Below are 144,179 nucleotides of genomic sequence, written 5' to 3'. Positions count from 1 at the left end.
GTCTGTGCCTGGGATTTGAACTAGCAAACCCCAGGCCACTGAAGTAGAGTGCACGAACTTAACCAATATGCCACCAGGCTGGCCCCAAGCCAAAATGCTTTTTAATATTAACATTTATTTATTTAGCAATTTCTTTTGCCAATTATAAACTGAATTAATAACAGCATTAGACTATGGCAAATTGCATCAGATGGCATTCTAAAAATGTTTTAGCTCTTCTATCATGTTCCTAATGATAAAATAGAAAAGTTCCTAAGAATATTACACTTTATTTTGTTAGAATAGTGTCTCAATTTAAGTATACTGCACATATATATAAATTTATCACTACCTTGTAGATAAAGTACATTTTAATGATATAAAAATCTGATTTTCTTACCTCTTTCCATAAGCTGAGACCTATTATAGTGGGCACAGCCATGCTCAAAATAAGAGCCTAAAATATTAAAACAAAAATGGTTATGGATAAATACATTTCAGAATGTATTTAGAGGTACTAGACACTGACTTTATGCCCAATCACAGATTCTTACAGTTATAAAAATTTCAGTTTCAGAGAAATTGAAGTCACCACAGAACCCAGTTCACAGAGTGAGACAGGTGAAGACTAATGAATTAAAGACACACTATGCTGAAGGCAGAGTGAGACATACATGTTTACTGTATAAATTTAAAGTAGGATATAAAAAAGGTAACACTCAGTAATATTTCAAATAGCAAATTAATATTTGACAATTTTGCCAGGAATTTAAGTTATGAAAGGCTTACAGAGAACACTGAACTGCTACCTAAAAAGCTAATAACAGCAGCAACAAAAAGATAATGAATTAACACAGGAAAAATAGCTAATATATATCAATATACTAGAATGCTAAAATAAGAATGTTTAAATTTCTCTGGAAAAAGATTTGCAAAATACATGACTATTATTAAAGATAATTATTCATTATCTTCCTGCTAATATCTGTTCTTCTTCCTGTTGTCCCATGTCTGTTGGTGACGCCATGATGCATAGTCATACAAACCAGAAACCTAGGAAACATCTATGATTTCTCCCTCTTCCTCACTCTCCCATACTTAATCAAGCACCAAGTCTCATTAATCTTTTCTAATTATTTCTTTTTTAACTCCAGTATAGCATAATATTAGTTGAATGGGCTTCGGAGTCAGAAAAACCTGAGTGAATCATGGTTTCTACTCTTATAATAAGCTACGTGATCTCAGGCAATTTATTTAACCAGTTTTAGCTTTAGTTTCTTTGTCCATAACATACAGATAATAAAATTTAGCCAATAGGGTCTTTGTAAGCGTTAAATAGTATGTGAAATGCTTCAAACAGTACCTGAAGCATGGTGAGCACTCAATAAACAGAAGCTTTTATCACTTCCATCCACCGTGGCTTGTACCTGGGTGACAGCCTCTTTCCTAGCTTGAGTCTTTCACCCTTACACCTGTCCTTCACAGAACTAAAGGTGAGCTGAGAGGAAACGGTAAGTCTGACTCTCTCACACCCCCACAGAAATATCTCAGTGCCTCCCTATGCCTTGGCATGAACTCAGACGCCTTATGACCTTACCCTCCTCAACTTCTCCAGTCTCATTTCTTGACCAAACCTCACCTCACATTTTATATGCCAACAAAACTAAATATATCATGCTTTTTCTTTGCCTCTGTTTTCTTTGTTTGATTACATCATGTTCTTTGCTGACCTGTGTTTATTCCTTCTACCATGAATACCTTTGCTTTCCCCGTCATTTGTCTAATAACTCACCATCTTTCAAATCTCAGTTTAGAGAGTATTCTTTGAATCCCTAAAAAAGCTGAATTAATAGCCCTTCTCTGTGTTCCAATAGCACTCTATCAATACTTTTTTTTTTTGGCACCTGAGCTAACAACTGTTGCCAATCTTCTTTTTTCTTTTCTTTTACTTTTTTCTGCTTTTTCTCCCCAAATCCCCCCAGCACATAGTTGTGTATTTTCAGTTGTGGGTCTTTCTAGTTGTGGCATGTGGGGGACTGCCTCAGCATGGCCTGATGAGTGGTGCCATGTCCGCACCCAGGATCTGAACCGGTGAAACCCTGGGCCACCAAAGTGGAGCCCGCGAACTCAACCACTCAGCCATGGGACAGCGCCATTAATACTTCTTATTGTTTTTATGACCAGGACACTGTAATCTACTTGATGAAATTAATCAAGTTTTACTTATCTTTGTATTTGAAGCACATTGCACATAGCAGGCACAGTGAAAATGTTCTATTCACATTGAAAACATATCATAGTTTTAAATCAAACCAAGAAAGATACCATAAAAATGAATTCTTGACAGCCTCTCACATTACTGATTCCCTTTATTTTTACCTTTTATTTTTTAAGTTGTCAGCATTCAAATGCATTACTTTTATAATCAGAAAAAAAAAAGTTTTTCACAAGATCTCTTTTTCCGCCTCTAAGTCATAATGTGATTTAGTCATGCTATTTCAATTGTATTCAATGTGGTTTCCATTTACATAATTGTAAGAGAAACAAGTACTTAACAGAAAATAACAATGACTCACCAATAACACTGGGTGTACAGTTCGTAATCGAAGCCACTTGAAAAGTGTCATCCAAAGTTCAGGAGAACATACACCAAATGCTGCCAACATGCACACGTACGGAGTCCAGAGGTATTTCAAGCTGGAAAGACAAAAGGAGGCACATAGGAGATATCCTATGACCATCATTACCTGATTTCTCTTTTCTGAGTTCTTTCCTACCACAATGTTAGGGAAGAATGAAAAAGCTCAGCGTCTAATTTTCAGCAGCAGATTGTTATTCATTTCCTAAATAATCAAGAAGACTAAACTGAAGATGAAATAAGAGCTTTAATATAGATGAGAGTGCAGTAAAATTACACTCTTGGAGAGAATGTTAACTGTTATACCTTTTCAGAAGGCAATTTGGCAGAACCTATAAAAATTTTAAATACTCCAAGGCAACCCCATCTCTAGCAATCTAGCCTAAAGATACATTGGCCTAAGTTCATAAAGAAACACATAAACACATACAAGGGTTTTAATTGCAGCATGTTGTTTTAATAGCAAAAAAATTAGAAACTGTCTTTCAATAGGTATCAATTAAATAAATTATGAAAAACAAAAAAGCAAAATGCGAAATTTCATGTATACTGTTACCCTTGTTTTTTTGGTGATTTTAAAAAAAATGTAGATATATACAGTACAGCCAAAAATAATATCTGGAAATATATTGCTAACAGTGGTGACCTCTGAGGAATGGGATGGAAGGATTTTCATTTTTCACTTCATAGTTTGTTATAATCTGCATGATTACTTTTGAGATTAATTTTTAAAAAACAAGGACTAAAAACTCAGGGCTCCTAAAAAGATTATAAATCCAGGTGTACAGAAAAATGAACTTGTGCAAATAGAAGACAGCACATTACTTTATGTTCTAAGTTGTAGAGGAAACAAAAGGAACCCATCATCCTAGGTGATGGTAAAAGAGGAAGAATTTAGAAAAATTTACAGATGTCATTGCTTCTTACAGATTATCAAGGAAAAACATTTCAGGAGATAACTTTTTTGTTTTTTTTTAAAGATTGGCACCTGAGGTAACATCTGTTGCCAATCCTCTCTTTTCTTTTTTTCTTCTTCTTCTCCCCAAAGCCCCCCAGTACATAGTTCTATATTCTGCCTGTAGGTCCTTCTGGTTGTGCTATGTGGGATGCTGCCTCAGCACGGCCTGACGAGCAGTGCCAGGTCTGTGCCCAGGATCCAAACCAGGGTAACCCTGGGCCACCGAAGCAGAGCACGTGAACTTAACCACTTGGCTATAGGGATGGCCCCCAGGAGATAACTTTTGTAATTAACACTAAGGAGAACAAGATCCTTTCATGACATTTCTTGATGTCAAACTCAAAGGAAACTAGAAGAATCTAAGGACAGAGTATAAATGTGAACTATTATGGTTTTATAAAACAGCAAAGCTATGGAATGGGGAAAACAAAGTAATATTCATTCATCTAATAAACATTTATTGATCATACACTGCAGGCTGACCAAAGTACTGGAGTGGAAAAAATAAAAATAAGACATGGCTACAGACCTCAAGGAGATCTTTATCACGATGGAATAAAACTGAACATTTGGAAAACAATTAGAAAATAGGTATAAAAATTTGATTTACGGTCTAGGGTTATGTGAAAGCAAAATGACCAATTTGAGAAGAATGTACTTATTGAAAGTTTTAAAAAAATGCATACTGACTTGGGCCTTGAGAGAAATAGTGGACATATACAGAATACACGTTGCTAAGACAGAGGAACTGCATTAGTTTCCTCTGGTCAACCAGTATTTTCCTCCTAACTTCCCCATTTTTGAAAATATCAACCCATTCTTCCAATCAGCAGAATCAATACTAGAGTCTGGTTTATAGCTAGGAGACACCATTCACATTGAATTATATGTATATAACATCCCCTGGAACACAAACCCCCTGCTCTAGACATTAGACCATTGCACCAAGTCCACTGATTTCTCTCTATCCATCCCTTCCTTACCATTTTACTGCAATAGCTTGCTAATTAACATCTCTTCCTGTAGACTCTCCTCCAATTCCACCAAATGCCAGATGAATCTTCTTCAAACATAACTATGATAAAGACATTTTCTGTTCAAAAATCTTTATTGGCTCCCCAGTGCCTACTGAAATAAATGAAAACTCATCTAAATGTTTTCAGGACCCTCTAAAATATGGCCTCGACTTACCTTTTCAGTTTCTTCTCCTACTACTTCTCTAAATATGACTAATGTTTCAGCCAGAGTTTGCAGAACAATCAGTGTTTCCATCCCATAATGCACATGTTTCTCCCTCCTGGTACAACTGCACCCTTTTCTAGGACTTAAAATTAACTTAAATTTTAAGGAACTTAATAATTCCTCCTTTGGCTTCTGAGTTACAACTCTTCCTAGTGTCCCTCCACCACAGCCCCTACTACTACTTATTCAGTTTCCAGTTCCCCAAAATTTTCGTTTTGGCCCCTTTCCTCCATCTCCACTGTTCCTTGCTTCTAGACTCTATTGTGACACTTTCTTAACTGGTTTATCTTCCTCTAACCTTATTTTTCTCAAACCTTTCTTAATCACTGCTGCCAGAGAGATCTTACTAAAAAGCATATCTGATCATGTCAAATTTCTGCTTAAAAAATCTGATCTGATCCTTGCTTATGTTTCCAGACATATCCCTTGCTACTTCCCTCATACTCATTCCATACTATTAGTTCCAAAAGAACACTTCTTCTACCCAGATTTTTTTTTTTTTTTAAAAGATTGGCATCTGAGCTAACAACTGTTGCCAATCTTTTTTTTTCCTGCTTTTTCTCCCCAAATCCCCCCAGTACATATTTATATATTTTAGTTGTGGGTCCTTCTAGTTGCGGCATGTGGGACGCCACCTCAGCATGGACTGATAAGTGGTGCCATGTCCGTGCCCAGGATCCGAACTGGTGAAACCGTGGGCCGCGGAAGCAGGGCGAGTGAACTTAACCACTCCACCATGGGGCTGGCCCCTACCCAGATTATTACACACACACACACACACACACACACACACAGAGGCACATGAGAAAACCGACAGCCTGGCCAATCTTTATTTATCTCTCAAGACTGTTGCCCCATTTAGGAAATCTTCCTTAAACTGACTTCCCCTACCCACCCTCCATAACTGAGTTAGCACATCTCTTCTAGCTGACCAAAGGACCCTATGTATACCTTTCCCATAGTACTTTATTTTGCTCTAACTCTTGGTTTACTTATCTAGAATAGGAAGCCTTTGAAAAGAAAGAGATTTTATACTCTTTTTTTTTCCTGCTTTTTTCTCCCCAAATCCCCCCAGTACAGAGCTGTGTATTTTCAGTTGTGGGTCTTTCTAGTTGTGGCATGTGGGATGCCGCCTCAATGTGGCCTGACCACTGGTGCCATGTCTGTGCCCAGGACCTGAACCAGCAAAACCCTGGCCCGCCAAAGAGAAGCGCGCAAACTTAACCACTCGGCCCTGGGGTGGGCCCCTAGATTTTATACCCTTTAATCACTACTGCCTACCTAGTCGAGAGCCTGGCATCTACTAGGTGACCATGCATCTTATCTGCATGAACAGGCGATTATGCTTTTATAGGTCTAGAGAGTAAATTAAAGAATTAGGGACAAATGATAGAATAATGCAGATTGGACATTCAAAAAAGGATCTTGAATTTAAAATGGCAGATCCAATAATTAAAAATGATGGGAATGATAAAAGGTTCTTTTGCAGAGAAAAATAAAACTGACAAAGTAAAGGGGGAAAAAAGGTAAACCATGCTTCAAAATTCTACTATTACAAGGCGACGAGACTCAAAACATGAATCACTTATAATATTAATGGTTTAACACATTTCTTCATCCTACTTATTAGGCATTATGGAATGCTAACTGTTAGACTCAACCACTACTCTCGTTTCACGTTTCCATAAAGGGATTCCCACTAGTCATGAGTTTGGCAGTCTGATAAAGTCTATGGACCCCCTATAAGAAAACATTTTTAAAGGCATAAAATAAAATATACGGGCTTACAAAGGAAACCAATTATGTTGAAATATTTATATAAAATAATGAAAATAAATTTGTAATACAGCAATATTTGTACTTTTGAAGTAGTGATGTGTATAAACAGTATTTTCAAGAGATCTGTAAAAAATTAATCTGTCAAAATAGCTATGCTTTCTGTTGGGAAAAGCACCACAGGAACTGCTAAAATTATTGTGATTCAGTATCTATAGTCATAATTAAAGAGAATTTAACTTCAGAAATCTCATACTAGATCAATATTCTTTACCTCTTCCTACTTCCACTCCCATCCCTCTACTTCAGACCCTTAATAGCTCCTGCTCTTGCAGTGATTTATGAGATCTGTGAGTGTGAGAGAAAGAATTGGGCACACACAGCTCAAACACTTCCAGGCTTCTATATTTTGTGTCTTCCTTCTGCTGAGTGAGCGTATATAGGTGCAGCAGGCTTCCCAATGCTCTGCCCATTCAAGAGGCAAAGGCTGAGGTGGGAGCAATAAGCTCATTTGGAGGTGAAAGATATTAAAAGCCCTTTTGGCGCACGTGAAGAAGTGTTCTCCAGTGCAACTTTTATCAGAACCAAAGTTATTTTCCTCTCCAGCTGACTTACTCCTATGTCTTATTCCTCATCTGAGCCCGAACTTCAAAGAAAAGGGTATCATTTATCAAACCCTTACTCTCACAGCACCATTTACCTCTCCTTCACTTATCAAAGTCATAATTTTATTTTTGTGTGGTTAACATGTGTCACCTCCATTAGGTCATAAGTCATAGAAGGTTAGAGACTGTGCCCAATTTTGTTCACTGCGGTACCTCCAGCACCTAGTACAATGCCTGGCCCTTGAAAGACATTCAATAGTTTCTGAACAAATGAATGAAATGAATATGTAAACGTCAATTCGTTGTACTATAAACATCTTTGTAAATTCTAATTAGAGTAAGAAAGTTTGTAGATTTTGAGTTTTTATAAAGCAGATTTGGAGTTTTTACTAAATATATTCTTGAAAGTATCCACTTAATACCAACACAAAGGACAATTCTTTGTAAAAACAAATGGATCAGATAAAGTTCACTCACCCTTCTATAACCATTGCAAGAGAGCCCAATAAAATAGTGTGAATCACGTGATAAATTATTTCTGGCCTTTCTCCAATTCGTCCATCTTCAAGAGTAACAGTTTCTTTCAGGGACTTACCACTACAGAAAGAAAATGTGTTTTTTTTACTACTTCAAAAATATGTATTTGAAAAGCCCAAATTTCTTCCTAAAAAGAAATACAGGTGATTCTTAAAATTTGAAATTATATTTTTCTAGTCAAATACCTAACTTATCCATCCCCAAGTCCTTGAAAAGAGCTTTTAGAATTGAAGACAACTGATCAGAGAAGGCCAAATATGAAAGTTCAGGAAATATAATGAAAAAGATTTTTAGGTTTCTTTTCCAAGATCAATTATCATTCAACTATTGATTGCTAAGTCAATATAGCTAAATCATAATTTGAATAACTAAGTTCTCAAAATTAAGATATTACATACAACCTCCTTTCAAATATGATAAAAATACTTAAAAATAGTCAAATTTTATAATTTACAATCATTTATACTACTAGCTTCATTTAAATTAAATAGAAGCAATTATTCTTACATTAAGTAAAAATTTGTAAAAAGTAAAAAATCAGTCAATATGTCTATAAAAGTTTAACTGATGATTTAAATATTACTCTTAATTAAACCTAGACATTACATAGTTATTTATTTATTTATTTTTTGAGGAAGATTAGCCCTGAGCTAACTGCTACCAATCCTCCTCTTTTTTTGCTGAGGAAGACTGGCCCTGAGCTAACATCCATGCCCATCCTCCTCTACTTTATATGTGGGATGCCTACCATAGCATGGCATGCCAAGCGGGTCCATGTCCACACCCGGGAACCAAACTGGCGAACCCCAGGCCACCGAAGCGGAACATGTGAACTTAACCGCTGCACCACTGGGCCGGCCCCAACATATTTAGATGCATAAGCTTAAATTTGAAATTTATCTGGTTAACTTAATAACGATATTTTACATATTTATGAAGAGAGAATGAGATTAGAAGCCCTAAAACAAATACACAAATATTGGAAGGATAGTAAAATAAGTATTTTATATATTTCCATAATATATCAGTTAGTAATGTGATTGATTCTCATAAGTACTTACTTAATTCTCCTAAAAATAACTTGTAGCATAGAAAAAAAACAAATGATTAACACTAAAGTATAGAAAGGTAGCACAGAGGACTGTGTCAGCCGCAAAAAGAAAGCTCGAGACGGCGCCTGCAGAGATTCTTGACACAGGAGCCAGTTCATCGTAAAGTTCCTGTACGAGACAAGAAGCGTGATATTAAAACCAAAAGTGTTTCAATTACTGAACATAAAAGTGTTTTTTATCTCAGTAAAAACTAAGACAAACAAAACACATTTCCTAAATCCATTTATTTATTACAACAAGGTACTAAAGGTATGAAAATAATAGCATTAGTAACCCTTCTCAACAAACTGCCCCAAAAATGTAAACCTGCTGCTTTTTATTATCAAGTACCACGACCATCTCTAGGACCCAATCAGTTTTAAAGAAGTTTCACTTTCTATTTTTGTCTGGAAGACAACAAAAAATTCAGCTGTCCAACCTCCACATCTACACAGTCCAGTATGGTAGCTCCTAGCTCCATGTGACCACTAGAACCGTGGCCAATGCAAATGGAGATGCACTTTAAGTACAAAACACATCCCAAATTTCAAAGATTAAAAAGAATGGGGAAAAAAGAATATAAAATAACTCATTAATAATTTCCATATTGTTTACACATTAATATAATGTTTGATACATCAGATTAAATAAAATGTATTACTAAAATTAAATTCACTTGTTTCTTTTTAATTTTTTTAATGTGGCTAGAAAATTACATCTTTGGCTCACATTATATTTTTATTGGACAGCCCTGCTTTATATTGATAAATGTAACCCAACTAGGACCCATTTTAAAAAGAGATATCTAGGGGCCAGCCCTTGGCACAGAAGTTAAGTTTACACGTTACGCTTCAGCAGCCCGGAGTTTGCCGGTTCAGATCCCAGGTGCGGACCTATGTACCTCTTGTCAAGCCATGCTGTGGCAGGTGACCCACATATAAAGTAGAGGAAGTTGGGCGTAGATGTTAGCTCAGAGCCAATCTTCCTCAGCAAAAAGAGGAGGATTGGTGGCAGATGTTAGCTCAGGGCTAATCTTCCTCAAAAAAACAAATAAATAAAAAGAGATATCTAGGGGCCAGCCCAGTGGCATAGTGGTTAAGTTCACGTGCTCTGTTTCGGGGCCCTAGGGTTCACCAGTTTGGATCCCAGGTGCAGATCCACACACCAGTCGTCAAGCCATGCTGTGGCAGCATCCCACATACAAAATAGAGGAAGACTGGCACAGACATTAGCTCAGCGACAATCTTCCTCAAGCAGAAAGAGAAGACTGGCAACAGATGTTAGCTCAGGGCCAATCTTCCTCAACAAAACAAAACAAAAACAACAAAAACATTTAAAAAAGAGATATCTAACTGTTAAGACAGAAATCACAAAATATGAGATGTAAACCTTTCAAGCTATAAGAATCAGGATAAACTTTTTTTTGACCCTGAGCTATATATAGTTGGCCCTGCGGGTTCTGCATCCAAAGGTTCACTCAACCTTGGATTCACCCAACCACAGATCGCCTACAATGGGTGCATCTGTACTAAACATGTACCAACTTTTTTTCTTATCATTATTCCCTAATCAATACAGTATAACAACTATTTACATAGCATTTACATTGTATTAAGTATTATAAGTAATCTAGAGATGAGAAAGTATACAGGAGGATGTGCAAAGGTCATATGCAAATACTATGCCATTTTAGAAAAGAGACGAGCATCTGTGGATTTTGGTAACCATGGGGTACTGGAACAATTCCCCTGCAGATACCAAGGGACCACTGCAGGATCAACAAGACTCCCAGTTATGTGTAGTTTTATCTGCATTCTCACTCCCAATCCATCTCCAAACTCCTTTTTAACCTTAATCCCTAGGCCTGGGGCAGAAGGTAAGAGATGGAGTGAGTTCAGGAGTGCTCATGGATGGCTCAAGAACGTCTGCCTCACAAATCACTGGGTTTAGAATAAAAGGTCAGAGTTTCACAATGGGTCAAACAACAATACAGCTTTGTATCAAAAAGGCTGGCATCAAAATATCTTGTACCTAAGATGAATGCAACTCTTTTTTTATCTGCCTATTAAAGTTTCTAATTCTACACTTGATCTTAGCCAAAAGGCCGAGAAGCAATTAAAGTTACTAATTCTATAAGCTCCAATTCAAATCCTAATTAAAGAAGCATTCTTTCCATAATCCCCCAGTCTCAATCTTTCCTTCCTCATATTCCCATGGCACTTTACTTATCCTTCTATTATAGTGCTTAAAGCAATCTGTCTTGTGTTAGACTGGAGTCATTCTGTATTCCCCAGAGTGCCTGGCCTATAACCCTGCATATCCAATAAATATTTATTAATATTTCTTTAGTGGTTCTTGAAGGTCTGTCTCAGACTTCCCTGAAATTCTGGTGAACTACAAATCCTAACATCCAATGGGCACATTTGAGCATAAGGCATTTACTGTTTATACTGCCCATGTCGTGATCTGTATAAACCCTATCTAATGAGATGGCAATATTCTTAAGGACAGGGACCACGTCTTATTTTTAAAACACCTAATGTGTTATACCTTGTGAAGCAAATACCTGACATGCTGAACAAAGGGGTGCTACATTACATGAACTGAAGAAGTACTGGGCAAAAGCCACCCTTAATCATAGGCTCATTCTAGATTCTTTCAAAGTCAAAGGGAAAGTCAGTGGAAAAGCTAGTCAATCTACAACCAACTTTGACTAATTGCCTGCTATGTGTCAGGCCTATCTATAAACCTAAAAACGACATGGTCCCTACCCTTATGGAGCACAAGACCTCCTAAAGGATCCTTTTATCTTAGTAGATATCCATACACGATTTTTACTTCAGAAAATTCCTCCAGTGTTTAAACCATGTGAAACACTTTACTTGCTAACTGTGATATATCACAACATGAAATTCCATGCACAGTATCAACAATCCCATGTAATCAGAGCAAATGACAACAAGGTTCTAAGGTATATTATATGAACTAGAGAAATGTGTAGGAAAATATATATTTTCTGTCATGCAAGTGGATCTATCAGTACATAAAATAATTTCCTTTTAGATTTTAAAAATGGATTTAATAAACAAACCAAAAAAAAGGGCACCAACACTATTTTTGAATTTAAAAAGTCAGCTTCTGGTCCAGTCCACTATTATGACCCCAAGATGAGATTCTTTGCTCTGCAATAAACATCTTATTGCCCACCCCCTTTTTATGCCCGCAAAGTTTTTTTTTTGTGTGAGGAACATTATTGTTGGACTAAATCTGTGCTAGTCTTCCTCTATTTTGTATGTGGGATACTGCCACAGCATGGCTTGACGAGCGGTGCATAGGTCCGCACCCAGGATCCAAACCCATGAACCCCAGGCCGCGAAAGCAGAGTGCATGAACTTAACCACTATGCAACCAGGCCATGCAACCACGCTGGCCCACTTCACCACATCCCCCCTGCCCCCGTCAACTTTTTTTTTTTAAGATTTTATTTTTTTCCTTTTTCTCCCCAAAGCTCCCCAGTACATAGTTGTATATTCTTCGTTGTGGGTCCTTCTAGTTGTGGCATGTGGGACGCTACCTCAGCGTGGTTTGATGAGCAGTGCCATGTCCACGCCCAGGATTCGAACCAACGAAACACTGGGCCGCCTGCAGGGGAGTGTGTGAACTTAACCACTCGGCCACGGGGCCAGCCCCAACTTTTTTAATGTAAGCATTTTGCTGATGTAGTCATTAAAATTACCTTGGTTCTTTAGTCATTTTAAATTTATTGACCTTAGATTGTATCATTATTCCTCATCAAGGGAGAAAGTAGCCTCAAAATATTATGATGCTACTGAGGCATAAGTATATGTACTTTACAAAAGACCTAAATGAGATATTTTTTTTTTAAGATTTTTTCTTTTTAAGATTTTATTTTATTTCCTTTTTCTTCCCAAAGCCCCCAGTACATAGTTGTATATTCTTCGTTGTGGGTCCTTCTAGTTGTGGCATGTGGGACGCTGTCTCAGCGTGGCTTTGATGAGCAGTGCCGTGTCCGCGCCCAGGATTCGAACCAACGAAACACTGGGCCGCCTGCAGCGAAGCGCGGCAACTTAACCACTCGGCCACGGGGCCAGCCCCCGAATGAGATATTTTTAAATGGAAAAAATATTAATGTCGTATTTCTTCTACATATTATAGTACCCCAAATCATTTATTTTCTAAGTGGTATGTAATTAGGTACATACTCTCTCCATTGATTATTTTTGCTCTTTATCTTCTAAGTGGTATAGAGTTAGGTAATCTTACATAATCTAAAACTTACTTAGTCATATTTAGTCCAAATTTTACTTCAAGGAATTTCAGCATATGCCCATGTTCTTTGTGTGGGACAAACATCTAGAGGAGAAGAATGCTAGTTACAAAAAAGAACTATTAGCCATGCTTACAGGAATATGCTTTTGTCCAATACTAGAAACAGAAAATACAGCAAGACTACAGAACAAAAAATATGAAATAAATAATAATACGTGGTGTGACTACAAAACAAAAAGATTTATTGGCATAAGTCAATCATGTTACCTTATAGTTAAGGAAAAACTTATGAGGTAGTAAGAAGATTTCAACCTTTTCCCACCTGGATTAAAGAACTCACCCACTCTTCTGAACACCTTTTATTCATCTTAATTTATCCCTATATCATTTAATGTTAATTGGGTAATGATGACATCTTTAAGTGAAAAAAAGTGTATTTCTTTTTTTAAGTGTATCAAGAAAATAATCAGAATCCTATTTTCTCACCTAATATACTAAGTATGATCATTGTTCAACTCAAAGTTTTACTGTACCAACTCTATTGCCTTGCTATCTCATTACTCTGATGAAAATTTAGTCCAGTATAATTTCATTACTCAATTTGCTCTGCTACATGAACCTCACACAGAGTTACTTACCTTCATTATAATATTCAATGTCACTGTTAAAGTACACACCAAGTAAAAATTAATCACTTTCATTATTTTAGCTATAAAAGTTCCTTTCTTCACCTGTGGGGGGAAAAATCATACGAACAAAAAAGTGAAGTATAAAAGACTAACAATTTAACAATTAATCACAAGAATGACAAAAAGGCAATTCTAATTACCTGAAGGCACTTAGCAAGCATTAAGGCTACCACTAAACTTAACAAAGGGGACACCAACAATGCTGAGTTCTCAAACTGCAGTAAATATCCCAGAAAGAGAGAAAATATATAGATTTTATAAACTTCATGAACCTGTTGGGACAAAAACAAAATGAATGAGAATAAAATGAACTTTATTGTACATATTTTCATTAGTTTTAGAATAGATTTGATTACAATTATAAAGTAAATGTGCTATTATAATTTAGGAAAGTACTGTGCAAATGTTCGATTTGTATTTTTAATGTTTGGTATGTAATGAATTTATCACTTTCTCCTTAAAAAGAACTCTCACAAACAAAGCTAAAAGTTTTAAAACCATGGACGCCTAAGTCAGACTGGAAGAAACTTCTTTAGTCCAAGGCTCTCACTTAATTTCACTTGGCTTACCTCATTATTAAAATCCATCTATGCAACAGCAACCACATAGATCAAAAATCATAATCTTTAGCAGCAGTTCCCAAATCCTATCCAGTGAAAATGTACTGCCATGAAGTGTAGTACCAGAGAAAAGTAACTTTGCATTTGGTCCATTTAACAGTAAGGATAAAAAAGTTAAATTCAATGTCCTAATAGAAGATCTCCCAGAAAATTTATATGTCTTAGTAGATTTCTTTTCTAAAATTCAACAGTATAATAATTTAACCTACCACAAAATTAATCCCTTTTAGAAAGGGAAAACTAAGACAAATATAGGCATTAGTTAGGGGGGAAAAATAAAGGGCAGAGTGTTAAAAGTAAAAAAATAAAAACCAAAAAACAGAAGGAAAAAAATCCCTAAGAGGACAGAGCCATTCAAAAAAGATACCTTACTGTTGGGAGGCTGAAGCAAGGACTGGGAGAGGGCACAAGAGGATCTCCTGGGTGCTGATAATGTGCTATTTCTTGATTTTGGATGCTGGTTCTACAGGTCTTGAGTAACTGTCTCTTAGCTCCAAATTTGTCCCTCTATCCCCTGCTTTGTAATGCTGGGGCTGGGAATCCACAATCTACATTTCTACTCCTCCAGTCGGCTCTCTATTAAGCTCTGTCAATACGAAATGCTAGAGAGAGATTACAAGGTTGGAGGAAAAAGGAGAACTTATCGCTTCCTGTCCGCTTGCAGTTCCTGTGAGCATCACTAAGGTGCTGCTTCACTCCAACAGAGCAATTTCTTCCTGCTGAAGCTGCTGAATGGAGCTGAAGTTTTTCCAACACTTGAAGAACCAGCTTTATCACATCCTCTTACCCCAGAGACCCCAAGAGCAGATGGCCAGAGTCCCATCTGGGACTCTGGACTCTCAGAGGTCTGGATCCCATTTTCACAGGGCCCTTCTTTCTAGTTCAGTCAGAGACACCAGCAAAGCTGAGCAGCAGTCCCTCCTCAAAAGTCTGAGTCTCACCTCCACGGGGTCCCTCCTCTAAGTTTCTAAGTTTTAATAATTCCAAATTCTTCCTTTGTTCCTTCAGCTCTAGGGGTGGTAGCTGCTTCCTACACTTGCTATCTCCATGATACTTTCAGGTTCTTATTACCCTTTCAATGAACAAGTGAATGACTTTATACTTGGTTAATGACTCTATATTAAATTCTCTCTATTCAAATAAGCTAAACGTTGGTACTCATCAGGATTCTGGACCATGTGAGTATATGAGATAAAGAAAAGATAGAGAAGCGCAAGAAGATCCCCAAATTTCTGGGTGAGACAACACAAATACTTAATAAATGTTTATAAATAAAGAAAGATAAGAAAGGGCAAAAAATAAAAAGATAAAGAAACAGAAGGAACCAAACGTCGATGGGAACCTTTAACCACGACCAGCAGGAGTACAAATTGATATAATTTATAACCTCCATTCTGGAGAAAGCCTTGGTATCCAGTTACGCTGAACATGCACATATCTTTTGCCTGGTAATTCCACTAGGAAGCATATCCTCTAGAGAGATCTTGCACTTATGTGCCAGGTGACCGTGTAAGAATTCTTACAGCAGCATACAAACAATAAACTAGAAAAAACTGAAGTGTCCATCAACAATAGAATGCATAAATAAATAAAAATGAATGAAATGTAGCTCTGCACATCACCGTGGATGAATCTCAAAAGCAAATCAGGAAAATTAAACAATACATTATTTACAACATATTTTTTAGGAATACATAGATAGTTAAAAACTACAAAGAAAAGGAAGGAAAGGATTAATGAGATTCAGGACAGTTAGCCTCTGTGGGAGAGAAAGCAGGATTTGACTGGGGAAGAGTTAGAGAGGGGCTTCTGGGGTATTCAAAGCCTCCACTTCATGGCTTGGTGGTCAAATTTTATTCTACACACTGTCTATACAGCATATATTTACTCTTTTGTACATGTTCTATATTTCACTTTTTTTCCTAAAAGGAACAGAAAGGGAAGGAGAAGCGGCTAGAATTGGAGAGGAAGCACAGGGTGACTTTGGTTAAGCAGACCATGTCTAAAGGAATTTCAAACTGCTTCTGAAAGGGCTAGAGGAGAATGAGTTTAGCAATCTTTTGAATAGAGGTATAAATCAGAACTTATTCAAACACTTTCAAATAAAGCTTAAAAGCTAAATGGTTTTAAGATACAATGCTATAAAAACATTTATTCTCCGGCTTTAAATCACAATTTCAAGATGCCATAATACCTTGTCACTTTGCTCTAGTGAAAAACTATCCAGCAGGAATAGAGATATTGCTTGAAGAAACAAGAGATAGTGGCTGTATTCCCACATCATCATAAAGGTGTAAGTTGAGGCACTCATCAATAAGTAGCAAAACCTCTAGGGAAAAGAAAAGAAAGAAACTAAACATCAATAGCTTTATCACTAGAAAAATTCATAAAGCTATTACCTCAAAGTGGCGGCTCTACTATTGCTTCATCTTTAAGCTATATAATTCTTGAAACTTTGTTTTTAAAACACACAATTATTAGTAAATACTTACATGAACAACAGATCTTAAATAAAGCACTCTAGAGAGAAATCAACCACTTGTTCTTCAGAGTTCAACACCATATTGAGAATTTCAAGAAGAGAAAGGGAAAAAGAAATTCAGTGCAATTTTCTTTCATCCCCAAAGAGGTAAAGTAAAAAATATAAGAAAATGATAGCCTTCTTTGGGTGGTAAACATGATGTAATCTACACAGAATTCAAAATATATTATGTTGTACATTTGAAAGTTACATAATGTTATAATCCAATGCTACTGCAATAAAAAAAATAAAAGAAAATGGTAGCCTTTACTAGACTTTGCTGGTGGGCTTTTGTTATTGTAAAAGTAACTCCTTTTGCCCTAGAAAATATGTTCACTTCCAAGTTGCTTCATATTTTTCTAAGAGCTTCTATTTAATTTATCTGTTTACAGCTCAGCCTATTTCATGGCCCATGGAAAAAAGTCCATAACTGTTTTCATTTCCTCTCAGCAAAAGCGTGGCCTTACTTTTCGCGAATGCCTGTACCATCAACCAAATAAAACTCTCAGCTGTATTCCTCTGCTAAAGAACTAAATACAAGGATTTCATTGTCTTACCTGAAATATGCCTGGATAAAATGAGTCCTGTCCTTTTTTTTGGTGAGGAAGATTGCCCTGAGCTAACACCTCTGCCAATCCTCCTCTATTTTGTATATGGGATGCCTGCCACAGCATGGCTTGATGAGTGGTGTATAGGTCTGCGCCCGGGATCCGAACCTTTGAATCCTGGGCCGCCAAAGCAGAGCACACGAACTTAACCACCACACTACTGGGCCAGCCCTGGTAGTGTCCTTCCAAATGTCACCTCCCACATGATCCCTCAGTGAGGAACCAAGTCTGTGACAAAGCCACTGTCCCTTAGCATATTTCTAACAAGTCTCTACTTCCTCCAGGGAGTTACATTTGTATTCCCAATTCCTCCACCAGCCAGGATGGCAAATGATTTTGTGCTAATAAGAACAGTTAAGGACAATGATGATGAGAGTCAAGTCAAGAAACCTAAGAATCGTGTTCTCTAAAACTAAATCTTTCAGACTCAGCTGACTACACTCAATGATAAATTCCAGAGTCAGAAATAACTCAGGCCATCAGCAGATATAAAAATTTTCCAGCATCCTGAATAAGATTAAGACCAAAGAACAAAATTTAAGAGATGGAAAAATTCTACCAGTTGGTCAAAGAATAGCAACTGCAAGGCCCAGAAGGGCTCAGCACCAAAAGAACACATAAGCTTCTGCTCTTCCTAGCACCATAGCTCTAAGAGAACGCATCAGGAAACCTTCCAGCGTGGAGCAACCAGAACTGTAACAACCAGGCCTGAAACCATCATTTCCAGAGAAACCAGTTCCAGAAATCAACGAAGGCTCAGATCTAGATCCAGCCTAATAAACTTACTGGTCATTTGGAGATACTTTGGGGATGCTGGAGAAAAGCTACAATATAATGAAACAAACTGTTAATCCCAAAGGTTTATTCTCAAACTACTCTAAGAACATGGAGTGAAAACAACATAAACATATATGAAACACAATCTGGTCAATTAGCTAAGTGTTTCCTTTCTCTGAACATTCTCAAAATTCTGTGTACTCTTGTCTACCCCTTACCTTGATCACTTCATTTTCAACTATGCCTTTACTGTAGACTCTTTTATACATATTACTTAAGTAATGTACTAAATGGGTTTCAGTAATCAACCACAGATATCTCTGGATGGCTCCAGATAACTGCACAAAAGATTTGAGCTGGGATATCTGAATCCAACTGGGACCAAGAGATCCAGCCCCTAGAATGGGAAGCATAGTACAAAATATGTGGTTAAAATATACACATTGCTGGAATACTACTCAGCAATGAAAAGGAGCAACCTACTGATACATGCAACAACTCCAATGGAGGATGAGGATATTAGGCTGAACGAAAAACCCAATCTTGAAGCATAATCCACTATATAATTCCATTTATATAAGCTTCTAAAGTGATAAAATTACAGTGATAGAGAACAGATCAGTGGTTGCCAGAGGCTAGGGTTGGGGAAAGTTGTGACCATTAAGGGGTAACATATGGGAGTTTCTTTGTAGTAATGGAACAGTTCTATATCTTGATTATAGTGATGGTTATTTGAATCTACATGTGATAAAAATTCATACAAATATATACCACTCCTCCCAAAAAAGGAGTGCACATAAAAAACTTAGAGTGAAAAACACATAAATTAGTTTCAATTACCTTTTTAAATATTTTAAAGATTGGCACCTGAGCTAACACCTGTTGCCAATCTTCTTTTTTGTTTCCTCTGCTTTTTCTCCCCAAATCCCCCCAATACATAGTTGTATATTTTCTTTTTCGTTGTGGGTCCTTCTAGTTGTGACATGTGAGACGCCACCTTGACATGGCCTGATGAGCAGTGCCATGTCTGCTCCCAGGATCCAAACTGGTGAAACCCTGGGCCGCTAAAGCAGAGCGCACAAACTTAACCACTCGGCCACGGGGCCGGCCCCAGTTTCAATTACTTTAAGATTCACAAGAAGTTGTATAGAGAATTCCCACGTAACCCCTCATCCATTTTCTCCCAATGACAATATCTTACATGACCATAATACATTGTCAAAACCAGGAAACTGACCTTGATACAATACTATTAATTCAGGTACAGATCTTCTTTAGATTTCAACACAGAGCACACACATACACAAACGTGAGCATGCAGGATGGGGTCAAGGGAGGTGAATATGATTGAAGAATTGGGCAGTTTTGCTTTTTTAAAAAGTGAGTTGTTAGGCTGAAGGGTTAAGAATACACTATACTTAGCTTTTTTTTTCCTGCTGTATGTTTCATAGAATCTTTAATACTGTCACTCTTTTAATATTTGCATATAGATATTTTGCTCTTTTTGTGTACTCTTGAGTACCAGATGAGTGGCTAGTTATAAATAATCAAGTAACTGATAAATCTAATTTTTCCCCTTTACCTTAATATTAAGAAAGAAAGAAAGAGAAGGAGAGAGGAAGGGAAGGAGGGAGGATGTTATGGAGTACTTTCAAAATAGAGAAAAATAACTGTAGTAAATTTAAAAAATGAGAAACAAAATGTGACCTAAGAGTATAGCTATTCTTGGATCCCTTCAAAAAATACAGTGTCATTGGTAAATAAGAGTGAACTGGAAGGAAATACATTTTCACTATATATCCATTGGCACTGACTGAACTTTTTGTTTTTTACCATATGTGTAATGTGTATGTATTACTTTTTTAACTAAAAAAAATGTTAGAATAAAAAAATTAGACAACTAGGAGGACCCACAACTAAAAATATACAACTATGTACTGGGGGGTTTTGGGGAAAAAAGGGAAAATAAAATCTTTAAAAAAAATTACAAAGAATAAATACATAACATAGCAATGAAAAAAGATACTCACAAAAATATCAAATGTGGTATAGAAGGGAAAAAATAATTTTACACTTGACACTACCTTTTCCAAAATTCCTTCTTTTAAAATAAAAAATAATAATTTTATTAAAAAGATACTTGATTAAACCTTTTTTAGGGAACAAAAATTCCATTTTAGTTCAAAATAATGGTAAATACAAAGAAGCTTAGGCAGTTCATTTTGCTATATTAAATCCTTTATTCAAAAATTGAAGAACTATTCTTCTCTTGAAGAAGGCTGCATAATCTAACAGGAGAACACTCATCATAGACTCCCTGACTATTGCAGAAAATATTCTTGCTCAGAAAGCTCTTTATACAAACACAACAGAAGGAAAACTACAAATCTGGAATGTGTTCATGTTATTTTACATAAAAAAGGAAACCTAGAATTATAAAAAACGAAATAAAAAGTTTGCTATGCTTGGGACAGTTGTCATCACTGAAAGGAGGAGAGAACAGTATATTTTTCAGAGATTTCAAAAAGGAACATAAGTGCATCTTATTTCCTAGCCAACTAGTTTTAATAGAAGTCTTTCCTTGGTCCCTATCGTCTCTTTTTCCAGCCAGGAATTCTTAACCCAAGATAGGCAGACTCTCAAAGGATTTCTACATTTCAGTCAACTTCAATATAATTGGTTGCCTTTATAATTGCATTTATTTTATGTTATGCATTTAAAATAATTATTCTGAGACAGAGTCTGTAAGCTTCATCTGATTGCCAAAAGGGTTTATGGCAACACCAACAACAAAAAAAGTAAGAATCTAAACTATATGGGACAGTCTCCTGAAACTCACTAACCTACCCATACCTCAGTCACAGAAAACATAAGGGTAAACAGAAAATATGCAGTGCTACCAGAAAAGTTAACACTGCTGTTACTGTAGTCACTTCTTACATCTTCATTAATATTTCTTTAACTTATGATGACTAAAGGCCATCAGTGTTTCAGAAGTGATAGAAATGGTAAAATTATGAGAATTTTCAAAATAAGATATTCTTCATATATTTGTCAAGTTACTGCATTAAAACAATGTAACACCTCCTTTCACTTAAAAATAATTAACTGTCAGATTACAGAGTACTAGTGCTGTAACAAGACTACTTAACTATATCCTTTATTATATAGTTACTAGGCTTCCTTGAACATAACTCTTAATATGGTTAGCTTTAAAATTATGTACCACATTTGCAATACATCAGAATTCATTGTGACAAATAAATTTGTATCTTACCTCTCCATAAGTATTTAAGTTGCTTTTTAAATAGCCTGTAAGTGCAGCAACTTGACATGCAAAATATGGTAGTGCCCAGTTTTCTCTTAAAGGAATGGAGTATTCAATTCTTGTTGTATCTACCCTAAAATAAACCACAGATGAACAGCAAAATAGCAAGACATTGTATTTGTAACACTGTACTTTTCAAAGCACTTTCACACATATCTCATTGTTCTCCATAACAATCCTGTGAGACAGGCATAGACAGAGCCACCACTGCATATACAGCGTCTGTGAGCAAATTAATAGTGTCTCACGGGCCCCCTCTTACCTCCCACCCAGGAAGACTCAGAGCTGCTGTGCACTGCTTGATGAATAGATGGGCCTCTGTGAGAATTTGAAAAAGGCATCCCTGTTCTGGGCAGACACAGCCTCAGGCTACAGCACACAGCTTGTTGCAGAGTACACCGAGTTCAACTCGCACTCTCCTTCCCTTAATGAGGTGGCTAACCTTCTCCAGAGGACAATGTACACTACATGATTAGCAGGACTGGCAGATACAAAGTCCTTACCCCCCTCGTATAAGGAATATGAAGCTCAGAGAGGTGATGTGACTTAATCAAGTCATATAGCTAGTAGATGGCATAATCTAGGATTACAATGCATATCTTCTAACACCCAGGTAAGTCTTTTCAATCAGCAGGTTGCCCAGAATTAACATTAGAGTAGTCCTTTCTGTGATATATCTAGAGATCTTTGATAAGTCCCAGAATCACAAATACAGAATGTCTTCCTAGGCTCCTCCTAAGAGTTTCCTCAATCTGCTTTCATGGAGAGCCTGCTGTCTCCAGTGCATATCCTCAAACTACAATGGGACTACCTTTCCAACAACCATTAAATTTGGATCTTGTACACTCAATGGCTATTTTCCACACAAGAAACAAAGGTGCTATTGCTTTAAAAACTTTCTGAAAATTGCTGCATAACTCTTCTAAGTAATGGAGATGGACATGCTTGCATACAATTTAATTCAAATTGTGGTACAGCCATAATATAGGATACTATTTAGCAAAAGAAAGGAATGAACTACTGATATATCCAACATACCTGAATCTCAAAATAATTATGCTGAGTGACAAAAAGCCAGACCAAAAAGTACATGCTACATGACCACATTTTATAGAATTCTAGAAAATGCAAACTCATGTTTAGTGACAGAAAACAGATCATTGGTTTCCTGGGGACAGTGGGACAGAACTAGAAGTGGAGTAAGAAGAGGAAAGAGGGAAGGATTCCCAACGGGCACAAGGAAACTTTTGGGGGTGATAGATGTTTATATTAATTTTGTTGATGGTTTCACGAATGTGTCTAAATGCCTAAATTGATTGAATGGTACACTCTAAATATGTACATCTTATTTTACATCAATTATACCTCAATAAAACTGTTACAAAGTATTAGAAGAAAACCTGTCTTTTATGAATGTATACGTAATTGAATATATATATTAAAAACAGGATCATATGTGAAGATCAAATGAAATAAAAGCTATAAAGAACTTAGCACAGTGTCTAGAACCTACTAAACAGTATCAGAGCTTAGCCCTTTCACAATTTTCTAACAAACTATTTTTTACTTAACAATGTATTATGAGCATCTTTCCATAATATATATGCCAATAAATATACTTCAAGAACATTGAATGGTTATGGCACACCATTGTATAGATCTATCATAATCTAACCAATTTCCTATTGTTATATGTTTAAATTGTTTTCAACTTTATCTATTACAGTTTTAAAATATATGAACCAATGCTTTTGTATAGTAATCTTTGGTTTCACTGTTTACTTTGACTTCTTTAATCCATTTGGAATTTATTTTAGTATGTGCACAATAAGTATTTATTTTCCAGATTTAGTTGTTCTAATACCATTTATTGAACATCATGTACTCTAAAGGCTAGCTATTATCATACAATACTATTTCTGAAAAACTGTTGCAAAAGTTAACTTCCTAAAAGACAAAAAAAGAGATTCACATGTCGTTAAGATAGGCAGTGGGGAGGAAGGAGAGGATGTCTATTCTCAATTCAGAACTGTGCCAACCACTCCATCAGCCCAGAATTGGGAAACTGAACCTGGCAATCCCCATTCTAAAGGTTCACTCACTACCTCTACCCAACTCACTGATTAGTGCAGTGAAATCTTTAAAACTGCACCAGAAACACTGTTTGGAGAAGGGATAAAGGGATCCTCCTCTTCGAGTTACTGCAGCACAAACTGAGCAGGATCTCTGCCAGTTCTTCTCTATACCTGGACAAGCCTCCTCATTGCTACCTTCTGCTACTGAACACCTGTGCTACTCACTCTCTTCCCCTCGCCATCCTTGATGGTAGTGAGAACCAGAAGGCTAACAGAGGGATATGACAAAATCAAATAAGACCCACTTTTTCTCCACAGTGGCAGTCTAGCAGATAGCAGCATAGACCACCAGTTCAAACTAATAATTAGTTAAATCCATTGGGGTTCATAGACCTGCAGATACGTTCACAGAGATCAGCAAGCTCTGAGTTTAATTTTGTGTTTTAATTTTAAACACATCATAATATAAGCATAGTCTGGATCACCTGGATGACTACCTTGTAACTTACTATGGCCAAAAGATTTCAGGACTCACTTTCCATGTTTGTGTTAACAATCTGGTTGGTAACATAGTACTACTTCAATTGGCTTGGGCTAATCAGAAAGTATGAGATGGTCTTAATACTAAATGATGTATTGCCAAACAAAAACAAAATGATGTCCTGATCACTATGGTAAAAAAAGATTTCAGAGTGGACTGAACAGAGCAACACGATGAGAACTGAGTCATCTCATGGGACTCAGCTGTGTAGATTTGTCATACTCAAAAGAATCTGCTGGACTGGCACCATACTTAAGCCGAGAGTAGAACTTTGGCTTCAGGAGAACATAATTTTTCACATTAAATTAATATTTTCAGTTAATATTTTACTGTTTTGTTATTTCATTACTATATTGATTTCAATAGTAACATAAGTGCTTTTAAGCATGAGGAGCTTTACCTATTTTATGTCTTATATTTAAGTAGCAATATAATTCAAATTAAGTCAACACACAGAACCCATGAGAATTAAGTTTTAAGCATATATAGCTGAAGTTTGTGAAACACTGAGTTAGATTACATATGTAAGACAGTTTGGCACATCAATGTACAATGTGTGAAAGTTGAAAAACACCTACACAATACACTACCTAATGGCTGCATGTTCCCTTGTATTGATGTAGTACAACTTACCTAACCGCTCTCTCTTTTTTTTTTTAAAGATTGGCACCTGAGGTAACAACCGTTGCCAATCTTCTTTTTTTTTTTTTCCTGCTTTATCTCCCCAAACCTCCCCCGTACATACTTGTATATATTAGTTGCAGGTCCCTCTAGTTGTGGCATGTGGGACGCAGCCTCAACATGGCCTGATGAGCGGTGCCATGTCTGCGCCCAGGATCCGAACCGGCGAAACCCTGGGCCATGGCAGTGGAGCGCATGAACTTAACCACTCGGGCACGGGGCCGGCCCCCCGTCTAACCACTCTCTATTTAGGTCAATTAATTTTTCATATTATTACAAATACTAATACTATAATAAATAAGTTCAAGTAGTGAACTCTTTCCTTCTTTTCGGGATTACTTCCTTGGAATAAAATGGAATTCCTGGAAAAAACTAGCACCTAAAATTGAAAAAACTCACACTTCCACGAGCATCCTGAGTATACCAATATGATCAGAACAGAACTAGCATCATGGTTACCCTTACTTTCTGTTACTTGTACATCTGGGACATGTGCATTCCTTGCATCTTACCTCTTTATGATTATCAGTGTACACAGTCTCTTTTCTTTTTTGCCAAAGATTAAATTTAATATAGACTTTTAATCAGATATTTTCTTTGCTCTTCAAATACAAAGATGTTTCCAGTGAAAGTGATACTCAGGTATTTATTTGTAGATGAGAAGATCAGTGGGGGCCAAGAGCAATTTCTGTATTGTTTATATGTGAAGCCTAGGCTCAGGTTAGCCCATTTTGCTAATAAGTCTGTTCTAAAGGAATCATTTGCCTCTGATTTTTCCCTCCACTACTGTCTGTACAGTGCTGTTTCCTGAAATTTCCTTGAATTTTCTGTATGCCTACATCCTTCAGTTTGAACAAACAGGAGCTATGTTATAATTCTGCTTTCTCTCTCTGATGTTAAGGAATAAGTAACACAAAATACCATTAAGAACACTACTAATAATCATAATGTAATGGAATGACTAATATATTTTTATACTTTTCTAGGCAATCATATATAAATTCTAAAGCTGATGAATAAAAAGGAGAGCATATTCTTTCACGGCATTAAAATATATTTTGCAGTTTAAGATATATACCAATAAAAACTAATCAAAATGCAAAATACACACATGAAAAAAACTGCTTGCTAAGAATGTTTCAATTGCCAAAAGATGCATTTTAGCAGAATACATCAGGTTAATTTTTCTAACTCTTACTCCAGCTACCTAGGATATACTTTGTCATTAAATAAGGCAATTTACTCACAATTCTCACTAAGATCTCTAAAATATTCTATTTGACAGAAGGTCTTATTATTCTTTAACACTGTTATTTTTACAGGAAAAAGTTGCCTGGGCTTCCTCTTTGAATTTCTGACGAAGAAAAGTCTGGGGATTAAACGGAATGAGTATCAAAAGTTCATTGCATGTGGTAGTCAGCCTCCAAGATGGTCCACAATGATCCCTGCCTCCTGGCATTAACACCCTCTGTAGTCACTTCCTACACTGCACTACAGTTAGTCTGTGACCAACAGAATACGGTGGAGCGATGTAACATCATTTCTGAGATTAGGTCCTAAAATATATCTGGCTTCTACTATGGCACTCACTCTACACTCTCGGATCACTCACTATAAAGGAAGCCAGCAGCCAAGATGCGAGCAGCTCTATGGAGAGTGATAAGAAACTCAGGCCTTCTAGGTCAAAAGCCAGCAAGGAACCAAGGCTTCTTGTAAACAGCCACGTGAGTGAGATTGGAAGTAAATGGTCCAGGGCCATCAAGCTTTTAGATGTCTGTAGCCCCAACCAACTCTTGACTGTAACCTCATGAGAAGCCCTGAACCAGAACCACCCAGCTAAGCCACTCTGGATTCCTGACCTTCAGAAATTGTTTGAGATAACATCTATGGTTTTCAGTTGTTAAGTTTTGGGGTGACTTGTTATGCAGCAATAACTAATACATCACATAATCAAGTGATGCATTATAAAATAATGCTTGTTTTATACTAAATACCATTTCACTCTCAAAAGCAAGACCTAGTCCATAAGTACTAAAATAACATTCTCTGAGTGTCCTATTAAATTTCTAACAATGAATCCCAACAGAATTTTAGAAAAGTATTATGTCAACTTAAAATATTCTCTAACAGGCACTTTCTGACATAATAAGAAATCATCTTAGCCGCCCTCAGCATCCATACCAATTCTTTAATACTATTCTATATTAAAAGGAACCAAAGCTCCATAGAGAAATGGCTAATTCCAAATCTTTCAGAGAATGTACAAGGTGAGCCTGATGAGCCAGAAAACAAGAAAGCTTTCAAAGATGAATGAATTTGTGTCAAAAGAACTCAGAAGCCAGCCTGAAAGGATTCCTATTGACCAAAATTGTGACAATTTGAGCAACAAAAAGAATAATGATGGTAAAGGATTTAGTCCTATTAAATCAATGAAAATCCATTAAGTAGAGAAAGAAATTAAAAAAGAGAACACAAGAAAAAGTTTTCTATCACTATCTGAGACAACTATTAAAACAATCTTACTTGAAAATTGGTAATTAAAGTGAAATTAAGCATTTGTCCTGACTTTCTAATAGTAGGTGAATTGAAAGATAAACAAAGAACCCTGGCTAAAGAAAAATTATACTCTTGAAGAATGAAGAATGTAGCTATTGAAAATAGAAAAATATAATTTTGTAAACCCTAATGAAATTATTAATTTCAGCAAAGATTATCAACTGGAGTTACAACTGTTAGGTAAATGGTTATCAGGGAAAAGGACATTCATTGGGTGCCCCAAAACACCACACAGATTATTTTCTAGTCAAAAGAGGAAAACACAACTATTCAATGGAGAGATCAGACCATCACCCCTCAAACGAGCAGTACGTCTCAGCTTCACTAGGGGTAGGCCAAATAAATACCACGTAACTTCTAATGGCATAGAACATGAAAACATATTATCATTGATGTACTCAAACCAGAGTTGCTTATCTTGAACCCATTAAGCTTTTAGATACAACTTCCAACTTATAGAAACACAAGAAATAGAGGAAAAAGGTAGATGACACCACAAAGAAGCAACAAGAGAAATTCATACAGCGGGACATTCTGTAGGACAACTGACTCAGTCCCTTCAACAAACCGTTGTCATAAAAAAAGGACAACGTTATAGTTAAAGAGAATTAGGGAATATAATAATCAGATGCAATATGTGGTCTTGAATTAAATACTGGTTTGGATAAACCAGCTAAATAGGCTATTTTAGGGTCAACAGAGGAAAATATGGATTGAGTATTAGATAAGATAAAAAGTTGTCAAAATGGAAAGGCAGAGACTGGCAAATAAAGAAAACAGCACAAAAAACAGTATGTGCAAAACACCACATTTTGGCAAAAAAAATACATATATAAATACATACAGGCATACACATACACACAGACATTCACATAGAAAAAGATCCAAAAGAATAGGCACCAAGGTCTAAAAAATGCTGAGTGATCTCTAGGTGGTGGAAATGTGAAGTTATTATTTTATTGTTGCTGGTTTTAATTTTCTACAACATACATACATTGCTTTTGTAATAATAAAGTTTGGTTCATCCCTGTATTTATAAGAAGAAATACACTTAACCCATAAACCTGGATAGCTATATTCGAAAACTTCTAAGGAAAACTTAAAAAATCCTTTATATAAAATTGTTGCCAGCATGTGACTCAATATAAACAAAGCCCAACAAGAGATACAGCCCTTAACGCTGAATCTCAATAACTTAAGGGTATCATATTTTTCATTTGGAAATTGTAGAAAGAAATGTGTAACAGAAGAAAAATTTCATTTTAAAAAATTTAATCATGTTAAGTGTTTTAGGCGAAAAAGTGCTATGGAGAGGAAGGAGAATATTCATCATTCAAAAAATAACTTTTTGAAACCGACCAATGACAAGAAAACTTTTGACATGTCTCAAATTAGCCCTCCATTTCAAAGAAGCCCCACTCCTACTCTCCATTTACTTGCTATTAAAGAACTGAGGCTGCTTTGGTCACCAAAAGGGACGGGTTTATTAATTCAAAGCACACTGTCATAGATTAACACAGAATCCTTATCTGTGGTAGTTAACTTAATGATGTATCTGATGCCTCTTCCTTCTATTCATGAAGCTATGTCATCAATGTTAAATAAAAGAGGAAAGGAGGTTTATTCATATATGATAATGTTGCTACATCTGCAAAAAGAGAGACAAGATGGGTGTAATATTTTTCAATTGTTGCATGACAAATGACCACAAATGTAGTGGCTTAAAACAACACAAATTTATTAGCTCACAAACACAGCACAGCTGGGTGGACTGTCTGCTCAGGGTCTCCCTAAGCTAAAAGCAAAGCATCAGCCAGGGCTGCAGTTCTCATCTGGGGGCCTGCAGTCCTTTTACAAGCTCACTGGCTGTTGGCAGAATTCATTTCCTCCTCATTTCAATCCAGTAACGGCACAGTAAATCCTTCTCATGCTTTGAGTATCTCTGACTTCCCCTCCTGCACCAGTTGGAGAAGCCTCTCCACTTTTAAGGGCTCACACGATTAGATCAGCCCCACCATCTAATCTTTCTACATTAAGGTCAACTGTGCCATATAACATAATCACAGGAATGATACCTCACCATAGTCACAGATGTGGTTTAGGGTGTGGAATACTGGGTGGGGGAAGGGGGGTTATTTTTAGAACTGAATACAAAAGCCACAAAACATTGTAAAACTTAATTAAAAATACTTTCTTACCTGTTAATAATGAACCATGCAACCGTTAGCATTCCTGCTAGCCATGTTCCACTCATAAGCCAACTTGTAACAAATAAAGCAGTAACATATATTCCTTGCAATCCAAAAACAATGCCAATATAGAAATACACTGGCTCAATAATCTCCTAATGGGAAGAAAAAAAGAGAGAGAGGAGATAATAGGATGACATTAAATAATTTTGAGGATTCATAAATATGTGAATAAATAAATATTAAAGTCAAAAGAAAAACACATACATTGCTACCAGTTGCTTGATACAAAACGCTGGCAATAAGTTCTGGATAGAGAGACATTTGCTGCACTGCATTTATAGTCTTCAGAGATACAGTTTTGTTATTGTGTGTCAGTTCATAAACACCTAAAGACAGAAAGATTTTTCTCCATATTATTTATCCTGCTTTTATAATAATTAAACATGTCATTCAGGTCATTAAATATTTTAAATCATTATCAAGAAAGATCTCAAGATATAATATTCTGTGCCTCGTTTTTCCAATTTTTTTATTAAGTACAAGAAAAAACAATACCTATATTCTGAGACAAATCTCCTCAATCATGGGCTCCCAAAAGATCAGTTTTATTTTAGAAAAATATTGTTATTAAAAATACAAATGTGGGGGCCAGCCCTGTGGGCAAGTGGTTAAGTTTGCAAGCTCTGCTTCAGTGGCCCAGGGTTCGCCAGTTCAAATCGTGGCTGTGGACATGGCACTGCTCACCAAGTCATGCTGAGGCGGCGTCCCACAGAGCACAGACAGCAGGACCACAGCTATGATATACAACTAGGTACTGGGGGGCTCTGGGGAGAAAAAGAAGAAAAAATACGAATGTGGCTATCATACCTCTTTCAAACGAAGGTGCCTTTAACATATCTTTATAATAAGAGTAATAAATGGCACTGTCACCTTGAAATGTGATTTCCCGTTCCAGCTCCTAAAAGAAAATGAAATGATTACTTAAATAGCAGTGTGCTAAATTTCAACTGCATTCTTCCTTCTCTCTCCTCATCTTCTAGATTAATACTATTTATTTATCCTTTTATTCAAAGATACGTTTGAACTTTCCTTTAATCACTAGTGCCTAAATTAATGAGGTTAAACTTTTTCAATAATCTGACAATCATTTTAATAAAACACCTAAGGTTTAAAATGGATTGTAGAGCCAGCCTTGATAGTCAACAGTTAAAGTTCAACACACTCTGCTTTGGTGGCCTGGGTTCTGTCCTCGGCGCAGAACCACCCCACTCTTCTGTCAGTAGCCAGGCTATGGTGGAGGCTCACAAAGAAGAACTAGAAGAACTTACAACTATACACAACTATGTACTGGGGATCTGGGGGGAAAAAAGGAAGAAAAAGGAGAAGACTGGTAACATATGTTAGCTTAGGGTGAGTTTTCCCCTGCAAAAAAAACAATAAATAAATAAAATGGATTGTAACTCCTAAGTAATTTACCTATGACTTATAAGGAAACAAGATTTAGGAAACAGGTTTTCCTGTATAAGGAAAATCTAGAAGGAAAAGGAAAAGAAATGCCCTAAGGACAACAAGAACAGTAAGGCAGGTAATAAAAAATGATGGTTGAGGTGTTAGAACTCCATAATAAAAAGTTTAAGAAGAAAGTAGTATTTTTTTTCGAGGAAGATTAGCCCTCAGCTAACATCTGCTGCCAATCCTCCTCTTTTTGCTGAGGAAGACTGGCCCTGAGCGACATCCGTGCCCATCTTCCTCCACTTTATATGTGGGACACCCGCCACAGCATGGCTTGACAAGTGGTGCCATGTCTGCACCTGGGATCTGAACCAGCAAACTTAACTGCTGTGCCACCAGGCCAGCCCCCAAAAGTAGAATTTTCTATTGCAATTCCACTTCCCTATGTATCCAGAAAAGCAAGCCCTTAATTAGTACTTTTCAAGAGCAGCAGATACCTAATCAATGCTTTTCAAATGAACTTCCAGAAATATAAGCAAATCTTAATATTAGGATATACAGAACCAACAATACAGGTAGTCAAGACATTGAAAAACCTTGTGCTTTTCACTGTGAATCAAGCTTTCATAAATCTATATTTTTAAATGAAATTCATTTATTTTCACGCATATTTATCAATTAACACAAAAACAAGGTTATCAGAGCAGTTTCCCCAAAGTTTGATCAACAGAACTTCCTAAGATATAAATGAGTATTACCTAAAAAAAGTTCTATAATTAAATAAGTTATGTAAAAGGCTGGATTGAAGAAAGTTAAAGTATAATTAAATAAGTTATGTAAAAGGCTGGATTGAAGAAGGGTTTCTTTATTGCAAGACTTTTCAGAGTTTCAGTATACATTACGCACTGTGAATCTCCAAGAGGAAGTCATTTCCAGATTTATTTGACCAGTGAACCCTATTTTTCTCATTTAGAGCTTATTAATCTAAATAAATTTTCTTAAAATGATTTTATTAATGGAAACATTTGTTTTTTCCTAAGATTTCAAAGATGTAAATTGTTGGTTTTTTTTTTCAGGAAGATTAGCCCTGAGCTAACATCTGTTGTCAATCCTCCTCTTTTTGCTGAGGAAGACTGGCCCTGAGCTAACATCGTGCCCATCTTCCTCTACTTTATATGTGTAACGCCTGCCACAGCATGGCATGAAAAGCGGTGTGCAGGTTCCCACCCAGGATCCGTACCAGCAAACCCTGGGCCACTGAAGCGGAATGTTCGAACCCACCCATTGTGCCACAAGGCCAGCCCCAAAGACGTAAACTCTTAATCAGCACTTCTCAAAATTTAATGTGCACATGAAACCCCTAGAGATCTTATTAACATGTATATTCTGATTCTAAAATGGGACCTGAGAATCTGCAATTCTGAAAAAGTTCCCAGATGATGCCAATGTTCTTGGCTCATATACAATGCTTTGAAAAACAAGGTTCTTGATGAATGCCTTCTGTATTTTCAAATCTTTGGTTGTTCTCAATTCTGCCTATACAACAGAAGTTGCCTGGAAATATTCTGTGCAATACTGATCCCAGGTACTCCGTCAACCCCCACCTAAGAATCTGTGAGGGACAGATGCAAAACAGAACAAAATCATTCCATTTGCAATAACATGGATGGACCTTGAGGGAATTTTGTTAAGTGAAATAAGCCAGGTAGAGAAGGATAATCTGTGTATGACTCCACTCATATGAAAAACTTAAAAATGTGGACAAAGAGAACAGTTTAGTGGCTACCAGGGGAAAGGTGGGGTGTGGGGGGTGGGCACAAAGGGTGAAGTGGTGCACCTACAACACGAATGACAAAGATTAATGTACAACTGAAATGTCACAAGATTGTAACCTATCATTAACTCAATAAAAAAAAAGAAAAAAACAAAAAGAATCTGTGAGGGAGGTTATTTTTTGAAAGCTCCCCAGATGATTCTATCATACATCCAGTGTTGAGAACTACTAATAGTTAACCTGCATAACATATTCAAGGAAACAGGATATGCTCCAGTAACAGCTTTTGTCAAATCGAAACAGGTAAGTAATTATTCAGTTACACGTTTTGGTGTTGTTAGGTATATTAAGGGCTTAGAAACATTTAGTCAGCTTGACTACCTGCTCAAAAATAAGAACAACAGTAGTTTGGGCTGAGAAAAGAAAACCCTTAGTGGCAAGTGGCAACACTGTGAACTTTACCATTGCCTATTATATCTGATTGTGAAGCTAAGTCTGAAAACAAACTTATTCAAAGGCCAAATGAATTATGAATATAATTATAGTGATTAAAGAGTCTGTGGAATATACATGATTTAAAACCAAACATTAGGGGCCAGCCGAGTGGTTAAGTTCATCTCCATTTTGGCGGCCCAGGGTTTCACTGGTTTGGATCCTGGGCGCACACATGGTGCTGCTCATCAAGCCACACTGAGGTGGTGTCCCACATGCCACAACCAGAAGGACCCACAACTAAAAATACACAACTATGTACCAGGGGGCTTTGGGAAAAAAAGGAAAAATAAAATCTTTAAAACCAAACATTAAACATACTACTATGTGGCAACATCTTAATAAATACTGTTATGCCTGTTAATCATTTTCAAACCCCCAAAACATTCAATTATGTAATCCAAAATCTATTCTCATGCTGAAACTTCCACAGATTGTTTCTGAAATGTAAACTACCAAAACTACTAAAAAGCTGCCTCAATTCCAAAACATTTCACTGTCATCAAAAGTGCCTGATAGGGGCCGGCCGGGTGGCCAAGTGGTTAAGTTTGCACGCTCACTTTGGCCATGCTGAGGTGGTGTCCCACATAGCACAACTATGTACTGGGGGATTTGGGGAGAAAAAGCAGGAAAAAAGAAAAGTCAGGAAAAAAAAAGTCCCTGATAAATTAATTGCACAAAGAAAAGCATCCTCATAGTCTCTATTCTATGGATTTGAAATACATTCTATTAAATTTTTCAAGGTTGATACTGTGACTGTGCTCTCAAAACAACTTCTATACCATTTTGTTTCTAACGGCTGTAAATAAGAGAGCCCTTATACTGATCACACATATATTTTGGCTCATCGGAAAACATATTACTTAAATATATACTAAAACAACTTTCACATGCTCAAAATTCTTTCTCCTTACCTGCCTGTTGGAAAACCAGAATCTCCGTTCATGGTAAGCTGATAAATAGAGAGCATACATCATACCACTAGTAACTGCTGCAAGACAGCCAATGAAAATCTTTGCAAAGCGCTGAAATAATACATCTGAAAAAGCACATTAAAAGTAATCAGATGTAGATGATATTTATGGACTTTTATTAAAAAGGAAAAAGTAACCAAAAAGTAGTATGTACTCTTAACACAATGTGATGAAAATGACTAACTCTGTGGTCTTCCTCTCCAAAACCCATAACCCCAGTCTAATCATGAGAAAAACAGCAGACCAATTCCAATAGAGGGGCATCCCACAATACACCTGACCAGGACTCCTCAAAACTGTCAAGGTCATCAAAAACAAGGAAAGCCTGAGAAACTCCTCACAGCCAAGAGTAGCCTAAGGAGACATGATGACCAACTGTAATGCGGTCTCCTGGATGGGATCCTGGAACAGACAAAGGACATCAGAGAAAAACTAAGGAAGTCTGAATAAAGCATAGACTTTAGTTAAAAATAATGTATCAGTATTGGTTCATTAATTATAACAAATGTACTATACTAACATAAAATGTTAATAATAGGGAAATCTGTAGGGGGGGTGGTAACATAGGAACTCTGTCCTATCTGTTCAGTTCTATAAATCAAAAATCATTTTTAAAATTAAAGTCTATTGATTTAAAAAAAGGAATAAAAGGAACGTACTACCAAATATCTAAAGAAAAAATACAGGTTAATTCAAATTACTGTTGAGATTTTCTCCTTATCAAGGAATTTTTTTCTTTACTGAGGAATAATTTACCTACCATAAATTACAGCCAGTTAAAGTGTACAATTCAATGACTTTTGATGATTATGTATTTAAAACACCATATACAACTGTTACGTATATGTAACTACTTGATGAAATAACATAAAAAACATTTGGATTTTCTACACACAGGACGATTTAGTCCTGCAGAGCTATTAAGATTAAGTACATGAGCAGAGGTCTAAGGGCCAAAAGCCCTGTGTTGTATTACTGAACTACTGACAGATGCATAAAAATCAAATTGTTGATTTACTAGTTTAGCTAACCTAAAATCTTGGCTATTTTCAAAACATTATTTAATAAATATTAGTCTGCATAGCATAGTAGAGATATTAAATAGACTAATTAGTTAGATATCACTAAATTAATAAGAATTATATTCAAAATGCTTGAAAAACACTACCCAATAAAGGAAATATTAGCATGAGTATGATGCAATTGCTTTAAAATTACTGTTTCCAATAGCATGTAGAAAGCATTTGGCCTGGTACATAGCAAGTGATCCTAGCTACCACCATTGAGCTACGGCAGCATACCTGCAAAAATCTATGATAGTTAATTAAAGCAATGTTCACGTGATATGAACTACAAAAAACAAATAAGAAAACTTATCTATGGTGGCAGTTTGACAAAAGTGCTTCAAAGTTTCTAAACGTATCTATTCCTGTTTTTTTTTCATTAAGTCTTAGATAATGGCAAATTAATCCTAATTATCAGAGGCTATTATAAAAAATATATTCAACCAAATCCTATATATAAATGCCTTGCCTTAATACTAAATATTTTGTTTTTGAAAGTTTGTTTGTAAAGAGTCAAAGATGGAATCAAGCTATCAGCGTTTGGTATTAGTGCATATATTTTGGAGAAAATAAACAACTCTAGGCTTTGGAAATTATTGTCTTAAAAAATTATCATTTGAATTGGAAAATTGAAAAATAAAGGACCTGACTTTTAATTAAGTTATATTAGTCATAAACCAGCCTAATCAGATAACTTCTGTGTTATCTGTGTTACCCCTTCACTTGTAAAATGTTAATCATGCACACAAAAAAAAAAAAAAAAGAACCCTACATAAGAGAAAGAAGAAAAAGAAAAATGTAAGTACACTGAAAGTAATACTTGCCAAAATTTTAAGAGTAATATATCTACTGGAATTATTCATACATCTTATTTTTATTATACTTTTCTCTATGTCCTACATTTTCTACCCTGAAATAATTTTTGCAATTAGGGAGAAAATACTATTTTATAGTAATCTCTGGATTGTTTATTATCTTTTTTATATTGTATTTTCCAAAATGTTTTAAATGACCACTCTATTAGTCAGCTTTGCTGTGATAAAAAAGTGGCCTCAAACTATCAGTGGCTTAACAAAACAAGGTTTATTTCTCACTCATGTTACTTGTGGGAAACTCTCCACCCAATTCCAAACTTCAGATTAGCTGTGGCTCTTCTCCATATACCTTCTTCAGAGTTCCAGATTGTGATCAGTCCCTGTTTGGGACATGCTCTTCTCATGAGAGGCAAAGAAAAGGAGAACAGGCAGAAGCATACAACGCCTCTATAAGTTTCTGGTCAGAACTAGTACACTGCTTCTTCCACTCATTCCACTGGCCCAGGTAAGTCACATGGTAAGCCTGACAATAGGCAAGGGAAGAGGCACCCAAATCACACGCCAGTGGGAAGTGATATATAATCCACTTTTAATTGAGAGGGCAAACATTTGGGAACAATAAAAGGGAACAATAAAATCTCTCAAAAGCTCAGCCAACAATTCTCCTAGGTGCTTACCTAAGAGAAATAAAAACAAATGTCCACAAAAAGATGTGTACAAGTATATTCATAGCAGCCTTATTCATAATAACTAAATACTAGAAACTACTCAACAAGAAGAGAAGGGTTAAATACTTATAGCACCATGAATCTCAAATGATCATATTTTCAAAGGACAACATACTGAGCTAAGTGAAAGAATCCAGACACAAAGGCATACATGTTGTATGATTCCATTTATATGAAATTCTAACGCATGTAAAGTTAAACAATCAATATTGAAAAATATCAGAAGAGTAGTTGTCTTGGGGGTACAAGGCAAATCTACTTTCTGGAAACCATACAAAGGAGCTGTCTGGGAAACATTTTGTATCCTATTCCAGCTGTATTCAAGTGTTAAAACTTATTTAAATAAACACAAGATTCTGTGCATTTTATTATATGTTAATTATACATTAATTTTTTAAAATTCAATCACTCAGTTTTGCAAAGGAAAGAACAATTTTGTTGGCTTTTACCTAATTGATTCCAGTCAGCTGCACATTCTAACAACTACACTCACAACTTTTTCTTCTAGATATGCCTCTCTCAAAGATTTAATTACATGTATTTTGAGCTTATCAAGCTTCTGTGGGACTGCACCCTTTGTCTCTTTTCCCTGAGAACTTTGTCCAGCTGAAAGGACTTACCAGCAACTACCTTGATCCATTCACACATTTTTACAAACCATGCTGACAGCCTTGCCCTTTGATTTGGTCATTGCTCTGAGGATTCATCTTAATCAGCCTTTGTTACTCAAAGTATTTATTTTATTTTTTACTGGTTGAAAAAAATAAATAGTTCTAACTTCAACAAGTCTCATAAGTTTAGGATTCTCTATCTCCCTCTTCATTCCTGCTTGCAAATAGGCCAATTCTGTCCTAAATTCAGCTCTTTCCTGTTATCAAATGCAGCTGATAACTAAGTCACTCTAGTGAACATTCTGTTTTGTAATCTTGTTACGTAAAATAATAAAAAATTAGTATTAATGGGGCTGGCCCCGTGGCCGAGTGGTTACCTTCCCATGCTCTGCTTCAGCGGCCCAGGGTTTCACTGGTTCAGATCCTGGGCACGGACACGGCACTGCTCATCAGGCCATGCTGAGGTGGCATCCCACATACCACAACCAGAAGGATCTACAACTAGAATATTCAACTATGTACTGGGGGGCTTTGGGGAAAAGAAAAAAAAAAAAAGATTGGCAATGGTGTTAGCTCAGGTGCCAATCTTAAAAAAAAAAATTAAAATTGCAACTATTCACAGGAAATAGTTTCATAAAATGTTTTGTGACTGTACAATACGGATTATTATTTTTCCAGCTTCCAAAACGTTTTCTTGCTGCTAGCCCCTGAACTAGGTCTGTAGATGACCCCAATGTGTTATCTTATTTGAGCAAACATACATAAATGGGCCCTCATCTCTCTATGGGCAGGAAGCAATTTGAGAAAGCTGTTCAGCTCCTAAAGATGGCATATTCTCCAAAGCCATCTTCAGATATGGTTTAGAAGAATATGGAAAAGGAAGGACCTCCGGAGGGTGGAGCCAAGGACCATGAACAATGAACTAGGAAGCTACTCCAAAGGCAAACAACTGGGGCCTAATCAAGAAACATTCTCTACCCCAGAGTAAGGAGACTGCATATTTATCTAGTCAGATTTCAGAATTGCTATGGACCAGTGGCTAATGTATGTCTCTCACTCTTCCTCTTTCTGAATGGAAGCATTTATTTTGGTTATCCTGTCCCTGTCCAACAATGTACAATGGGAGAGGAGGCATATGCAGAAAAAAGAGTTAGCATAGCAGGCCTGCAACTGCTTTGTTAAGAAAGGCCTGCTTGCCTTTCTGCTCTTTCTTGCTCTTGGCTGGCATCTGGGAACTTGGTTTGCACGAGGGTTCCCACCATTCTCTAACTGATAAGAGTAGCTTACTGTACCTAACTTGTTTGTACAGACAATGTGGTTCATGTTGACTGCTTTCCTTTTGGGAGTCTAGAATTTTGGTATGTGGTAGGCAGAGTGCACATGACCAGCTGCCAATAAAAACCCTAAGCAGAGTCACTATAGCTTCCTTGGTAGACAAAACAACAAATGTCACAATTTGATGCTGAAGGAATAAAGCACGTCCTGTGTGACTCCACTGGGAGAGGAATCTTGGAAGCTTTGCCTAGTCTCTTGTGAACTTCAATCCACAGGCCTTTTCCCTTTGCTGATTTTTACACTGTTCACTGTAATAAATCATAGCTGTGAATACAACTATATTGTGAGACCTGCAAGTCCTTCTAGCTAATCTGAAAAGATGGGGGTGGTCTCGGGCTCCCGTGACACAGAGCAGATAACTTGTCTTTTTAGTTCATAAGTCAGAACTAAAACGATCAGAATGGATCAGAATGAGTCATAGCTATCCCTCATGTAGATAAAAAAACCTTGGGCTTCAAGACTGATGCCATGACTGGATAAAACTGGGCATCTTCCTTGGGGTGGGGGAGGTAGCAAGTATATTTTGTCTGAGGGAGAGAAGTAAATATTTATGACCAAAAGGACAGAATGTGGTAGACTGTTATTATTATTCCCAAGTTTTGTTTCCTTTCCTATAGAAAGATTATTCATCCCTGCCCACTACCATGTGACTTACAATACTTCCCTGTAGGAAGAGTATACTTCTCCATCCCACGTGTAGATTGATTATACGCCTTGCTTTGGTCAACACGATGTGCGTACAAGTGACAGTGTGTCAATTCAGCAGAAACTTTAGGAGGCAATGCCTGATTCTGCCTGCTCTCCTGCTCTTTTCCTCTGCCACAAGAAAGCATGTCCCAAATAGGGGTTGTTGCTTTATGACACATGAAGCTACATCAGCCAACCTGTAGCCACAACATGTAATGTTAATCAGAAATAAATGTTTGTTGTAAGCCAGTGAGATTTAGGGATTTTCCTACAGCAAAACCTAATGAAAGTTGACCAATAGCACCACATACTTAATCACAAAATATGTTTACTCATTTAAAACATTAATATAAAATATATTACCTAGCATAACTATTTTTGTAGTAGCACAAAAACTCCAAATCTATCTAACTTACATTTTGGAGCTCTTTCAGGAATTGGAGTGTCATTGATTTTCTCTTCTTTGGCAGATTCTTTATTTTCTGAAGACTTTGGCTTTTTTCTTTGGCGTAGTTCTATAACTGCTCCTTAAAATATTTGAGAAGTTATTGCAGCGTGTGTACCAAATTATTCTGTCTGTATCCCAAAATGATTAACTTTTATTATACTAACACAAAAGTAACATGGAGACCAATTAGTACCAAAGATAATTTTTTCATAATTATTTTAGCACTTCCTACAAAACTGTCTTTCCTACAGACAAAGACAATATAGGCTAAACCTCCAACCAGTGCTTTCAGAGTCCTATTGATAAACCAACGAGCTCTTCTCCTGAGACAATGTTATTTTCAAACTATCCCAAAATAAGTAAACTCTTTTCCAGAATTATCAGGGGACAAAGTGTTATTTAATAAATTAGCTTATTATCTTCATTACCTGAGAATATCATATGTATCATTCATGGATTAACAATTTTTTAAAAATCACAATATAATAAAATACATTAGTCATAAAACTATACTTCAGTTTTTTAATAATCCTGAAAGTTCTGTAGAATTTCACAATGCCATGGTATCATTACCGTTCAACAATCATAGATTTACATATTAGAAAATAAGCTGAATCTATAAATATCCCTATATTTGGGAAGCTCTCAGAAAATTCCCCAATATTAGATACCCTTTCTATATCCGATTAAAAAAATGTAATACAGAAAGTATCTCAATACAAGTAAACTAAATTCCAAATTAAATAGGAATTTACTATATTCAACTTAACTACTTTTCCTCTCTAGAATTAATTATCTTATGGGGTAGACTATGACTGTCATGCAGGTACACAATGTCCTGTCAAGTTTATAAGGTGGTACAAGAATTTATCTCCTCCTTACAGAAGCAGAGGAGAGACTTTTTCTTTTCTCTTAGTAATGACTTTAGTCTATGAAATATCAGCCTAAAAAGAAGAGTCAAAAGAGGAGAAGGGAATCAGCTACTGTTACTGATGATCAAATGGATGGTTCTCTAACTTTACTGTGCAAAATGAATACAATAAATATTTTTAAATAGCTTGAAAGGAAATTCATGCTTGCAAAAAAATTTTTAAACGCTGGCCTAGTGAGAATAAAACTACTGTACGTTTAGTGGATTCAGTCTGACTAGCCTAATTTTTAACCATTTCTATACTATCATTTATTTCGTAGTCATGTTAACTAGTGAAGCCAAAGAATACATTAGAAAATGACGTTGTTATTAGAAAAGCCATACTGTAGATTTTAAGTATTTTTGCATGCAAATCTGGGTCAACTAATAAATATTATTATATTCTTTCTTCATGATGCTCTTTTAATTTTCCCCTGCTATGGGTTAAAGAAAAAATTAGAAGCTGTCAACAAGAACGAAGATTTATGTAAAGCCAAATAAAGTCTTCAGATACAAGTTATTATTTTTAATTTTATTAAAAAAGAACACAAACAAAAAAATATAACCACAAGAAGAGTACTTAATAGTTACACATGCGGGGCTGGCCCCGTGGCCGAGTGGTTAAGTTTGCACGATCCCCTTCAGTGGCCCAGGGTTTCACCAGTTGGGATCCTGAGCACGGACATGGCACTGCTCATCAGGCCATGCTGAGGAGGCATCCCACACACCACAACTAGAAGGACCCACAACTGAAAATACACAACTATGTACCAGGGGTCTTTGGGGAGACAAAGGAAAAATAAAATCTTAAAAAAAAAAAATAGTTACACATGCATGATTAAACATGAATAGAATTGGATTTTTGAAAAAAATGACTTGGGGGTCCAGCCTGGTGGGCAGCGGTTAAGTGCGCACATTCGGCTTCTCGGTGGCCCGGGGTTCGCCAGTTCGGATCCCAGGTGCGGACATGGCACCGCTTGGCATGCCATGCTGTGGTAGGCGTCCCACGTATAAAGTATAGGAAGATGGGCATGGATGTTAGCTCAGGGCCAGCCTTCCTCAGCAAAAAGAGGAGGACTGGCAGTAGTTAGCTCAGGGCTAATCTCCCTCAAAAAAAAAAAAAGAAAAGAATGACTTGGATAATTTTAGCAATCAAGTTAATAGATTTATTGAGGTAGTTAACAAATGTATGTGACCACTGGGTTAGATAGGTCTCTTTTATTAGAGTCTAAAAGCACACATTTAAGATAAAGATAAATTGGGAAGGGAATATTCACATAAAAAGTGTTCTTTATAAAAAGCTATCATTTTTCTTTTTAAAAAATTTCTTTATAAAATGAATCACTTTACAGGGACTTTAATAAAGTGTTCTCTGTGCATATAAATGGATTTTATTTATAAAAGTACAATTTACACAAAAATTTTGCACAGATCCCCAAATAATTTATGGAGTATACAAATCTTAACAGTCATCTCTCAAGAATTTATATTAGCAATGACAAAGGACCATACAAATAAACAATCTATAAAGGACTTGTAATATTTTCTTGATTTTAAGATGCCACACATTTTAAGATACTATTTAATAACAGTTCTTTAGGGAAAAAAAACACTACTATATTAAATTCATACACTGAATTTAAGACATGCCCATTTCAGTGGCATTAAACTGTGGGAGCAAAAAAGTACACCTTGGGAAATACAGTATTCATTTTGGCCAATCTCTTCAATCTTGTCCCCAAAATTAGTTTTTTGCCTGTCACCAAGAAACAAAACATGGATGCAAATTTCACCTCATTTCCTTTATTGATCTTAAACTTCACAACTGATAAACAAAGTCAGGACTCTGTCTACGTGGATAAGCAGTGAAGGCCAAAGCGGTGGACAAGCTAGATTATTAATTTCGATAGGAAAGCTCTGGAACAGCATTCAAGTTTCTGTTTCACTATCCTATATCTTTAGCATTGTAAAGAAAAAGTCAAACTAAATGAAAATAACATAGCTACAAAAATAACCTGCTATTTCAGTCTCCGGACCAGTGATCATCACATGAGATTGTTAGTCAGGCTACAAACAGGCTTGCAAATGTCCATGCAGACCATACCTAGCAATTTCCAAGTGAAGTTAATACAGCTCTTCTCAAAGTTGTCACTTCTTTCTTTGCTCTAACATTTCTTTCAGGAGGCATAAACACCCTGACCCTCCATAGCATCAAGGAAGACCTTTTTAGAAGATGAGATTCCCAAAGAGTATTTACTTAGAGAAAAAGTGAGACAAAGAGGATCCAAGTGGGAATGTGAATGATAAGCAAAAAGGGATACAGAGAACATCAGGATACAAGTAAAATAAATAGACTATTCAGTCTCATTTTAATACACTGAATACAAGATAGCATGTGTTTTGAAAAAAAGCAGAGTGCCAAGTAAATGTAAAGCACTCAGAATAACGCCTGGCACACAGACATGTTTGCTACAAATATCATTACTAGCATCAGCATCATGATGAGAACTGACTCATTCACTGTTGACTATTATATCCCAGTACCTAACACAGGAAGCTCCCAAATGTTTATGGAATTAAAAAATTTGTTTGGGCCAGCCCTGTGGCCTAATGCTTAAGTATGGCACACTCTGCTTCAGCAGCCCAGCTCAGTTCCCAGATGTGGATCTACACCACCTGTCAACAGCCATGCTGAGGTGGAGACTCACATACAAAATAGAGGAAGACTGGCACAGATGTTAGCTCAGGGAGAATCTTCTTCAAGCAAAAAAGAGGAAGACTGGCAACAGATGTTAGTTCAGGGCCAGTCCTCCTCAGCAAAAAAAAAAAAAAAGCATGAAACTATATTTTAACGAAACTGCAACCCATTAATTGTTCCATATAAGATATATTTCATTGCTTTGGATGATCTATAATTGTACAACCAAAAACCGTTTTTCACTTTATATCACAGAAGCAAATTTCATAAAACTTTATGGTATTTTTAACTGGTTCCACATTACATCTTTTAATTGGGTGTTAACTATAATCTCCTAAAACAATTTCTCATTTTGCACTATGTATAATATTAAAGACTTTTAGTACAGTGGTATTAAATTTTTTCGTGCTTTAACTGAAGCACAAAAGTGCTCATGGAAACATACAAGCTAGCTTATCAACCTAACCCCATAGATTTGCAATTAGTCAGAAAAGGAAAAAACATCAAGCAACGTTTAAAATAATATACTACAACCAAGATAAAACCAAGGCAACAAATGGAATTACATTCTTCCTTACCAACTACAAACAGCTTTGGCTTTGAAGCTGCTTTTAGGTAGAGTGTCTCAAATTTAGATCAGTTTTAACACTGAAAACTCAAGGAAGAGGAAGCAAATATGAAGCAAGCATGAGCGCAGGGGCAGAGCAGTAAGTCACAGAGCAGCCACACTTCTTACCATTAATTTTTTTTAAATCGCTTTCCACTAAATTCTTGAAAGTCTCCCTTGCATTCTTGGTTCAGTAAGGCTTAAATCTAAATAGACCACATTCACAACTCCACTCAATCAAGTAAAAAGTCATGCTTTCCACCAGAATGAAAAAATCTAACTGCCCAACCAAATGGCACCATCCTGTATTCCTGTTCCTGAAACTAGTACGGGTATCATGAAGTTACTATGCCATGAACGTTTCCTATAATACTGTATCTATCAGTAGCTAAGTTCCTCCCAACTCCCCATTTCTCTCTCATATCTACCATTTTCTATGAATAAATACTGCCGAATGAATTAATTTTCTTGGCATTGGCTCTGAAGGAGCATGGACAGGTTTCCCAGCCCACCCACTTTCACCCTCAAACACTCCTGGCCTCCTGATCCTCCAAAACTACTTACACCCCTTCGCCCACGGCCTTCTCCCCCTAACGTTTAAGAGAACTTGGCCGTCATCAGTTTCCGCTTGTTCATCCCCTCCCAATTCACCTTACCATGTCTATCCCAAGCCCCTCTTTACACCCTGGGCGCGCGGCTCCTCTCACCTGGTGACTGTATCTGTCGGAATCCACAGACCTTTAAGGAGCGCGCTCAATGAGGGGCATCTGGTTAAAGACTATCACTTTCTAATATGCACTCAGTCCCTACACCTTCTAACCCAAACCATGTCCCCCACCCGATCAATCATCTGGTCTTAGCCCTCCCTCTCAACCCACAGCTTTTTCTCTTCCTACCCAATTTCGAACTTTAAGCTCCACCTTTGCTTCCCGCTTAGTCAATGAAACTTCGGGCTACCCACTCGGCTCCCTGTGAATTTCGCCGCAAACCTCCCCCCGCCGCCCCGCTCCTTCCCGCCCTCCGCGCGGGGCCGCAGCCACCCGCCCGGGCCTCCGGGCCCCTCGCGCCCCTGCCCCTCTTTCCCGAGACCTCCGGCGACAGTTGGCGCGCGAGACCGCGGGGCAATCACCTTCTTCCTCCGCCATGGTCTCCGCGGAGGCCGGGTCGCCCCTCCCGCTGCCCAGCGGCCCGGAGTCTCCTGCCCTCCGCGTTGCGGAACCCCTCTGCTGCCCCAGGCCCGTTCCTGGCCGCCGCGCCCCCACTTCCTGACCCGCCCCTCTCCGGTGTCGCCGCCAACTGCGTCCCCCTGGGCGGCCGGGGAACCAGAGTGCCGGGAGCAGAGGGCGGCCGGAGCTCTTCGCTGGGGCGCCCGAGCCTGCGCAGGCAGGAGGGCGACTAGGCGTCGGTGGCGCCGCCCACGCCGGAAGTCCCCCACCGGCTCGCCTGGGGAAAGAGAGGCCCGGGGGTCCCGTGGCAGGCCTGCTTCTCGCCGGTCCTTACAAGAAAGGTGGGAGCCCGACAGTGCTTTCCGGGACTTTTGTGATTCGACTCAGGGAGTCGGAGAATATCATCATTTACACCTTCCACCTCCAGCCCCTACACCCGCCCCATTTTACAGAGAGGAAACTGAGGTCCGGCGAGGTGTGAGTCACAACGCTAACCTCCCCTTCCGAACTGGAATCCAGGGCTCCGAACTCCTAGCGGTGCCTGCCGTCACGGGGTGATTTCAGAGCGCGACAGAACACTCTGGGCTGGCACTTTGGTTTAGTGGGCCACGACCATTATAGGAAAGAAACTTGTACTTGGAACTTAGTGTTTTCAACCACCCAAACTGGTTAAACAAACACATTTGCATTTCATGAAATTATTTTAAAAGACAGTAATATTGTGATCCGTGCCGGGGGCGGGATGTATTTACATATTCCACAGCAAGGGAACATAATTTTAACTTGTTACACTGTTTGTGTCTTCACTTTTACTATATCTGGCATTCTCCAACAAACACCAGAACCTTTCCCCCAACAGCACTTAGAAGTACATTTAGGAACTGACAAATGCCCATTTTAGAGTGAGAGAAGAAAGCACAAGAACTCACTGAAGTCATGGCGTAATTACAGATGTCCCATTCTTAGCAGGGAGCAAGATTCTCCTAATAGCACCTTTATCAAGTTAGGATATTTGGGGAGAAGCTACCAATTTTCAACGCTGTGCAAAAACAGTTCCACGAACTGTTTTTAAGCCTTTGATTGCCTGTAAGTTTGTCTTGCTGTCAAACAACACCGGACTAGGAATTAGAAACACCATGGAGGGTACCAGTGAACCACAAAAGACCTGGGCCAAAGCAGAGAGAGAACAGAATGTACTGACCTTGAAAACTGCAAGATACGAGAGGGCCCATGTACATGGACAGCAGATACCAGAGTGACCTGTTTATCATGTGAGGGGCACCTCAAGAGCTCCACCTCATGGGAGAACAACACAGTGGCCACTGAGGACAACTGTTTTTCAAGTTAAGGGTCTGGAGGTGATATCCATTCCTCCTATAGTTCCTTCATGATCACCTCAAGGTGACTGATGAACTTAATTTTATAATTTATATTTGCCTGCTCTATACAGTAGTGGAGAGAAGAAATAGCTTCTTAAAATGAAATGGACATAGAAAAGAGATATTCATTCTTTAGACAGAAATCAGTGGAATCGTGATTTTGTTCCTTAGTAGAAACATTCTTCCCTTGAACCTGTGTAAATTCATAAACAGAAACCTCTTTAAAATGGAGTCTGGAGGCCAAAAGGAGGAGCTCTGATGCCTTACCTCCATAGCAGAGCCTAGCCGGGAAGTAGGAAGATTTCCTCTTTGATGAGCCAAGAAGCTCAGCCAATAAGAGACTGTCACAACTCAGCCAATGGAAAGCCACCACACTTGGAACTCTCAATTCCTCCAATGGACTCTCTGTTTACAACAGTTCTCTCAACTTCTTCTTCCTCTGTAAAAAGAGTTTCTTCTCGCCTTGCTGCTGGGGACCCAGACGTGGCTGCTTATGGTGGCAGGTCCTCAATTGTGGTTCTTTGCTGATCAGGAGGAGTAAACCCATTTCGCTAAAGAAATAACTGGCTGTCTATTTGCTTAAGGAAGACAAACCCTAAAACCTCCACATAAGGATGATAAGAGTGGATCATTCTATCCTTGAACCGGTGTAGTTTTGCATTTTGACAAACTGACCATTTTTGATTCAAAATGTGTGCTACATCCAAAAAAGAATCTAAAGTGCTTCCAGATGGTAATGCACATATCTAGTGGACACGTGGTCCTGAGACAACTTCCAGTGGTAACTCTATTAGCTATTTTGCCATTGCAAACTATGGGCTTCTAGTTTCCAGACCAAAATTTGAAAGGTCATTTCATTACCCTTTGCCACACCTTGACTAATCTTAAACACCTCATTTCTCAAATGGTCTTTTATTTCCAATTTACTCTCAAAGAACAAAGTGATTTTCGGCCACCTCTAAAAATTTGAGGACTGCTTCTGTAGGCAATGGATAGTTTTAGAAAGTGATATGAAATATTCTTTGTTTTAAGAAGTTAAGTCTTTAGGAAATGTAGATTAGGAAGCTATTGTAGTAAAAAATAAAGGCTTGGCTTAACGCGATGGAAAGAAAAATGTTCAAAGAGAATGGATTCAAAAGGTGCTGGAGGTAAATACTACAGAGCCTAAGGACAAATTGGATATGATAAATGATGAAGATGATTCCTGAGATTTCTTTCTTGAAATTACTCTTGTGCTTTCTATGTGCCAGGCGCAACGCACTGCCAGAATATGAGAATATGAAACAAAAGCCCCTGTGGACTTACCTACTTGAAACCAAGAAAAATACAAGCGAAAGCTATGTCAAAAACATTCTTCTGTCAAATGCTTCATCCTATTAGCAGTAACAGAATAATTAGCATGAAATCTTTGTATCAGTTCAGCTTTCTATTAAAGATGTGGAATTTTGTTTCATCTTTATTATGTAATGTAAAAGATGACATGAATGGATCCGTACTAAAATAGAGCTGGAGAAGCGATTTCAGAGGAATTGCCTTGCATGTCTTGTTTTCTTTGTCTCCCAAACTGGACCAAACCACCAACATTCCAAGTCAGTAAAGACAAGAATAGCTTGTTTGTAAGGACTGATAAAACTGGAGTGCTGACAATTGAATTTCTAACCAATCAATGAAGTACAAGTCTAACCTTTTGCCTGATGACCAAATCTCAAGCCAATCTATGAAGTAGAAACCTAGCCTTACCTCATCCAGCACCAATGAAATTTCCCTTAATAAAATTTACCTCATCTTCCTCCCTTTTTTCATAAAAACTCTGAGTCCCTCTCCTTTAATCAGAGCACATTTGAGTTTCTACTCAAATCTGTATCTCCCAAATTGCCGTTCTTGAGACCTCAAACTTTTTGCTTCTCTTGCAGTTTATGCCTCTTATTTGTTGACAGTAATAAAATCTTGACTATCCATTGGTTGACATCTTTATATTATTTTCAAATCTCCTTTGTGAAGTCTGAACCAAATGTGATCAGTTCATCTTCAAAAACACCAAACACCCATACCACCGTTATATCCTGGCTTGTATTTTGGTCTTGTTTTAACTCCATGCTTTCTTCTCTTTGAAAATACATTGTAGGGGCTGGCCCCATGGCCTAGTGGTTAAGTTTGGCGTGCTCCACTTTGGCGGCCCAGGTTCATGGGTTTGGATCCTGGGCACAGACCTACACCACTTGTCAGTGGCTGTGCTGTGGCAGTGACCCACATACAAAATAGAGGAAGATTGGCATAGATGTTAGCTCAGGGAAATTTTCCTCAGGAAACAAAGAAATACATTATAGACAGTTATTTTGGGAATTAGAAATTGTTGATAATAGTATTAGCTGTAGGTGTGGCTTAGAAGACCAACGTAAGTTGTATATTTTGCACTATCCATGAGAACTGTCCTTTGAGTTGAAGCTGTTTTGTCTCAGTTTGTCACTAGTTCTCTTGTGACCATGGATCAATGTTTGGTTTTTTTCCCTATGCCTTTTATGTAACAAGAGGAGATAATGGGGTATATTGTCAGTTCCTCCTGCAGCTGTTTCTCAAGCAGGCCACACTTGTTCCTCATTGTTTGATGCTGTACTTTGGTGCCTCGTGAATACATTTGCCCGTTATCACTCATCATAAGGGTCTGCTGTCTTTCTTTTCCACTGACTGGGAGAGCTACAATCTTACAAACCAGCAGAGTCAAACTGGGACTATATAATTCTCCCAAGTGGGATATATTAAACAATGTGTATTCTATTTAAACATTTTTAAATTGAACATATTAAACATCTTAGGATATTTTCTAAAGTACAGTTTTTTTCTAGAGTTAAAACTCCTCCAGGAAGAGATTTCTGACCAAATGGCATATGAAATAATACTCATCAATTAAGCAAAGAATTATTGTTACCAGGTGGCCTATTGTTGAGATTTTCCCAGGCAAAGCTTCTATTATATTTTATTTATTAATCTTTTTGTTGAGGAAGAGTAGCCCTGTGCTAACATCTGTTGCTAATCTTCCTCTTTTTCTTTTTTTTCCTTGAGAAAGATCAGCCCAGAGCCAACAGCTGTGCCAATCTTCCTCCACTTTATATTTGGGTTGCTGCCACAGCATGGCTAACAAGTGGTGTAGGTCTGCACCAAAGATCCGAACCAGTGAACCTAAGCTGCCAAAGTGGAGCATGCCAAACTTAACCACTATGCCATGGGACTGGCCCCAAAGCTTCTATTTTAGTAGGCAAAGTTTGCCAACTTTGTACCAAGATTTCTTTCTCTCTTCTTCCAGATAGTAAGCCCTCTAAATATTTGTGAAATTGAGTTGAATTGAATTATATTAGAGTTGCCAGATAAAATACAGGACATTTAGCATATGTCCCATTCAATATTTGAGCCATACTTAAACCAAAATTATTTGTAGGGGCTGGCCCCGTGGCTGAGTGGTTAAGTTTGCGTGCTCCACTGCAGGCGGCCCAGTGTTTCGTTGGTTCGAATCCTGGGCGAGGACATGGCACTGCTCATCAAACCACGCTGAGGTGGCGTCCTACATGCCACAACTAGAAGGACCCACAACGAAGAATATACAACTATGTACCTGGGGGCTTTGGGGAGAAAAAGGAAAAAAATAAAATCTTTAAAACAAAAATTATTTGTTGTTTATCTGAAATTCCCATTTGATTGAGTATGCTGTTTTTGGTTTGGTTTGGTTTTTTATTTGTTTTTACTAACTCTGTCAATCCTATTTATGACTTGAGACTGCCCTATTAGAAGCCATCTATCATCGATTACTCTCAAGCTTTCTGGGCACATGTAAATAACAAATTGAATTCTTTCTTATAATAGAGTGAAGGCAGTTAGATAGCACACGGCCTCTGAGTACCTCAGTTGCATTAATTCAGAAAAGCAGCTGCCATTCCTAAAGTCCTGATGCATGAACTTGCTTCTGCTATTTTCCCACCCTGCAAAAGGCTCGGTCAAGACCTTGGCAGGTCTAGTGCAGTCTGGAGCTGCTTCTGAACAGTTTCTCAGTCGACCAGCCAGTGAAGATGACTTACCAGGCATATTTAGACCTGCCATGTTGAGGACTAACCCCACTTCCAAATTCTAGGTATCTTAAAACCAAAAGAGCACAATGATTTTTTGGGAAAAAAATGTTTCCCACCAAAAGTATGACTTACCACTGTAATAATTTAGGTCTAACAGGGAAATTGCCACGACACTTTTTATCTTTTTATACAGTAAAAAAAAAAAATTCACCAATTATGACGTAATTTTAAAATCGTTTTGGAATCCTGGATAACCACTCTGGCTGAGAATAGGACCCTGAATAGCCAGTACTAGTACGTGTCCAGTAGATGGCAGAAGCAGCCGAAATCATCCTATTTAGGTAAATTTCATACCAAACTCTCTTTGGATGAATTGAATTTTTACTTCAATGTAAAAAGCATACCATTAATAACTGGATTAATACTAACATTTTAAACTTTTTTTTTTAAATGGTGCTAAAGAAAAACAGTTTTTGCTGTTTAGCAACATTTGAATTCATAAAAATTCTTAAAAGAAAACTATACAGGGGCTGGCCCCGTGGCCGAGTGGTTAAGTTCTCGCACTCTGCTGCAGGCGGCCCAGTGTTTCATTGGTTCGAATCCTGGGCACGGACTTGGCACCGCTCATCACTCATCAAACCACGCTGAGGCGGTGTCCCACATGCCACAACTAGAAGGACCCACAACGAAGAATATACAAGTATGTACCAGGGGGCTTTGGGGATAAAAAGGAAAAAAGAAAAAGAAAACTATATAGAATCACATTAGTTTTCCCTGCAGGAATGACCATAAATTTATTTGTTCAACAAATATTTATTGTGTATATCCCAAGCACTGGCTAGCTTCTAAGGATCCAGTGGGAAAGAAGACATACACTGCTGTGATGGAAGTTATAGCCAATTACAGGGAGATCTCACTGAGTCTAGTGAGTCAGAAAAGCTCTTCCACAGAAAATAAGATTTCTGAGTAGCAGTTAAGCAGTGAAGAGAGGAATAACAGAAAAAAAGTTATTTCAGGCAGAAGAAACAAAGACTAAAGCCCATCACTCCTGCAAAAAACTAGAAAATGTACAATAAAGAGTAGAACATGAGAGGGAGAGTGCCTTGAAAGAAGCTCAAGAGGTAGGCAGGAGTCAGCTCATGCAATATCATGCAGTCATACAGGTGTTTCCTGTAGCAAATGGGAACCTTTAAGAACCCATAATCACATTGTGTTCTTATCACACATACACAAAGAAGCAAAGAGGGCAGGAGGAAATTTGGGGAGGTGATGGATGTTTGTGGCATTGATGGTGGTGATGGTTTCACTGGTGTAGACTTACCTCCAAACTCATCAAGCTGTGCACATTAAATATGTACACCTTTTTGTATTTCACGCATACCTCAAAAGAGGTTTTAAAAAAAAAACACGTAATCAGATGTGGTTTTTTTTTAAAAGATTTTATTTTTTCCTTTTTCTCCCCAAAGCTCCCCGGTACATAGTTGTATATTCTTCGTTGTGGGTCCTTCTAGTTGTGGCATGCGGGACACTGCCTCAGCATGGCTTGATGAGCAGTGCCATGTCCTCGCCCAGGATTCGAACCAACGAAGCACTGGGCCGCCTGCAGCGAAGCGCGCTAACTTAACCACTCGGCCACGGGGCCAGCCCCATCAGATGTGTTTTTAAAAGGTTTTTTTTTTTTTTAAAAAAAAAGCATTCTGTGCAAATCAAAACTACATTGAGATATTACCTTACACCTGTTAGAATGGCTATAATCGCCAAGACAAAAAATAACAAACATTGGAGAGGATGTGAAGGAAAGGGAACCCTCATACACTGCTGGTGGGAATGCAAACTGGTGCAGCCTCTATGGAAAACAGTATGGAGATTTTTCAAAAATTTAAAAGTAGAAATACCTTATGACCCAGCTATCCCACTACTGGGTATTTATCCAAACAACTAGAAATCAACAATTCAGAGACACATGCACCCCTATGTTCATTGCAGCACTATTCACAACAGCCAAGACATGGAAGCAACCCAGGTGCCCATGGACTGATGAGTGGATAAAGAAGATGTGGTATACAAATACAATGGAATACTACTCAGCCATAAAAAAGACAAAATTGTCCCATTTGCAACAACATGGATGGACCTTAAGGGTATTATATTAAGTGAAATAAGCCAGACAGAGAAAGACAAACACCGTATGATTTCACTCATATGTGGAAGATAAACAAACACATGGACAAAGAGAACAGATTACTGGTTACCAGAGAGGAAAGGGGTTGGGGGGTGGGCATAACAGGTAAAGGGGCACAGATTTGGTGACAAATAATAATGTACAACTGAAATTTCACAATCTTACAAACTATTATGATCTCAATTTAAAAAAACTTTTAAAGACTTTCTTTTAAAGATTTTTCTTTTTCCTTTTTCTCACCAAAGCGCCCTGGCACATAGTTGTGTATTTTTACTTGTGAGTCCTTCTAGCTGTGGCATGTGGGAAGCCACCTCAGCATGGCTTGATGAGCAGTGCCATGTCCGCGCCCAGGATCAGAACCAGCAAAACCCTGGGCCGCCGGAGCGAAGCATGCAGACTTAACCACCCGGCCACAAGCTGGCCCCAAAAAAGGCTTTCTTAACCTTAACACCCAGCAGTATATGCTGCTGCTTCCTGAAGTAAAAAGAACGCAAGGAGCAGCAGGTTTTTGGACACAGAAAGCTAAGTTCTATTTTAAGCGTGCTGAATCTGAAATGTCTAGAGAGAAGTCCTAATGGAAATGTCTGTTATATTGTTGGGTAGAGATGTCTGTAGCTCCACAGAGGGGTGTGGGAGTAAATGACTGAGTTTGCCCGGAGAACGAATAGATGGAGAAGGCACCTGAAGAAGTAACCGTGAGAAACACCATCAGGTAGGTAGGGGAAGATGAATCACAAAGGAGGCTGGGAACCAGGACAAGCTGAGAATTCCACGTTGATTTTTTAAATGTGTTTCTAGTGTTTAACTCTACTATCACACGGGTTTCAGTTATAAAACACAAATTTGAGTCTGTAACCAGCAACTTTGCTACCCATTTATCAACATTCACTTTTATATTTACATTTTTTTTTATTTTTGAGGAAGATTAGCCCTGAGCTAACTACTGCCAGTCTTCCTCTTTTTGCTGAGGAAGCCTGGCCCTGAGCTAGCATCCCTGCCCATCTTCCTCTACTTTATATGTGGGACACCTGCACAGCATGGCATGCCAAGCGATGCCATGTCCGCACCCAGGATCTGAACGGGCAAACCCTGGGCCGCCAAGAAGTGGAATATGGGAACTTAATTGCTGCGCCACTGGGCCAGCCCCTCAACATTCACTTTTAGAACAGCAATAATATGCAGCTGCTGAATAATTCAGCTGCTGAATTAATGGCACGCTGACAATCGGGTAAAAAGGCAGGAACACTATGAAGTCCCACTCTGTGACAATGTAAACAATGAACTACATTTGAGCAATGCAAAGAAAAGAACCAGAGCAGATAAAGCAACTATGAGAACACTAATCACATCAACTGGTCTCTTATTTTATCTTCCAGATCCCTTCCTTTACTTTGTGCAACCATGAGCAGCTTTTACTTAACCTATGTTTCAGTTTCCTACTCTATAGAATAATAGTAGTACCTGCTGTAATAGGTTGTTGTGAAGATTCATTTAACCAATACAATGCTTATTATTGTTGGGCATACATGATCTCAGCGGTTGTTTTGTTGTAGCTAGAGCTCCATTTTTAACTTGACCCAAAGAATTTGATTCAAAATAATTCAACAGGGGGGAAAGTGGGAAGAAACATAAAGCAAAATTGGCCTGGAGTTTATAATTGTTGAAACTGGGTTCATTACTATCTACTTTTTATAAATTCTCCCCAAAGCCCCCCAGTACATAGTTGTTTAGTCTAATTTTAAATGCCCCTCGTTGTCCCATGTGGGATGCCACCCCAGCGTGGCCTGATGAGCGGTGCCATGTCGGCACCTGGGATCTGAACCCACGAAACCCCAGGCCACTGAAGAGGAGTGCACAGGGCCAGCCCCCTCTATAAGTTTTTAAAAGACTTTTTTTCCCCCCAAAGAGCTGGAGAAAGCAGGGAGAACAGAAATTATGTTATTAACTATAAACCTAAGAGATGGGCTTTTTAAGATCTTTTGTGTATTCTGGTCCTCTTTACTCTTTCTCCCTTTTTACCCCCCTCAGCCTTACTCAATTCCACATCCTCCTAACTACCCATTTTCTTTTCTGCCAGGAGGAGAGCAGCTACACGGGATACTATTTCAGGGAGGTAAATAGGGAAACCAGTTCAGCCCAGGCAACTCTGTTTTTGCTGAAGGCAGGGATGAGCCTGGGCAACATCAAATGCCTGCCAGAGACATCAAAGCAAAGAGGACCATGGTCAGAATCTCTGCTTGCTTAGAGAACTCTGCTGCCTCCTTGCAGATAATGGCCAGAGAAACCCAAAGCTGAAGTACAAACCTGAAAGCAGTTGCTCCATTTTTGTAAATGATATTGGTAAGGACTAGGACTGAAAAACCTCCCCAGGTGAACTAAACTTCAATGAATGCTTAACAAGGGCATATTCAGTCGACAGAATTTGCTAGAAATGAGGGAAATAGAGATATACTTCCTGCCCTTGAGGTTATATTCTAAATTTGGAATTGATACACTTGAGCTCTATAACAAGAGTATATAGGTCAAGTGATACTGACAATAAATATAGCTCTGAAATGGTAGAAGTTAAGCAAGACTTAACGATGGCCCTAAGGAATGGATAGAATTTTGATTAGAGAATATTGGAAAACTTGGTATCAGCAAAGACAGAGTAATCAGAATAGAGGAGGAGCGTATGGGATACAGAAACACGCAAGTTGTAGATCTTATTAGATTTACGTGGCTTAAATTTTCCAAACTGTCAAGCAAATAGAACTCCAGTAATAAGATGCAAGGACAAATATTAATATCTATGACTACCATAATTGTTAAGAGTTTCAAAATCAAAGTCAATGATTTATGCTCTAAGGATAGTTGTGTGAACTGGTCTCTGGAGCACGTTTATCATTGATAGCTTTTACAAATACCTATGGAAAGCTTAGGAAAAACCTTACCACCTACGGAAAAGATGGCTTACCACACCCTTCCACCATTACCACAACTTCTCCTACTAACAAAAAAGAACGCAAACATTGAGGTTAAACAGGTGAGTTTTATTATCAAATGTAACAATTCTACAAAAACTCAGTAGTACTGCAGCAAGTCTTACTGCCTATCGTAAAGTCTTTCAGAGCTTTGGGCAGACAGCATTTTAAGGCATCAAGTATAAAGAACTTTTTTCTGATCTTAAGTGCCAGTTATAACCAATTTCCACAAACAATAGTTTTTGTTTTATTTTTATTTTTCCTACTGTAGTTAAAGGGCCATTGCTGGTCAGCTGAAGAGGGAATGTTTGGGTCTCCATTCAAGGTGTTAATGAAAGTAATGTAAAGTAAATAAAAATAGCAGCCACATAAATCTGCATGGCATTGCATCCAAGCAAAGGACAATGAGTAACTTAAAGAAACATGTGCACTTAGTTGATCAAATCCTGTTTTCCTCTTTGGAGTTACATGAGGCAGCAGTACTAGCTAGCTAGTGTCTAATATTGCACTTTCATAGCATAAACACAGCTAAACACATAGTGCTAAACACTGACAGCAACAGTACCTGCTCTAATCACATCAGTGTTTACTTCTCAGTCTAGCATGCTCAGTATAATCCTATGCTTTTAAAAGTTTTAATTATTTGACAGTTAAGGCATTAGAGAAAAAGGTTTAAGGTTATCTTAATATATACAAGCATTTACTTCAGTTCAGTTAGTATATTGCTTTCTAGAGTACACTGTTCAAATAGTCTCATTTTTGTGATATTAAAAACTATGGAATTTCTCTTATTAAAGTCCAAACCATCGATAACAGGAAAAGTACAATATAAAATAATACACATGAAGCCACAATATTCACTTATGTTCAAACTAGAAATTACTAACTACATGTAGCTGCTTCATTTTTGGTTTTGCATTTTGGCCCCTAATTCATTCTTATTTACAAGTGGTACCTGCTGAGAAGAAAGATCCAATTTCTTAACTATGTATGTTTTGTAATGGGTGTGCTATTTCTTCTACTTAATCCCAAGGTGTTTTAAGAAACATTTCTTGATTTTTAACTATAAGACATCATGATGGCCAAGAGACTGGGAAAATATTAGTTTTATTTCTTAAGTTTGTGATTTAAGTTTTCCAAGACCCTATTCTTGAATTATTTAGTAAGAGGGCATGACTGTGCAGAAGATAGGGAGATGGAGAGAGAAGAGTGGGAACACACAAAAGTGAAGTTTCCATTACAGAGTTCCTCGTGGAGACGGCGGACATTGGTGGAGTATTCTTTTTTTTCCAAGACTTAAAACTTAGGAAACACCTATGATGCCATGTTAGCTGGAAGTAATGGAGATATCCGATTTCAAATTCACATTTTAAATGCCTATTTGCAATCAGCAAGGAGCCAGTCATACTGCTTGCTATAAGGATTTGGCTTCACTGGCTCAAATTTTTCACTCCACCAAAAGATAGAGCATAGGCCCACTGTCCAATCATGTTTGCTAAAAATACTGCAGCCTGAGTGTAGACAAACTTCCTCTGAAGTTGCCAGAAGCTGTCTTACATCTGATGGTTTCAGGATCACCACGCATCTTTCAAACACTGAAAAAAATGAATAAAAGGAAATATTATAGTCTCTAAATTTTTCAATTCTTAGCAACCATTAAAAAAATTATTTTGAATTCCGAAAGGTCTAAAAAAGCCTTAAAGTAATCCAAATCTTTATTTTACAGAGATATAGTTTGCATTTACATGCCAAATACTCAGGGAGTACAGTGCTGCTGAGTGAAGTTTATGTGATAATTGGCATTTCCATAACTCCCTACCCTTTGCATTATCATGTGTGGAATAATGTGTATGTTTTCACCTCCCCACTTGACTCCTTTGTGGAGACTATTTTATTCATTCCTTAGTCTGGGCCCCCAACTTATCACAGCATTCTTCTGATATCAGAGGCTCAATATCATTTTAAAAATAAAACCATTAAGACAAACTTTAAAAATTAAATTCTAATACATGAAATTTCAAACAAAAATATTTGAATCAATAAGCAGCACTGGGGAATGACATGACAGCAAACATGACAGTGACTAGTTGATAAGCAACCTTTATGTGGATTATTTCATCCTCCTGACCACCCCATTACTATGTTATCCCCATTTTACAGATGTGGGAACTGAGGCACAGAGCAATTAAGCCAATAATTGGCAGATCCAGAATTTGAATGCAGATTGATTCCACTGTGCTATTTCACTTATATACCAAAATCTTTAAAATGAAAACTTTAACTAGACATTGTGCATACTTTCACATGTAAATGAAAAACAGAAATAAAGATAGAAATGAAAACAGCTTTTGAGATTCAGTCTTGTTCATATGACCAGTTTGAAATTGTGGTAAAGATTAGATTTGCTTTAATGACAGATTCTAAAATTGGTACAAATTTAGAATCAGGTATTTAAAAAAGAGAAATATTTGTTAGAATTCATTTTTGAAATGCAGTTTACAAAGTGACCATAATTTAACACTTAACTTAAAATACTGTGTGCTGAAAGCTTCTCCTTGGATACTAAATACAGATAAGAAAATCTCTATCAATGACCCAACAACACCATTGCCCCAAATGAATTACTGTTATTTTGGCAATAGCACCTGAATTTTCCTTAAATAACTGCCCCCTCACCCAGTCTCAAGGCCATAAAGAGGTAACTTTATCACTGAACCCAATAAGTGACCTAGACATTGCTAATTAGAGCTCTGTATGTCCCTGGCCATAGTGGTTTCAGAGATAGACTTAAGCCAGGCCAGTGAAACTCAATTCCTGCCTTGCTTGTGGACTTAAAATGGAAGGGTATAAGCCAAGAGTTGCTGGGGGCATGTCATGGAGAGAGTCCGGCTGAGAGTGAGCCCTTGGATCCAGCCAAATCAGTCAACCCTGGTCCTGTCTGTTATCAGAGTCAATGAAATGCCACCTTCCCCATTCCCAGCCCATATTATTATTTATTATTCCAGTAGGCAACCACTGTAGATGCTGAAAATTATACCTTCATATTCTGTAAAAATGTGGGAAAGGATGGAAGAAATTAAAAGTTTAACCTGCTTTTCAATTTGAGTGTATCCAACGGAGTCTTAGTGTTTAGCAGTTAAAACTGCAGACTCCTAGCTGCTAGCTAAAAAAACCCAAACAAACCTAGGATAAGGAGAAAATGTTTCCTATTCTTTACCTGCAGAAAAGTAAACACTATTATGCAAAGACAATTTTGAAGTTACGACTGCAATCGTTCATGACTCTTTCCTTTCTAGTAAGATCTGCGTTAAAATATAGTTTTATTTTGCACTAAACTGTCATGAAAAGTAGTACATACACAAAAGTCTTATAAGATGTCTAGATTTCACCAACTGGTGTTATGGCCTATGTGATGAATCTAAACCCTTAAAAAGGCTGCAACTCTGAATGGTTGTAATATTTTATTTCCTTATAGTAATTTTGACATCTCTTTTCTGAAAAGTATAATCATTTGTGAGATTTCTTAAGAAGAGGAACAGTTTCTTCTTCCTTATATAAAAGATAAAATAAAACCCGTAACTCAGATTCTTTAATCAAAGAAAGTTTGACGGCCTTTTGGTTATTTAAATCAATACCATCAGCATTCATTTAGCTGTTCTTGCCCACTATTATAAATATTAGCTGGAAGAGGAAGAGAGAGAAATTTTGTCTAATTTTGAAAGCTGTTTATTCTCCAAAAGATACCTTGAATTACAGGGGCAGTGGTTTTGTAATGATTATTGCAATCACCACAACAAAATAGTTATTTGTGTGTGTGCGTGTGTATATATATCTTTATAGCTCATAAAACTGCTTTATACTCACTAATCCACCTGAATCTCACCCCCTAAAAATGTTAAGTCACATATGTAGAAGTGATTTTATGGCCATTTTATAGAGCAGGAAAATGTCATCTTAAAGACATGCCTTCTCTATACGTCTGAAAATAGTCATATCCAAGCACTTGTGGACAGATTTAAATTTATGAGCTGACCCTGCCCATTTAAGACCCTAGGAGTACAAGACTTTGAGCTTTAAAAAACAGTAACGGCAAATAGCAACAAAAGCTGGGGAAAAACAAACAAACTCTCGCCATCTGAGGAGGCATTTTTTCCAGTCAGCCATCAAACCTCCTTCCCTGGAGGGCCCCTTGGGCACCTTCAATGGCTTGTGAGCTCTCTGTCAGGGGTCTTATATGACAAAAAAGAGGCATGTCTACAGTAGTTCCTGCGGGCAGTCAACAAATGTCAGTGAGGTTGAGAGGACAAGACTACACGAGCAGACAGAATAGTATGCCTTCTTTACCTTATCATGGGCTTTGGCTACCTTTATCTGATTCTATAACCAGCGACAACATCATTCTTTCATTCAGTTTTTAGAGCACTATATTAGTTTCCTATGGCTGCTGTAACAAATTACTACAAATTTGGTGGCTAACAACAACAGAAATTTATTCTCTTATGATTCTGGAGGCCAGAAGTCAAAAATCAAGGTGTCAGCCAGGCTGTACACTCTCTGGTGGCTCTAGGGAACAATCTGTTCTTTGCCTCTTCCAGCTCCTGATGGCTGCAGGTGTTCCTTGGTTTGTGTCCGCATCACGCCAATCTCTGCCTCCATGGTCACACTGCCTCCTCCTCTCCTATACGTGTCTGTCTGATCCCCCTCTGCCTCTCTACAATCGCATTTAGGGTCCACCCAGATAATCCAGGATACACTCCTCCTCTCAAGATCCTTAATTTACATCTTTTGCTAGGTAAGATAATGGTCACAGGTCCCAGGGATTAGGATGTGGACATATATTGGGGGCCACCATTCAGCCCACTACAAGAACTTACTCTGCCATGCTCTTATTTGGTCATCAGAAAAGACCACCAAGACCGAAGCTAGAAGTTACGGTCTTTTGGTCAGCTTGGTCATTAGCTGTATTACTCTGTGAAAGTTGTCTAACCTCTCCAGCTTTCATTTCCTCATCTGTCAAATGAAGCCATGGGTGCCCACCCAGATACCTCACAGGGCTCTGGTGAGACTCAAATGAGACTGTAGATATAAAAGTGCTTTAAGAGCACAAGCTGCTCTATGGGTGTAAAAGATGACTGGTGATGATGAATTTGGTATCAATATGGCTGAGGAGAAAACTGTATCAACATATAGTCACAACATAAGGTTAAGGGGAAAGAAACAAGGTCCAACATTGTATGAGGGCATACAAAAAAAGAAGCTGAAAGGAAATATTCATTGTGGTTATTTCTGGATAGTGGGATTATCAGTGATTTCTTTGTACCTGTCTATATGTTCCAAATTCTTTACAATGAGCACACAATACTTTTATGATCCTTACTTCCTAGGGTTGTTGCGATAATTAAATAACTTATGCCAAATATTTCACACAGTACTCAATGTGAATTTTTAAAAATTCTCAATATAAAGGTAGATTAATCTGATGTTATTAGAATAAGGAAATGCAATCATCAGGATTTTAACAAAGTACCTGATTTGTTATTCTAGCATGACCCCAAATATATAAACATAAGATAGAATTAGAGGTATCGAGTAAAGGTTATATTCAATTTAGGACATTTCTAATGAAATGACAAAAGGGTACATTTCTAGTCATTTCTTATTCAATATACTCATTTTACAATATAGATAGTATGCTTATCAAATTCATAGACATCATTAAGGGGTTGAATAAAGGACATTTGGAAAGACAAAGTGTGGACTATAAAGAACACCAACAGGCTAAAACAATGTGCTCTCACCACTATGAACTAAAGAAGAAAAGACTCGATTCCCACTGCAAAGTGTCTGGACAAGATGCTCTCTGCTAGTACCAAGATATCTTTTTTTTTTTTTTTTTTTGAGGAAGATTAGCCCTGAGCTAACTGCTGCCAATCCTCCTCTTTTTGCTGAGGAAGACTGGCTCTGAGCTAACATCCGTACCCATCTTCCTCTACTTTAAACACAGCATGGTGTGCCAAGCAGTGCCATCTCCTCACCAGGGATCCGAACCAGCAAACCCCGGGCCACCAAAGCGGAACGTGTGTACTTAACCGCTGCGCCACTGGGCCAGCCCCATACCAAGATATCTTGAAACCTCACTGAAAATGGCAGAGAATCATCGCTTCCGATCCAGACCTGGGGTTTCTACATCTTCAGAATGAGAGGCTAAGACACCAATTGCCATTTCTCAAGGACAACACTTTACTTAGCAACCCTGTATCCAATTTAGAAACCCATATGGTTGAAGCCCACAGGCTCCTCAGCCATGAAAACGGTATTTGAAAATGACACGCCAGCATACCAACTTCAGCAAATCTAACAAGAAAAAATGAAGAAATAAGCCACATCAATTCCTGACCATGTCCTTACAACTCCATCTCTTGGGGAGGCTCACACAGAATGCCAATATCCTTTAAGAAAAGGTTATGAAATAGAAAGAAAAAAACCTATTTTCAAAAACTACCAGTTTTCCTTCCCTCTAGATTTAGTTTTAGAAGAGGAGAAAGACATGCAACAAAATCCTCACCATCATTTTGGAATGAAGCACCTTTAAAAGCATACCCAGATGAACCTTAAAAACATTATACTAGGTGAAATGTCAGTCACGAAAGGACAAATATTGTGTTATTCCACTTTTGAGGTACCTAGAATAGTCAAATGCATAGAAACAGAAAGTAGAATGGTGGTTGCTAGGGGCTGGGAGAAGAGGGAAATGGAGATTTATGGTTTAATGTATACAGAGTTTCAATTTAAGAAGATGAAGAAATTCTAGAGCTAGATGGTGGTGACAGGTGTGTAACAATGTGCATGTACTTAATGCCACTAAACTATACACTTAAAAATGGTTAAAATGGCAAATTTTATGTTATGTGTATTTTACCCCAATTTTTTTAGAAAAGAAACTGCGGAAAAAGTATACCCATCTCAGTAGAATTGTCATACGACTCAGTGAGTCTACTCGTAGATATACACCCTAGAGAATTAAAAACAGGTACTCAAGGGCCCAGCCCGGTGGCATAGTGGTTGAATTCTCACACTCTGTTTTGGGGCCCAGGGTTCACAGTTTCAGATCCCAGGCACGGAACTAGCACCGCTTGTCAAGCCACACTGTGGCATCATCCCACATAAAATAGAGAAGATTGGCACATACGTTAGCTCAGGGCCAATCTTTCTTACAAAAAACCCTTAAAAACAAAAAAAAGACAGGTACTCAAATATTTGTACATAAATGTTCATGTCTACACTGTGTGCAATAGCTAGAAGATGGAAACAACCCAAACACCCATCAATGGATAAATGAATAAACAAAATGTTGCATATCCATACAATGGAATATTGAATTATTCAGCCATGAAAAAGAATGAAATACTGATACATGCTACAACATGGATAAACCTCAAAAACATGTGAAGTGAAAGAAGCCAGTCACAAAAGATCATATATGGTATGATTCCATTTATATGAAATATCCAGAATAGGTAAATCCATATAGACAAGATCGGTTGCCAGGGTCTATCAGGAAGGAAAACAGGGAGCTACAGCTTAATGAGCATGGGATTTTCTTTTGGAGTGATGAAAATATTTTGGAACTAGATAGAAATAGTAGTTGCACAATGTTGTAAACATAATACCACCGAATTACATACTTTAAAATGATTACTTTTATGTCACATGATTTTTTTGAACCTCAATTTAAAAAAACAAAACAAAGCATACCCACCCTGTAGTATTCCACATGAGATAGAGCAAGTGAATTTCCAAATGGAAATTTTTCCCTTACCCCAAAATTACATACAACTATCATCCATAAAGATTGCTTAGATACTATCTACTTAGACAACAACCTGAATTCCAGTCTCCATTCCTTCCAGGATTTCTGACACTCTTACATCACACTAAAAGAAAGAGGGAATCTCTCACCTGACTCCTAAAATAAGTCCTAAAAGAACTTTCAGATTCTTTGCCTCTATTTGTTTGGCCCTTCATAATTTAACTTTCACATCATGGAGCCTTACCTTCTTTTCTGAGATGGTCTAACTGCTGGGGCCCTTAAATACAAACCCATTCTTTGGGTAGAGTCCTGGCCTGGTCATTTGTGTGTACAAGTCCATCCTCGGTTGCATACTAAAATGCAAGTTAAAACAAAAAGGATCAAAAGATGGACAAACTGTCACTATGGATGGTTAGTATTTTAACTGAATAGATCTACCCACAGTATTATAGGACATTTAGATGGTAGGAAACAAGTTAACACTGGTAGGAACCATACACATAAATGTTAACCCCAAATCTTCATTTCTTAAAATATCTAAATACCATAAAAAGTCCCCTCTAGGAGGGAAGTTAGATTGAACATATGGATAAAAAAAAGAACACCATACCACAATAAACACCACTAAACACTTCAGATCTTGCTAACAGTACACTTTCCATACCACCCACAGTTGTGACTAGATAGCAAATATTTGAGCACCAACTATTTGCAAGGTATTGTACAGGAAGCCCAATATCTCCAAACAACTCTGTGAACTTTAAATAGTATTAAATGTATCTGTAATATCAATCTAATTCTCTTAGTAGGATGGCAAGTAAAAATCTTAGCAGTGAGAGGCCCCAAGAGATAATGATTAAAGTCCATCCTTTGAGGAGAGACAAAAACTAGCACTACTGAAAATGCAAAGCCACTGACAGTAAAGAGTAATGCAAAGAGCAAATGAAAAAGTTACAGGAAATATATAAGGATATCTGAGAGTTCATTTCAGAATAAGAGGCTCATAAATCAGAGCATAGATACAGGTTTACTTTCATGACCAGAATGACATTCTCATTACCAAATATTTTCATGGTAGTTTGTCCTCATAAATTCCATCCTCATTCTATTAATCTCATTTATCAAAATGGGCCTAACTCAATTACTTTAACTTTATAAGATTGCAGATTTGATAGCAGAGCCCATGTCCTGCATCTTGCTTTGGCCGTCAGAATTCTTTCCCTTTTGAAAATCCTTGCCCTTTCCAGCTTTACCCTTTCCCAACCCCAAATGAAGCATGGAAAAATTAAGTTCGAGTTGTTTTATGGAAGGAATTTTGCTGAGGGTACAGGAAACATACATCCAAAAATTGTATTTAAATATAATGTTTATAGAGCATGATATACACCATTATTACATCAGGATACATATATTCTTAAAAAGACATAATCAGAAACCATCGAGAGACTTAGGTCAATCAATTATTACCAAGAATTTGCTTAATTATGCAAATAAAATATTATTATGTAAAATTAATCATAAATAACTGGATATCAAATGAGATCCTCCCATTAGACCAGTAACAGTGATAAATACACCATAGGTAAAGACAAGCACAGATTACACTCACAAGAACACAGTTTTAAAAAAAGTCATCCACTGATTTTGTCTTATGACAAACCTATATCTGAAGAACCTGGAATCCCATAACTACTGGCTATTATCAAAATAAGTGAGAACAGAAAAAAAAAAATAAGAAAGCATGTGTTCCTAAAGATAGTAGAAAATATGAGCTTTAAACATGAGCTTTAGAGTGATTTGAAATTGGGTTAGATACAAAAGACTTTGAATGTGTACACTGTAACTACCTTAAAGCTCAAATTACTGAAGACAGACATTGGAATAATTTGATATATGGCATTGGGTAATTGAGGTTCTTATGTAATCCTAATTCATTGATCCAGTTCAAAAATTCCAAGCACTTCAGAAATGCAGGCCAAATGCCTTGAGAGTAAATAATTTTGCACAATCTTTGTGCTTCTGATTATACCAGATGACTCTACTCCAACATTGAATTGATTCCCTAGAAATTACTAGAAAGATAAAATAACTTCAGTCTGTAGTGGCTTATCTCAATTTTGAAGCATGTCAATCTTGTAGCCATGAATCTAGAAATAACGGGTATTACTCCTTTGTGGCAGAATAAATACCCACAAAAGCCAGCCATGACACTCTTCATAAGAGTTTTGCTTAATCTCATCATCAACTTATGTGTATAACTGCTTAATTCTATTCAGTGTGAATTTAAAAGTTGATTAAGCAAAACAAATAAAATTAATTCAGCTGACCACTGAAACCTAAAACTTTGTACTTTCTAGAATTGTAAAACAATGGAGAAAATATAAAATTCAAATGTTTTCTCCAGGAGATTAAGCAACATTTCCTTCAGTAACATTCTCTATTCCTTTCATAATCTAACGAATCAGATATGAAGTTTGGAAAGTAACTTTTTTACCCCTGCAAGGGCTTCCAATAGGCAGCATAATTGTTTAAGAAAAGCAAAGTATCTGCTAATGTCTGAAAAAAATCTTACTTCCAGTGAGAATGTGCTAAGCTAGGCAGTAACAAGAGATAACTTTTGCCCACTTTCAGTCAGTTTTTCGCTATCAGTCATAGATTTTCTTCATTTGTCAGAAAATATCCTTTGTACGTTAAAAGCCTGTAAGACCATTTTGGTAACTTGGTAGGTTTGGGGCATCCCTACTGAGATAATTATCGGAGATCCAGAATCCTCCATGATTCACGGATATCAGGCTTGTAAACCCATTCTAATAATGAAACAGCCTCCGTAGGCACAACTCTTAGAAAGCTGCTCAAAGGCGATTTTAGGATTTGATGATTATGTCTATAAACACTTCTCAACTCTAAACTCAAGCAAGGTCCAGCTCCAAGAGGAAAGACAATTTTTGCTGCAAGGTACTGATTTTTAGACATTGCAGAAAAGAAGGCGTTCAGGCTGTAGGTAACTATGTGATTTGAGGAAGCAAAGGCATCTGCTCCGATGAGACGGCAGGGAGGAGATTTTGCTCACAAAGAGCTCTCGCCAAGAAACACCTCATTCTGTAAGCCAGAAAACTTAACTGATGGACACAGGCAGTGGGAAACAACCTGACAAGAATAAATAGGAATTTCATGAAAACTAATAGGAGATCATCATAAAAGGCTGACTACCCTAGGGCTCATTTGAAGGAGTTACCGTCTAGTCTAAAGATTCATTGAGTCTCTTTTGTTTTTTCCAGGTTAGGCAGGGAGGCCTCTGACCACTTTTTAACTACCCAACTTAAGCTCCATGTTTAAGTACTTTTTTTGTTAGTCAAGAATTTGACTTTGAGGAAAACTTCTTAGCCAATTGTATTCCAGATGAAAAGACCCACACTGCTCTATGCCCTAAAGAGCTTTCCCAAAATACTCCAATTTAAAAGAAAAAAAATAAAAGCACCAACAGATTAAGTTGAAACAATTAGAACAGCATGGAAAAGCCCTAATCTTGTCAAAGGGATGAGTTTGAAGTTAGCACTCACACTAGTCCCCCTGACTTTCACTCTGGTTCTTTTTGCCTCCATAAGCAAATCTATTAGCACAGGTACACACATGAGTTTCAGAAGTTCTGCTTCTTTCCTGGCTGCATTCTTCAGGCAAATCAGCTTAAGTGATATGGGCACTGAGTATTTTTCTTCTTCAAGCTACTGACCTGGTAACCTTGGAAGAAGTTAAGAATTTCCTTAACTCCAGTATTGTAGGCCAGGCCCTGCATTCTGACCACCGTGCCAGGCTGTGGAGGGACACCGCTAAGATTAGCAGCTGTAGGGAAGTAGCCAAGACTATTGGGCGAACCTGGGGGGCTAAAGGGAGAAAAAGCACAGTGAACCAATAGAAACAGACAGTGTCGAATATTTACTCTAAAAACATTAGTTACTTAAGGAAATAGACTTTCTCAGGGTGATGGTTCTTAGACTTCTCAGAGTTACTTCTTCCAAGACAGGTAAGAACACCATAGCTGTTCTGTCCCACATTTCCACAAAAGCCAAAGGTTGAAAGGTAGAAGGGTTACTGTAGAGTTAAAAGCAGTGCTTCCCCAAAGATCCAGTTCTGAGATTCTTAAAGGGAAAGGAAGGAAAAAATTAAGACTTCACAGTCATTCAACCACACAGCACCACTTCCGAAGCCCAGCTCATTGATGATTAACTGGCTAGTTATCAGGAATACTAAGGCATAAAAAGGCATGAATACAAAGGACTGATAGGGACCTTAGCCACAGAGACCAAAAGTATCCAAAGTGATAGCTCCAAAAAATAGACTGTTCTACCCATATACAGCAAATGTACAGCACAATACTACAGCAAGGTATAATAGTGCTCAAGAGTTATTTCTTCCAACCTGACTGAAAGAAACAGAAAAAACAGAGGGGAGGTGAAAATCGAAAGGGATGCATAACAAATTAAATCAATCACAAGTAACACGAGGGGAAATTGATGCATGGGTTCTCTTAGTGCATCTGCAGTAATTACCTCCAAGGAGCACAAGCCAAGTGAACACCTAATTATTCTTTACGTGGCAACTCAAGTTGTTAACCATATTGTTCATTTAGTTTCACCCTGTCCTCCACCCAATCTGTTTTCTACCACAATTGGTGGCTAGTTGTGAAAATTGAAAATACATATAGGGAAATTTTTTAAAGAAGTCATTAGCTTAAAGAGTAATAAAAACCCACAGCCTTAAATTATTAATGATTATAAATCTTTCTGAGTAGGTAATTATTGCATTTCAAAGACAAGTAAACACATACTGGAAGGGACTAAAAAATCATTGCGATTGTCTATCTTACATAATCCTAACTAATGGGTTAATAGAAAGAAGGGTACCAGATGTGCATCTAGTCCCAACTTCCATTTTTTATTAGCACAGTAACATTGAGCAAGTCACTTAATTTCTCTTATCTCTATTTCACCATTTGCTAAATGGAGATGATAGCACCTTCCCAGTTTCACAGAATTGTTCTTCGGATTCAATGATTTAACATATCAAATTACTCTATAAACCATAAAATTTATGCTATCTCACTCTTGCTATATCCATAACCATCATTCTATTTCATCATTTTTAAAATATGGGAATCTGAAAATATTACTTGACATCAAGCTGCCCTTAACCTTTTAAGCCTCTAAAGCAGTGATCTTCAACTTATTTGCATATTGAGTCATTTAGCGAGATTTTCAACTCTCTGTAAGGAGAGCCTATTTAGACACTAAATGTCAATCTGTGTGCAACTGTGAGAGCAGAGACAGAGAGAATGCAGAACTTTAGGACTTTAGCCATCATTCAGCCACACCACCTCATTTTTCCCTGAGGTGGAAACAGAAACTAAGAGTTAAATAATTTCACACAACCAGTTAGCTCTTCACCAACCCAGAAGAACCAGCCAGATTTCTCAACTTCTAGTTCAGTGCTTCCCCCTATATAATCATCATTCAAAGACTGTATTTGCTCTGTCAAATGCCTGATGGAACACCACTCATCTGTCAGTGGTCATGCTGTGGTGGTGGCTCACATACAAAAAAGAGGAAGATTGACAGTGGATGTTCCTCTGTCTTCCTCAGCAAAAAAAACCCCCCCCCAAAAAAAACAAAAAAACCTGATAGATAACTAACTCTAATTCTCAAAGACCTTCAAGACATCTTCATGTATTTCATTATGAGTTATTCAGACTTTCCAAACTGGATAAGAAAGATAATTTCCAAAACATACAACTTACTTCCATGACTCTGTCCTGGTGTATTCTATTCCTTTTGATAAAGATCTCCTATAAATCTAGGTGTCTAGTGCCTTCAAAATACAACCAAGATAAAATAATAGCAAGATAAAAGTTATCCAACTAGAAATCTAAGGTTATAAATGACAATTACATTCAGCATCTGTAAGGTAGCACCTATTCTGATGAAGCCTAAACACAACACAACTTGGATTCACATCTTTATTTTTTGCACTATGGTTACTTGTTGTATACAAGGCATCTTAAGGAAAATTAAATAATCTATTATCGGGGCCGGCCCCATGGCCGAGTGGTTAAGTTCGAGTGGTTAAGTTCAAGTGCTCCGCTTCGGTGGCCCAGGGTTTCACTGGTTGGGATCCTGGGTGTGGACAAGGCACCGCTCATTAGACCATGTTGAGGCAGCGTCCCACATACCACAACTAGAAGGACCCACAACTAAAACATACAACTATGTACTGGGGGGGTTTGGGGAGAAAAAGCAGGGGAAAAAAAGATCCGCAACAGTTGTTAGCTCAGGTGCCAATCTTTAGAAAAGAAAATAATAATAATAATCTATTATCTACCTAACAGGGCATGAGAATAAGAATTTTCTATCTACCTAAATTCCACATTCTTTCACAGATTATTGAAAAAAGAATCAGTAAAATAATTTATAGAATAAAAGGATAGGATAAAGACAAGGTACACTTATATGCAGAAAATCAGAATTTACTAAAAAACTACTAGAATAAACTAGGTTAGCAAAGTTACAAGATACAAGATGAATACACAAAAGAAGTCAATTGCATTTCTATACACTACAATGAACAATTAAAAAATGAAATTAAGAAAGCAATTCCAGTCACAATAGCATCAAAAAGATTAGAATACTTAGGAAAAAATTTAACAAAAGAAGAGCAAAACTTGTACACTGAAAACTACTAACCATTGTTTAAAAAAAAAATCATGTAAATAAATGGAAAGATAGCCCATGTTCATAAAGATGACATAATATTGCTAAAATGGCATTTCCAAATTGATCTACAGATTCAGTGCAATAACTATCAAATTTCAACAGGCTTCTTTGAAGAAATTAACAAAGCTGAACCTAAAACATGTATGGAATGCAAAGGACTCAGGCAAACTCTCTTGAAAAAGAACAAAGTAAGAGGACTTTTATACTTCCTAAGTTCAAAACTTACTACAACACTGTAGTAATCAAGATAGTGTGGTACTTACATAAAGGTAGTCATATAGGCATACACATCAATGGAATAGAATTGAAAGGCCAGAAATAAACCCTTACATTTATGGTCAATTCAATTTTTTTTTCCTGGTGAGGAAGACTGGCCCTGAGCTAATATCCATGTCAATCTGCCTCTATTTTGCATGTGGGATGCTGCCACAGCATGACTTGATGAGTGGTGTATAGGTCCACACCCGAGATGCAAACCCATGAATACAAGGCTGCTGAACCATAGTGCGCGAACTTAACCACTATGCCATGGGACCGGCCCCTATGGTCAATTGATTTTTGACAAGAGTTCCGAGACAATTTGATGAAGAAAGAACTGTTTTTTCAATAAATGGTGCTGGAACAACAGAATAGCCACATGCAAAAGGATGAATTTAGACCCCTACCGCACACTATACAAAAACCTCAAATTGAATAATATACCTAAATGTAAAAGCCAAAACTCTCACAAGAATATATAGCAGTAAAGCTTCATGACCTCATGTTATACATGAGACCAAAAGTCTAAGTAAGAAAAAACAAATAAATTGGACTTGATCAAGATGTGAAACTTTTGTGCTTTAAAGGACACCATCAAGAAAATGAAGATATCCCACAGACTGGGAGAAAATATTTGTAAATCATATCCTACATGGTCTCATATCTAGAAAGTATAAAGAAATTTGACAACTGAAAATAAGAAAAATAACCCAATTTAAAAGTGTGCAAAGAACTGGAATAAACATGGCTCCAAAGAAAATATACAAATGGCTAATAAGCACATATAAAGATGCTCAAAATCAATAGTCATTAAGGAAATGCAAATCAAAACCATAATTAAATAGCAAATCCACACCCACAATGATGGTTAAAATAAAAGAGTAAGAGTTGGAAAGAATGTAGAGAAATTGGAACTTTCTCTTATACACTGCTAGTGGGAATGTAAAATGCTGAGGCCCCTTTGGAAAACACTTTGGCTGTTTCTCAAAGGTTAAACAGTTACCACATGATGCAGCAATTTCACTCCTACATACATACCCTACCCAAGAAAAGTGAAAATCTATGTCCGTACAAAGACTTGAAACACAAATGTGCACAGCAGCATTATTCTTAATAGCTAAAATGTATAAACAATTCCAAATGTCAAACAACTGATGAATGGATGATAAACTAAATGTGGTACATCCTTATGATGGAATATTATTTAGCCATAAAAAGGAACGAAGTACTGATACATGCTACAACCTGAATGAACTTCAAAAACATGCTAAATGTAAGAAACCAGTCACAAAAGACCATATACAGGGACTGGCCCCATGGCCGAGTGGTTAAGTTCATGTGCTCCGCTTTGGAGGCCCAGGGTTTCGCTGGTTCAGATCCTGGGCACAGACATGGCACTGCTCGCCAGGCCACACTGAGGTGGCGTCCCACATGCTACAACTAGAAGGACCCACAACCAAAAATATGTACTGGGGGGAGATCTGGGGAGGAAATGCAGGGGAAAAAAAGACCATATACAGTGTGATTTCATTTATATGAAACATCCAGAACAGGCAAATCTATAGAACCAGAAAATAAATTGGTAGTTGTTTAGGGATGGGGGAGGGGAAAATGAAGGGGGTAAAAGTGAGGCAAATAGGAGTTGCTACTAATGGGCACCAGGTTTCTTTTTGGGGTGATGATTATTCTAAAATTAGATTGTTAATTATCTAAAAATTAGACTGTATAATTATTCTAAAATTAGCAACACAGCTCTGTAAATACACTAAGAACCAATGAATTGTATACTTAAATTGGGTTAATGGTATGGTATGTAAATTATCTCAATAAAATTGTTTTAAAAACCTAAAAACCAAATCTCAAAATTAACTTTTGAACTAATTCAATTCAGTTAAACATCAATTTACAGTCAATGTTTGAGAAATGTAATGCTTTTCATGAAAAATACATTACTCAGTTATCAGAAAACCTTAGTCTTTTTCAGATTGCATGTAGTTTAAGGAATGTTAGTGAGTGCCGTATGTTATAGGATGAGGGATACAACTTTAAACACAAGAATAGCTTCAAAGTATGTATGGATTTTTCTGCCACCACAGAATAAGGATAACATAAAAATCATGTGTGTGCTTTATGGCAGTGGTTTAGAGATAGATAAGGAATTCAAACAGGAAATTTTCTATCCTCACTCCAAATAAGAGAATAAAAGAGAGCTGCCCATCAAAACCAGGCCACATCAGTAGCTCGTCCTAATCTTTATGTTCAATTGTTAGTCACTGTTTTGGGTTCTCACTTCCATTTAATATCTTTAGTTAGGTTTCAGATTCTCAAGTACCAGTATTTATCAACGTCTCAGGTGTGCATGATGTCAATAATGTAACTTCTACTCAAAAGCTACAAAAGTTCACAAATTGATAGGACTACAAAGGAACCAAAGGGTTAGGGCCAAATGAACAAGTCAATTTAAGACTGAATCCAAAAGTCCCACAGTGTTGAAGAGATTGTATCACTTCAAGTAAACCAACCAGGGGAGTGTACGTGAGCTGATGAGAAAGCCCGTCGGGGTTGCCTGAACAAAGAACTGAGGGGAGGTGGGAGGAAATGAAGGAAACAGTAAATAGCACGAGAGGGGCTTTTCTAAAGCTTTACACTCAGAAAACCACCAGAGCATCACAGCCATGAAGACATTACTGCTGAGGCTCCTTCAGCAAGTTGCACTGAGATCACGTTAAGAAACTGCTGAACAAAACAAGTGACTGAATGTATTATAAAGTTGATGACGATTTCCTCCACTGCAGCACTCCGTGTCCTCTCTACATATTTAGGTAAAAATTTTCAAACCCAATGTAGAGAAAAACTATTTCGCTGAGAAGTTATGACTTCCTTTCCTTTGAAGTTATGAGTTTTGCAATTTAAGTTTCCTTTTGTCTGACTACCTGGTCAGAGGCCATGACTGTTATGCCAATTATTAATTTAATTGTCTAATTTTCTGTTGCCAGACTATCCAAATGTTTCTTCCTATCCTATATTTTCCCAGATCCTAATTTATCTCATCTAATTTTATAATATTCAACACATCCTAATAAGTGTGACAAAATTCTTTGTAGAACAAGGAAAGGTATATGAAAATACTGGGGGCCATGATACCTACCATATCTAAACACTCATAATACACACTATTGAAAACTAAGTTCATCATACCCTTCTTCATTTACTTAATAATTAGAAATTACTAAACATTGGTATCACAATGTTATCATATTCATAATTTGAGGACTTGTCACATTTCTCTATAGAAGAGAAGATCAAAGTTTATCCTGTTAGAGAATTAGGTTAAGTGAAAGAAGATCAGAGAACTGTATTCTTCCCTCTGGATGAGTCACAACACATTAACATAGGAAGCACTCTGAGAAGTCCTGCAGAAAGAAATCTATTTCCAATGCCTTGTAAAATTGCTGCACAGAGGCTTTGTACTAACATTCACTAAAACTCCTAGCGTTGCAAAGACCATATATTTTGGAAGTAAAAGGAGAAATATTGTTTCATTCCTGGCAAGTGTGAAGGCTGGAGTCAACTTTCACAGTGGAAATTTTTGAACTTTAAGTTTTCATCTGACATCAACAATCTCAAGGTTAACTTAGCATTCTTTGTGAATATTGCAGCTGCCCACAGACTGATTACTACATCTGGATCCTGGATTTCTGTTAGCTTTTTAAAGGCCAGACAAGCTTCTCTACATACGTGCATCTATCTCTTGTAGAAAGTTTAAGTAGCCAACAAATATAAAAACACATAGGAACAAATAAAGAAACCTTTCAAGGATCTATTTCACCTAAACAGTCAGCAAATTTATGTACTTTCAGAACAGTTTGGTAGCTAAACTTAAATTTACTCCGGTTATGTCAAAGATTATAAAAAGTAACCCTCTACTACAGTTATAATATGCTCCAAAAACATAGTAGACTGCTTACTCAAAACAAAGATAGCCCTGATACAGACCAACTTCTAATTTGAAAACTGAATCCTATACTAGAAATTATTTTGAAAGTAATCTTGTTGCTCAAGGTACAAACTAATAGCATAGCTGATCCTCTTACATGTTTAGAAAAAAAACGTAGTGTCTTGATAAAAAAAATCTAGATGAAGAAAGCAAGCAAAACACACTGTGATCCATGGACATCTTTCTCCTTGGGAAAGATACAAAAGAAGACAATTTCCAGAGGGGCTCATTTACAAAAATTACTTTTGAAGGTATTTTTGGGTCACTGTTTTTGAAATGCATTTTTGTCTTATTTTTTAATAAGAATAGAGACAACATGGCAAGGTGCAAATACAGAGCAAGTAGCACGACTCCATTACACCATTTACCTTTACAAATCGGAACCTCTCTCTGGAAGCAACTGTTTTCCCACTTCTTGGTTATTATTGGCTGTCTTTTCAGAGACTGTTTATTAATTATTTCAAACTTCAATGGAAAATGTTTCCTAATCAAGCCATTTTGCTTTTGGTGAAATTAAAAAGACCAAAAAATGAGGTATTTTAAAAGACACAACATACGGTAAAGAAAATCAAAGTCAAAAGTCATTAATTTGCATTGTTGAACAAAATTCACAGACAAATCTCAATTCTTCCTTTAGGCTTCCTTTAGTGTAATCTCGTAAAGACAAACAAAGGACATGTTTAAATGGGGCAATAGAGGCAAAGTAGGGTTATTTTGTTTATCAAGGTTGGACAGATGTTTTATTAAGTTCTCCTGCTTTAACTAAAGTCATTAATGCTTTAAGAATAAGGTGCTTAATTTAAAGATACATTTGGCACATAAATAATAGCAGGTGAAAGAAATGATCTCTAGGTCTTGTGCTTTAAAATGTTCTGGGAGTAGGAGTGTTGTAGGGTAAACAGTGGAAATAAATGAAACAATACTGGCAAAATATTGATATTGTTAATATGATAATATATATTATATATACAAGATAATAATATATATAATGGTAATATATATAACATAATATAAAATGATACATATTATATGTTATATCATAATATCATAATGTTATAAGGTGTTTGAGTGATTATTTTTCCTTGAGGTTTGCTGCGCTTGATAATTTTCTGCAATGCGAAGAAGAATTTTAGGCATTTTTTCATTTTAATTCCTGGAACTGCTCATTATATGAATAAGGTCTTTAGACTAGCAAGTGACTATTTCCTCTATGAAAGCTATACTGATTTCTCACTGACTGACAGGAAAGACTGAATTGCCCATAACAGTTCTTCTTGGTTACATCATTTAGAAATATCATCCCAACTGAAAAAACTGAGTGATAATCATTCCCACCAACAAAACTTATCTGACTCTTCTTCATTACTACAATATTACAATTGTCTTACAATAATATAATGCTTGATATTGCATTATTACAATATTCTAGTATCATTTCATTGTATGCTGAATTCCAGTTTGCATTTGTGGTACTAAGTTGTAAAAAAAATTTTAACCAAGAAAAATATAACCCCATACTAAGGATATATTTTTTCTTAGTCCTATTAGAAAACTTTCAACAGGTAAATTAGAAAGTAAGCTGGTTGCCAAATGTTACTATTGGGAGAAAATAGGTAATTGTATATGGGATCTCTCTGTACTATTTGTTATAACTGCATGTGAACATATACTTATTAAAGATAAGCATACCTATACTTATTAAAAACACAAATAGAAAAAGTAAACTTGAACTAGAAAGCAAAGTGTTCAAAATAAGAAATGATGGCATCTCTCAGAGGCTTGGTATCCTTGTGGTTTAAGTGCAAAGAATTCCAGAATAAAATACAACATTATACAACAAAGCAAACACTGCAGAAGGCCTCAATATTACTAAATACTCATATTCATTGCTTAGGTAGAAATAAGCTGATTTTACAAGAAATGGTTATCCCAAGGCAAAAAGAATTTCCCCCCACCATAAACCTTTCAAATAGGCATGCAAATGACGCATTACTCATGAAGAAAGTCAAATATCCCTCGCCATCTTTTTTGGTTCAATGTCATGTTACTTATTAATGTCTAGTGTCCTACAAAAGGTGAGGTGATGCATACAAGGCATTTACGTTAGTCCCTCTTTCCTTAAATTAGATGACATTTAATTGAAGAATCAGCATGCTTCTCAACTGTGCTACAGCTCTGATGCAAAGGAGAATATTCTTTTCTGAGAAAAATAAGAGATCAGAATAAAAGGGAGGGCTTTATGTAATGGGAGAGAAAGGGTGTGATATAACAGAGTTTTGAGTGATAAGCAGGTGGGCATGAACAGAGAGCCCCTTCTAATTCTTTTGTATCCTAGGCTATGCTCTGGGATACTGGGTAACTGAAATCTTCTCCCAAGAGAGGAAAGGAAAAAAAGGTCCATAAGCAGAAAACAGAACCACTTGAGGAACTTGCTCTTCAACATGCTGTTGTCACACCTACTCCTCTAGAATGCTAAAAACTCATCTAACAACAAATGAAAACCAATTCTTTGGTTCACATTTTCTCCTTAAATGTTCCTCAAGTAACCTAAATCCTTAATGATGAAAGATACTATATTCTCGGAGCAATGCCCACTATAGAATTTATCTCCAAATTTTCAAATATAACAAGTTAGAGGAAATAAATGAGGACAAATGCCACCTAGCTGAAGGAGTCCTTTGAAGTCACTGACTTTGCACAGACAAACTCTGTCAGCTACTTGGGACCAGAAAGTGTCCGGGTCCTATTAATCCTACTATTCCCAATATGTCACACACACAGGTACTAAATAACAGTTTGTTCAGTTAAATTGAAAGTTAAGAACAGTTAGAACCAATCACTTTTTTTGAAGGACATGGTTTCAGAAATCTGCAAAACACATTAACATCTTGATGTTTTAAATTAATGAACACATTGCATTAATATGAAGTCAAACTGACATATTTCATTTAAAAAGTGGAGGGAATTAAAAAATTTTAATTTAAAAAGAGACAAACTCCAAAGCCTCTGATTTAGTATCTTTTTTTAGCCTAAAGTATGGTATCTCAGCCTTTCCTACTTATCAAAGAATAGGCCAAAATATCCTTGAATATTTACATAACAGTTTTCCAATAGCCTCAAAAGACACATAGTCATGTGCGGTTAGAGATTAACGGTGTTCTGCCAAAACCATAAAATCTTTTTATTGTTTTTGGAATTTGCTTTTTAAATTATTCCAGATTTTACACTATAACAGCATGGTGCCATGTTTGAACACTTTTATGCATTTGTGTGGGTAATTTCACTAGAATTAGGGAAATGTACATTAATGAAACAAATCAGAGCTTATTTGGAAGCATCAATTTAAATATAATGCACATGACCTTCGATTTAAAAATTCCACTTCTGTAAAATCATCCTACAGAAACATAAGCATTATTTTTCAGCTTGAAATAGATTATTCATTTTTTTTATTACAGTAACATTGGTTTATAGCATTATATAAATTTCAGGTATACATCATGTATTTTGATTTCTGTGCAGGTGATGTGATGTTCAACATCCATCACCGCACACATGTGCCTAATCACCCCTTTCCCCCGCTCCCTCCGCCCTGCCCCTCTGGTAGCCAACAAACCAATCTCTGTCTCTACGTGTGTGTTTGTTGTTATCTTCTATTTCTGAATGAGATCATATGGTATTTGACCAGAAATATAAGTATTTAAAGATGAATATGAGCTTTACTTAATAGAGAAAAATGAAATGAGTTGTCTAAAAATAAAGGAATTGTTAAGTTATGATGTATTTTCACTGTTGGGACATCATGTGGAAGTTAGAAGAGTAAGGTAAATATATAAATATTCCTTAGGGAAGAAGTCAATGACATGCTGGCAAGTTACAAAAAAAAAATAAAAGAACAAGGGGGCAGTACATGTTAAGTATGCCACATTATTCAGAAGCACACACATATGCGTGTTACTAAACTGCCAACAGCGGTTACTACTGGACTTGGAGGTGTGTAAAATGGGAGCCTAATTTTATCCACTACACTTCTACACTCCTAGACTTAACAAAGGGGACATTACAAACTTTAAAACTACTAGTAGAAAAAAATTAAGTATAGTCAGGAGCCCAAAGTTACAGGAATCATTAAACCACAAATGTCAGGTTCTCCTGCCTTTGGGGCTTCGATTCAAGACATGAGTTCCCATCTCACTGTGATGGGAAACTATTTCTAAGAGATCCCTTCTTTTAACACTGTCCAGATAGCAAGTCAATGGTGAAACCGGATACACTGCAAATGTATTGTAGGCAAGAGAAAGTGCACCAGGCTTCCAGTGGCACAGTGCATTCCATTCCTGACATTCTGATAGTGTAAGAAAGGTAGACAAAGATTGCTCTTATAACCAGAATCCACTACCTGCAAGTGATTGTTTACAGAATCCAGAGAAGGTGACAGATTGGGATTGGGCTAGGTGCCTGATGTGGCACTCAACCATGAACAATTACTCATGCTTCTGAACCTTTTCAAGTCTTCAAAAACATGGCCAGCTGAGGATTATCATGGCTTTCTCCCTATTCTTGTTCCCCAGTAGAATAAAGAATATCTCCAATAGCATTAATCAGTGTTTTAAAAATTCCTAAAAAAATAAACAAATGTAATTAACAGTGGCTACAAACTTCATTGCTGTGATTCCAAAGTTCTTTATCCCTAATGGAAAACTATAGATGGAGAGAGAAGAAAATAACAATGTGGCACAGCAACTGTAGGGATCAGATAGGTTAGTTCCAGGCCACTTATCAAAAACTTCACTTACATATTGGATGTACTCAAAAGATTTAGTCTAAATAAGCTTGAGAAGAAAAAATAAGGCCTGGTATAATTTTTAAAATTTTGAGCAATATTGCTTGTGCCAAAATAAAATCTTATTTTAATAAAGTGAACTGGTTACTTGCTAAAAAGTTTTTTTGCTTTTTTTTTGGATTAGGAAGATTTGCCCTGAGCTAACATACGTTACTAATCCTCTTTTTTTGCTTGAGGAATATTAGCCCTGAGCTAACATCTGTGGCAGTTTTCCTCTACTTTGTAGGTGGGATGCTTCCACAGCATGACTGATGAGTGGAGTAGGTCCGTGCCCGGGATCTGTAAACCCAGGCCACTGAAGGGGAGCATGCCGAACTTTAACCACTCAGGCATGGGGCCAGCCCCTAAATAAAGTTTTTTAAAAATTTTTTGAAAAGAAAATTGAGAACGAGAAGTCATTATATATCCAAGTTAGAATCACAGGCATTCAGACCTGAAAGGACTCCAAAAACTTGACCAATCCCATCATTTTATTAAAGGTTTTGTTTAGATTTAATTTTTCTTTCTTCTCCCCAAAGCCCCCCAGCACATAATTGTATATTGTAGTTGTGGCATATGGGATGCCACCTCCGTATGGCTTGACGAGTGGTGCTAGATCCGCACCCAGGATCTGAACTGATGAAACCTCGGGCTGCTGAAGCAGAGCGCAAGAACTTAACCATTTGAACATGGGGCTGGCCCCCCACTCCCATTATTTTATAAGAGCCAGAAAGGTTAAGTGACTTGTCCCAGTTAGAAGAAGAGATGAAACTAAAACTCAGGTCTCCTAAGTCCACACTGATAACTTTCTCTCCATTATACCCTGCTGCCTCCCAGAAATTGAGCACAACTGAAAAGAATCAGATTAAAAATATATTGAATAATCTCATTCTGGACTTGTTTGTTAAGATTTAGAGGGGAAAGAATACAAGCCCTGTAAAATTTAAAACAACAATTTGCATTTATTGTGGCTTGACATATGAATTCATGCTACTTAAAAATATAATTATTCTCGTTACGTATTTTCCTATTTTATAATTCATTCACATGATACTGCCATCCTATTACAGTGATTACTGTGCTACTCACTAATGGCCCTAAGATAGGAAAAGGAAAAAAGGAAAGTTGTATACATAGGTAACCTAAAAGATCATGCTGTCAATACTACATGGTTAAAAAATAAACTTATTTCAGTTTGTCTTGAAAGAACTTTCTTGGTCACAGATACGACCAGAGGCTGTTGCCTGCCATGCTAACCTTCAATGTGGCCGACAATATTCTTTTGTGAACTCAGGCACTGGCTATCAAAGGAGTCTTTTGTTTCTGTCCCTCATTTCCACTTCCATCAGAGCCTTACCTAGGATAGTATGCTGTGTAGTTCATGAAGAGCTGAGTACCCGCTGGGTAGTACGCTGTGGAGGGCTGCAGTGCTCGTGGATTCAAAAGCACAGAGGGCTGATAAATGGCAGCTTCGGTAGGAATAACTGCTGCAGGAGCTGGAAATGTGTAGGAAGGAGGAGACAGGCCTAAATAAGCAAAGAGAGAGACTTTGAGACACATTTGTAACAGCTGACACATGTGCTGGCACTAAAGCTGTAAGGTCACCATTCCATATGCACATTTTGAAGAAAGAAATCAGTTCCTTATATCATCCCAAGCAACCTCCTTTTGATTAGATATCACTTAGAAGTAATCTCATCTCTCACACTCCATCAACCTAAAGAAACGTTTTTACTCTGAAATTTGGAAAAGCCAACATCGAGTAGACTTTCAAGCCTTCTCAACCATTTCATGACATGTGATTTTTTCCCCGAATCTTGAGTGCCAGGTACCATAAACTAACCCTTTGAGGAAAGAAACATGGGACTGACATTTAGTGTAACTTTAAACCAAAAGCTGGGTTCTCTTTTTTTTGTTGTTGAGAGCCATGCTGCTATTCCATCTTGCTATCTACTCCACAGTACAACATAAAATGAAAAAGGCTATAAAATGCTATTTGCCAGTACTATGTATTATACCAAAGCATAGATTGTGCCAAAGTGAACTGACCCAAAAGGATATTAACTCTGCATTATTTTCACCTAAAGGCAATCCAGAAGATGGGCTTTGAAGCTAATCTACATCTTCACACGTGTTAAAAAAAAAAAAAAATCTAACCTGAAAAATAACCCAAATTAATATATGTATAAGTCTTCCTGAGAGTCAACTGATAAAAACTCAACTCAGGTTGAAAAGAAAATAGAAAAGATGAAATTCCTTTGTCTTCTGGCTACTCAACTTCTTCCAGGCCCAATAACACAGTTAAGTCAGACCAGTTGCTGGTCACCAGCTTTAACATGTGGGATGAACACAACTATCCAGGCCATCTGTACCCAACAGAGGAGATAACTGAGAGGTTGCCCGAATTTGGGGTCCCTGACTTTAATTTTCACACCTAGAACTACCTAACATATTTTGCAAATACCAGAGGACCAAAGGATAACTTTTCACATGAAAATCTCTATTGTCTTTTGCTCTTCTTATGAGTTTCTATGTCAATGGAATTGAGTACGAACACCAAAGACCAACATATTGATCTTATATTCAACATTTGGGTCCTTCATATTCACCAAAAACTGTGCTACATGTTAGATACCAAATGTAGATGAATTTTTAAATTATGATCCCTGGCCTTAAAGAGTCCACAAAACGGCAAATGATAATTCAAGTCTCCCAAGTCACTTAGAAAATTATAAAGCCTGTGCTTATATCCTGCTTTCAAAACTATCAAACAATTGATTATCCGACAGTCCTTCACACCAATAAGACACGTATATAGTAAGTGTCAATCTGTCCTGCCTCAAAACAAAGAAGCAGAAATTTTTGATAACTAAACAGATTGGGCTGCTCAGATTTGAGTATTCCTCAAACGAAAGGACAGCTATTCCAGTATTCCTAGAAGAGAATCAGACTTACATATTCATAGATTAGAAAAATGGAGTTGACCTTAAAATTTTAACTTTTTCAAAAAGTTAAAAAATAAACAAATTAAAGTTTAAAACTTCAAAACAATGAGACTTTAACAGAATTTCTTTCCCAAATTTAATAAACCCCTCAGTGGGGAATAACCAATTACTTTTAACTGCTTTAGTCCTTCAGATTAGATCAAAATCCCGCAATTTCTGTAAATCTTTTGGTTGCTGTATAAATAGGCAATCACCTAAAATGAGTTGGCAGGAAAGAAAGTTCAGTAGAACAGGCATAATATTAGCATGTATAAATTGGAATTCTGATTTTTTTTTTTAAAATGAGTAATCTCTTCCACTGAAATAAAAAGCAGCCAAATTTTAGTTAAAATTTTTGGAAAGTATTAAAGGATATAGAAATTTATTTTTATGTTTTGAAAAATGCATTTTAAATTTTTTCTATTATTTTAGGACTTGTGAGAAGAAAGGGGAAGAAACTGAAGTCTTATGAAGAAAGTCTGTAATGACCAGTTTTCCCCTAGGAAGAGAGAGAAGAAAAAGGATATCCCAGCAGAAGAATTTGGGTTACACATGATAGAGAAATTCCCCTATCTCAATGTGCTCGATAGATTTTCATTAAAGGAAACTGTAGAAGTCACTGACATTATCAGTGTTTTATGGTCAGAATGCATATGACTAAGATTACTTTAGGATATTCACTTAAGCCTAATCATAAATTTGCAAAACATGACAGTCATTAGTGATCAACTCTTACATATTCACCAACAGCAAGCAGCAGATAAATGGACTATTAGCATTTAGAAATTCCAAGGAATAAAAAGGATTAAGCCCCACTGAATGTTCTATGAATAATACTTTATCAAATAGGTACATTGGTATAGATTCCTCTTTACTAGAAAGTGATGTCCTAACACTCCCCATTTTCTGGAAATCGAGTACATAATCCAGTTCACTTTCTCAGTTATCTTTGGACTGTATTCCAGTTGCTACAGTCTTTAAACACACAAAACATGCCTCCTAACAAGGTATGTCTTATTCAAAAGTGAAAACTGCATCAAAAAGATTCAAGTTTTAAACATCAGATCCCCAAATATTCCTTAATCACTAACCAGAACTTGGTCTCCAAACTAAAGGGCTTATTCCTCTCAAACAGGATTCCAGATGGCTTGCACCCAGGTGCCAATGAGCAAGAGCATGGCTTGAAATTAAGCACTGATCCTGTGGTCCAGTGGAAACTTTGGCTAACTTATTTACGCATTTGTATTTTTTACTAACTTGCTCATTCCAGATATTCTGGAGAGCAAGAGAAGTGCTCCCCAGGTTATCCTTCCCAAAAATACTTAATGCTCAAAAAATTGAAAAATGTAAAATGGGCATCAAATCACCCTTCTAAAAAGTTAAATGTGCTACAGAAAGGAAAAAAAAAAAAGATCCAGCCATATTTATTTTACCTTTAAATGCGTATTAAAATATCTACATAGCCAGGTTGCCTCCCAGAGTCAGTGCTTATCTTGAGTACACTAAGCTTCAGAAATCAAGTGCTTATCACTGGAAAAGCAAGAATATAATTTGAAAGGAGGTATTTGTAGCATCTCTAATTATGGGTGTCCACAACCAAGGTCTTAAATGATTACCAGATACTACCGATTTCAGATGGGAAAGCCTTACGTAACCGTAACCACCTTGCCTGCCTCAGAAAGAACCAGGGGCACAGAAAGTTATGAAAGCAGCTTAAGCACCTACCAGCATATAGCGTAGAATAGCGCCAAGACCCAAGAAAAACTTACATGGTAACTTACATGGCGGTGGGGATAAGCCATTTCGATTTAAAGTGCCCCCCATTAACACAAAGTTCATCTCCTCAGCTGAACACTGAAAGACTTCAACATATCTGTCCTTCATGGTTTTTTTATGACACTTCTGTGCAGCCATAAATGCTCTGTCGGCAGACTTCATCTGGATAAAGGCATCTCCTGATGGGCGGCCCTGAGCGTGTGGGGGAAGAATAGAAACAAAAGGAGACTGTCTCCTTCAACAAGGAAATGGTTGCTTACAAAACATGCAAAGTGACAATCACCCACAGTATAGACATTTTAGCCACAAAATCTGGGTGACAGTATGATCTACTGATATCTGACTTGCATTTCATCACCTAATCACCAGAATGGCCCACAAAACTTTGAAGAAGCAGTTTTGAGAGCTCATAGCTGAAAGTGATCCTTTTTGGTTTCTATTAATTAGTATCAGATTTATGGAATTTTGAAAGGGTCTCCTTGTGACTGTGGTTTCAAAGTATAGATTGTATATTGGGTTTTTCCTTTCTGAAAAATCTGATTAAATCTTATTTGACTGAGAAAAGCTAGTAACAGAACCAGTATTAGAGCTTTATGTATCCTCCTGCATGAAACTGAACAAACCAGTGTTCTCTTTTGGCTCTCACTTCTGTCTCTCACTGGTCTGCAACATCCCTTTCTCCATTCCCTAAAGCCTAAGTTGGACATGGCTTGGGCATAGGGAAGGGGGATAAGGAATTGGGAGCTGCAAAGCACAGCAAAGGCTGGTGAGAGCTATATCACCAGCTTTGCTTGAAAGCCCTTCTCTCATCTCTTCCCTTGCACTGCCACCTTAAACGTTGGTCAAACAGGTGTTTATAGACATTTCCTCTGTTACTAATAGCTCACTAAAAAAACCCTATTTAAAACCAAGCTGATAGATTTCTGTTCCACAGAACCAGAATGGCTTAAATTTATTTAACATGGACATTTTATAAGGGAGAAAAAGACACAACCAGCTTATAAGACTCCTTTCTTATTTTATGGGTTTAAGTCTCTAGGGGATCGTTTTGTGCAAATTATTACCATGCAAGTTACCATAAGAGTTAACATACAAGGGAAATTAGGGATACCAGGGAAACCCAGTCCAAGATGGAAACCTAACATCTTCGAGGCAGCTAAGAGCTCATCCATTATCAAAGAGGCATTCCTCCCAAGTGCAATCACAATAGGTCAACAGGTCACATGGGTCAATGAGAGGCAAATCTGTCTACTGTTGTTAATCAAAGAGTAATAATAGCCCCTAGGTTATTAGAAATGGTGACTCAAAGAGAAACCAAACAATTCCCTGATGATGCTGAATTGTGGGGAGTTTTATTTGAAAGGACTCCCACCAGTAAAGCATGCTGAGAGAGTACCTAGTCAGATAAAAGTTGCATAGCTTATTATTAACTTAAGAGTTAGAACGAGCATGTGCTGGTGTGGAAAACCAAGCAGGGGCTCAGGATGTTTTCTGATTCCTTGTCCCCAGTGGCATGTACTTTGTATTTCCAATACAAACCTAATTCAACCCATAATGTTCAGAAAACATCTTATTTTCAAAACTTAATACAACTTTGCTTTTAATAAAGAGTTCTAAAATTTTAGTTAGTACTACTTGGTTTACCGATTTTTAGAACTCTATCCTGCTTGTGATAGCACAAAATACTGGCAAATTGTCCAGCAACTAATATGAATTTTATTTAACCAAAATCAAGAGACATCAAGCCAGGAACTACTTTTGTTTGTTTTTTTGAGGAACATTAGCCCTGAGCTAACATCCATGCCCATCTTCCTCTACTTTATATGTGGGACGCCTACCACAAGATGGCTTGCCAAGCGGTGCCATGTCCACACCCGGGATCCAAACCTGCGAGCCCCGGGCCACCAAAGCAGAACATGCGCACTTAACCACAGTGCCACCAGGCTGGCCCCAGGAACTACTTTTAATATGCTTTGAATATATACTTACATACCATAATAATTTGGTTAGATAGAGGCTTCCCAACAATAATTCATTAATACATTTGAATGCCTGTTATGATCACATAGTGTTCCAGGTAGTGCAGATACAAGTCCTTATTGAGTTTGTACTCTACTGAATGTAATTTGATGCCTAACATATACATTTGAAATAAGGCATTTCTAAACAGTCTATGGATACAAAACCCTCTGGAACACAGACACGCTCATTGATTTATATATTGTCGATGATTGCTTTTACACTACAACAGCCGACTTACAGAGTTCAGTAGTTGCAACAGTAAAACGTTGTATTAGACTGATAATGTATTTGTCTCCTACCTGGTGCTATTGATAATTTGATGGATATATGTGATGACAGAATCAGAGCTGAATTTGAATACCATACCAATGATAGCATTCTTTGTGGAGTTCATCCTAAAGACCTATTGCATTTATAGCTAAAGCTTTCCTTTAAGACTTAGTATACTACTGCTGAACATTTGTACTTTTTTATTGGAAGAGTTTTTGAGAAGAATAAGCAAATCAGTTTTCCAATAAGCAACTTTCTTACCTGGTGATTCAATACCATATGAACCCCGTGAGTTCGAATGTCTGTGGAAAACTCCCCCAGAAAGTCCAGGATATCCTCAATTGTGGCCGCGTAGGGAAGACCTCGAAGGCGTATACAGTCTCTAACATTTGTAGGAGGCACAAATTGCTGAGGTAGTACTGGAATAATGGGAGGGGTTGGAAGTGGAATGAGAGGGGCCGAGGAGAATCGATTCAGCACCTGTACTCAAAGCAAAACAGAAGTGATTTAGAGCCTTGCTCCTCCAATGCTGTCTGCAGATCAGCACTGGCATCACTGGGGAGCCTGTTAGAAATGCATGATCTCAGCTCCACCCCAGACCTAGTTCATATGAATCTGCATTTTAACAGGATCCCCAGGTGATTCATAGGCATATTAAAGTTTAGAAGCACTCATAGAGAAAGGGACTCATGCTTTTCACCTTGGAAAGCATCATACCCACTTTTGTCAAATGCATGCTGAGGCATACACCACACACAACACAGTGTGCTTAGATTAAAGATTTGTCTACTAGACAAATGCATCACTATCTGCCTTGGGACAAATATCCTTCAAGTCTGTCACCTTCATAAAAATCTGGACATATTGTTAAAATGTAGACTTTTGTAGCAATCTATTCGATTTCATTTCACTAAGTACAGTGTTTCCCTTAATATCATCTTCACATTCCTCCTCCAAATCCAAAGAAAGAGAATGACCTAGTAAGGAACCACAGGTCAAACAATGACTCTGGATTATATTAAAATATAATGCCACATGTATAATGATATATAAAGCTCAAGACAGAACGGCTGAATGTAAAAGAGAAAAAAATTATTTAGTTACCATGAAAATAATTACTTAGTTTCCGCGTGAATTTGAGAAAGTTGTAAGACAGAGGATCTCGACTATCTTTTAAATTCATGGAGTTCAGCCATCTTGAGAATGGATGAGAGGTCAGATACATTTTGGAGAAAGGATTACTCCCAGGCAAAACTCGTATTACAAGGTTCTTGTCGACTTTTGTCTCAGTTTAGGACATGCCTCCTAGTTCATACTACTAGGAGGTCCTTGTGCAAATACCATGGAGAGCATCCCTAGGTATTTTGAACAACTTACCACGGTAGCCTTCATCATCCCATGAACTGAAAATACACAAGAATTGAATCCCTCCCAAAAATTTACCCTAATTTCCTCACTCACACCCTCTCCGGTTGCTATCTAAATAAAAGGTGATGAAAATCAAAGAAGACAACACAGCCAAAGAAATTTCATGACAAAGAGGCAAGGCCTTTAAAAATTGTACAGACTGTCCAGACACAGCACAAACATTAGAGGATGAACATGAATAGAAACGTGATTATAGACAAACTTGGGAGAGGAAATGGCCAAGAACCTTATAGTACCTGCCAAATAGGAGGTGAGCAAGTTACAGTTCCATAGTTACTGATCAAAACGATTGTTAATAATGACAAGAAGACAGTGCATAGCCTATGACCATTTCAACATTTGTTAAGTAAGTCAGTAGGGATGGGGGCTGAAGAGGAAGCTCATCAATCCCCAAAACCACCTTTTGGTAAAGCCATAAAGAGGCAGCATTTGCTTGTACCCAAACCTACCAATATACAGTAGCCAAGCCCTGAGGTGGTCCATTCTAGGCCATGATTTCCATAAAAACTGTTCTTCCGATTAAAGATAGAAAGTCTCATTTTTTCCCCCTCTAGTTTGGGACAGATGTATATAACGTTTAAAGCCTCAAGCATGTTTAGCATATTTTAGATACAGAATTTATGATACTTATTTTCAACAAGGTACAGAATTATTTAACTGCAAATATATTCAGAATCTAGGGTTCAAGAGCATTGATACAACAGAATGCATAACTAACTTAAAGTTCACCGATATTTATTCTAGATATAAAAATCATTTTGGGGGCCGGCCCCATGGCTGAGTGGTTAAGTTAGTGTGCTCTGCTGCGGCATCCTGGGGTTGCACCGGTTCAGATCCTAGGCGCAGATGTGGCACTGCTCATCAAGCCATACTGAGGTGGCGTCCCACATAGCACAACCATAAGGACCTACAACTAGAATATACAACTATGTACTCTGGGGCTTTGGGGAGAAGAAGAAGAAGAAAAAAAAGAAGAAGAAGATTGGCAACAGATGTTAGCTCAGGTGCCAATCTTTGAAAGAAAAAAATAATTTTGGTAACCTAGAAGGCAAAAGGTTCTTTTCAACTTTGGGCAATTATTTTAAATATTAATATAAAATGGGGTTTGCAGAAGCTAGGCAAAATCATTTTATGAACTCACAGAAATAACAGTAGAGTCAGTATCCTAGTGCTTGTAAAAAAAAAAAAAAAAAAAGACCAAAGGAATCATAAAAGTGACTCTGTTCTACCATGGGATCCAAGCAGAGTAAGTTGGAAGAGCCATGTGAAGCAGTCTACATGGTCTCACTCAGTTAAAAGGAAACACGAACTAACCCTTGAAGAAGAATGTTCAGCCAGTAACTCAAGAAGAACAGTCAAAAGGCTTGAGACCCTAAAAACAGTTTTATGCCTGGATCTTAGCACATTCTGGGGAACTAATTTTCCCATTGTGCCTCAAAAACAACTCTGAGTTCTGAAAGGTAGTAACAGGACGAAAGGGTACTTCACATTTTCACCAGCAATATGGAACTGATCAATCATTTTGGGAAATAAATTTAGCAAGACATTAAAAATCTTAAAAGCTCACACCCCTCTATCCAGCGCTAAAGAAATCAATCAGAAACAGACTTTATAAGCAAGTTTATCAAGAATTTTTTTTTCTTTTTGCTGATGATGACTTGCCCTGCAGTTAACATCTGTTGCCAGTCTTCCTTTTTGCTTAAGGAAGATTCACCCTAAGCTAACATCTGTGCTAATCCTCCTCTGTTTTTGTATGTGGATTGCTGCCACAGCATGGCCGCCGATGAATGGTGTAGCTCTGTGCCCTGGAACCAAACCCAGGCCGCCGAAGCAGAGCACATGGAACTCACCCACTAGGCAACAGGGCCAGCCCAAGAAATTTCTCATACGGGAGGACAAAAACTCCACATGTACAGTGGAATTTGTAAATAAATTATGTACTCTGTGAGACCTAATATTAACTTAAAGATGAATTTTTAGACATGGGTAATCATTCAAGATATGTAGTTTTCAAACAGAATATAAAAGTATATCTATAGCAGTATTCCAGTTATATAAAAACACATAATATTTTTTCTGTGTGTATACAAGATAATAATGGCTATCTTTTGGTTAAGAATGAGATTTTTTTCATGCATTTACACTTTTTGTATCTTCCAAGTTTTATTTTAATGCAGTGAATAATGTAGGATTGTTCTCGGAAATAAAGAAAGGAAATTCACGCAAAGCCATCAACATTCTTTTAAAAACCAACCTGCTGAACTTCAGCTGCTGTGCTCCTGAAGAGTTCAATGTATCTTTTACCCAACAAGTCCTTATGCTTCCTCAATGCATTCTGTGCATATTCCTCACAGGCAAAAAGGACAAAAGCATCCCCTGTTGGTCTACCGTCTGGGTAGGTAACAAAGAGGATGCCTTCCTTCCCCCCAGTGATGGGGCAATGCTGTCCAAAGAAGGCCACCACTTCATCAGCTGTGGCTGTGAAAGGGAGCCCCCGCATGCGGACAATGACTTGATTTTCTTTGGAGAGAAATTGGGCTACTTCATTGGATGTACCTATGGAATACAAACATCAGGAAAGCATGGGGAGAAATGGTTAAGATATCAACTTTACCAAATTTAAAATGGTAAAATTCTTGGCAACATCTTGAGTTCATAATTAAAACCCACACTCCCACTGAATTCATAACATCCCAGGAATCAGAATTCTCTCCCTATAAATTAGAAACTTTCCCCCTACCACTGTCATAAAACACCTCTCTTGATTTAGAAAGGTGGTCAGATAATTAAAGCATGGTTCAACCACTGTATGCCTCTTACGGAGAGGCAGTAAGTAATCACAGTGGGTAAGGGCACAGGTCCTGGAGCTAGAACGCCTAGGTCCAATCTTGGCTACTAGAGTATGATCTTAGTCAAGTTTAACCTCTGTGTCTTAGTTTCCTCATCTGTAAAATGGGGGTAAAATTACCTACCTCATAAATTATGATAATTAAATAAGTTATTACATATAAAGCACTTTGCTGATTTTTGTTATTATATTCCTGATTTACTTTTTATTGAGAAATAAAAGTTCAAACATACCCAAGCAAAGAGAAGAGTATAATGAATATACTTGGCAGCCAGTTTCAACATTTATCAACATTCTGCCGAACAGAAAGCATTTTGTACAGTACTGCCATGTAGCAAATACTCATATGCACATCCTTAAAACTCATACACTGTAACATTTTCCTTTAAGAGTAAACTGTTATCATACTGCCCACATACCATGAAATCCCAGGCATTAATGTGAGTTATTAGTTAACTTTGCCATCTGCAGTTTACAATGTTACATACCATGGAACCTCAGAACCATAGCAACTCCAAATATACTTTATCCCCAACCAATATCAAACATTGCTTTGGAACTTTGGAAACACTATGAAACTTGAAGCTCTGAATTTGGAGGCCTTCATTTATCTAAAGAAATAAGTACCAGAATAGAAATATACCAGCAAATTTTGCAAAGAGGATGCTTTTATATAAGTTCTACAGTCAGAGAGATTTTCACCAGGGTTATATAATGCAGGGATACAAACGTCCTCCGTATTTAAACGCATTTAAATTCTCTGGATTTAAGTATATTTTGGCAATAGGTGTCAAAAGCCTCTTAAAAGGTCCACACAGATTCTTTGATTCAGCTGTCTTAGAGATTTATCCTAACGAGTGGCGTATACAGAGATACAAAATTATTCACTGCAACATACTTAGAGTGAAGAGATGGAAAGAAGCGCTAAATGCCCAACAGGGATGTTTAAGAAAAATGTACGGTACATGTAACATTGTATAGCAATTAACACTTGTAATACAGTGTTGAAAACTGAGTAATATAGGAAGATATTCATAATAAACTAAAAGGAGAAAGGAAGTTACAAAGCAGTATGAACAAAGCAATAGAAACTTAAAAGTAGTTACCTGTATAGAAAGAAATCTGTCGGAAAGACCAGTTAATATTTTTTATGCACCTGTTACTTTCAGGTTTTAAAGTTACAAATCACTCAAGAATTGGACAAAGACTATATCTGTTCCCTTTCTTTCTGACCATATTACTGCAAACACTACATATCCAAAAATATCAGAAGCCAGAAAACTACCATGTTCCTGGCCACTGATGAGTTAAGGAAGTTTAAGAGAAAAACTAGAAGCACATATGCAACAACTCTAGGTATTCTGGTGTGGCTGTTTCAAAGTAGTTTTCAGACTATTTAATTTCTTACAAGAACTACTCTTTCCCTTTGTGCACAACTTTATATGACCCTTTCACCTCTGTATAGTACTATTTTTAATGGCTATTTAACTACAGTTGATTGACTCAAGCCTTAGGGCAAGTGTTATATATTACACTCACTGATACTATTGGACATTTCTGCCTTCTATTTAAAAAAAAAAAAAATCAATTCCTACATTTCATTGAGAAATAAAAACCATTCATGATCCTATTTATTTAAGATTCTTCTTATAGCCACATTATATAAAAGGTACTCACCACCAGCAATTTTAAGAAAATCTTCACCTGTTGCTTTGTAAACCTAAGAAAAGAAAAAGAAATTAAATACAGTTTCTGAGTCTTCTAATGTTAACACTCATTCAAGACATCAAGGGTCTCAGGTTGTGAGGACGCACCTCAATGTACCGGGTCCCCATGTGATGTTTGTGCCTCTGTAGTGCTAGGTCTCTGTGCTCCTCACTTACAAACCTAACCAGAGCTTCTCCATTCCTTCGACCCTGGGCATTGAGACAAAGTGCTGCACCACCCCTTTGAAAAGAATAGAACAGATAGGATAGACATAGGGAAAAAAAAATACAGTGAGCAAAACATAATAGGAAACCCATCCTCCCTTTGGGATTATTAAGTAAAATAAGATTAAAGAAAACCAACTTGGCAATATTGAGTCCTTTGAAGAATCTTGCGATATCTTGATCCGAAGACTGCCATGGTAAACCTCGTGCCCGAACTACAGTGTTGTCATCAATAAGTTCCATCTTGCTGCTGTGGATCAAGCAAAACTTCAGGTTGCCTGATTAACACTAGTGAGTCTGACCCCCCTAATAAGACAATTTGCCTATTTACACATGAGGTATTATTTATTTGGAGTTCAGACAGACTTGTAATACTGCCTGATTTACCTCACAACCTCAAAAATTATCTGGTCACAGTTCAAAGAATTCTTTAGGCAGTTTACTATAGAAAGGTGACTGCCCATGCAGGTCCAGCACAGCTGGCTCACCCAGCAAACCATCTATTTCCATCAAGTTGCTGCCTGCTTGCCACAAATGCTAAAGGATCCAGGATCAATTCATAGGAAGCAAAGTCTCCCAATACCCTGATGGCCTGTAAGTTCCTAGAACCAAGAATGATAGGTTTAAATTCACTCTCAGAGGTAGCCAGTACACAAGTAGGGTTTAAATCCAGTTTGACAGCAAAATTTAAGATCCGTATAAAGCTGGCAATTAACCCACATCAGGAATGTGAGCACGTGGTCAGAAGTCTGCCATTAAATTATCTCCCCTATTAAACAGGGGAGCAAACATGAGAGCCTTCAGAGAGTGTTTATGGAAATGCTTGGGAGTCCCCACACCTTAATGAGTCATTTGCAAATCATCTATTATATATCTTAACTACATTAGATGTTTTATTCCTCCCATATTCATATTTCCAGTACTCCTAGGACATTTTCCTAATGACTCACTTTCTCCACAACTAAATAGGCTTCAAAGTCTCTCTATGAGCGAAGATGTCAGATGATTCTATTCACTTTAGGCACCAGGCAATCTCATGCAATTCACTACAGTGAATCACAAACTGAAACAGGTCTCCCTGTGATCACAAACAGAGATACCACCATTTCATACTCCTCCTCAGTTATTTCCTTTGCTTTAAAGTCAATGCTGATAGAACATACTTAAAATTATCTCAGTAAAAATCTTGTGAACTCTTTTAAAACCTATGATTTTTCCTTTGGAAGTTTTCCAGTGAGAGGATGGACAGTTCAGAGAGGCTAAAATAAGAATCACCGATGCGAACACATAATGTACCTAGGGCCACAATGACCAAGGATGCAAATATTTCATTAAATGTTAATCCCAACATCCAAGCTTACTTTAAAATATACTCTTCTTTTATAAATTAACCCAATATTAAAAAATGGATGCCAAAAGGTTTAGTAACGTTACTAAAACATAAGGGGAGTTAAATATCACAATATGAATAAAAACAAATCTAAGGGCTCAGATGGAATAGTAGTTGAGTGCTTACCAAGTGCCACTTTCAAATTTGTAATTTACTCTCTCAGGATCTGAAAACTTGTGGTCTAAAAATGAGAACATATAGGTCATCATTTTAGCTTTTAGAGAGACAAAGCTGTGGTAGGAAATTCAAAAGTATAGGTGAGGGGAAGAGGGTAGGATCAAATTCTATGTCTGTGTTTTTGCAAGAGCAATACTTACTATAAGGCTCTGAAATCATTGCTAAAATTATATTCCCCATATCTTCAACTTGAGAGGCTCCATACCGGGAAACTGAGCTATTCTTCTCAAAATGTAAACCTGGGAGATTAAGTTAAGGAAACATTTTGGGGAGGTAAAATAAGATTGCTTCTAAGGCAAAATTACAATCACATGGAGCAAGAAAGATGACAAGTAAAATGCATCTAGATCGGCAATTGTTTGAAATCTCAGAATGGCTGCTTCCCGTCAGTCGGGAATTCACCCACACCTCCTAAGTCTCCAATTGCCCTCTTGGGTAAAATGGCCAATCAACCCTATCCTGAAGTACTACCAGTAATCAAATTTCTGTTTACAGAGTAGTAGGAAATGCATGAATACTGAGCACTTTTTCTGGTTTCAAACCATGAAGTATACAACAAAGTTAACAAAATCCTTCTGTCTATCTTCCCAGCACACAAAAGGCAATGACCATGATGACTAAAGATATGGTTACATCAGTCAAGACCATGAGGTATTAAATGGTTACTTTTAGCCTAATAAACATTTAAGATGCCTCAGATTACTGACGACACTATTTCTATGATGTCATTTTTACTCAGAACTTTCCTTCTAGGTTTTTGGAGCCCCACAGTATAACCATCTTGGATGGCAGCAAATGCTTGACCTTTATGAGTAAATTTGTAGAAAGAATTCAAGCAGTCAGAGCCAACATTGGCTGCTGTAGCTCTTGATCAAGTGAGTACACTGTTTGGGTAAGCCACGAAACGGGGCTTTTAAGAAATGCATGGCTCAAATTGGGTTTGAGTGTGAAACCAAAAGAGATTTTCATCAAGTTTTACAAATTTGCAAACTCTCTAAGCTTGTATCTTTGTCAAAATAGTTACTTTAGGAAGCTAATAGTCATTGAAATGCTTAATTTCTTTATGTTTATGTTTCAGTGCTATAGTCATACTTTGTATTATGTATAAATTTGCATGAATTTTGTGATGTAGTACAATGCATATAACAGATAGTACTATAGGACTCTATTTTTTCTTGAGTTTAAAATGAAAACAGCCATCTAAGTGGTGGTTATTAGAATGTTTGCCTTATTTTATAGTTTTATCACTGGTATTTTATAAAGGTAAAATATGAAGACAGATATTAAGAAAAAGTCCTTGCGTTCTATTTAACTGCAAACTCAGAGGATACAATGTTAAAACAATTCAAAGAGCTCCCTCTCACCAAGAATTAAAGCCAGTCATCTGAAGAGTTAATTCAAAGAGTAATATCCTTTTCCATTGTCAATTCAAAATCCCTTTGTTTCATCTCCTAGCTTCCTCCTTCCTTTCTCCAGTAAAGAGACATTGCTTTGCTTTCCCACTGCACTAGGCAAATTAATTTTTGTGTTTTCCCTCAACTAGCTACATTCCTCTGTAGTTCAATATACTATGTGTAGAAATGCAGCCATATGTTCCTTGGCAAATTACTTAACCCTACTAAACTTTAGCTTATCTGTAAAGCCAAAGCTGTGATAACCTTTACTTCCCTGGGCTTTCTTGTGAAGATTAAATGAGGTAAAACAAGCCCAGGCCACAAAGCAGGCATTTAACAAGTGATGTCCTCTCCCTTCCTCCTAGAGCCCTCAGGTGACCAACTTTCATAACCCTCAATAATCACACTTGGAGGGTCACATTTATGACTCAAACATCTGAACTCACCAGATGCCTATTTGTATACTCATAGGAGAATCATAGAGCTAAAACGGTAAGTAATTTTATCTCCACAATCCCACTCTACCTCATCTAGTGATGAAATAAATGTGTGCCTATTGAGGGATAAGAAAATCAATCCCAGAGATGTTCAAGCAACAGAGCAATGACCACCAATTGCGGTCATTAAAATGAAGACAACTGTGCTAAATTTTCGGGGGGGGGGGGGTGCGGGCAGTGCTTTCAGGATCCTTACAGAACTAAGATTAGCTGTGACTAGCCATAGTTTATCATGCAAACTCTGCGACTGAACAATCATCTGGAATCCTGCAAGTCTAATAACACTTTGAGCTTTGTCAGGGCCTACAGTGGCACAGGATCCAAGAAATGGAGACCAATCTCATTGTATAAGCCAGTTTCTCAACCTTGGCACTATTGGCATGTAGGGTAGATAATTCTTTGTCAGCGGGGTTGGGGGGCAGTTCCTGTGTACTATAGGATTTTTAATACTATGCTGGCCTCTACCTACCACACAGTTACGATAATTAAAATGTCTCTAGACATTGCCATATGTCCCCAGGTGGGCAAAACCACTCCAGGTTCAGAACCACTGGGGTAAGCAAACAGTTCCCAATAGCTCCAACTTCACCTCCTACCATCTATCAGTCCTTCAGAGAAAACATTTACATGTAAGAGACCATTATTGGCCAGAGATTTTGAAGAAAATTGGCCAAGGCAACACTGCGTAAGGACCAATGTGATGCTGTGTTAGAACCCCAATCAGCAGACAGACAGACAGATACACACACCCTTAGGGAACATGGAAGAAAAATGCTCACAGCAGGAATCCTCAGCCTCTTTTTGCGCAGCCCAGAGAAAAGTATGGATTTTACCTTTTTAAAGGATTGTAAAAAGAACATGAGCAGAGACCACCTGTGGGCCACAAAAGTCTAAAATCTTGACTGTCTGACCCTTTACTGAAAAGGTGTGCTGACCTCTAACCTAGAGTAATAGAGATAGAGTAATAGAGTTTGCCACATCATAACTTTCTATCCCAAAACAAAATATTGGGGAAAAAGTAAGCTTTAGAGGAAAAGGAGTGGGAAAGTTAATTCCTTTTAAACCAACTGCTTTTTCTCTTCCATAAGTGACAAGAGGTATCTAGCCTTCTCACCTTTGCTCAGGTAACTCCCCTAAAAGCCTTCTTATCTCCCTAATCCCCTAACCAAATTAGATCCTGGGTAACTCCCGCCCAGCTCCAAAGCCTTCCCTAACTGCTCTAGGCCACAACCATCAATTTAAGAGTTAAGTAGATACTGGGGCCAGCCCGGTGGTGCAGCGGTTGGGTTTGCACATTCCGCTTTGGCGGCCTGAGGTTTGCCAGTTCGGATCCTGGGTGCAGACATGGCACCCCTTGGCAAGCCATGCTGTGGCAGGCATCCCACATATAAAGTAGAGGAAGATGGGCACGGATGTTAGCTCAGGGCCAGTCTTCCTCAGCAAAAAGAGGAGGATTGGCAGCTGATGTTAGCTCAGTGCTGATCTTCCTCAAAAAAAAAAAAAAAAAGAAGAAGAAAAAGAGTTAAGTAGATACTATTCCTATAATATATTACTCTCTTCTTAGCTGTATTATACATTTCCTGAGCATAGGCCCCTACCTTCCTCTGATCTCTATCTACCACAGCCTCTATCACTTCTAAAGATCATTGACATAAATGAAGACATCTATTAAACACCATTTTGTGCCAAACATCATTTATTTCCTCCAGTTTTCACAATAGCCCTGCCAGGTAGCTAAGCGTAAAACCAAACAGATGAAGAAACAAGGATTTAGAGAAGTTCTGTAACTCACCCTGTCTCCTGGCTGGTGGGTAATGGAGCTGGAATTCTAAGACAGCTTTGATTTGACTGTGTGTACATAATTCCCAGCAGCAAGATAAGTTGCTTAATTGGTTTTGTTTTGGGCAATACTTAGTGAGAAGCTTTCTAAATGCATATATCAACACTAAGTAAAAGAGATAGAGCAAAAGTCAAAATGTAAAGTACTTGTCTCTGTAGACAGATTTGTAGTGAAATATTATTTTACTGAATTCTACTTTTTAATTAAGAATATGTTCTGGACATTTGACTAACTTGGTTCCACAAAACACGTCCCAACAAGTTTCCCTTCAAGTCATCACACACCAAGATCAGCAGCTCTAAGCTCCTAACAACTTTCAAAAGTCACCCAACCTCCTGCATGCCCAAACCACCCCCTTCCACACACACCCTTCTCTTTGGAAGATTCATTTAAACCATAGTCCCTACCAGAACTTAACATGAATAACAAATAAAGATGAGTGAGAAAAAAGTTTTAGTACCAGTTCTTTCCCCTATCAATTTATAATTATATATCGAATTATTTGCTGTACGTCTGATCTTGAGAGAAGGAAAGATGAGTCTGTGCCTCCTGATTTATGGCTCTTCATGCAGCTTACTCATTCTGCCCTTGAGGCAGCCACAACAGCACGAACAGGCTTAGCCAGCTTTACATACGAGAGATGCCATGAGGAAATGAGGAAGGGTAGAGCCAGACATGGTGGGAACAATACTAACACTTCAAGGTACAATTGAGCAAAGTGCTGCATTTATACAGAGCTTCAAGAAGTCCAGACACTCGGCCTGTATTTGAAGAGGAGGAACATCTTCCTAAGTGCCACCTTTAGTGAAACAGACTTTAGGATTTAACCCATGCTTATATCAGCTGAAGGTGGAATTCAGAGAGAAACTTGACAAGTTCATCAATATTAGCCTACCCACTGAAAAAAGTTCTTTTCCAACTGCCTAAAAATGGACACATTTGATTGCAAAACACCCAATTTTCACTTGTAAATAACATCTTTTTTGACTAAATCTTGTTTCTATTTAAGAGAATTACACATTTAAAATAACAAATACCTTGCTAACTACATTATAATTGCATCCCAATTCAAAATTCCAACTCAGGCACTTTTTGCTGCACAGACGGCAAGTTTATTTCTTCTCCCTCTGTTTACTTCTCCATTTATAACACAATTGCCTATATTGACAGAGATATTAAAATAAAATACCTATGACTGAATTTCCTACAATTATGTGAAGGAAAGAAGTGATAGATTATCATTAAATGAGTTGCATAGTTTAAAAAATAGGTTCTACAAATAATCTGCTATATTTTAAAGTGAGCTTCCAAAGAAGCAAATCAAGATGCCACCGTAAAAAAATAACTACGAGTCAAGGCAACAAAAACTTTTTTATACCAGTACTAACAAAATGCCGGGAAAAGAATCTGAAACCATAGTTTTAACTCTTATTCCACAGAAGCTTACTCTTTCCAAGAGGAAAAGAATGAGACTCATCCTAACAAATATTACTTCAGGAGGTATTATTATTATTATTTTTAGAAGTTATCTTTATTTATTTAATTGAAGATTGGCAACAGATGTTAGCACAGGTGCCAATCTTCTTTTTTTTCTTCTTCTTCCCAAAGCCCCCTAGCACACTGTTGTATATTCTGGTTGTGACCGCCTCTGGTTGTGCTGTGTGGGACGCCACCTCAGCATGGCCTGATGAGTGTTGCCATGCCAGTGCCCAGGATCAGAACCCACGAAACCCTGGGCCACCAAAGCGGAGCATGGGAACTTAACCACTGGGCCATGAGGCCCGCACCCTACTTCAGGAGGTGTTATTATGACAAAGCACAAAAATGACAACTCAGTTATACCCTCAAGGAAATAAGATGGAAGTAGGGGCTAATGTAACAAGAGATGAAAATTTTTTACTTTAGAAAAAACATTTATATGAAATAAATTAGGAAAGGTAGACATCATTATAACAAATCTTTTAAAGCCCCCTAAAACAAATTATCCTGAAATTCCAAAACTCACATTTTGAAAGTAAATTTATTTTATAATTAAAATAAACCATACAAAATTAATATAACGACTGAGTGTTGGCCAAGAATATACAGTATTTTTTGTCACTTACCTTATTACTGACCCACAAACCCGAGTATTTGCCGATTTGGCTCCCATCATGCCAATGCGATGCCAAAGATAATTTCTTCCCCACTCCAGCTAACAAGGTCAACTACTAACCCAGCTTAACTGTACACTTAGTGCTATTCAAAATCCCTTTCATACTCAGAAAAGTACCAAGTAGGATTCAGCACCTCCCTCAGCTTTTTAAGCAGGGCAACGAATGTTTGTGAGATTGCAAAGGGCCTATTCAAATAACCAGAATAAGCACAGGCATGAACCACGCTCGTGATATTTTACCATTGGAGAAGCAAAATTAACCTTGAAGTTTACCTGTATTGATGTGTAGCTGATGCTTTAAAAGGTCTATATCCAGTTTAAAAAAATTTTAAGTGTAAAATAGTTTAAATAAGGAAGTCCTTTTCAATAAGGACGTCCTTTTCAAAGTCATTGGGAGCTGTTTTTCTTCATCTGAGACACCCAACAACCTGGTGAGGTTCAAAGGATCACAGTCAACCTTGGAAAGGCACTGGCTAAGTGGCTGCATATACTATCTCATTATTCCTTACAAGAGTCACGCCCATTCTAAGACGGGGAAACTAAGGCCGAGAGGTGCCGTAAATTCACCCCCAATAAATCTGACTGCAGAGCTCACGCTCTTAACCACTGTGCTATTAAGGCTATTATATCCATCTTTAAGATAGGGGAGAAACAGGCCAAAGTCATTTTGTTAGTAGCATGTGCATGTGCACACACACGTATCCTTTACCCCCACCAAGATGTGATGAAACACGCACACACACACCAACTAACCCTTGGATGGACAGACAAGAGTGGTTTGGTGATTTTTTTTTACTCTGACAATGGAAAGCTGCACTAGTGAAATGGCATTTGCTAATAACGTCAAACAGCACATATGGATGCAATATCCCACACAACTGGATAGAAATTTTACAAAATTAAATTCCCTTTCCTGCTGAATAGCTTAGCCAGTATGTGCTCAGGAAATACAGACTATAAGTTTATAAGGGAGATAATCTATGTAAATAGCCAACCCCACCCTCAAATGCTATTTATGAATTCTAGACTACTACCCCCTAGTTAACAAGCAGGATTTTTGCATCAGATAGACTCAGGTTCAAATGCTGGCACTTCCAACTAACTTAAGACAAAACCTCCAAGCCTCAGTTTCCCCAGCTATAAAAAGGGAGTGACACCTCCTCCACCGGGCTGTTGTGAGGCTATTGATGCAATATATAGTAAGCACTCAATTGACAGTTCTCTTCTTTCACCTGCTCTCCTTACAAGGCCATACTTTAGCAGAGGCTTGGCAAAGTGAAGTAAACACACTGGCAGAGGTCTTGATTAATGAGAATAAATCAGTTCACGAATAACAAAGCTAACAAACAATAGGTTAAGAAACCAGCAGGAAGTACTTCTATCCAACATGGGGGGTGGGGGGAGAATAGGGTTGCTTTTTCAAAAAAATGGATAAAAGAAGTCATTTATACAAATAGTCCCACAATCAAAATGTCCTTTCAGCAGGAGACAGCTACTATTAATTTCCGCAAGGGATCTAAGAAAATTTCTTCCTCAAACAAAAAAACCACAGAGGGCCCCAATCCTTATCACACCCTCACCACCTCACCTGATTAAGTAAAAAGCTTACAAAATGCCACCCACAGTTCACCTGCTAAATGAGGTCTTCTCTCCAGCTGGGACTGCGTACTTCAAAGGCAGGTAACAAAACTACAACTGGAATAACCCAGAGAGGCCCAATACTAACACCAGAAGTGGTTTCAGAACTGACACAAGGACAAAAGAGGGAAATAAGTGCTAAAATAAGAACCAGAACTGCATTCAAGAACTTCCTCAACCCTTTCTTTTACCAAAGTGGTCATACTTTTTCATTTACATAGCACCTGATGGCTTACAAACCTTTTCTTTGGCAATACCTGAGGTAAAGTGAGGCTTGGAGGAGGAAGGTAACTTTCCCAGGGAAGTGAAGCTGCACATTCTCTTACTTCTTCCTTTCCAAAGATTGGCAAGAGCCTCTTTCCCTCCCCTGCTAATTGACCTGGTGGAACAGATAATCCCTTAGGAGCAAATGACTCTCCATCTACTTGGCAAAACCATCATGGATGTAGTATTGACCATCTTTATCTTTCCAAATTCAGTGTAATTTCCGTATTAGAAAGGAAAATGTTTAGTGGTCTGCAAGAAAAGGATTAACTCATCAGTTCAGACGTTGTAGAAACTCTTTGCATAGATAAGGACAAGTTGATAGTTAAATTTGATATGATTGCTTTTGATCTGAGGAATTGTTTTGGTTGCCCAGTCAGGGAAATAATGATTCCTCTGAATAGGAGTCATAAAATGATCATAGCAGCAATGTAAAATAAAAACCACTGCTGGGAAAGCTTAATAACGTTTCTTAGCTGTAATAAAATGGGAAGGAAACACACAAATTTAACATTAATAAAAACATTTAAAATTAAAATCCACTTTTTGATTGGCAATAAAACTATAACTCTAAGACTTTTCCAGTTTAAGGCCAAAGAAATTAGGCTATAATGAATTTTGCTTTTCAGGGAAAGATTCGCCCTGAGCTAACATCTGTTCCCAGTCTTCCTTCTTTTTCCCCTCCCCAAAGTCCCAGTGGATGGTTGTATATCCCAGCTGTAAGTCCTTCTAGTTCTATGTAAGCTGCCACCACAGCACGGCAACAGACAGATGGGTGGTGTGGTTCCATGACCAGGAAATGAACCTGGGCCGCCGAAGCAGTGAGCGCCAGACTTTAACCATTAGACCATCAGGGTTGGCTCTAAGAAATACAAAATTCCCTAGTTTTTCAACAAATGAATTATTTAATAGCCATGAGATCCTTCCACAAATTGCAGGTGTGATGTGCCTGAAATGGAGCCCAACTCAGCTTTATTCACAATTCATCTGTTTACTGTAGTCAAGTATTTCTGATTTTCATATCCATGGCACTTGGAAAAGAACCACCACCAAATAGTTAAAAAGCTAGGACTGAAAGGAATTACAGAAAAAATAATTGGCATCTAACATCCTACCGGTTCACCTAAAGGTCAGATAATGCAACTTTTTATTTTAGAATTTACTATATACTAGTATGTAGATAATACAGCATAGAGCAAGCCCAGGTTACCATATTGAAAATGTTTACTAATAACCCAAAATCTTATATTTGTGATGCTCTTAAGAAGAAATCAAGGAGAAAAAAAAGGATAAACTTTTAATAAGCTTTCTCTAAACTGTCAAAACATTGAGAAAACCAAAATACCTGAATACAAAAACATCCCATTTATAGCTATGGAAATTTCTCCTAGTATCTGACCTGTAGTCACTAGGAAAAGATTTTCTTTGCTATAAAAGATGCGACTGAATAATCAGGGATAAACAATTCTTAAAATATACTGCCTTTCACTCAAACTGTCTTTCTAAATTAAGAGAACTTACTAGACATTCCCTCCACTATTTGCTGATTTTTTTGGTTTTCTATTTTGTACCAATGCATCAAATAGTTTAGCATTTGCTATGGACTGAATTTTGTCCCTCCCCAGAATTCTCATGTTGAAGCCGTAACCCTAATGTGACTGTATCAGGAGATAGAGTATTTAGGAGGCAATTAAGGTTAAATGAAGCCATAAAGAAGGGGCTCTAATCTGTTAAGCCTGTGGCCTTATAAAGAGAGGAAAAGAAAGATACATGTGAGACACAGCAAGGAGGTAGCCATCTGCAAGCCAAAGAGCCCTCACCAGAATCTGACCATGCTGGCACCTTGATCTTGGACTTGCCAGACTCCCGAAGTGTGAGAAAATAAATTCCTATTGTTTAAGCCAACAAGTCCATGGTATTTGTTACAGCAGCCCAAGCTAACTAATACAATATTCAAACCATCAAAACAAATAGTAAGAATTTTTCTGCTGTCCCAACATTCCAATGAAATTCTTACAATTCCCTCAAAATGAGATCAGTCCACCCTTCTCCCAGCACTATCGGGAGCTAAACTAGTAATTAACCAATAGCTAAACCAAAATTCCAGCTAATTACTTCTAGGAAGAAGGCAAATAAAATGGATTTGATCTGCTTACAAGTGGTTAGGAAAAATGTGTAAATCACCTTTTCCAATCACGAAGAGAAATTCTGAAATAAAACAAAAACCAGACTTTAGCTTTGGAAAAAGAACTAGAAAGTTTAAGAATAAATATCTATAACCCACAATTCCTGGAAGTAACTTAAATCTGATTTCATGACGATTCTTATAGCAGCTTTGGGCAAGTCACCTAACTCTTCTACTACTCAGTGTTACATCTGATATGTTAGCACATGATTGCTTGTTAGTGAGAACTTTAAAGACTTACTAGTTGAAAGATGATGGGTCATTCATGACTACATGATTTGTGATTATAAAATTTACTTTTACAACACATAGTGCATCAGATATACTATCTTGGTAATGAAAGAATTTGAGGTAAAATCCCAACTTCATTTTATCATCAGGAAAGATTAAAAGGGATATCAATGAACAGCCATTTGTGAAGAGCATATATCCACTACTTAAAAAAATTCTTATCCATTCAAAAGAAGCCAAAATAAACCCTAAAACCAAAATAATCGAGAACAAGAAACCCTGGAGTCAGCAAAGAAAGGAGTCTTCACATTCAATTCATCAACAACCAAAAAAAAAAAAACCACCACAAACCACTCCCATAATCTGAAATTGAATTCTATTTTGGATGTGTTCAACTCACAAAAATTCATCTCTAAGGCCATCTAAGTCACTATTCAAATTCAGTAAATTATAACTACTTTGAAAGATGCCTAGAACTGTACTATTAGTTCTTACTAGCATAGTAGACAAATTTTAAACAGGCCAATTTCATTCATACACTGACAAAGTTAAAAATGTTTTAAAGTTTCTTAAATTGCCATTTTTTCTGGAGCTACCTTTTTGAATGATTCTTGGGTAATTACTTAAAGGATACACTCTGTCATCGCTGCAACATCCAGTTTATCCATATCTGGTGAACCAGGGCAAGACTTCTTGAATTCTTTCCGAAGATCAAAAAAGGAATAGAAGCATTCAGGCAATAATACATTCTGAGGAAGGACAAGGTAGACACTGTTAACTAGATGAATTTAGTTCAGTGTTTTCCTAATAATTAGGAACCTAAGAATTGAGTGTAAGTATATTTTACCACAATTTAAAAAAATTTTTTTTTAAATCGAATGTAAGATTGACTTTATTTTGTTACAGTATTATATCCTATATACAAGTCTCACAGAAAAAAATTCATCTTATTTTAAGGTAGTGGATTATAATGTTTGTGATCTATTATGCATTCCATTCAAAATACTTCTAAAGCTATAATACATTTGGGCTGTTATATTTTATATTTCTGGTTGATGAAACTCACTCTTTTCCAGCCATAATCATTTTAGACGACCTTTATTTTCAGGCAGCAATCTTAGCCCTCTCTGTGCTCATACAGATCCATATGTTTACAATGTACACCTGGACAAAGGATTCAGTTATAAAACATAGTAGTTTTAAATACTGGGTTCTGATAATGCATATTTTCTGTATTAAAGTCAGATTAAGAGAGTAAATTCCTGATTACCTGAACAGGATTATTTTTGTGCTAAATTATAGTCCTACATTAGTTTTCCTTACCAATATTCTGGCCATACCTAACAACTCAAATTAGATTTAAAAGAAGATATTACAAATCTCAGAGACAAAGGAGAAATGGCTACCTGCTGCTCTTAGCTACCAGAACCATTCTTATAGTTATTAAACAAAGCTCAACTGGACAAATATATTACACTAGTGTTCCATTCCTTTCCTGAAAAAAATCCCTCAATGAATAACTTTCAAAGATTAATTTTTTTTTAAACAAAATTTAGATTTTTCTTAAAATTTCAAAATTGTCTGTTTTTACTTACTGGGAATTTCTACCCATTTATACACTAGAATGTCAAGGAAATGAATACCTTTTAATGTTTGTGACCCATAACACCTATGCAATAATGTCTCTTTCTGTCCAAACTTCCTCTAATGGATTCTATTAGATGTGACCTGCTCATGCTATATTTGAAACAGATATCACTGTCTCATGGTCAGTTTTCATAATAGTTACCAAAAGAATCATGAATCCTCAAGATTACCTACAAAAGAGCTCATTTAAAAGCTGTTTATAATGAAAATAACTCAAGTCCAGCAATAAAAGATTGGCTTAAATATCTATATCCATTTAAAATATTTTATTTAGTGCTTACAAAAGATATTGATGCTATATTAAATTATAAAGTACACTAAAAGGTTAATGTAGCACGAATACTGCTTGTAAAAGTATGGCTTTTCTACAAAAATTTGGAAGAATATATCCAAATATGTTCATATCAGAGAAAAATACTTCAACATATTGTTTTCTGAGTGGCAGGATTGTTTTATGTTTTCCCATTTTCCCTATTTTTCTTTAATGAATTATTTTCATCATGGTACTAAATTGTTTTATGATACTAAATTGCTTTAGTTTTCTTTATCAAATCCTAGTAGAAGTAACTCAGTTTTTCTCTGGAGGTTTTCCCATATCCAAAGCAGTCCATCTAAAATAACAAAAACAGCCGTTTTCCTCCAGCCCAATAGGGAAGGGATTAAGTTGTATCCCTCCTCTTGAGTTTGAGGGGGAAAAAAATCCTTATATGTATCTATTTCTCGATCAAGGGTATAGCAATTGACCTAGCATTTAATCAACAAAAATTACTCCACTTTTTTAATCAAATAATTATTAAGGTTGCTGTAAAAAAAGAGTGACATAGGAACTTGAGTTTCTCCTTCAAACTTTTAAAATAGCCACTATCCATTTAACTCATTTCTTCCCTTTTCCCTACTGGAGTAAAAACAAAGAAAAATTGCACGACTACTCACTTACTTGTGATGTCAATTGTCAGTCTAAACCCTTCATTATAAGACTTGCCTCGCACAGTTTCCTCAAAAATATTTTACTTCCACTTTTTCAAGTTCAGTATCTGTCTACCACAATAAAAATTTACAGCTCAAACTAATTAAGTTGATAAGATCAACTATATTAGCAATGATTGGCTACACTGGGTCTGCTGTCTATGCTCTCCATTTTCTCATAGACCTCAGTATTCTTCCTAAGATAGAAATCACATTATATCTACAGTAAGATTGTATTTTTCTTGTTCCATACTCTTTTCCATATCAGAAAGATAAGCTGACTCTATCATTTTGACACAGATTCAATCAGTTTGGACATTCACTTTAAGTCAGACACAGCACAGCAAGCTCTAATTGTTTCACTAGTTACATGGTTGTCTTACTTTACAGTACAGTGCTTTACTCTGTGCTTACAGCACAAAGCTTTTCAATGAAATTATTAGAATTACAATGAAAAAGGTTTGATTGAACTTTTTTCTTTGCTCTGTCCTTTCTAGGATAAAGTATTTGCCACATGCATAGGGATATTACAATGTATTAAAATACAGTTCTCTCCTACCTACTTGCAGTTACTTTAAGTGTCAAAAAGTCAGCTAATATGCTTTGGAAAAGGGAGACTGTCGAGCATCTCAGAAACTTGCCATAAACAAAAACAGAAACTGTTTTTATTAAGTCACCAAGGGATATCCATAAAATTACTGTAATCTCAGACATCTCTATGAAAGTGTCTTGAATTTTTTATTGTGGTAAAATATACACAACACAGTATTTACCAATTTTAAAGTATACAGTTAAGTGGCATTAAGTATACTCTCATTGTTATGTAACTATCACAACCATCCTTTTGTCATCTTCTCAAACTGAAATTCTGTACCCATGAAACAGTAACTCAGCATATGCATGTTTTTAAAATAGAGAAACTTGGATAAACCATTTTTTTAAGAAAAGCCTGCAGGCACCCCAAATCATTTTTTGAGAAGCCAGCACTCTTACCTTCTTGGAAGCCTCAGGATGTAGGATTTGCCTGACATGAAGCTGCCCATCAGTACAGAGACAGAAGGAGGTTCCTACCCCAATATTCAGTTCATTGCTCACTGATTGGTTAAACTGAAAAGAACAAGACACACATAGGGACAGAACCAATGTAGGATTTACAAACTCTGCAAAGTGGCCCCACTTAGCTGTAACCAGAGAAAATGGCACTAACTGCCTTGAAGGGGGATCCCGGTGTTGGGGGCAACATTAGAAAGAGAGACTGTTGCCACAAACTGCTTGCTTCCTTTAGACAGGGAAGCTTTCCAATCAACCTGCAATTTACATACAGAAGAATTTAGTAAATGCATTCTTCCTTCTGTTCCCCCTCTATTCTTGCGATAAATCTATTCAAGACTTTTAAGTCAGGTCTCATTTCATCAGCAGGTTGCCTTCAGATTACATCATTTCTTGATGCCTTTTTTTTTTTTTTTTTTAATGTTTGGATATTCCAGGCTTAAGAAAGATACCAGTTTTTGATAAACAATTGTGGGTAATGAGTATATAGACTTCTGGAAAGTCTGGTAACGTTTCCTAGAACACAACCCAGAAATGATACTTCCTCCTACAATTCGCACCAAGTGTGCGAAGGGGCCGTGAGAGCGCCACTCACCTGTGCATAGGTGTTTAGCGCCCCGCCCTATCCCCAATGCACTACCCGCCAGCACCCCGGAGCAGCCGGTTTTTAGGTCACCTCAATTCCAGCAAGGGGATTCCACTAGTTTCACGGTGACCCAAAGAGAAGCCCTACATGTTCGGGCCTGCAAACCCTACCCGGCGCCAGGACAAAGGCGACTGAAGAAGTAAGAAGGGCACCGGAATCGAGCCTTTAGGAGTTCAGAAGCCTGAAACCAAGCAGGCACCTTCGGATTCCCACTAAACTGGGCCCGGCTCTGGCCCTCAGCGCGGGGCCCGCCCGCTCCTCTACGCTACAGCGCCCCCTGCCCCAGGGCTGAGTCACAGACCCAAACCCCGGCAGAGCACAGACGCATCTGCGGTCTGGGCCGGGGGATGGGGGCGCTAGGATTCAAACTCGGCTGATTCTCTGGCCTCAAGAATGACTCAGGAGGCAACTCGAAAACTAGCGAATTTTGGCCCAAGACCCTGGGGGTTAGGAGGCGAAGAGGAGCAGCCACCTCTTCCCAAAAGGTCCACCCAGGCCTCCAGGCCGGGTTTCCACCCACGCCGCCGGGCGTCTGGCCACCCTCCCCGAGGACGCGCGTGGACCGCCCGGCGAGGGCTTGGGGCCTGGTAGGGCTGGCCGGCTTGAGGGCTGCCTGGGCGGCTTGGATGGGGGTGCGTGGCGCGGCCCAGGGCTGTCACCTGTCGGAGGGCTTGGTCCAGCTGCGGCGCCGAGGACAAGCTTTCGATGTCGATCTTAGTTTCTTCTTTACAATCCTCCGTCAGCTCCAATTGATCCGGTCTAACTAGTACTTCGTGCAACTGTCCCACCTTCGGGGAGAAAAGCAGCAGGGGTCAGTTTCTCCTTTCATCAGTTTGGGAGCCTCTATCTTCACCTTCCTCCCTCGCTCCCCTTCTGGGGCGACCCGCACCTCTCAAGGGTTCTGGCCGCAAAATCAAAGCTCACTTGTCACCGGCGGCTCCGGCGGCCGGGAGGTCGGCGCGGTCCTGCCCCCGGCCCACCCCCACGCGACCAGGTCGGAAAGGCCCTGGAAGTGGGCACCAGGCCCCCAGGGATCCCACCCCAGCTCCGCCGGGCGTCCGGCGACCGGCGGAAAACCTGGCTCCGCGGCTCCCGGCCTCCCCACCTGAGCCAGATTTCGACGGACTGAAATGGCTCCAAGGCGCTTGGCCAACAAGTTTGGTTTTACTCTGGATTCTCTAGGCCTCGGGTCCAGCCTCACAAGTGGGCAAACAAGAGCACTTGTTTACCGACTCCTCAAACTTCTACGACGAACTTCCTTCCCTACTCCTATCGTTTGGACAGAAACGTGGAGAAATACCTTCTTGTTGGCCAGATCCACCACTTTCCACAACAGCAGGATCAGCTCCTTCTCATCCGAGCCCAGCTTGGCCCCGGTGGCCCCAGCAGTGATCCCAAAAAGCACCACCAAGTAATCCGGAGACGCCGTCATGACGATAGGTGGGGAGGGGGAGAAGGGGGGTCGGGAGGCGACGAGGCGGGGTGGAAGTGAGAACGAGAAAACCTGTGCTAAAACCTCTTCTAAGAGAAAAAGAAAGAACACCCACCCCCCCCCCCCTCCTCACCGCCAGTGCAAAAGGCGGTAACCAACCACCCAAGCCCACACCTGGCCCGAGCTCCACACCCTGGGCAGGAAGGGGGGTGGGAAGAAGGGCGAAGGAGGCCTGCCCTTTTTGTATTCAATTGCCGGTGCGTCTATGCAAAAAGCAAGGAGCAGGGCTGCACCCCCGGGAGGCGCGCGCAATGGCTGAAAGCTTTTCTGTTTTGGGATGTGGCTCTACCTGCCCGCCCCTTCCCCCTCCCCCACGTGGTGCAGGTAAGAGACACCTGGCGGCGCCGGCCCATTGGCTCCTTCAAACCACGACGTGGCAGCGGTGGGGGAGGAGGCCGCTTGGGGAAAGGGGAGGAGGGGGCGGGAGACAATGGCTGGATGAATGGAGAGGGGAGGGCGAGAAAGGAGGAGGGAGAGACCCGAGGGGCGGGGGAGAAGCAGTTGCCACCCGGAGGGTAGTGGAGGCTAGACGGGAAAGGGGTGAGGGGTAAAGGGGCGGGCTGGACTCGCTTGTGGGGGGTACCCCTTTGGAGGTAACCAATAGGTGTGGGGGGCTTGGAGAAATGCCGGCTGTGGGGAACGAGGCCGGAGGTTCTAAAGGGTCAAACGAAAAGGCCTGGCGCGGGGAGGCGAAAGGAGGCAAGGGGTGAGGCCTGGGGTGCGGAGCAGCCCAGGGCGCGGCGCCCCGAGAGAGCAAGCCACGGAGGGAGGGACTGGCCAACGGCCTCGGGGAGGTGACGGGGGCAATTGCCAAGCACCGGAAAAGCCGCTCCCGAGCCCAACACACCTTTAAATGCAAACAGCAGGCCAAACCCTGCAGGCCCACCCCCTCTCCGGGCGGGAGCCGGGGCGCACGCTCCTCCAAACCCGGAGGCGCTGCCCACCTTGGGGAGTGAAACCCCGACGCGCCGCCGAACCAGACGCCCGGGGCTGGACGCCCAGCCCAAGTTACGCCCAAAGACGCAGTTGCGGCGCGCGAAGCAGCAGGAGGACCCCACTCTCTTTTTCTCGCAACCACTCCCTTAATTGCTACGTCCTGTTTCGTCCTGAGGGCTAGTTCGAGACTAGTACGTCCTCCGGGGCGGGAACCCACTCCCCTTGACTTGCCCTGAGCTCTAAATAAAACGCATCTACTCCGCGTAGGTGTTTGTCTAAATCAAGCTTTTGTAAACAAGCTTTTTCCTCAGTTCCCCACTCCAGTCACACGCCCTCTACTCATACTTTTGCCTTTGTACTTATGTGTCGATTTTTGGCCAGGTTGCCGAGCAGCCTCTCTACTCTGCTCAGCTAGGTCTGCGCCGAGGCTTGTGCGCTCACCATCACCCCCAGCCACCAGTTGGACGGCAATGTGGTGGGCCTGTTGACAGAGAGAAAAGCGCCAGAGGTGGTTTCCTCGAGTTTTATATTTCAAAGTGCTCTATTCTTGAGAACAAAATTCCTTCTGAAGTATTACTAATCCGGCTCCAGGTGTCCAACGCTGCATATTCATGATGTGAAATTAGGCAACACACGCCTATCGCTACAGTAACCCACTCCAGGGACACATCCGAGAACCTTTCAGGATGCATGTCAGGGGAAGCTGGAGACGACGCTTCTCGGACCCGGAGGAAGCGCGGACTTAGCGGGGACGAGCTGAGGCTGAGGGAAGGAGGGGAGCAGGGGTTTGAGGAGCCCGAGGCCGGCGCCGCCGAGTTCCTCCTTCGCAGGAGATGGTGCCGGCGGAGGCGCTGCCGCCCGCGGCGCAGGTGGCAGCTTGCGTCCCCCGAGAGCGGGCGGAGGCCGGGCTCTGCCGGGGCCAGGCAGCGCTGCAAGGGCGCTCGAAGGTGCACTGTGCCACCCTTGTCTGCAGCTCGAGTTTCAGCGGCGCGTGCTTTTCGCTCTGGGACTTCAGGGAGCAGGGTCGCAAAAGGGCCCCCGTCGTCCTGGTTGGCTCGCAGCAGCAACCTCGCCCCGCCCCCAGTCCCCCTATCTCGGAGCCACCCTCCTGGGCCTACAGGCGCCGCGGGGCCAGGGACTGGGCGCGGATCGAGGCGGGGAGGGACCTGGAAAAACCACCCAGATTGCATTGCAGTGGGTGAGGCAGCCCGGAGAGCCGGTTCTCCTGAGCCACCTCCCTGCGGGGCTTTTTCGGTGCGCTGTTCCCAGGTGCTCTATCCTACGTGGGCCAGGGAGTGCCGCCTCGCAGGGACGCGGGACCCGCTGCGTGGCCCCGCGGAGCGGCCCCGAGCGCGCGCGGCGGCTGCCCGGAGGCCCAAGGCCCGGCGTGCGACTGTTGCTGAGAATGGTTAGAACAGCTCAGGAAGTCGCGCCCCGCCGTCCTTTTTGGCGCCTGGTGTTCGGATTAATCATTTGTATAGCGCGTTTGGATAAACTGAGAACTTTATGAGCGCGTTTGCCGGGGATTCTGCAGCGTCATCCGTGTTAGAATCGAATCTCAGAGCTCCCCCTTTTCACAGAGGCTTGCCTTTTCTTTTTTAAGGAAGTCGGATCCCTGGTGTCTGATTTTTTTAAATTTAAAGTTTAATCTGCCTAACTAGGTTACACGGACAGGATTTTTTTGTTTTATTTTGTTTTCTAATGTATTCCCGGGGCTTGGAACAGAGCCAGAAATATACTAGGCATTCAACAAATATTTGTTGAATGATTTTAGTGAGTAACACCCAACCATTTTTGTAGTTCTTTGTCTCCTGAGCTGGGCAGAGTTCATCACCGCAAAGGTGAGATTCTGAAAATGGGAGTCTGCAGGTAATTTGTCTCAGTGTTTAAAAAGAGTTGGTGCTAATTCTTTAACAGACAAACTTATTTTTGTTAAAGAAATTAAACTGTCGTAAAATGCAGGAATGCTGAGAAAAAAAATCTATGTAATACAAGCAGATTTGTTCTGATAACAAAAAATGTTTTCTTGTCCATCCTACGATCTGTAAATTATTCTAATACAGTAAGAATAATCAGGATGAGGTGCCTGGGAAAAACCTTGAGAAGAGTGGCTCATTCTACCTGTGGGCTTCAGGTAAAACTCCCCAAAACAAGTAAGAACCTTTTTTTTTATTAAAAAACAGCAGAGACCAGAGTTGAGGGACAGGCTGCAAAATAACTGGCTTCTATTCTTAAATCTATTAAGGTCATGAAAGGCAACTGAAGAACTGTTCCAGAATAAAGGAACTTGTGAGGCATCACAACTAAATGCAACATGGAACCTGGATGAAAACATTTTTTTGCTTTAAGAGACATTATTGGGACAATAGGAGAAATTTGAATAAGATCTGCAGGTTAAATATTAGTATCGTATCAGTTTTAATTTCTCAATTTTTGTAATATTACTGTGGTTCAGCAGGAAAAATGTCCTTTGTTTTAGGAAGTACACAGGATTTAGGGATAAATGGGAATCGTGTCTATAACTTACCCTTACAATTCTGACAAAATATACACATATGTATATAGACAGAGAAAATGATAAAGCAAATGTGGTAAAGTGTTAACATTGGGGAATATGAGTGAAGGAATTCTTTATACTATTCTTTGCACCTTTTAAAAAGTTTTTTAAAAGCATGAGGACTTTTCTTTTTTTTAAAGATTGGCACCTGAGCTAATATCTATTGCCAATCTTTTCTTCTTCTTCTTCTTCTTCCCAAATCCCCCCAGTACATAGTTGTATATTTTAGTTGTGGGTCCTTCTAAGTTGTGGCATGTGGGATGCCGCCTCAGCATGGCCTGACGAGCGGTGCCGTGTGCTCGCCCAGGATCCGAACTGGCAAAACCCTGGGCTGCCAAAGCTGAGGGAGCAAACTTAACCACTCCGTCTGGGGCCAGTCCCAAAAGTATCGGAGGACTTTTTGCTGCCACCACCATTTGGTGTTTAACAAAGCTCTGTCTCGTGACTTTTTATGCTAACCTAATCCTCCATACTGTAGAATGAACCCATTTGTCCTTTCCTTAGTGAAAGAAGGAGAACAAAAGGTCACCATTTTTTGTATAACAATCCTTTCATATACTTTAAGGTTGTTCTTAACTTTCCTAGACTAAATTACTGCAAGTTCTTTAAAGCTTTCCTTGTGAATCTTACTTTCCTGCTCTTTACTTATCTTCATTACCTTCCTTGGATCCTTTTGCTCGCATCACTTCTAGAGAGCAGCTCTTGAACTGGACAAAAGACAAATGTGTCCTCTGTGACCTGTCCGTTGACACAATGGTACCTATATGTCTTCTAATTTGTCGTGAAGTTCCCTTTTTAAGACTATGGTAGCAGGACTACCTTTACTGGCTCCAGTTTTGTTTGAGATCTCTAGATCTTTCTTGGAGTTCTCGCTTGCACATACTCAGTTGTTCTCTTGTACCTGTAAAAAAAGAGCCTTCAAAAGTGAATCAAAGTATGAAAATGGTACCGAATTAGTGGTGATGGTCACATAAACACGAATATACTAAAAACCACTAAATTGTACATTTTAAAAGGGTGAATATTATGGTATGTGAATTATATCTCAGTTTTTAAAAATGCTAACCAAAGTTAAAAGCCTGTTCTGAGGCTATCACAACCATTGGTATTTCTTAGTTATTTGTATTAGGTGCACTTGTAAAAGACATCATGTTTTATGCTCCTTGGACAAGTGCAACCTCTGAAGTGGAGAGGTAGGGGGAAGTGATGGTCAGGATAACTAAATACATTATAATTTTCTCTGAATTACTCTGTGCATTACACACTTAACCAAATTACTGGTCTGAACATTTATTATAGCAATTATTATAGATGGTCTGTGTGGAAAAAGTATGGGTTTAATAATTGGCCCTGCCATTTGCTGCCTTGTGGCCTTGGGCGTGTTCCTTACCCTCACAAGACTCAGTTTCTCACCTGTAAAAATGGGGATGATGATAACGTACACTTCATAGGTTTTAAGGGGAGAGGAAGTGTGTAAAGATGCGTCTTCTTTAAAGATAACAAACCTGAGAACCAGGAAGATTACTACTCAAGAGGCATCTCCAAGTGACGAGGGCTCTCTTCAGACAACAACCACAAAGGCTGGTAACCCTCCAACCTTAGCTTAGTCTAAAGACACCATCAAGGCAGTCTGGAATATTTAAACATGACTTTACTCACTGCCATGTCATAGGGAAATACACAGAAAAATTACACATATGGAAATGCTCCATGAATCTGCACAAGATATGCCTTCTTCTTGGGGACCACAGAACTGATTTAACTGGGCATCCAGGGAAATGCCACCTGAGGAATTCCTCCCTCCTTGTTCCTGGCCTCATGCCCTTTGCTCAGGAGTGCATCCCTGCCTCTCCCAAAATCCAGTCAGGGAGGGGAGCACAGCAGCAAACCTTGTCTTTCATCTCAGGATGGGTTGACAGGAGTGAGTGTTTAAAGAAAGATTTTAAGAAGGAAAAGAAGTTTTGTTTCTCTTATTTCTATTTCCTAAGTTCCCCTGTTTTCCTGTAGCGTGCCTGCTCATTCACCCATTTGGCTGATAAAGGACCAATTTTCTTATTCTGCCAAAAGACCAGGAAATTGTAGCCATGCTTTGTGTTTGAAGTATTTAAAGTGTTATGAAGTTGAGATAGTATACTTGGTGGAAACGGTCATTTGGATACAGTGAAGACAATTTTTATGATAAGCCTGTATCTCTTCCATTTGCATGTCACTGCATTCTCACGTATAGATTTCTAAGTGATTATAAAATCTATACAAAGTGTCGGAACTGATGGATACATTCAGTCTTTATCTAAAATACTTATTGGCACCATAGTATGTACCAGGCAAGGAAGGTGTTAGGCACTGGAAACACAACAGGAAATAAACACAAGCATGGATCCTTGCCCTTATTAGGGGACACAGATAATCACAAAAACAAATGTATCAATACAAACAGTGATAAGTGTTCTAACGTTACACAGTGCTCTGGGATTGCACAACAAGAGTACTGAACAGCACCAGGGAGATCAGGAAGAGTTCAATGAGCAGTGGCATGTGAATTAAAATCTGCACGTAGAGGTCAAATAAGCAAAGAGGTAGGAACAGGTAAGGAAGACGGAAAGAGCCTTCTCAGCAGCAGACGTGCAAAGGTGCATGGTGGGAAGGCACTTGGCAGTGGAAATAACTGAGGAATGGCCAAAGATTGAAGATGCTTGAGCAGGAGAAGTGAGAGCTCAAGAATCCGCCTTGACTTCTCCTAATGTCCAGTTGGTCACCAAGTCCCTTGGAGTTTTCCCCAGGGATAACATGCTTGGATCACTCCTCCTCCATTCCTCAGGTGACCCCTCTTGCACAGAACTATAGAATCTTTCCAATGGCTGCAACTGCCTACCATTGTATATACTAACCTTTCCCATGCATCCATTTGGTGGTTTCTAGGAATACTGGATTTCACAGTTCTTTAAAATTTAACCAAAAAGGAGGGAAGGGTATAGAAAGGATTTCAATCTCTAATTTTGCTAAGAAGGATACGTAAAAACAAAACAAAACCAATTACCATTTACTGTCTCCTTCATTTCATAAAAGAAGGCTATTTTAGCATTGAAAAAAAAGGTAGACTAATCTCAGAAAAAAGGACACTTTTATATTATATGGATCAGCTTTATTAAACATTTGCCACATTGTAGTTTGTCTCATTCCACTGCACATTGGAGAAAATCATGTGCCAGGATTTGGGAGCCAATTCCAAAAATTGTTAATTTGGTGCTCAATTGATCAATTATCAAACCAATTATCAATGTTTTTCTAAAATTCACTTCTGTTTTTAAAGTTAATTTATATTTATTTAAATCAAAGTAATACAAGTTTATCACACTTTACAAATCTAATAGTTCTACATGATTTATAATAAAGAAACCTACAATCACCTGTCTCTCCTCCCCCGAACTCTGATTCCTGTTTCCCAATGGCAGCTACTATCCACTTTCAGCTGCTTTTCTGTTCTTGTAATTACCACCTTATTTGTAAATAACATGTACTTACTAATATTAAAAATTACCTTTTTTTAAGTATAAAAGCCTACTTTAATCTTGTTGCTTCCCTCCTCAAACTGAATTGGAGCTATGGAATAAAATACATACTCTAGCTCAAATCTAAATCTATCTATGGTGCTTCCCAGATAGTTAAGCCCTCAGTGATTACCACTACAGACTATGTACTTAAAACACTGTCCTGTATTATTTATTTCAAGTAGGCAATGAGTTTTATTTCTTAAAATTCTAGACTCTCCCAACTAATGGTCACTTTATGGCTGCTTTCATTCCCATTGTTGTAATCTCCTATGTGTACTTTCAAAACCAGTGGAACTCGTTCATGTCAGAGCTTGGGAAGGGGCTAGGAGAGGGTATCCACCAATTATGCCAGCCTTAGAGGGAAGAATAAACACTTCTGAAATAGAAGAACTGCTCTCCGTAATAGACATCCCCTTCTTGTCCAAATCTGTATCCCTGCTTTAGCTGGTAGAGGAAATAATCCGATTTTAATCAGAATCCATTTTTGCAAACAAGATTTTGAATCAGATCACTCTGAAAGGCAACATAAAAGACCACTAGCACTTATTCTCTCTGAGGAGTGGGTCCACGGAGTTGATGGGGGGAGAGCAGAAAGGAGATCTTTCTCTTTACATACATAAATAACAATAATAAAATAGTTTTTATTTATTGAATCGACGCTATATACCAAGCACCATTCAAAGCCCTTGCAAGTATTGTCTCATTTAATTCTTACAACAGCCAAATGATGTAAAAGTAGTTTTTTACCTTACTTTAAAACTGAGGAAACTGGCAATTAAGAATAACTTGGTAGCAATGACATGGGTGGCACTGACGGAGCTGGGACTTATATCTAGGAAGTCTGACTCCAGAAACTATGCTTTTAGCCACTGCATTATACTGAACATGAACCACTTTTATACTTTAGAAAATCTTATTAATAGACTAAAATAGGGCAGACTGTCACAGAGTAAAACATTTCTCCCTATGAGAGCTGGGCTACAAGACATACATATGACCAATAATACACCACAAAAACAGTATTACAGCTTAAATTTTATCAAATAACCTGCATTTTATATCTTAGCTTGTTTTAAGATAACCACAATTTATGAAGTATTTTTGAGATCCCTTAAAGAGGTAACATTGTACAATAGTTATAAATAGCATGGTAGTTAAAATATGTATTAAATATGTCATCAAAGCTTACTGTTTTCATATTTGGAAGAGACTTTTGTAAATTTTAGTCCAATTCCTTTGTTTCACAAGAGGCCAAGGAAGTTAAGTGACTTGCCTAACCAAGGTGACACAGCTAATTGGCGGCAGCACTCTACTCAGAGCTCAAGTCTCCTGGCTCCCAGCCCAGTGCTCTCCCCCTGTTGTGTCCATGACTACCCAGACCATGTGCTCCCTCTGAGAATATGACAGGCTTTCTAGATGGGACTGGGAGGTGCCTGTGTAGCTGGCTTTGATTAAAATGATGTCTCTTGTTAAAGTTTTGGTAGGAGAAAGACATCCTGGTTGAGAGATCTTCTTTGCAGCTTAGGGGATGGAAAGAGGACTTGGGTGTCCGACTCTGATGCTGACACACCTCTTCTTGCTATCCTGGAGTCTGCTTTTAGGGCTACCACATGACACATTGAGAATTTAGAAGAGTTTTCATGGGGGGGACAGGAGGTGGGAGGTGGAATTTAGATGAGCCATTCTTTTTTTAAAAACTGTCCAAAGAAATTTTAATGGATACATTCTTTTGATTTTGGTAAATCTCTCTGTAAAAGACACAGATATGCAGGACATGATCTCTGCTGTTGAGGAGCTTGAAATCCAATAAAAGGCAAAGCTCAAAGAACTTGGCTGCCTGCTGTGGTGTGAACGCCTTAAGAACATGCCCTTAGGGGCCGGCCCAGTGGCGCAGTTAAGTGTGTACATTATGCTTTGGCAGCCCGGGGTTCGCCAGTTCAGATCCCAGGTGCGGACATGGCACTGCTTGGCACGCCATGCTGTGGTAGGTGTCCCACATATAAAGTAGAGGAGGATGGGCATGGATATTAGCTCAGGGCCAGTCTTCCTCAGCAAAAAGAGGAGGATTGGCAGCAGTTAGCTCAGGGCTAATCTTCCTCAAAAAAAAAAAAAAAAAAGAACAAAAGAACATGGCCTTGGCCCAGAACAAGCATAAAAAGGATGCTACAGCAGATGGTCTGTACAGGAATGCTTTTCTGAACTGCTGGGTCACCAATATGGCTATCCCATTTCTATCCTCGCTTTGTTACCTCCTCCAACTTGTTGTACCTACCCTATCAGCTCTCCATCTTCCTTATTGAATGCTCAGGCTTCAACTACATTCTTTACCCTGAAGTGTGATCTCTACTGACTGACAGTTGGCTAGCAAGATTCCTCCCATGGTTTAGTCAGTGGCTCTATTCTTCTTTGGTATAAAACCCTCAACTAACTTCCCTACCTCCCCTGCCCTCAAAAAAATGACAACAACCACGTAGAAGTAGAAGATTATGTGTGGTGAGGGGCTGGATCAGGCATTCAGTGTCCTTTCTTATCTCTCTCCAGCCTGTCTTTCCAGCTCCTTTTCTCTCATTCTCCTTACCCCTAACATATCAGCCATATAAATGACAGCCTTACTGTTTCCTCTTCTCCCAGCATCCTACTCGTTTAGACAGAGTTGGTCACTTGTTCCTCTAACCTCTCACAACTGTCCACACTTTCTATCATATAGTATTTAAGACCCTATCAGCCCAGATGGCTTCACCAAATAATTAAAGAAGAATTGACACCAACCCTTGACAAACACTTCCAAAAAATAAAAGAGGAGGGAACACATTCCCAACTCATTCTATGAGGCTGGTATTACCCTGATACCAAAACCCGACAGACATCACACGAAAAGAAAACTACAGACCAATATCTCTTATGAATATACAAAATAAAGCAAATGGGCTTTTGGCTTTCAGCTTGGAGGTAGCCAAGGTACAACATTCCTTTGGTTGTCCCGAATCCAGGTTCATGCAACACCAGCCACCTCCACCAAGCCGCTTAAGTTCAACCCCAGTGACATCAAAGTCATGTACTTGAGGTGCACTAGTGGGGAAGTGGGTGCCGTGTCTACCCTGGCCCCCAAGTTCAACCCCCTGAGTCTGTCTCCAAAAAAGCCTGGTGATGCCAATGAAACTAGTAATTGGAAGGGTCTGAGGATTAGACCAAAACTGACCATCCAGAACCAACAGGCTCAGATTGAGGTGGTACCTTCTCCTCTGCCCTGATCATCAAAGACCTCAAGGAACTGCCAAGAGACAGGAAGAAGCAGAGAAACATTAAGCACAATGGAAATGTCATGTTTGATAAGACTGTCAGCATTGCCTGACAGATGTGGCACTGATCATTGGCCAGAGAACTCCTTGGAACTGTTAAAGAGATCCGGGGGACAGCCCAGTCTGGGCTGCCATGTTGTTGGCTGACACCCTCATGTTGTCATAGATGACATCAATAATGGTGCAGTGGAATACCCAGCTAGTTAAGAATCACTAAGGAAAATACTTTTTTTTTTTTGAGGAAGATTAGCCCTGAGCTAACTACTGCCAGTCCTTCTCTTTGCTGAGGAAGACTGGCCCTGAGCTAACATCCATGCCCATCTTCCTCTACTTTATATGTGGGACGCCTACCACAGCGTGGCTTTTGCCAAGCAGTGCCATGTCCGCACCCAGGATCCAAACTGGTGAACCCTGGGCTGCCAAGAAGCGGAACGTGCGAACTTAACCACTGCGCCAGCGGGCTGGCCCCAGAAAATACTTTAATAAAGGATCACTTGACAACCAAAGAAAAAAAAAGAAAGAAAATAAAGCAAGTTGAATCCAGAAACATATTAAATAGATTATACACCTTGATCAATGGAATTTATCCCAGGAATGCCAGGTTGGATCAACATGCAAAAATCAATGCAATACATCATATTAATAGAATAAAGGACTAGATTCACATGATTGTCTGAATTAACACAGAAAAAGCATTTGACAAAATCCACCACACTTTTATAATAGAAAAACACTCAAAAACTAGGAATAGAAGGGAACTTCCTCAACCTGATAAAAAGCATCTATGAAAAACCCACAGCCAACCTCATATCTAATGGTGAAAGACTGGATACTTTCTCCCTAAGATCAGGAACAAGACAGGAATGTCTGTTCTTGCCAGTTCTATTCAACACTATACAGGAAGTTTTAGCTCAGGAAATTAGTTGCGAAAAATAAAAGGCATCCAGATGGAAAAGGAAGAAATAAAACTATTCACAGATGACATGATATTGTATATAGAAATCCTAAGGAATTAGCACAAGAAAATATTAGAACTAAAAAACTATCAACAAGGTTGCAGGCTACAAGATTGATATACAAAAATCAATTGTATTTCTATACAGTAGCAATGAAAAATCCAAAAATGGAATTAAAAAAACAATTCCATTTACAATTGCATCATAAAGAATAAAATAATTAGGAATAAATTTAGCAAAAGAAGTGTAAGATTAGTATGCTGAAAACCATGAAACATTGTTGAAAGAAATTAGAGAAGACCTAAATAAATGGAAAGACATTTCATGTTCATGGATTGGAAGACTCAATGTTGTTAAGATGGAAATACTCTTCGAAGTGATCTGTGGATTCAATGCAATCCCTATCAAAATCCTAGTGGCCTTTTTTGCAGAAACTGGCAGGCTGATCCTACAATTCAGAGGGAAGGCCAAGGAACTAGAATAGTTAAAACAATCTTGAACAAGAAGAAAATACTTTGAGTACTCTCACTTCCTGACTTCAAAGCTTAATACAAAGCTATAGTAATCAAGACAGTGTGGGACTGGTTTATGGATAAACATAGATCAATAGAATTGAGAGTCAAAAAAGAAATCCTTAAATTTATGGTCAATTGATCTTCTACAGGGATGTCAAGACTATTCAGTAGGGAAAGAATAGTCTTTTCAAAAATGGTGTGGGGACAACTAGATAGCCATATGCAAAAGAATGAAGCTATACTGTATACTATACACAAAAATTAACTCAAATGGATCGTATACCTAAATGTAAAAAATGTGGTATATTCATACCATGGAATTTTATTCAACTATAAAAAGGAATGAAGTACTGATACATGCTACAACCTGGGTGAAACTTGAAAACATTATGTTAAGTGAAAGAAGCCAGACACAAAAGGCCACCTACTGTATGATTCTATTTATATGAAATGTCCAGAATAGGCAAGTTTATATAGAGAGAAAGTTGATTAGTGGTTGCCAGGGGCTGGAAGGGAGGGAGAAATGGGGAATTTCAGATAAGGAACATGGGATTTCTTCTTGGGATGATGAAATGTTCTAAATTTAGATAATGATGTTGGTTTTACAACTCTGTGATATACTGAAAACCACTGAACTGTACACTGTGAAAGAATGAATTTTATGGTGTGTGAATTATATGCCAATAAAGCTATTATATAAAAAAGGAACCTATCATATAACAGTAATATTATGAGTTTCTATGTATTTCTCCTCTTACTAGAATTAGACCATGAACTCTCTTCATCCTTACACATTGTAGATACTCAATGAACACAATAATTACTTGATCCAGTAATTAATTTAGTGAAATCTTTGAAAGAAGTTTAAGACATTGACAGGCAGTTGGAAGGAAAGACTATTGGCTGCTGAGCAGAGGTGTGGAGAAGGCAGAGCACCGGGTCTGAGCAGCCAGCCATTCCCATCTGGCTAGGAGACACCGGAGAGGAAGTAGTCCAGATGCAAGTGGTAAGGGCAGTACTACCTACGAAGTTTGTTTCATTCTTCATTGTTGTTAAATGTTGTTAATTGATGATGTTTGCTAACAAAAAATGTTTTCAGACAAAATGCTGATTCAACCTCTCTCCCCTACACCTTTTCCTATCTCCTCAGTTCAGTCAAAAGCTACCAGGGAAGTTGCTCCAATTGGAACAAAACAGGAGGAAAGTGGTTTCATCTTTGGCTACCACAACCAGCTCTGCCCAGTCTGGAAATCCTGCTTTAAAAGCCTAACGTGTGGGGCCAGCCTGGTGGCGCAGCGGTTAAGTAAACACGTTCTGTTTCAATGGCACGGGGTTCGCCGGTTCCGATCCTGGGTGTGGACATAGCAGCGCTTGCCAAGCCATGCTGTGTTAGGCGTCCCACATATAAAGTAGAGCAAGATGGGCACAGATGTTAGCTCAGGGTCAGGCTTCCTCAGCAAAAAGAGGAGGATTGGCAGCCGATGTTAGCGCAGGGCTAATCTTCCTCAAAAAATAAATAAATAAATAAATAAATAAAAGCCTAAGGTGTTCATCATGCCTCATTCACATAACTATTCTGCCCTACTTTCACACAGCTCTAAAGCCAGGAACCTAATGTTCGCACCTATCTGCCCAGTTTCATTCCTTCCTTCATTCATCCAACAGATATTTATCAAGCACTTGCTTTTTGCCGTGTATCGTGCCAGGCACTGGATATGGCATTGAATACGTAAACTGTGCCCTCAGTATATGTCATGGTATCCAGTGTTGAGTCAAAGTGTTTCTATTGGACTATTAGTAGCAATGCTCTAGAAAGAGCTTAAAAACCAGACTCTAATGAATGTGTGAGAATGCAATCTTGTATTTGAATAGAACTATGCCGTTTTCAAGGATTTCACATATCAGATGTTGTTAATTCAGTATTTACAGGAAAACCTCTTTGCTCTTAAATGCTTTCAGTACTAAAAAAAAAAGTTTGATACGCAAATCTATTAAAAAGAAAAAGGATAAGGCAAGTATTATCTTCATTTTGCAGATAAGACTAATGAAAGTTGGGTAGGTTAAAGGATTCCTTCAAGCTCACATGTATAGTAAGCAGCAAACTCCCTTAGGAAGCCAGCTGCTCCTTCTCCTGGCTTGCTTTTTCTATTACCCCTTACTGAGACTGGGAGGTCTGCAGGGGGCGGGGTGGGGGCGGGGGCAGCTGCCCTGTCTGTGTGTAAACAATAAAGTAGCAGAGAACTGTTAGGTTTGCTCTTTTTAAATTTTTGATAAACCATCACTGTGCTTATTATCAATTTTATAAACAGGCAGCTGTCAAGGAGCAAAGTAATGAACCCAGCAGATGGGGACATTGTGAAAATATGTTTCTGTGAGACTTGTAAGCGCACAGTTAATCAGAACAGTAATCGAATCTTTAGACTTAGTCTCTAGCAATATGTGCAGTTCCTGACACAAGGTTCTGTCCTGGAGCTCTTTCTCATTTACCTCAGCTATGGGCCTCTGTGGGAACGACTTCCAAATTCAATTCAACAAATGTTATGGGAGTGACAAAACGCCTGTGTAGTAAGAACATAATCAAGAATGAGGCCCCACCCCAGCTTTCAGAGTGCCTAATCTACATTAGGGAAACAAAGAATCAGAATACAATGTGAGGGGCCGGCAGCGTGACCTAGTGGTTGGGTTCCCACTCACTCTGCTTCAGCCGCAGGGGTGTCGGGGTTCGGATCCTGGGCACGGATGTGGCACTGCTCGTGAGGCTGTGCTGAGGCAGTGTCCCGTATGCTGCAGCTGGAAGGACTCACAACTAGAAATATGCAACTATGTGCCAGGGGGCTTTGGGGAGAAAAAGGAAAATTTTTTTTTAATTTAAAAAAAATTAAAAAAAAGAATACAATATTAATATACATTATAATGGGCAAGTGCTGTAATGATATAGAATATTCTTAAGAAACAAAGTTAGGGAACAATTACTTATGAGTAGGAAACAATTACTTATACTTAAGAATAATTCTACATCTGAAATCTTTCAGACATCCTCCAAGCTTTCCAGCTTCCTTAATGAGAATAACATTTTTATTGACCAACTATTATGTACTAGACATTATGCTAACTGCTTTACTGGTGGTATATCTCATTTAATCCTCATAACAACCCTATGATTATTTTTCATTTTGCAAATAAGAAATCTGAGCCTCAGAAAGCTTAAATGACTTGTTCCAGGTCCTACAGCTGCTGTGATCCAGCCACGCCAAACCACTAACAGTTACCCCACTGGTGTGTGGAGTGGCACCTCTTTTTCTTTGTGCACAGGGTTCCCACTGCTTGGATGAGCCAAATCACAGAGCCACCAAACCCATTTTGAAATCTGGCAGGGTGAAAGATGGACAGGAACCATAATGGTAGAGTATATTTGAAAAGTTAATATGTCACTCTCATAATAGTGAAAGAATTAAAGAAATTACAGAACTGGAACATTCATGGCAGACTTTACAGATGAAAAGATTTTACTGGTACAATGTGGGGAATACACTTTCTCCAAGCATAGTTGTAAGATTCACATAATTTAATCCTGTATTATAGGACAGCTACACATAGTTAATACCTTAGGATATTACTTCTTTATATGGCATCTTAGACAATGACAAAAATTTTTTTAATGTTTTTAATGCAATATCTTTTAAAATAAATTCATATACAAATGTATGTGCATATGTATGTGTGTGTATATATGTATATAAACATATATATTCTAATAAATAAAACCTAAGTTATGAAGCAAATCTAGATCACAATATCATCAGTTTTCCAAACAACCAAAATTAAAATATAAGATACATATCAGATGCTGTTAACTCAATATTAGAGGAAAACATCTTTGCCATTAAATGCTTATAGTAGTAAAAAAATTTTTAAGAAAGAAACATGAGGGTGGGCCCAGTGGTGCAGCATTAAGTGCGCACGTTCTGCTTTGGCAGCCCAGGATTCGCCAGTTCAGATCCCGGGTGCGGACATGGTACTGCTCGGCAAGCCATGCTGTGGTAGGCGTCCCACATAGAAAGTAGAGGAAGATGGGCACGGATGTGAGCTCAGGGTGGGTCTTCCTCAGCGAAAAGAGGAGGATTGGCAGCAGATGTTAGCTCAGGCTAATCTTCCTCAAAAAAATAATAAAAAAAAAGAAAGGTGATGAATTAAGTCTCTGTCTAAAGACTACAAAAAACACAAACTGTTTTTTTTACAATCCAGTTCTGTCATATGTTAACATTTTACCATATTTTATGTAAAATTAGGGATTTGAAGAATCAGTTTTAATTTTTTTTAAGATTTTATTTTTTCCTTTTTCTCACCAAAACCCCCCAGTACATAGTTGTATATTTTTAGTTGTGGGTTCTTCTAGTTGTGGCATGTGGGACGCCACCTCAGCATGGCCTGTCCGTGCCCAGGATCTGAACCAGCAAAACCCTGGGCCACCAAAGTGGAGCACATGAACTTAACCACTTGGCCATGGGGACGGCCCCAGTTTTGTTAATTTTTAAAGAACCATATTGGTTTGCTTATCACTTCTATTTTTTGTCTTTATTTTATATAATTGATGACAAATCAACAGTCTGCTTAGGAAAAAATTGAGAAACCACCAGCTTAGTTAATAAAATAAAAGGAAAATTCAAATTAAGAAAATCATAGAAAAAAGGTGATACAACTCAAACATATTTTTTTAAATGACAGGAATGTTATTTTAAGCCACAAGCTTATAAAATGTGCTAAAGAAGTGGAAGAGGATAACTGTGTCTAGTAGTGTAAAGATACCAAATTCAAGGTAGCCAAAGAGAAACCATGAAGACAAACACAGCAGACAAAGAAGTAGGTGCTTACTTCAAATGATTAATAGAACAACAACAAAAAAGCCACCATTTCATGCACTATTTCTGGGAATGTAAACTAGTAGAACTTTTCTGGAATACCATTTAGAAATATCAAGATTTTTTTGTGGCTACCATTTGATCCAGCAATTATACTTTAGATATTTTTACTAAAGAAGTGTTTAAATATGAATGGTTCAAAAAAAAAGAGATTGTTCACCAGAGATAATTTTTGAGAATAAAAAAATTTAGAAACTATCTAAATTTGATGTGGCATAGAAACAGTACAATTTTATATGTATTGACATACGTGATGCCAGAATTCTATTGATAAAAGAAAATTACAAGTTATAAAAGGTATCTGTGTATTACCCAATAAAAAAAGTCTGGGAGGATGTATATGAAACTGGTAACAGTGTTTATCTCTAGTGAGTGAGATTTGAAGACTTCACTTTTACTTAAAACATTTCAATTGTCCTTTTTTTTTTACAGTGACTAAAATTGGTAAAATCAATGAAGATATTTCTGTTTAGGGAAAAATGGTCACTTGACTCAAAAGATTCTTAGAAAGCTTTTCCAAACTTTCAAAAACTGTACAATCCTCATATTATATTATATTACATAATCCTCATATTATATTACATTACTTTTTTTTAGAAGATGGCAACATATTTTACAATTTTACTTATTTTATGAGATTAATGTTATTTCTAATTTTTTCCAGCTTTATTGAGGTATGAGTGACAAGTATATATATTTAAGATATACAACGTGATGTTTTGATATACACATACCTTGTGAAAAGATACCACAATCAAGATAGTTAACATATCCATCACCTCATATGGTTACCATTGTGTGAGTGTGTGGTGAAAACACTTGAGATCTACTCTTTGCAAATTTCAAGTATACATTATTAACTATAGTCACTATGCTGTAAATTAGTTCTTCAGAACATATTCATCTTAAAACTGAAAGTTTGTACCCTTTGATCAATATGAGGCTAAGGCATTTGATTCCAAAAACTTGACAAGAATAATAGCCTCAAAGAAAATATTTACAGATTAATCCTGTTATTGAATGTGAGTGCAACCCAATTCTGCTACACAGACATGGTCAAATCCTCCCCACTCTGTCTGAGCAGGCTTGTACCACAGGCATCATGAAGGGCAAAGGGTCACTGCACTTAATGAGTAAAAATAAATCAGATCATTATCTCTACAGACTCTAAGAAGACACATAATAATATTCACATGATTCACATGATGTGGTTATTTTTTTAACCTAAAATGTGGCAGAACATTAAGACATGACAAAAGTGGGTGGAGGATGCATTACTTCACCATAATTTTCAATATACTTGAAAGATTTCTTAATATAAGTTTAGATGATTAAAAATAATATGTGTGTATATATATATATATATATATATTTTTTTTTTAAATCATATTTTCAAACCTTCCCTCTCATTGAGGAAACCTTTTCTTGGACTCTCCTCTGGCTAAAGCCTTTGCTCTTTCCTGCTCTTCTAAGCCACCACTTCAAAAAAGTAGTATCTTCCTCCTCCTGTCCCAGTCCCTCTTTCAATCTAGCAATAGTCTAGCTTTAGGTCCCCACATATTGCTGAAACTTACCCTGGCAAAGGTCACCAGTGAAAAGTTGCTAAATCCTACTGCCACTGTTGTGTCTTTTCCTACATGGTATTTCACATGGTGCATCACTTCCTTCTGCTTGGTTTTTAAGGGAACAGTCTATCCTGGTCTTCCTCCTACCTCTCTGGCCAGACCTTCTTGTGATGCCTTTTGCAGATTTCTCCTCCTCGGAACACCCATCTCACTCTACCTTCTTTCTCTGGTCTGCTGCCATGGCTCCAGCTACACTTTGTTTGTTGATGACTCCCAAGTCTCCGGTCTTCAATGTAGACCTCTCCTCCCAATGTTTACATCCTCTAGTTCAGACCTGGGCTTCAATCCTAATTCTGCCACCCACTTTAGGCAATTTATTTAGCTTATCTATTAATTATTTGTCTCATCTGAAAATAAAGTACCCTCCAAAAGAGTTGAGAAATTAGGTTTGTAAAGCACTGATCACAGTATCTATCATATTTGATCAATAAATGTTAGCTACTTGCCACCTACATTCAATTGTTCTGAATACATGACAAAAGCTCCGTATGTCCCAAACTAACTTGTTATTTTCTCTACTTGTAAATCCACTCATCCTTCTAAACTCCCTTCTGAGCTACACTATGTAGAATCCTGCATCACGCCAGACTTTTCTCCTTCTCTGTCACTCCTCACTTTCAATATATCGCATGGCCTTACAGATTCTTGTTTCTTAAAATCTCGTCCCCAGTGCCTCTTCTCCATCCCTGCTTCCTCTTGGCTGGTTCAGGCCCTCTAGTTGCTCATCTTAGCTACTCCAAGAACCTCCGAACTCGTCTCACTGGCTCCAGAGTTGCCCTCTTAACTCCATCCTGTACCCCCCACCCCCACCCCTAGTGACCTTGCTAAAACATTACTCTGACTGGGTCAGCTCCTCTCCAAACCCTAACAGTGTTTTTGAGTTAACAAGGAAACTGAGCAAAGGGAAGAACCCTGCCCAGTGGTACAGTTTGGTGGTTTCTCACTGAGCTCTCTCTCTCCACATTGAAAGGCATATTTGTTAGTTTTAGATAGTTCCATCTAATAGCAATTCAGTTCTTTGTGATTAATTTCACACTCCCCATAAATCTCTTTTAAATTGTAAATATTCCAGGGAGTGATAATAGAGTAAACCCTTGATGCTTTACTGTGCTGTTTGAGAGAGAAGGCCACTGTATGAGACTCTCTGAATGGGGCCACTGAGGACAAGTTTTACTGAGGGCAGGAGTTTTTGTCTAGCAATGTATAAAGAATTTGAAAGAATGTTCCTTTCCTGATTGGACTACCTCTTCTAAATATATTGGGGCTTTGGGCAAAGGTGGTCCTTTGATCACATACTAGAATAGATGTTGGATGCCCACTCAGTACCCCCTACCAGATCCTAGGCTTTTTATCCACATCTCCCAACAACTCTGAACCAACTCATTTAATCAGTGAGGAACCTCAGGCTTGTAACCGTGTTCTGCTCTTAGAAGCAAATAGTTTCTGAATCACTCAAGACCTAAACATGATTCCTGGGTGTGGGATTCCAAAACAAGTGCTCTTTCACCTTTCAATCCCTTCTCCACTTCCTCTAGGCTAGTGGTTCTCAAAGTGTGATCCCCAGACCAGCAGCATTACCATCACCTTGGGAACTTTTCAGAAACATAAATTCTCAGGCCCCACCCTTGGTGTGGCTGGAGCATAGAGAGAGAAGGAGGGGAGGATGATGGCTGAGATACTGGGGGAAAAAAGAGGCCAAGGCCTGGAGGATCAAACTAAGATCAGAGAACAGCTACATTAGAATGACAAGAGGCCCTATGGGGTCTTGATTAAGAGGGTGCACTTGGGAGCCCAACCTGGCTCTATTTAGCAGCTGTGGGACCTGGAACAAGTCACTTAACCTCTCTGAGCCTCAAATTTCTTATCTATTAAATGAAAAATAATCATAGGGTTGTTGTGAGGATTAAACGAGATAAACTACCTATAGAGCAGTTAGCATAATGTCCAGCACATAATAGGTATTCAATAAAAATGCTATTTTCAGGGTGAGGTGACATCAGCATCATGGCAGAGTGAGTTATTCCCTTTGTCTCTCCCCTCTAGGTTACAACTAAGTGGACATTCATTAACCAATAGAGGATTCCCCACCCAGCACAACAGGATGCCTAAAAGATCTGTGCAGCCATACAGCTGAAGGTGAGTGAACTGGATCCCTGGGAAGCAGTGGAACTAGCTGAGCAGAGCCCTCTGCATCCCTGGTGACAGCTATCCAGGTTGCAGGTCCTCACACAGCAGCTAGTGCAACTGTAAGAGAAGGCAGGGGCAGCCTGGCTTGCATGCAAATGCTTTCTGAGTGGTAACCTATCCCTCAGGAATGCCTACTTGGCCACACTAGCCGTACCCATGGGAATGCTCCCCACCAAGTGGCAGCAGCTCAGCCCCCACAAAGGAGCCCCTCCCACCTAGCAGCTCAACTGGTCCCCTCCCTAGCACAGTGATTCTGCCGCCATGAAAGCGACCTGCCAGTGGAGCATAGAGGCCCCACCTGCATGTGTGTGCATGACCCACCAAGTGGCTGTGGCCAGCACACAAATACAGAGCAGCCCTACTGGCATAACTTCCAGCAGACAGGGCAGGATCAGAAAACACAGCTCCTGCCCAACTCCTAGCAGTGGCAGATGGAATCTGTGACCTGATACTACCACAAATGTACCAGCAAAGGATCAATTCATGAAATGCCATGAAGAACTACATAACACTTCAGAGTAGAAGGAAAATGACAAGTCTCCAGAAACCAATCCTGAAATCACAGAAACTTACAATCTAAATGAGAGAGAATTCAAAATGGTTGTCATAAAGAAACTCAACAAATTATGAGAAAACTCAGAAAGACAGCCAATGAGCTCAGGAATAAAATTAATGAGCAGAAGGAATACTTTACCAAAGAGATTGAAGCTCTAAAAGAAAACCAAACAGAAATTCTGGATATGAAGAACACAGTTAATAAGATAAAAAATAATCTAGAAACCATAAAAAAAATAGAGCTGATATTATGGAGGACAGAATTAGTGATTTAGAGGATAGAAATATAGAAATTCATCAGGTGAAAGAGGAGAGAGAACTAAAGTTTTTTTTTAAATGAAGAAATTCTTTGAGATATATCCAACTCAATTAGGAAAAGCAACATCAGGATTATAGGTATTCAAGAGGGAGAAAAAAGAGAGAAAGGAGCTTGTTCAAAGAAATAACAGTTGAGAACTTCCCATACCTGGGGAAAGAACTAGACTTACAAGTACTTGTAGCCACTGTAACTCCTAATTACATCAATGCAAAAAGACCTTCTCCAAGGCATATAATATTAAAACTGGCAAAAGTCAATGACAAAGAAAAAATATTAAGGGCAGCAAGGCAGAAGAAAATAACCTACAAAGGAACCCCTATCACGTTTTCAACACCCCACTTACATCAATGGTAATCATCAATGATAGATCATCCAGACAGAGTCGACAAGGAAACAGTCAAATTAAATGAAATACTAGACCAGATGGATTTACTAGATATATATAGAACATTCCATCCAAAAACTTCTTCTCAAGTGCACATGGAACATTCTCAAAGATAGACCATATGTTGGGAAACAAGGCAAGCCTCAATAAATATAGGAAGATTGAAATCATATGAAGCATCTTTTCTGACCACAATGCTATGAAACTAGAAATCAACTACAAGAAAAAAGCTGGGAAAGTCACAAATATCTGGAGACTAAACAACATGTTACTGAACAACCATTAGATCAATGAAGAAATCAAAGGAGAAATAAAAAAGTACCTGGAGACAAATGAAAATGAAAATATATAATACCAACTCTTATGGGATGCAGCAAAAGTGGTATTAAGAGGGAAATTCATAGCAATACAGGCCCACCTCAATAAACAAGAAAAATCTTAAATAAGTAATCTTAAACTATGCCTAAAGGAGCTAGAAAAAGAAGAAGAAACAAAGCCCAAAGTCAGCAGAAGGAGGGAAATAATAAAAATTACGGCAGAAATAAATGAAATTGAAACAAACAAACAAACTAAAAACAGTAGAAAGGATCAATGAAACTATGACCTGGTTCTTTGAGAAGATAAACAAAATTGACAAACCCTTAGCCAGACTCACTAAGAAAGAAAGAGAGAAGTCTCAAATAAATGAAGTTAGAAATGAAAGAGGAGAAATTACAATGGATACCACAGAAATACAAAGGATTATAAGAGAATACTATGAAAAAGTATATGCCAACAAATTGGCTAACCTAGAAGAAATAAGCAAATTCTTAGAATCATACAACCTTCCAAAACTGAATCAAGAAGAAATAAAGAATATGAATAGATCAATCACAAGTAAAGAGATTGAGATAGTAATCAAAAACCTCCCCCAAAACAAAAGTCCAGGACCAGATGGCTTCTCTGGAGAATTCTACCAAACATTCACAGATTTAATACCTACCTTTCTCAAACTATTCCAAAAAATTGAAGAAGAAGGAATGCTTCCTAACTTATTCTGATCGCCAACATCACCCTGATACCAAAACCAGGCAAGGACATTACAACGAAGGAGAATTACAGGCCCATATCACCGAGGGACATAGATGCAAAAACCCTCAACAAAATATTGGCAAATCGAATACAGCAATCCATTAAAAGGATCACACACCATGATCAAGTGGGATTTATACCAGGGACACAGGAGGGTTCAACATCCGCAAGACAATCAGTGTGATACCCCACATGAACAAAACGAGGACTAAAAATCACATGATTGTCTCAATAGATGCAGAGAAAGCATTTGACAAAATCCAACCTCCATTTGTGATAAAAACTCTCAATAAAATGGATATAAAAGGAAAGAACCGCAACATAATAAAGGCCATATATGGCAAGCCCATAGCCAACATCATACATAACAGTGAAAAACTGAAAGCCATCCCTATGAGAACAGGAACAGGACAAAGGTGCCCACTCTTCACCACTCCTATTCAATATAGTACTGAAGGTTTTGGCCAGAGCAATTAGGTGAGAAAAAAGAAATAAAAGGTATCTAAATTGGAAAGGAAGAAGTAAAACTCTCACTGTTTACAGATGACATCGTCCTATATATAGAAAACCATAAAGAATCCACCAGAAAACTACTAGAAATAATCAACAACTACAGCAAAGTTGTGAGGTACAAAATCAACTTACAAAGATCAGTTTCATTTCTTTTTTCTTTGAGGAAGATTATCCTTGCGCTAAAATCTGCTGCCAATCCTCCTCTTTTTGCTGAGGAAGACTGGCCCTGAGCTACCATCCAGGCCCATCTTCCTCTACTTTATACGTGGGATGCCTACGTATAAAAGCATGGCTTTTGCCAAGTGGTGCCATGTCCTCACCCTGGATCCAAACTGGCAAACCCTGGGCCGCCGAAGTGGAATGTGTGAACTTAACCACTGCACCACTGGGCCGGCCCCAATCAGTTGCATTTCTATACACTAATAATGAACTAGCAGAAAGAGAAGACAAGGATACAATCCTATTTACAATTGCAATGAAAAGAATAAAATATCTAGGAATAAACTTAACCAAGGAAGTGAAAGACCTATACACTGAAAACTACAAGACATTATGGAAAGAAATTGAGGAAGACATCAAGTAATGGAAAGATATTCCATGCTCATGGGTTGGAAGAATAAACACAGTTAAAATGTCCATATTACCTAAAGCAATCTATACATTCAGTGCAATCCCAATCAGAATCCAAATGACATTCTTCATGGAAACAGAACAAAGAGTCCTACAATTTATATGGAACAACAAAAGACCCTGAATAGCCAAAGCAATCCTGAGAAAAAAGAACAAAGCTGAAGGCATCACAACCCCTGACTTCAAAACACACTACAAAGCTATAGTAATCAAATCAGCATGGTAATGGCACAAAAACAGACACACAAATTAATGGAACAGAATTGAAAGCCCAGAAATAAAACCACACATCTATGGACAGCTAATCTTCAACAAAGGAGCCAAGAATACACAATGGAGAAAGGAAAATCTCTTCAATAAATGGTGTTGGGAAAACTGGATAGCCACATGCCAAAGAATGAAAGTAGACCATTATCTTACACCATACACAAAAATTAACTCAAAATGGATTAAAGATTTGAATGTAAAACTTGAAACCATAAAACTCCTAGGAGAAAACATAGGCAGTGCACTGTTTGGCATCGGTCTTAGTGGCATCTTTTTTAATATGATGTCTACTCAGGCAAAGGAAACAAAAGAAAAAATAAACAAATGGGACTATATCAGACTAAAAAGCTTCTGCAAGGCAAAGGAAACCATGAACAAAAAGAAAAGACTACCCACCAACTGGGAAAAAAATATTTTTAAATCATGTATCTGACAAGAGATTAATTTCCAAAATATATAAAGAACTCATACAACTCAACAACAACAAAAAACCCAATCAAAAACTGGGCAGAGCATATGAACAGACATTTTTCCAAAGAAGATATGTGGATGGCCAACAGGCACATGAAAAGATGTTCAATATCACTAATTATTAGGGAAATGTAAATCAAAATTACAAGATATCACCTCACACCCCTCAGAATGGCTATAATTAACAAGACAAGAAATAAGTGTTGGAAAGGATGTGGAGAAAAGAGAATGGTTATACACTGCTGTTGGGAATGCAAACTGGTGCAGCCACTATGGAAAACAGTATGGAGATTTCTCAAAAAATTAAAATTAGAACTATCATAAGATCTAGTTATCCCACTACTGGGTATTTATTCAAAGAACATGAAATCCACAACACAAAGAGATTTATGCACCCCTATGTTTGTTGCAGCATTATTCACAATAGCCCAGACGTGGAAGCAACCCAACTGCCCATTAACTGATGAACAGATAAAGATGTGGCATATATGTGCAATGGAATACTACTCAGTCATAAAAAAGACAAAATCGTCCCATTTGCAACAATGTGGATGGAATTTGAGGGTAGTATGTTAAACAAAATAAGCCAGACAGAGACAGACAAACACTGTATGATTTCACTCATATGAGGAAGATTAAAAAAAAGGACAAAGAGAACGGATTAGTCGTTACTAGAGGGGAAGAGGGTGAGGGAGTGGGCGAAAGCACTAAAAGGGCTCATATGCATGGTGATGGTTAAAAACTAGACTATTGGTGGTGAGCACAATGCAGTCTATACAGAAACTGATATACAGTAATGTACATCTGAAATGAAACAGTGTTATAAACTAATATGACCTCAATAAAATAATTTTTTTAAATGCTATTTTTCATTAAGGAAGCTGGAAATCTTGGAGGATGGGGCCCAGTGAACTATGTTTCAACAAGCCCTCCAGTGATTCTGAAGAGTCTTGAGGACCACAATAGAATTACCTGGAGAGTTTGCAAAACTCCCATACCCTGACTGCACCACAGACCTGTAAAACCAGAATCTCTGGAAGTGGAGCCAGTCCCGGCCATGATGTTAGTGCTTCCCAGGTGATTCCAGTGTGCAGCCAAGATAGCCATTGCTTACATTCACACTAATATAATGTCATGGCCATCATTTATTAAGCACTTAAAATGTGCCAACATTGAGCTTCTTATTTACATTTACATATCATCCTCACAACAACTCTAAGACTTTAGCATATTATTATTCCTACTTTAAAGAAATTAATATTGAGGCTTAAGATAAAGTTTTGCATCTTGCCCACCTGCACTAATTTGGCAGAGTCAGGATTCAAACTCAGGATTTTCTGACTCAAAATCTGGGCTGCAGCTCCCTACCCACTGCCAGATATACAGCACTCTTGGAACTATCATTAGTGTATGAGCAAGCGTGGTCAGTAGCAAGGTGAGACTAGAGACTTCATTGTAGGTGGTGGCTCAGCAATTGCTAAAAAGAACCTACAGAGAAGCATTCAGCAATCCTGGTGGAAGAGCTTAGGCTTAGGACGCAGACTAACCCAGCTTTAATGCTGGCTCTGCCTAAGGTCCTACTTTGTGACTTAACCTCCCTGAGCATCAGTTTCTTCAGGTATAAAATGGAGATATTAATACTTTGTAGAGTTGCTGTGAAGATCAAATGAGATAACACCCATGATAGTGTCTGTACAGACTAAGAGCACAATAAATGTTTGTTTACCCCATCCTGGATGACGAATTACTCCTCCACTTTGACCCTAATTGTTAGCGCCTAGGGGGTGGAGGTTGCTATGTCCACAGGAATCAGCCTTGGAAATAGCAATTTCTCTTTCTTCCATGTTTTCCAATAAGTGGCTCTATTTACATTTTCTATTCTTCCCTCAGTCAATTCTTCCTTCTCCTTGCCTCAGTCAATTCTTCCCTCTCCTTGCCACTGTTTGAATAACTCCACCCAAACCTTTGCCAAAATGTGTGAAACAAAGCACCTCCCTTTTCTAGTTTGACAGTCATTATGCACAAGTCAGGTCCCTCCTCCTTTCCTGCTTAACCGCCCCATCTCTATGGTCCAATGCCTACAAGGTCTTGCCTGCCATTGAGGCCTAAGTGTAATTACAATGTTGTCCTGCACATCCTTGGGCCGAGAGCACACGCTTAGATCATAATCTCCTGGTCCCTAAGAATATCTAGCCTCTGGAAAGGCTCCAACTGAATTGACCTTCTAACTTCTCATTCTCCACCTAGATTCACCAGTCTTTATTCAGCATCCCACTACTCCTGGCTAAAAAGGCTTGTTTCTCTAGACTCAGGCAAAACTTAAAGAGGGAATTTTGAGTCCATCTCTTTTGTTTTGTAGGTGAGAAAACAAACTGCTCTAGGTCAAGTGGAAAGTTGGTGGTGGAGCCCCAGACTGTAGCTCAGGTTTTCTTACCCCCGACAAAGCACACCTGCATCAGGAAGCTATTTCATAGTGGAGACTGCTCTGGACTTGACTCGCAGTCCTGTGACCTTACTAGGCTTCAGGGACTTTCTTGCAATTTTTTTGGATAATATTTTAAATTGTGTATTAATTAAAATGTGATCACAGTAGAAAAATGCAACAAAAAGAAGAAAAGTAAAAATCAAGAGAAAGAGACAGAAAAGAAGGTGGGATGGAGAGAGAAGCAGCTAAAATTATGTGGCAGGAAGAGAAGAGAAGGAAAATGGCAAATCAAATCTGAGGCATGGAATGCATGAGCAACCGGCACCAACCTTGTTGGTCAGAGGTGGACCCCCGGTTTCTGGTTGTGTTGCACACATAATCACTGAGAACATCTCCTTTCCCACCGTTGAGTTCCCACCCAACCCAACTGCCCCACACCACAGATCTAAGGCTCTATTACTGTTCCCTTTTCCCCCCCCTACCCTTAATACTGTCCCCTTTCAGTAGCCGAGCCCAAAGAATCAGGGAAAACTCAGGGTTTATGTGTTGGAATAGCTGGCTCAGGAAAATAAAAATGTTGCGATGCTCAGTATAGAAGTTAGTTTCCCCTGGCTCTCAACATAGGAAACCCTCTGGGAATTGAATTATTCTGGGGAAATAATTCTCTGCCTGATTTAATAATCAGGGTCAAATATGGATATACCTCAATCTCTAACCCACTCACTCAAAGGGCATTGAGTCAAACTGGGGATTCCAAGAACAAGGCCATATCTCATTCCATTACCCTTTGGGAAGGGAAGTAATACACAGGCAAGAACCAGGAGCCAGAGACACGCTCTGACTCATTCATTTTTTTTTAATTGAAGTTTTTATTGCAATAATTATAGATTCATATGTAGTTGTAAGAAATTAAACAGAAAGATCCTGTGTACCCTTTACCCAGTGTTTCCCAATGGTAACATTTTGCAAAACTATAGTACAATATCATAACCAGGAGGTTGACATTGATGTAATCCATTAATCAGACTTCTCCAGTTTTACTTGTACTCATTTGTGTGTGCATGTATATCTAGATCTATGCACTTTTATCGCACGTGAAGGTTCATGTGTCCACCATTACAGTGTAGATACTGAGCAGCTCCATCACCACAAAGATCCCTTGTGTTCCTTTATTATCACCACACCCTCCTCCCTCCAGCCTCACCTTCTACCATACCTAACCCCTTGGCAACCACTATTGTATTGTGTTTCTACAATTTCGTCATGTCAAAAATTTTATATAAATGGAATCAGAGAGTATGTAACCTTTTGGGGTTGGGTTTTTTCACTCAGCATAATTCCTTGAAGAGTCATCCAAATTGTTGCATGTATCACTAGTTTGTTCCTTTTCATTGCTGAGTGTATTCACCTTTTCACTCTGTGATCATGAACAAAATCGCTTAGATGTTTGTACTTTTCTACATGAAGGACCCTGGAAATTGTCTTAACCCTTTTAAGCCTCCATTTATTCATCTGTTTTTTGTTATGTTTTGCTTTGTTTTGTTTTAAACAGTGGGAAGTTGATAAGAGCATAGTTTCTCCCAAGACTGATAGAAAGTTCAAGTGAAGTCGTAGACATAATGACGCATTGTGAACTGTAAAGTCACGTGCACATGTAAGACTAAGTTACTATAATGGGCTGTTTGAGGGAAGCTACTGTTTTAAATTTTGTTTTTCCTGCTTCTTTCAGACATATCAAATTACTCCCATTTTGAGATTTTCTTCCAGCCAGCTAAGCTCAAGGGGCAGGGATTTAACTGTCAGGCCTCCCTTGAGGAAATTGCTTACCTAGACAGAGGTGGTGGGGGTGGGGAGGGAGAATGAAAGAGAGAAGAAGAGAGAGAGGGAGAAAGAATTACAGAGAGAGGGAGTGAGGGGTGCGGAGAGAGAGACAGAAGGAAAGAGAGAGAGGAGGATGTAGGAGGAGGGAGAGAGAGGGATAGACAGACAGAGCATGAAGTTTTCAGGACGTTTTTCAAGCATTCTCAAACCTGTTCTGATGACAGAGTACATAAAAGTCTACATGTAATTTGCATAACACTGTCAACATTGCTAAAAATGACTCCACTATTCAGCACAAAAAACAATATCAATGGCAGAAAAAATTACCTCTAATTCTTCCTGTGCAGTATGAAATCATAGTCATGAGCACACATATCCATTAGAAAGAGTTAGATATCTAAGCATGGTTACCTGTCTCTGAGTTTTTCTGTAAATATTCATTTTGTGTTCTAAAGTTCATCAGAAGACAAGTGATAGCAAGCTCTAAAGGTTGAAAGAAAATTCAGGGGAGATAAACTTAAAATTTGAAAGTTCTACGAATTAATGTTTTTTTTTTTCAAACCAGGAGAAAGTATTTACTCTGTTTTGGTGGGAATATTTCTGCCCAGCTCACTGTCTACTCTAATCAGCTAAATCAGGATTACATGAGGAGCTTTTAAAAAAATATAGATTCCATTAGTAAAAACTAAATTCAAAACTAATGATAATAAAAATAATAATTTACAAATATATATATTCCAATTCCCACTCCTACTAATTCAGTAGATCTGACCAGGAAGCTTGTTTTGTTTTTAATTTCCCCGGGTGATTCTAACATTCAGCCAGGTTGGGAACCTCTTCTATTTAGGATTTGTCTTCAGTGCCCCCTGATGGACTTTTGCTGACATCTCTGTATATTCCTCCTGTAAGGTCTGTCTTCACAAGTTTTCTTTTTTACCAAAACCTGGTTTCCAGTGGGGTTTCAGCCTCCTCACTCTCTGTAACTATCTTTGTCCAGGTCATCATCACTTCTCTTTCTCAGTTTACTCAATAACTCAGCAGCATTTGTCATGGTGGCACACCCTCTCAGCTTAAAATACTTTCAACTCGATTTCTGCGATGTTAGGCTGTCCTACCTCTCAGATTCTTCTTTCTCAGCTCCTTTGCTAGCTGCACCTCCCCTGCCTCACTCCTCAAGGTCTATGCCTAGAGCTCTGGCTGCCCTCCCTTTTCTGCCCCTCTGCTCTCAGTCCCTAGATGATCTCATTTAGGCGGATGGCTTTAAATACTATCCATATGTTAATGGTGTTTATAGTTCCACCCCTGCCCTTCTTCCAGAGCTGCGTAGTTTGATATCTCCATTGGATATCTAATAGGCATCTCAAACTTAGCACGTCCAAAATAGAACCTTTTGATGCCCCACCCGCACACCCACACTACCAGCTGGTTCTGCAGTCCTCATTTCATTTAACAGCACCACCATCCATGGAGTTGTTCAAGCTAAACATTTAGCTGTCATCTGTGCTTCCGCTTACCTCCCTCATTCACCTACCAAACATAGTCAAAATCCTTCCAATTCTCAACTCTATTTCTCTAGTCCATGCCAACATCCTCTCTCATGGGAAACTATTGCAATTTCTCCCTATTTGGTCTCTCTGTTTCCATTTTTGCCTCCTTTGTGTTGATGCTCCGTCAAGCACTATCAAAAATGTAAATGACGGCCCAGCCCCTGGCGTGGCGGAGTGGTTACGTTTCTGCATGCATTCCGCTTAAGCGGAGCAGGGTTTCGCCAGTTCGGATCCTGGGCGCGGACATGGCACTGTTCATCAAGCTATGCTGAGGCGGTGTCCCACATGTCACAACTAGGAGGACCCACAACTAAAAATATACAACTATGTAAGGGGGGGTGGCTGGGCTTTGGGGAGAAAAAGGAAAGAATAAAACCTAAAAAAAAAAAGAAAACTTAACTATGTAAATGAGGTAGACCACTCTCTTACCTAAAACTCTCTAATGAATTTTCATTGCAAACAGAATAAAATCTAACCCCTTATTTTAGAGCTTACAAAGTCTAAACAACACAGCCCTGAACACTCATGTTGCTGTCCTGTCTGCCTGGAAGGTTCTTCCCACAGATCTTTGCATTACTGGCTCCTCATCATTTAGGTCTTGGAGGGCATCACCCTTAGAGAGACTTCTCCTGAGCATCTTATCTGAAGACTTAACCTGCCCAGTCTTTCTCTTTCTCTTTCTCTTTCTCTGTTTTCTCCATTGCCTTTTAACCAACCCAATTTTTTATGTATGTATTTGTTTACTTGTTTATGGCTGGTACAGCCTCACTAGAATGCAAGCTCTAGCTCCACAAAGCAGATGTTCAATTAGCATTTAATAATAAATCGCTCATTCACCATGGTATAAATGACTGACAGGTACTCTAAGTATTCCATTTTTCTTAGGCATTGCTTTGAACTGGGTTCAAATCTTTAAGATCGGGAGAAAGCAAGCTAGTAAGATTTCAATCAATTTACTGACTGAGGAGAATTTCTTCACCACTCCCCTGAAAAATCGTCTCTATTTTATGGGCCGCCCCCATTTTCTGTCTGTACTTGCTTCTGGATCCCCTCCAACTTTCCTGGGAGGTTCCCTCAGAAAACTGTCCTTCTCTAGTTGACCCCCTTCCTTTTTTAGTAGATGTTTAAGCATCCAGGCTTATAGATTCTTGTGTGCGGTAGTGATACCTTGGTCCTTTGGCAGAGGCAACGCCAGGTTATGGGGTCAGTTGAGCCCTTGCATGTCAGCAGTTTGCAGTAGCCTACTGCCACCTCAGCGTTGTGCTTTTGGTGTGTCCACACCTCATTCCCACCTACCAGCTCTGCTGAGCCCATGTTTCCTGTGCCTTTTCTGGCCTGTACCTTTTCTTGCTTTTTTACCAGCTAGATGCCTAAATTCTGCTTCCAACTTCTGCATTTCTGGAAACATTTCATCATTACTGTTGCAATTCTGCCCCCTAGTAGCTGAAACTAGAAACACACACCTCTGATGGGAATCACAGCATTCGCTCTTTCTAGAGCAGTTCTCTCCATCATCAGCTTTCATTTCCAGAAGGACCCAATTGCTGGAGAATCTCTCAACTCAAGAGGGTTCAGGAGAACTGGCTTTCTCCACAGCAAGCTGAAGCCCAAGGTGTTTCTGTCTACAAGTCACTCTCTCCACCTCACCCCATCAATGGTATATTCCCTTTTATTTCTTCCTGTCCCTTGTTCATGACAGGGATGGCAGTTACCCCCAGGGCTGGACTGAGAATCTGGTACCCCATCAAATTAGCAGATATTCTAAATGTTCAACATTTATTTAATGAGGGTAGAGACAAACTAGTTTTCTGTTAATATAAATTCCTCAAACTAAAGGATTTATAGCGTGTAATTTTCTAAACCAGAAAACTTCCTGGGAAGAATAGAGATAACCACAATTTGACTTCTATTACAATAGACTAGATTTTCCTATTGTTGAACTTCATATAAATGGAATTATATGATATGTAATTTTTTTTGTCTGACTTCTTTCACTCAGCATGTTTTTGGGATTTATCCATGTTGTTGCATGTAATAGTCCCTTTTAATGCTGAATAGTATTCCATCATATAGATATACCATAATTTGTTTATTTATTCCCCTAAATATCCATTGTTTATCCACTCATGGACATTTAGACTGTTTCTAGATATTTTCAGGCCATTATGAATAAAGCTACTATGAACATTTGTGTACAGCACTTTTCATGGACATATGTTTTAATTTCTCTTGGGAAGTTATTTAGAAGTAGAATTGCTGGGTCGTAGGGCATATATTTAAGTTTGTTAGAAACTGCCAGTTTTCCTAAGTGATTGTGTCATTTTGCATTCTGGGAGACATACAAAACTATTTAAAATTTGGATAATAAAATAACACCCTCAGTGACTAGCCCTATACTATGCTTTATTCAGTATGAGAATGTCATCAGTTGTGACCACCAGACTGCAGGAAACTGTCAGCTGGGAGGTGTTGGGGCTGGAGGCTCATCTTTTAGTTGTATTGCACAAACTGTACATTCAGGTTGCAAAATGAGTCACTCAAGATTGGCCAGTTCTAGCAAGGCGTGGCTTTTTATTTCTCCAAAAAATACTGTGTTCTTCTGTTCAGTTCTGTAAGGAGTCAGGTGGAAGCCCAAATTAACAGGTATAATATTTCAGATTTATTCTAGTGATGTTTTTAGTGTCCCATAAAGGTCACTGCTTGGAAAATTCAGGGCATATGTGTGTGTTTCTCTTATTGTTCTTTTGTTTTAGGAGATGGGGATGGAAATACCTCTACTGTACCATCTAAAACCCAAAATCTTTTTAAGTTATAACAGAAATATTTTTTAAAAGCATAAAACAAGTATACAGCTTAGTGAATTATTATAAGGCAAATACTCTTGTAATCACCCTCCATGAAGGTGATTTTTTTTCTGTAAAATATGTCTTTTACATCTCTAAATCTATAGATTCCCCTTTATCTGTTTTTTCCCCTTCACAATTTATTTGTTGAAGAAACTGGATCATTTGTTCTATAGAATTTCCCAGAGTCAGGATTTTTATGTAGTTATTTATCATTATCCCCTACCCTCTGCACGTCCTGCAAATTGATAGTTGAAC

General features: G+C 38.3%; 2 protein-coding genes, 1 long non-coding RNA gene and 1 pseudogene across 20 annotated transcripts in view; 2 read left to right on the top strand and 2 right to left on the bottom strand.

The window, feature by feature from the left end:
• Positions 1-45,690, bottom strand: part of DPY19L4 (dpy-19 like 4) — a 62,247-nt gene extending 16,557 nt beyond the window's left edge. The window contains exons 1-16 of one of the 6 annotated variants that reach the window (XM_070481357.1): positions 45,429-45,571; positions 40,053-40,163; positions 34,337-34,374; positions 30,635-30,662; positions 30,449-30,528; positions 29,969-30,090; positions 29,711-29,856; positions 21,609-21,732; positions 16,620-16,754; positions 13,946-14,077; positions 13,755-13,847; positions 13,127-13,200; positions 8,797-8,955; positions 7,676-7,795; positions 2,556-2,676; positions 380-436 (exon numbers count right to left, since the gene is read on the bottom strand). In XM_070481357.1, the coding sequence (XP_070337458.1) occupies positions 380-436; positions 2,556-2,676; positions 7,676-7,795; positions 8,797-8,955; positions 13,127-13,200; positions 13,755-13,847; positions 13,946-14,077; positions 16,620-16,754; positions 21,609-21,732; positions 29,711-29,856; positions 29,969-30,025 (1,218 nt within the window). In that variant the 5' untranslated portion in view covers positions 30,026-30,090; positions 30,449-30,528; positions 30,635-30,662; ... (1 more) ...; positions 40,053-40,163; positions 45,429-45,571. Of the gene's footprint in view, positions 1-379; positions 437-2,555; positions 2,677-7,675; positions 7,796-8,796; positions 8,956-13,126; positions 13,201-13,754; positions 13,848-13,945; positions 14,078-16,619; positions 16,755-21,608; positions 21,733-29,710; positions 29,857-29,968; positions 30,091-30,448; positions 30,529-30,571; positions 30,663-34,336; positions 34,462-40,052; positions 40,164-43,098; positions 43,217-45,428 lie in introns of those variants that run through there. The other 5 variants (XM_014841675.3, XM_070481356.1, XM_014841680.3 and 2 more) reach the window with 5 other exon arrangements.
• Positions 45,691-56,095: 10,405 nt separating this feature from the next.
• ESRP1 (epithelial splicing regulatory protein 1) lies at positions 56,096-111,276 on the bottom strand. 13 transcript variants are annotated; one of them, XM_014841665.3, is made up of 16 exons: positions 110,338-111,276; positions 109,697-109,825; positions 108,335-108,448; positions 105,363-105,477; positions 94,665-94,763; positions 94,474-94,528; positions 93,097-93,207; positions 92,841-92,973; positions 92,704-92,746; positions 90,433-90,734; positions 87,012-87,230; positions 84,464-84,650; positions 81,056-81,224; positions 67,588-67,738; positions 64,102-64,210; positions 56,096-57,642 (listed from the first exon to the last, which is right to left on the bottom strand). In XM_014841665.3, exons 1-15 carry the CDS (start codon positions 110,467-110,469, stop codon positions 64,136-64,138), a joined length of 2,034 nt encoding a protein of 677 aa, XP_014697151.2. In that variant the 5' UTR covers positions 110,470-111,276; the 3' UTR covers positions 56,096-57,642; positions 64,102-64,135. The 13 variants fall into 13 exon arrangements, with proteins under 13 accessions (XP_014697151.2, XP_014697150.2, XP_014697152.2 ...); XM_014841664.3 differs by having other exon boundaries at positions 84,452-84,650; positions 110,338-110,820; XM_014841666.3 differs by having other exon boundaries at positions 81,056-81,194; positions 84,452-84,650; positions 110,338-110,671.
• Positions 111,277-113,542: 2,266 nt separating this feature from the next.
• LOC106831438 (large ribosomal subunit protein uL11 pseudogene) lies at positions 113,543-121,079 on the top strand (annotated as a pseudogene).
• A 2,414-nt stretch (positions 121,080-123,493) lies between these two features.
• On the top strand, positions 123,494-137,015 carry LOC123275809 (uncharacterized). Its single transcript, XR_006511897.2, has 3 exons — positions 123,494-123,641; positions 130,931-131,023; positions 136,163-137,015. It is a non-coding gene; the product is annotated as an uncharacterized lncRNA (long non-coding RNA).
• Positions 137,016-144,179: the final 7,164 nt, after the last annotated feature.

Source organism: Equus asinus, chromosome 12, assembly GCF_041296235.1.
Source record: "Equus asinus isolate D_3611 breed Donkey chromosome 12, EquAss-T2T_v2, whole genome shotgun sequence".
NCBI lineage: Eukaryota > Metazoa > Chordata > Mammalia > Perissodactyla > Equidae > Equus > Equus asinus.
The sequence above is the reverse complement of the archived record's forward strand: the minus strand, read 5'-3'. Positions and strand labels throughout refer to the sequence as shown.

Bases quoted from the DNA above. Each gene is read 5' to 3' on its own strand.
- ESRP1 (XM_014841664.3), bottom strand. From the start codon at position 110,469: ATGACGGCGTCTCCGGATTACTTGGTGGTGCTTTTTGGGATCACTGCT. The intron at 92,747-92,840 runs GTGCGTCCTCAC...TTCTTTTCTTAG, and splicing joins TGGGGACCCGGTACATTGAG to GTTTACAAAGCAACAGGTGA. The intron at 64,211-67,587 runs GTCAGTAGCTTG...CTTGCATTTTAG, and splicing joins ACTTCTTCCAAGGTTACCAG to TATGCAACCGAGGATGGACT.